Here is a 138578-nt window from a genome sequence, read left to right as displayed (position 1 = left end):
AGTGTGCATTTTTTAAATTCTGCTAGGAGGAATTGTGGTTTAAGTAGGATATAGGTGAATTGATGTTGCTTTTGAAACCTACATCAGGTTATACACGTGTTGTATATAATTCTATAATCTTGCATGATGTTTTACATAATGTAGGCTACTAGTGGATGAATGGATAATATCCAGGGGTTCATCAGCACCTTCAACTTTCTCCCAGTTTTAGTTTATTATTGACCCATTAGAAATTGAAGCACGACAAACCTGTTTTAACAGCAAACGGGAGACAATAAACGTTGTGATGATACTCTATCAGATCAGATCCAACTGATATAAATGCATGTAAGCCAATGAACGGCTTCAACAGTTAGGGCGGAGCTACTGGAACAAGCCAACCCCGAAACATGTACTACAAATACTCACTGCTGAATAGTTGCTTTGTCTGTACCAGCCAGGTTCTGGCAATTTACAGTGATCTCTCTCTATTCCACACAATAATCTTGCCAAGTGTAAATGACCGACCATATTATTTTCCTTAAAATACAGTGTGTCGTGTTGCAACCTGGTCTCAGGGCATTTCGTCAACTGCAACGTTGCATGAACAACATGAGCATGAGTGAGTGAGCAACAATAGTGGACTCGACGTTTCCCCTTCAAAATAAAGGTCTCAATTGAAACTGATGCGAACAGATATAAGCTCTAATATTTGTATGAACTCTACAGTAGTGTTCTATGGGTCTCTCCGAGTAGACTGATACGCCAGTTCAAGGGTGCACAATCCATAGGTTTGGCTGTAGAGTGCAATATAGTATCCCCAATGCAATTATAAGGTCTAATACATCCACAGTTTGTATTTTTGTAAAATTAACTAACACATGTCTTTATATAACATTACAACCTTGTTTGACATGATCTAGTGCAATTGTGGCGTGATTCCACTTTTTTCCTCCGTTTGCATCAGTTTCAACGGGGACTTTTACTTTGAAGGCAATTCCACTACTGTCGCTCACGGTAATGTTGTTCATGACACCCACATGCAACTCGGGCCATTGGCATTGGACTCCTCTCTTTATTTGGAGAACCACAAAGAGTGCAATCACCAGTGTGTCCACAATATTGAAGAGTAGCCTACGCTGCGAAATGGATTTGCATGAAGGAGCCGCACACGGACACGGTGAGGGTGTTTTAGACTTGTCGCGTCTAAATTTGAACACTTTGAGCTTGGTCGAGATCAGCGAGGAGAGAAAGATGGGCACCAAGCAATTGTATCTAAGCTTCAACCGACTGCCCTCGCTTCCCGGATCGGTTTGCATGTTCTCCAACCTCGAATTTCTTGACATTAGCAACAACGGACTATCGGTAATCTGTGAAGGCATTACTTGGTTAACGAAGCTCAGAACACTAATAGCCAAGAACAACCGTCTGGACGAATTCTCGCTTCCCAAGGAGTTCGGGTCTTTGCCGTTGGAGGTGTTGAATCTAAGTGGCAATAGGTTTGAGGAGATGCCAGCGCAGTTCCTAAAGTTGCAGCGGCTACAATCACTTTCCCTGGGGGGAAACAGACTCCAAAGTATTCCTGCAGAAATTGAGAATTTAACCAGGTATGTAGAGTACATAACGATGCCCGCGGCCTCACCAGCTGCTACCACAGTAATTAGCTTGTTGCAGTCACCAGTAATTACATCAAACTTTCATATAATTTGCAACAAACGGCCTGTCACAATGACCAGTTTAGGCGAACTGTAGTCAGTTTCCTGGGCGAACAGCGAGTTCAGCCAATAGCGTTTAACTGTAGCCTGAAATTCTGGGTGTTCCAGCATGTGGGCAGTCCAATTGGAACGTCCCCTCCATCCCATCCCATTGGTTCCTTTATAACCCCCCCCCCCCCCCCCCCTGCATTACATTGGTTCCTGCATGAGCGCCGCATCCCCCCGAACATGACATCTTAATGCCTGTGACACTTTTCAATGTTGGTCAAAGGGAAATCAATATTATGAGGATTTTTTTTATGCCCCCGCCTCATGGAGTCGTTCTTGCTAACTAGCGGGAGCAACACCGGTAGACGGTGTCCCTCACTCCCGCTTGCCGAACACCTGCCTTCACCGTCATTGCGGAAAAACAGTGACGGGTGGGTCGAAGGACGCTGTCTACCGGTCGTCCCCGCCTCCCGCTAGCACAGCAGGCGGGAGGCTGGGACGACACCATGTACTAGCTAACTATCTACAGTAGCTTGTTAGTGACACTGCATGCTAGCTTGCTAGTTAGCTTGCACACTATGTCGCTCCCCTGTACCGGAGAAAACCGTGCCCGACAGGCAGGGGCTAGGGACACTCCCCAGCTAGCAATGAGGAATCGGCCCGGAAGTGGCCCTTTTCCGGGGGTCCGGAACTGATTGAATCGGTCCGGAATCAAAATGAATGATTGCCCAGAATCGGCGCAAGTACATCAGGCCCCAAACATATGGTGCTCTATCTTAATATCATGACAGTAAAATAAGCAAGGAGAGAGACCAGATGCTTTTCAACTTTCTTTGGAGAAACTGTACCCATTACATTAGGAAAACTGTTGTAATGAACACTTATGAGAATGGCGGACTGAATTATCTGGACTTTACTACTTTAAATAATACTTTTAAGATCAATTGGATAAAACAATTCCTAAGAAGACCCACTTCTATCTGGAATTGTATTCCTCATGTCTTCTCTACTTTTGGTGGCCTTAACTCCATGTTGTTTTGCAATTATAATATTGACAAAGTTCCAGTGACACTTTCTGCTTTTCATCGGCAGGTTTTCTTGTCACGGTCCTTAATTTATAAACACAATTTTTCTCCACACAGATATTATATATGGAATAATCGGGATATATTGTATAAAAATACCTCTTTTGTTTTTAGAATATTGGTTCCGAAATAATATACTATTGGTGAGCCAACTGGTAAATGCAGAGGGTCTTTTACTCAGTTATAAACAATTCTTATCACTTTACAAGGTCCCTGTAACACCTAAAGATTTTGCAATTGTTTTAGATGCCATTCCCTCAGGTGTTGCTATGTTATTCAGGAACGTGTCAAGACCTGACCCTCAGAGCCTACCTTCTATTGACCCTGTTGACTCATCAATAGGAAAGATTTGTTTCTCTTTTGGTCCATTCAACAACAGAGCGATACAATCCTTGTTTCAGCAGGATGTCATGCCTTATTGGAATGGATTTATTGATAATATCTGTTGGAAAAAAGTTTGGATGTTGCCACACACATACCTACTTGTTAACAAAATTAAGGAAGTTTCCTTTAAAATTATTCATAAATATTATCCTGCCAACCACTATATGAAGAAGTTTAAGGTAAACATCAACTCAAATTGCTCCTTTTGTAATGACCACCCAGAAACAGTGTTGCATCTTTTTTGGCATTGTATGCATGTAAGAAAACTGGAAAGACATCAGTAGGTTTATAATTGAACACATTTATTTAGATTTTACACTATTGTGGAGAGATGTACTGTTTGGATTCTTTACATACAATGGAAATAAGCTGAAACATTTTTATGTCATTAATTTCATTATTCTTTTGGTCAAATTTCATATACACAAATGTAAATTTGCAAACAGAAACCACATTTTCGTACCCTACAAAAATAAATTGAACTGTATTTTAAGACGGTTAAATGCTCTACTAACAAAAAAGCTGTTAGAATTGTAAATATATGCATGTCCCTTAAGGTCCTTGTGTAATTGTAATGTGATATTGTACCCCCTAGCTCGATTGTCCATTGTTTGTAATCTATGTATGCTTGTGTTCCCTCATGTGCTTTATGTATTGATTTGTTGTTAATAAAAAATTATATATATAAAATAATAAAACATCAGGCCGCTTCCGTCTACCGGAATTCAGCCTACTTTGCCGGCATCTTACCAGAATCGGCCCCAGAAGTGGCCCGATGCAAATCAAAATAAATGTATACAAAATTACCCAATTTAGTCATTTTAAATATTACTATTATACATTGTATACATACAAATTATACTCATCCGACACAAAATGTTTTTGACCGTGTCAGCGTGCATGCCCCTCGCTACAACTAGATGGGACAAGGACATCCTGGCACGGGTCTTGAATCAGCTTCTGTAGCACTGCAGTTTGCACTGCAATGCAGTGTCTTAGACCGCTGTGCCACTTGGGAGGCTCCATCCATAATGCTTTTAAATCGTATCAAAATACTACACAGGGCTCTTTAAAGAATTTCAAACAATGAGAAAATATGTACAAATAAATAATTAAATGTTAATTCCATAAAGCAGCCAGTGTAATCTTCTGCCAGAGAGTAGCCCCAATCGGCCCGAGCCCCAAGTAATACATTTGGGCCAGATAACTCGAGCTCCCCGCATCCTAGCCATAAGTAATACTGCTAAAGGCGGCCCAGACTCAGGCCACATGACGTTGGCCGAGTCTGGCTTTCAGTCGAGTGTCCCGACTCTCAGCCGGAATCAGCCCAGATCCACTGTGCTAGCTGGGTCTACCGGTCACCCCCTCCTCCCGCTAGAACAGCAGGCGGGATGCTGGGGAAACACCATGTGTTGGCTAGCTTGCGAGTTAGGATGCTAGCTAGCAAACATTTCTTCACCCGTCTCCAACCTGCTGTGTACCGGACTAGCTGGCTAAGCTAGCACACTGTGTCCTTAGCTCCCGCCTGCTGAACACCTGCTCTCGCCATTGTTAACAGAACTGCAGGAAAACAGTGCCTGACAGGCAGGGAAGAAGGATACTGTCTACCAGTGTGAGACTAGCTAGCTACCATTGTCACACCTACCCCTTCTTCTGTGGGTTTTATCGGTGGCTGGCATCCAACGTTATTGTGCATTAATGCCTTCTATTGTACTGGAGTACACCTACTGTACTGGAATCCCGCCTGTCCTAGCTTAAATTGACCAATAGAAGCATAAAGAGATGCAGGAATGTCCCGACTTGCAGGCCGCAATTGCACCCTTCTCAGTTCAGCGGGTACAGGATAGTTCAACTGCCAATGCTGTTGGGGGTTAGGCTTGTACAGGCTGAACTGATGCCCTTACATCAGTGACTTGTCAGAGGCAGAGATGAGGGAGGGAGCAAGCTATACAACTACAACCACTGTGATTATTATTATTATTTGACCCTGTTGGTCGTCTATGAATGTTTGTACATCTTGGCCATGTTCTGTTTTAATCTACAGCCGGCACAGCCTGAAGAGGACCAGCCACCGCTCAGAGCCTGGTTCCTCTCTAGGTTTCTTCCTAGGTTCCTGCCTTTCTAGGGAGTTTTTCCTAGCCACCGCGTGCTTCTACTTCTGCATTGCTTGCTGTTTGGGGTTTTAGGCTGGGTTTCTGTATAGCACTTTGTGACATCGGCTGATTGTAAAATGGGCTTTATAAATACATTTGATTGATACTATGCTGTCTTGTAGCCCACTACCATGGTAGCTTGCCTTTACAAACATAATGCACTTATTTGATTGCCAGGACAATGGTTAAATGGATTTCAACAGATCCTCACTCCCTGAGCCTAAACTAAAGTGGACTTTATATCGAAACCTAACCTGTATGTTTTTCAGGAAATTTACAGTGCCTTGCGAAAGTATTCGGCCCCCTTGAACTTTGCGACCTTTTGCCACATTTCAGGCTTCAAACATAAAGATATAAAACTGTATTTTTTGTGAAGAATCAACAACAAGTGGGACACAATCATGAAGTGGAACGACATTTATTGGATATTTCAAACTTTTTTAACAAATCAAAAACTGAAAAATTGGGCGTGCAAAATTATTCAGCCCCCTTAAGTTAATACTTTGTAGTGCCACCTTTTGCTGCGATTACAGCTGTAAGTCGCTTGGGGTATGTCTCTATCAGTTTTGCACATCGAGAGACTGACATTTTTTCCCATTCCTCCTTGCAAAACAGCTCGAGCTCAGTGAGGTTGGATGGAGAGCATTTGTGAACAGCAGTTTTCAGTTCTTTCCACAGATTCTCGATTGGATTCAGGTCTGGACTTTGACTTGGCCATTCTAACACCTGGATATGTTTATTTTTGAACCATTCCATTGTAGATTTTGCTTTATGTTTTGGATCATTGTCTTGTTGGAAGACAAATCTCTGTCCCAATCTCAGGTCTTTTGCAGACTCCATCAGGTTTTCTTCCAGAATGGTCCTGTATTTGGCTCCATCCATCTTCCCATCAATTTTAACCATCTTCCCTGTCCTTGCTGAAGAAAATCAGGCCCAAACCATGATGCTGCCACCACCATGTTTGACAGTGGGGATGGTGTGTTCAGGGTGATGAGCTGTGTTGCTTTTACGCCAAACATAACGTTTTGCATTGTTGCCAAAAAGTTCAATTTTGGTTACATCTGACCAGAGCACCTTTTTCCACATGTTTGGTGTGTCTCCCAGGTGGCTTGTGGCAAACTTTAAACGACACTTTTTATGGATATCTTTAAGAAATGGCTTCCTTCTTGCCACTCTTCCATAAAGGCCAGATTTGTGCAATATACGACTGATTGTTGTCCTATGGACAGAGTCTCCCACCTCAGCTGTAGATCTCTGCAGTTCATCCAGAGTGATCATGGGCCTCTTGGCTGCATCTCTGATCAGTCTTCTCCTTGTATGAGCTGAAAGTTTAGAGGGACGGCCAGGTCTTGGTAGATTTGCAGTGGTCTGATGCACAGTGCTCCTTGGGATGTTTAAAGCTTGGGAAATCTTTTTGTATCCAAATCCGGCTTTAAACTTCTTCCCAACAGTATCTCGGACCTGCCTGGTGTGTTCCTTGTTCTTCATGATGCTCTCTGCGCTTTTAACGGACCTCTGAGACTATCACAGTGCAGGTGCATTTATACGGAGACTTGATTACACACAGGTGGATTGTATTTATCATCATTAGTCATTTAGGTCAACATTGGATCATTCAGAGATCCTCACTGAACTTCTGGAGAGAGATTTCTGCACTGAAAGTAAAGGGGCTGAATAATTTTGCACGCCCAATTTTTCCGTTTTTGATTTGTTAAAAAAGTTTGAAATATCCAATAAATGTCGTTCCACTTCATGATTGTGTCCCACTTGTTGTTGATTCTTCACAAAAAAATACAGTTTTATATCTTTGTTTGAAGCCTGAAATGTGGCAAAAGGTCGCAAATTTCAAGGGGGCCGAAATACTTTCGCAAGGCACTGTATACCATCACAACATCCAGCTAATCAGGCCTTTAGCAACTCTGACTGGTGTGTGAGATATCCAAGAATCTTATATGTTCTTGGGCAGGGGCATGACAGACTGCCATTGCCACACTCACAAAGTTATTCAGAGCAGGAAATGTGTGGTTCATATGGTGGGGTACACACTGCGCAGTATACATGTAAACAACCTTTGGGATGACTAACTACTATTCATAAATGACACACACAAACACTCACTTGCACATGGTCAAGACACACACGTACGCATACACACTTGTACATAGTCATCACACACACACGAGCACGTAGAGAAATTCAAGCCTCGTGGTCAATATGTGAAGGATGCCAAGTTTGTATAAAGTGCAGGGGCAGTGTGTTCCAATGGTACTAAAAAACAAGGTCATCTGGAATATTTGTTTACTACTCTCCTTATATCATGTTTACACTGTGTCAGTGGTAGGTTAATATCAGCGAGAACAGTTTAGAATCCTCCTCAGGGGAGGTTCCACAGTGAATTTCAAAAATAGTGAAACAAAGTTATTCTTTTTAGATAAAACTGTACTAAATATATTCCTCCTTTGGGTACATTGACTTCAAGACAATCTAGGAGGCTCATAGTTCTCACCCCCTTGAATAGACTTACACAGTAATTATGACTATAGGTTGACCGATTAATTGGAATGGCCAATTTAAAGTTTTCATAACAATCGGAAATCGCTATTTTTGGGCACCGATTTTATAAAAATTTAAAAAAAAATACCCTTTATTTAATCTTTATTTAACTTCTTGGCAAGTCCGTTAAGAACACATTCTTATTTTCAATGACGGCCTAGAAACGGTGGGTTAACTGCCTCGTTCAGGGGCAGAACGACAGATTTTCACCTTGTCAGCTCGGGGGATCCAATCTTGCAACCTTACAGTTAACTAGTCCAACGCAATAACGACCTGCCTCTCTCTCATTGCACTCCACAAGGAGACTGCCTGTTACGCAAATGCAGTAAGCCAAGGTAAGTTGCTAGCTAGCATTAAACTTATCTTATAAAAAACAATCAATAATAATCACTAGTTAACTACACATGGTTGATAATATCTAGTAATATCTAGCGTGTCCTGCGTTGCATATAATCTGACTAAGCATACAAGTATCTAAGTATCTGACTGAGCGGTGGTAGGCAGAAGCAGGCGCGTAAACATTAATTCAAACAGCACTCTTGCGTTTTGCCAGCAGCTCTTCGTTGTGCGTCAAGCATTGCGCTGTTTATGACTTCAAGCCTATCAACTCCCGAGATGAGGCTGGTGTAACCGAAGTGAAATGGCTGGCTAGTTAGCGCACGCTACTCGCTCTGAGCGTTGGGGTGGTTGTTTCCCTTGCTCTGCATGGGTAACGCTGCTTCGATGTGGTGGCTGTTGTGTTGCTGGTTCGAGCTCAGGGAGGAGCGAGGAGGGGGACGGAAGCTATACTGTTACACTGGCAATACTAAAGTGACTATAAAAACATCCAATAGTCAACGGTTAATTAAATACAATTGGTATAGAGGGAAATAGTCCTATAATTTTTATAACGACAACCTAAAACGTCTTACCTGGGAATATTGAAAACTCATGTTAAAAGGAACCACCAGCTTTCATATGTTCTCATGTTCTGAGCAAGGAACTGAAACGTTAGCTTTCTTACATGGCACATATTTTACATGGAACATATTGCACTTTTACTTTCTTCTCCAACACTTTGTTTTTGCATTATTTAAACCAAATTGAACATGTTTCATTATTTACTTGAGGCTAAATTTATTTTATTGATGGATTGTATTAAGTTAAAATAAGTGTTCATTCAGTATTGTTGTAATTGTCATTATTTACAAATACATTAAAAAAAAACACACACAAAAACGGCCGATTAATCGGCATCTGCTTTTTTGGTCCTCCAATAATCGGTATCGGTATCAGCGTTGAAAAATCATAATCGGTCGACCTCTAATTATGACAACTTCCGGAGGACGTCCACCAACCTATCAGAGTTCTTTCAGCATGAACTGACATGTTGTCCACTCAATCCAAGGATCAGATAATGAATCTAGTACTGAAAGCATAAGCTACAGCTAGCTGGCAATGCATTGCATAACATGTGGTGAGTAGTTGACTCAAAGGGAGAGAAAGACAGTAGTTTAACAAATAAATGTTTTTTGGGGGGGAGAGGGGGGATTTTTACTTACACTTAGCTAGTTTAGCCTACTCAAACAACCGGCTCAAACAGAAAAAAATGCCATTTTGGCTAGCTGGCTATGGCTATCCAACACTGGAACTCTTCCAAGTCAAGGTAAGAATTTGGTTTTATTGACACAATAGTTCTAATAGCTATATTGACTATGGGGTGACAACGATGTAGGCTATGTGTAGCGGTTAGTGTTCATGAAATGAAGGTTTGCCTGGTCACAGACCACTGATGTGTTGTACACCGAAGTCCACTAGAGAAGGGAAAAGGTGTGAGACTGAGAGCGTGTAGATTCAGTTGAAGTCGTACGCTTACATACACCTTAGCCAAATACATTTAAACGCAGTTTTTCACAATTCCTGATATTTAATCATAGTAAAAAATCCCTGTCTTAGGTCAGTTTAGGACCACCACTTTATTTTAGGAATGTGAAATGTCAGAATAATAGTAGAGAGAATAATTTATTTAAGCTTTTATTTCTTTCATCACATTCCCAGTGGGTCAGAAGTTTACATACACTCAATTAGTATTTGGTAGCATTGCCTTTAAATTGTTTAACTTGGGTCAAAAGTTGGGTGAATTTTGGCCCATTCCTCCTGACAGAGGTGGTGTGCTTTTTCAGTTCTGTCCAAAAGAAATCTATAGGATTGAGGTCAGGGCTTTGTGATGGCCACTCCAATACCTTGACCTTGCTGTCCTTAAGCCATTTTGACTCACCACTTTGGAAGTATGCTTGGGGTCATTGTCCATTTGGAAGACCCATTTGTGATCAAGCTTTAACTTACTGATGTCTTGATGTTGCTTCAATATATCCACATAATTTTCCAACCTCATGATGCCATCTGTTTTGTGAAGTGCACCAGTCCCTCCTGCAGCAAAGCACCCCCACAACACGATGCTGCCACCCCCTTTCTTCACGGTTGGGATAGTGTTCTTTGGCTTGCAAGCCTCCCCCTTTTTTTTCTCCAAACATAACAATGGTCACTGGCCAAACCGTTCTATTTTTGTTTCATCAGACCAGAGGATATTTCTCCAAAAAGGGCGATCTTTGTCCCCATGTGCAGTTGCAAACCGTAGTCTGGCTTTTTTATGGAGGTTTTGGAGCAGTGGCTTCTTCCTTGCTGAGTGGCCTTTCAGGTTATGTCAATATAGGACTCGTTTTACTGTGGATATAGATACTTTTGTACCCGTTTCCTCCAGCATCTTCACAAGGTCCTTTGCTGTTCTGGGATTGATTTGCACTTTTCGCATCAAAGTACGTTCATCTCTAGGAGACAGAATGCCTCCTTCCTGAGTGGTATGACGGCTGCGTGGTCCCGTGGTGTTTACTTGCGTACTATTGTTTGTACAGATGAACGTTGTACCTTCAGGCATCTGGAAATTGCTCCCAAGGATTAACCAGACTTGTGGAGGTCTACAATTTATTTTCTGGGGTCTTGGCTAATTTCTTTTGATTTTCCCATGATGTCAAGCAAAGAGGCACTGAGTTTGAAAGTAGGCCTTGAAATACATCCACAGGTACACCTCCAATTGACTCAAATTATGTCAATTGGCCTATCAGAAGCTTCTAAAGCCATTACATAATTTTATGGAATTTTCCAAGCTGTTTAAAGGCACAGTCAAATTAGAGTATGTAAACTTCTGACCCACTGGAATTGTGATACTGTAAAATACTGTAAACAAACAATTGTTGGAAAAATTACTTGTCATGCACAAAGTAGATGTCCTAACCCACTTGCCAAAATATAGTTTGTTAACAAGAAATTTGTGGAGTGGTTGAAAAACGAGTTTTAATGACTCCAACCTAAGTGTATGTAAACTTCCAACTTCAACTGTATTTGCAAGAAGGAATTAATGTGATCATGCTGTTTTTATGTGGCTGCTATGAAAGCAAACTGTGTTTGCGTGCGGTCAGGGGTGTATTCATTCCTCTGTGTTCAAAAACGTTCCTTAAACGGAAACAAATGGGACGAAACGGGGATTAACATACCTGAATTGGTATGTAGAAACTCTTAATTTGCAACTGCACTAATGATTAAACCCTAGAGGCAGGCTCCCGAAGGGCGCAGTGGTCTAAGGCACTGGTCTCAGTGCTATAGGCATCACTACCATCACTGGTTCAAATCCAGGCTTTATCACAACAGGCCGTGATTGGGAGTCCCATTGGGCTGCGCACATTTGGCCCAGCATTGGCCGGTGTAGGCTGTCATTTTTAAATAAGAATTTGTTCAACTGACTTGCCTAGTTAAATAAGGGTGATATTTTTTTTATTTTTTTGGGGTCAGCTAGATGCAGGGAAGTGTGTGCAAGGCAGTATTGAATGTATCAGTGTCTGTCACCTTGATTACAAAAAAATTGCTTATAAACTTTCATTCATAGGCTAAATTGTAGCAACCTCATGATGGGTACAGGGAAAATTTGAGTTGTGTCGTAACCTAAACTATTCAATGTTACATTGAGCTGGGTGAAATGGAATATGAATGACAGTCAGCCAACATGCTGTAATAGAAATACCTTAATGTCATGCTCCATCATCTTAAACAGCACCGACCGCCACTGATCTGACTATATAGTTACTATCATAAAAGAGAGAACTCATAAAGTCACAGAGATCAGTGAGTGCAACCGAGATGTGGGTCATGTCATGCGGTTAAACAGTAGCCCATTTATATACCAAAGATAAGTGTGTAAATACTTTTGACTTCATCTGGAACAGACCCACATTGGCTTTAATAGTTGTTGTTCCACCCATTCTGTGCCATTTGAGGTGAGTAACTTGACGGGGGGGACGTTTGATTTCACCTAATTTTAAGTAACCGGGTTGATGATTTAATCTTCAATCAGCTATAAAACCCCGTGTGACAGGGAAGCTTGTTGTGTGCAACAGCAGGGGACATTTTTAATGCAAGCTTCATTTAGAATTATTATTATTTTTTAGTAATTGTTAACATTTCTATGGGTAACAGGGTTGATGTTATGCTCGTTTTCCACCACAAAACAGCAAAGAAAAGTAGAACCAGCTCACCTGCTTTTGACAATTAATGTTAGGAATGCCTTCAATGTTTCTTTAAAAAATGTTTTTTAAATCATAGTTGAACCATATTAAAGTGAGATTTTTTTGTTTTTCTCACATTAAATAAATGTTCTTCAGAAATTACTTTTGGAAAATTCCATGTTAAGTTACACCGACTCAGGTTTTTCACTTTAAAATATATTTCAAACAAAAACCAACAATTACAAAGGTGAACAGACCATATAACTATGTACAATGACTACTTTTAACAATTTCCACAAACATTTTATAGAAAAGCATGGTAACAGAATTATGGTTTGTTTGTTCTGACATTCTGTTACCAAAATTTGCATCTGCACTGTCTTCAACAAAATGACTAGGGATGATTATTATTATAACTAGGGATCCTCTAGGTTTTTGCCTGTGTTTAGCTCCCATTCTATTTCTTTAAAAAAAATCGTAAACTCCCCAGTCCTTAACTATTACAAGCATACCCATAACATGATGCCCCTATTCTTGAAAATATGGAGAGTGGTACTCAGTAATGTTTGGGACAAATCCAATGCAACACAACACTTTGTATTCAGGACAAAAAGGTAATTGCTTTGCTACATTCTTTGCAGTATTACTTTAGTGCCCTGTTGCAAACATGATGCATGATTTGGAATATTTGTATTCTGTACGGGCTTCTTTTTCCTCTGTCAATTAGGTTAGTATTGTGGAGTAACTACAATGTTGTTAAAAACCTCTTAAGGATCGGACCGTTTTTTCTAAAATGAAAAGTAAATCTAACTGCCTGTAGCTCAGGACTTGAAGCAAGGATATGTATATTCTTGATACCATTTGAAAGGAAACACTTTGAAGTGTGTTTAAATGTGAAATGAATGTATGTGTATATATCTATAGTTTAAAAAAAATATGTATCTCTATAAGGAAGCACGATATCGGAATCGGCTGACATTAGCTGAAACTCCCAACATCGGTATCGGCCCGATGTTTGTCTAGTTTAACGCCGATGTGAAAAAGCTGACATGTCAAAGCTGACATGGATTCCTATATGACACTAAACATGCAACATGGCATTCCTATATGACACTAAACATGCAACATGGCATTCCTATATGACACTAAACATGCAACATGGCATTCCTATATGACACTAAACATGCAACATGGCATTCCTATATGACACTAAACATGCAACATGGCATTCCTATATGACACTAAACATGCAACATGGCATTCCTATATGACACTAAACATGCAACATGGCATTCCTATATGACACTAAACATGCAACATGGCATTCCTATATGACACTAAACATGCAACATGGCATTCCTATATGACACTAAACATGCAACATGGCATTCCTATATGACACTAAACATGCAACATGGCATTCCTATATGACACTAAACATGCAACATGGCATTCCTATATGACACTAAACATGCAACATGGCATTCCTATATGACACTAAACATGCAACATGGCATTCCTATATGACACTAAACATGCAACATGGCATTCCTATATGACACTAAACATGCAACATGGCATTCCTATATGACACTAAACATGCAACATGGCATTCCTATATGACACTAAACATGCCACATGGCATTCCTATATGACACTAAACATGCCACATGGCATTCCTATATGACACTAAACATGCAACATGGCATTCCTATATGACACTAAACATGCAACATGGCATTCCTATATGACACTAAACATGCAACATGGCATTCCTAACCCACAATGTTTTTTGATTTTATTTGTATATTTGACCTTTTATTTAACCAGGCAAGTCAGTTAAGAACAAATTCTTATTTTCAATGACTGCCTCGGAACAGTGATTTATCTGCCTTTTTCAGGGGCAGTACAACACATTTTTACCTCGTCAGCTTGGGGATTCGATCTTGCAACCTTTCGGTTACTAGTCCAACACTAACCACTTGGCTACCTACAGTCTGCTATGTAGATCAAGCAGTCATATGAAAGAGTAAGAACATTTCAGCGAGACAACTCGAAGGTGAAATCCATTAACGCCAAGATAATGGAAATCATTGCCTTTGACCATTTAACCGTTCTCTGTCGTGGGTGATGTTGGCTTTCGCAACTGGTCGAGCTCTACTATGAGCATACTATGGAACGCCGTTTGAGTCTTTGCGTGTCATAAAAGATGCATATCAAATAACACTATTTGACCGTCAAAGTACACAGTTCTATTATAGAATGTTGTGTGTTCTGAATTTGCACGTGCAAGCCAAGCGCCACCACTACTATCAGTAGCACTGTCAAAGCTATAACAAAAAGTCAGCAAACACCAGCCACTAACGATGTGTTTACAATATCGCGTTGGTAATTGGTAACAAAGTACCTCTTTGAAGGTTACAATTGGTGGAATCATGCCATATTTAGACTAGATAATGTTAAATGAGTGGAATGTGAAGCAATGAAGTTGGCTATCAGTCTAATCGGTGACACCTACAGAACACAACTGAAGAGTTTACACAAATATTAGCGTTGTAGCTCTTATCGCGGACTGTGACTGTGATATCACCTCCCCAGTCAGCCTATTGTGTTTATTGACATTCATATTGCACTGTACAGCTTTACCTAAAGGATTGGGGATCAATGAAATAGGGTAATAGTCTACTCAATACCCAATATTTTTTTTTCCTAATGTTCTCCTCAGTTATCAGACTCCAAAACATTCACACAGTATTGTTTTTCCTCGGGAATAGTGTTCAATACATATAGGCTGACGATAAATGTGTCTCAATTCAGTTGTTTCAGAGTCTCACAATAAGAGCTACGATGCTAATGTTCTCTGAGTGTCACTGAGTAGACTGATACCCCATGTCATTGAGCCACAATGCGTAAGTAAAGCTGTACAGTAAAATAATTATGCCCCCAATGCAATTCTAAGGTATAATACATCCAGTGTGATTTCAACATATTTTTTGTCAAATTAACAAATTGTCTTTATATAACATTCCAACCTCGTTTAGCAGGATCTATTCAATTATGGCATAATTATATTATTTGTATTCATTTGCATCACTGTCAACGACATCATTTTATTTTGAAGGCTAACTGCAAAGTCCACTAACAGAAATTGAATAATGTGTCCCTGAACAAAGGGGAGGTCAAAATCTAAAATAACTGGTGTGGCCACCAGCTGCATTAAGTACTGCAGTGCATCTCCTCCTCATGGACTGCATCAGATTTTCCAGTTCTTGCTCTGAGCTGTTTAAAAAAATTCATTGTAACCTTTATTTAACGAGGCAAGTCAGTTAAGAAAAAATTCTTAATTTCAATGATGGCCTAGGAACAGTGGGTTAACTGCCTTGTTCAGGGGCAGAACAACATGTAACCTGTTACCCCACTTTTCCACCAAGGCACCTGCAAGTTCCCGGACATTCCTGGGGGGAAGAGCCCTAGCCCTCGCCCTCCGATCCAAAATGTCCCAGACATGCTTAATGGGATTGAGATCCGGGCTCTTCGCTGGCCATGGCAGAACACTGACATTCCTGTCTTGCAGGAAATCGCGCACAGAATGAGCAGTATTGTCATGCTGGAGGGTCATGTCAGGATGAGCCTGCAGGAAGGGTACCACATAAGGGAGGAGGATGTCTTCCCTCTATGCACAGTGTTGAGATTGCCTGCAATGACAACAAGCTCAGTCCGAAGATTGTGACACACCTCCCCAGAACATGACGGACCCTCCACCTCCAAATTGATCCCGCTCCAGAGTACAGGCCTCGGTGTAACGCTCATTCCTTCGATGATAAACGCGAATCCGACCATCACCCCTGGTGAGACAAAACCACGACTCGTCAGTGAAGAGCACTTTTTGCAAGTCCTGTCTGGTCCAGCGACGGTGGGTTTGTGCCCATAGGCGACGTTGTTGCCGGTGATGTCTGGTGAGGACCTGCCTTACAACAGGCCTACAAGCCCTCTCTCAGCCTATTGCGGACAGTTTGAGCACTGATGGAGGGATTGTGCATTCCTGGTATGACTCGGGCAGTTGTTGTTGCCATCTTGTACCTGTCCCGCAGGTGTGATGTTTGGATGTACCGATCCTGTACAGGTGTTACACGTGGTCTGCCACTGCGAGGATGATCAGCTGTCCGTCCTGTCTCCCTGTAGCGCTGTCTTAGGCGTCTCACAGTACGGACATTGTAATTTATTGGCCACATCTGCAGTCCTCAAGGCACGTTTACGTAGGGACCCTGGGCATATTTTTGTTGTGTGTTTTTCAGAGTCAGTAGAAAGGCCTCTTTCGTGTCCTAAATTTTCATAACTGTGACCTTAGTTGTCTACCGTCTGTAATCTGTTAGTGTCTTAAGGACTCTTCCACAGGTGCATGTTCATTCATTGTTTATGGTTCATTGAACCATAAAGCATGGGAAACAGTGTTTAAACCCTTTACAATGAAGATCTGTGAAGTTATTTGGATTTTTACGAATTATTTTTGAAAGACAGGGTCTTGAAAAAGGGACTAGCTAGCTAACGACCGCTACTGAGACAGATTATTGTTTTGCTATGTTTTTGGGGAAGAACATTTGTTTGCATCCATGAGCTAGTTAGCTTTTTTTATGTCCAGAACTCTTGGTGCATGAGACAACTTTGCCGGCATGAATCGTTGTGCATATGAAATTCGAGTGATAGTGTAATAACTATGTAAAAAATAAATAATGAGGGAGTTAAATTATGTGACGTGCAGTCATATTCAGGTCCTGATTGGTCAACAAGCCTATTTGACACCTCAAATAGTGTTATTTGACTTATCTTTGTTGACACGCAGAGACCTAAACGGCGTTCCATAGAAATCCTGGTTGAGAATGAAACGACTGAACAACTTAACAGCAAATAAGTGAAATAAATAGGTGTGTGTGTTTATTTAACTAGGCAATTCAGTTAAGAACAAATTCTAATTTAAAATGGCGGGCCAAACCCGGACGACGCTGTGCCAATTGTGCACCGCCCTATGGGACTCCCAATCACGGCCGGATGTGATACAGCCTGGATTCAAACCAGAAACTGTAGTGATGCCTCTTGCACTGAGATGTAGTGCCTTAGACCGCTCTGTGTGTGTGTGTGTGTGTGTGTGTGTGTTAACTATTTAACTGTACTAGAATGCTTAAGAACGCAAAAATGTTCAATATCGGTATCGGGTTATTTGGCAAGGAAAATATTGAATATCGGTATCGGCCAAAAAATGGCATATCGGTGGATCGTGTCGGTGGATGTGTTTATACATTTTTTTGTTCCATCATCTTTGAAATGCAAGTGAAAGACCGTAAAATAATTTTGCAGTTTAGGTGCAATTTATATTTTGGCCACTAGATGATCCAGTGAAGCATTGCAGTACTGGACAATATTTTGTATCAAATCTGCCCAAATTGATACATTTTCAAGTACATAACTATAGAGAACATACATTTTGTATTACCATATACTTCTTGTAAGTTTACACACTCCCAGGAATGTAATGCATGATGGATCATTAGCTTATACACTAACTTTCACACATCTACATGGCCGGGCGAGGTGGGTGTGGAGCCAGAGATCGCAGGGGTTGTAGAACCCAGTTCCCACATTTTGAATATAAACGTTTATTTTATCAAACACAACTATGCTACATTTTATCTCTGGGACCCTCAGGATGACAAATCAGAGCAAGTTTACTGAATGTAAGTGCATTATTTACTTTCAGAGGTGAATGTATCAAACCAGTTGCTGTGATTTTAAATGTTTTTGTTGTGTATTCTCCTCAAACAATAGCATGTTATTTTTTTCATTGTAATAGCTACTGTAAATTAGACAGTTAACAATGAGCTAGCTAGTTTATATGGGATTAGCACAATAGTGCAGTTAGATTAACAATAATTTAACATGTCTGCCCATATAAGACATGTTTATGTCCTGGAAAGTTTGCTGTTACTTACGTCATGCTAATCACATTAGCACAAGTTAGCTCAACCGTCCCAATAACGCAAAGCCAGAGTAAAATTCAAAGATAGGGTTACAGTGAGTGACTGACAGTAACCCTGTCTTGTAAACATACTAACCAACACAAACTACATGTAAAGAGAGCCTCTCACCGACAACTTCAGAGCAGCTGAACATATACACTGTCTCAGATCTACAGTCATGAATGATGGAGGTTGTATGGGACTAGGCCTCTGTGTGTGTTAGTGGTGTAACTGTAGAGTGAGTTGTTGAGATGGCCCTGAATGGCTTCTTTAGAGCCTCGGGGACAGAGGGGCTGGCTCAGGGCTCAGGCCCCAAGGACACATAATGGCCTCTCCCAGTCTCTGCTGTGTCATCAGTTCCACAGGCAGACCAGACCATGGGGCAGATGGGCTGACTGCTCACTTTTAGTGTCAGGCCATTACATCTCCCTTTCACTCCCTGTCTCTCTGTCCCTGCTGCTCACTCTGTTCTTCTCTCTATTTCCCCAGTGTTCCTCTGTCTTTTCACTTTTTCATCTGTTCAGAGGGATTGGGATAAAGCAGAATGCTTGTGTATGTGTACATTTCCATTGGCGATTTGTGGGCATTGGACAATAGAAATCTTTTTCTCTTTGCCTCAGTCATCGGTTTTGTAAACTAAACAAAAATATAAACCCAACATGTAAAGTGTTGGTCCAATGTTTCATGATCTGAAATGAAAGATCACGAGTAACCACGCCAGCCGAGGACCTCCACATCCGGCTTCTTCACCTGCGAGATCGTCCGAGACCAGCCACCCGGACAGCTGATGAAACTGGGTTTGCACAACCAAAGAATTTCTGCACAAACTGTCATTTCCGAGAAGCTCATCTGCATGCTCTTCGTCCTCGCCAGGATCTTGACCAAACTGCAGTTTGGCGTCGTAACCAACTTCAGTGGGAAAATGCTCACCTTCGATGGCCACTAGCACGCTGGAGAAGTGTGCTCTTCACAGATGAATCCCGGTTTTCACTGTCCCGGGTAGATGGCAAACGGGTGCCGTGTGGGCGAGCAGTTTGCCGACGTCAATGTTTTGTACAGAGTGCCCCATGGTGGGGTTATGGTATGGGCAGGCATAAGCTACAGACAATGAACACAATTGAATTTTATCGATGGCAATTTGAATGCACAGAGATACCATGACGATCGTGAGGCCCATTTTCATACCATTCATCTGCCGCCATCACCTCATGCTTCAGCATGATAATGCACGGCCCGGTGTTGCAAGGATCTGTACATGAAAAATTCCCAGTTCTCCCATGGCTTCCATGCTCTGGATCGACGTGTACAACAGTGAGTTCCAGTTCCTGTCAATATATATATCAACTTTGCACAGCCATTGAAGAGGAGTGGGACAACATTCCACGGGCCACAATCAACAGCCTGGTCAAGGACATGTGTCGTGCTTCATGTGGAAAATGGTGGTCACACCAGATACTGACTGGTTTTCTGATCCACGCCCCAACAGTGTATATGACTACCCCACATTGTCTGCTGCTTAGAACTGTGTATTTAGCCTACACTGCATTTGATTTCTCCAAACCTAAACTCCAGTCTTCACTAGATCTAAACTTCTGTCTGAATAAAAAGAATTGGGACTCTCTAGCAATGCCTCTACCTCTGCTGTCCCTTGAACAAAGTCAGAGTAAACAAGCACGCACGCACACACACACACACACGCGCGCACGCACGCACGCGCATGCAGGCAGGTAGGCTAAAAAGCTATCGAAATTCCAGCACCTCTTTGTGCATAGTGTCTCTCCTCTTTGAAACAGTTTGTTTAGCATTTCCACTGCTCCAGCCCATTCCTCATAGTCACATCTACACACACCTGTTATACTCCTTTTTACTATGGACCCGGCTGCTCAATCTTTGATGCCTTGCGCTCACTCTGGTAATGCATTGCTCTCACATACATTATCAATATCAACATGTGGGAACCCCATTGTGGTACTGATGTGTCGACATGGAACTGTCAAGTATATAGTATGGTGTTTTTAAAGTCCTAAACCCCTTCAGGCATGCTTTACTTGTTACCGTAATGTTAATTACCACTCGATATGATGCTAAACATATTAAACCTCTCTCTGTCAGTCTGGAGATGCTGTATTTGGGTGGTAACCTGATCACCTCTATTCCTCCTGAGCTGGCCAACCTGCCCTACCTCAGCTATCTGGTCCTGTGTGACAACCGCATACAAGGTGTACCCCCGCAGCTCACCAGGTAACCACAACACAATAATAACACAGCCTCAACCCCATCCAGAGCATACTGCCACAGCTCACGAGGTATTCACAACACAATAATAACACAGCCTCAACCCCATCTAGAGCATACTGCCACAGCTCACCAGGTAAGCACCTACACACCCATAATATAACCACATGAAACTGCAAGTAAACATTTCATTAGGCAATGTATACCTTGCATATCCCTTACATACTACTACAACTCAATAATAATAATACTGCTAAGACGGTCATAACCCACCAGTACCACAGCTCAACTGGTTACTACAATACATCCATAGTGGACTACTACAACTTAACCATAACCTAACCACGGTCTAGATTTCTCTTCATAATACTCAAAACGATAACCATGACCGTGTCAATCTCTCTCTCCCCCCTCAGGCTCCACTCCCTGCGCTCCCTGAGTCTCCATAACAACCTGCTGACTTACCTGCCCCGGGAGATCCTCAGCCTGGTGCGCCTGCAGGAGCTCAGTCTCCGTGGCAACCCCCTAGTGGTGCGCTTTGTCAAGGAGATGACCTACGACCCCCCATCACTGCTGGAGCTGGCGGGTCGTACCATCAAGAGCCGGAACGTTCCATACTCGTCCTGCGACATGCCCTCTCACCTGTTGCACTACCTAGACCTGGCCAGCAAGTGTCCCAATCCTAAGTGTGCCGGTATGTCTACTACACATTCATTTCTCATTGGACTGTGTGTCTGTATTTCTGTCCCTGTCTTTTTTTGCTTGTCTGTATACAGTTGATTATGTATATGTGTCAATTTATTTAAGTGTGCTTATTCTGTCTGTTTCTCCGCTCTCTCACCAGGCGTGTACTTTGACTCGTGCGTGCGTCACATCAAGTTTGTGGACTTCTGTGGGAAGTACCGGCTGCCCCTCATGCACTACCTGTGCTCCCCAGAGTGCACTTCACCCTGCAGCTCCAACCCCCAGAGCGACGCCGAGTCAGAGGATGAGATCAGCGTGCCCGCCTACCGCCTGCAGAGGGTGCTGCTGGGATAGCAGGAAGTGGAAGGGCCTCCAGTCCTAACCATATCAATAGCCTCAGAACCCGTCTTTCTCTCTGTGACTGGACGGTACTGTAGGGATGAAATCTGACCCCTCTCGTCTCGTGTGTGTTTGATGCAAGACGCTAGATGCACAAAGACATACCCTCACACACAAACACACTCACATGTGAGAGATATCCGGTTGTCAATGTGGACCTAAACCAGGACAAATGTCTTTAGGTGGGTATGTCCCCTGGAACCCATTGACTCAGTCACTTTAGCCATCTAAAAGTGGGGGACAAATTATGGGAGGGATCTTACCTCTATTTCGCAGTAACACTACAGATCACTGATGCCTTCAGACTTTGAGCAGTGCCTTTAACAGATGAATCATTTCACTCCATTCCTGATGGTTTCATGGGTAAACATAGGAGGGCAGTAGAAACCATAACTTTGCCAACTCGCTATGTGAGCTATTGAAAGGTTTTTAATGATTTTAGAACACTATCACACCATTCCTTAGAGTCAGGTTATGAACAATTCAAGATTTCTAATTGCCTGAAAACAGGAAGTGTGTGCCCCGGTTCTTTTTTGTTCCAGCTTTGTTTTTCTCTCACACACAGGAAGTCGATCTAGGCCAGGCAGAGTGTGAATGGACTCCTGAAAGGAGAAAATCAAACGTATCTGACAAGATGCAATGAATGTTTGTATTTCCAGCTCTTGGTTTTCTCTAAATTTGACAGATATAGATATATGTATTAACACTTTGTATGTGGGAACATTTAGACAACTTCTCCAGAAGGTACATGTTTAAGGTTACCGGAAGAATAATACAGTAGCTGGCCTTTCAATAATGCTGGTCTATTGTTACAGTATCATGTAGAAGTGCTTTTGAATGTATGTGTATATGCCTTATTGAAGAGAGAAGGAATTCTAGAAAGAAAACAAAGTGAGAAAAGAACAAAACATTTTTCTTGTACCCTGAAATATGTAACGATTCACTTTTTTTTTTAAATTTTCTATTTATGATCCATTAAAACTTTACTTGACACCTAGTGTCATAACATGTTATGAAACATTCATAACAGCTGACATAACCTGTCGTAACACTGTCATGACACATATTTAGACCTCTTGTGACATATTGTGTTATTTTATTGCTGGTTATGACCCCTACATAAAACCTACCACAAAAGGCAAAACATCCATTACACCATAACCTACATCAACTGTATTTTTGTTTATATAACATTTTCTGAAATGTACCCTATTAAATTACCATTGTAATTGTGCACACATTGATGTCAGACATACAGCTACCACAATGTTCTGTTGCTGATGACTGGGATCAGATTTCAGGAGCAGGGCTGATGACTAACATAGGCCTATCATGTACATGCCCTTATCTGGCATATATGATACTGATGGTCATAATGCTTCTTGACAGTGTCGAAGTGTATTTTCTTAGTCCAAGTAAAGTGACACAGGATGGTCATAGTGCTTCTTGACAGTCATAAAGTGTATTTTCTACATGTTTTTTTATGATAGGGGGGAAACATGAATCTTTTAGAATCAATTTCAACAAAGAATTTAGTTTCTTAACTTTCCAACGAAATCAAACTTGGCAGGAAAAATAAACATTTGAATAAATTAGGGTTTTGAGCTTATGTAGGTGTCATAACCAGCCATAAAATAACGCAATATATGTCACAATAGATGTAAATATATGGGTCATGACAGTGTTATGTCAGCTATTATTACATAGTCATGACGTTAGGCGTCGTAGTGTTACCCATGATCTTAACCACAATGTTGTGAAATTGAAGCAATTGTTCAATTTGTGTAACGTACTGCTTTTATACAAATCCAACGTTCTACTGTCAATGACACTCAATGGTTCACACACTAATACAGTGCTTTCATTGAATATGACTTACTGAATATAATATAGTACTCATACAGGTCGACGATCTGTACTAAAGTATGTGCACTTTTCCCCTATAATATAGACTGTACATAGTATATAATAACATCCCTAATAAAGTTTAATTTGAGTGTCTAAAAAATGTGTGTGGGGATATCTGTGAAACTCGTTTTCTACGATCGTGCAACATTAGCTGACTGCACTACCATTTCCTATCTGTCTAGTTAGCTCTGAGTTCATAGTCCACATCTCATATCTGCTGAAGCTATGATGACATCTTAGCTTTTGTCATCATTGTTTGCTATGTAGACTGTTCTATGAGGAAGAATCAGTGGGCCTGTCACCAAACACTGTCCGTTTGTTTATTTGCCTGCCTGTTGTGAAAATGACTACAATGCATTTCCACTGTATCTTTCTCCAGGACTTAACTGCCAAACAGTTGACAGTTGGAACTATGCTAGATTGCTAGGCTGTGAGTGTGCTTGTGCATGAGCATGACTGACTGTTTTGTTTTGAGTCATTGGTAGCTTGAATGAGTTGCGTTCAGGACCGGTCTGTTTCATTTGCATATGAACGTGATTGCATTACTGAGGCAAAAGCAGAGGGACCTCTTCTTTAACCCAGCACTAAGAGATGCCAGGGGAATGCCATTCTGCCTCCTCTCAATCAACAGATCCCTTTATTTACCCTGCCAAGACCTAGTGATGTAAACATCTCCTACTCTCTCAGCCTCTCCTCTTTCATTCTCTTTCTCTCCTCTGAGCAGGCTGACTGGTTCTTTGATGGCTTTGAGGGACAGATGTTTTGTGTCATCTGTTTGCCCACATTTTAAACAGTCTCTTAAGAGAGCTCAAAGTTCTGTCTCTGTCTGTCTGGCTCACTAACAGACAGGCTCTGTCCAGCCCTCCTCATTCAGGCCTGGGGTGGCTTACATCAGACACCTCACTGGCCTTTTTTCCCCCCTCTTCCATCTTTCTCTTTGACACACACATACAAACTCATCACTGTGAGAAGCTGATATGCTTACAGGGTTGTGCTCTCACTATCTTCTGTATAGTAGCATGATATCTATTTGAGTTGAATGTTTATTGATATTTTCCACTGCCATGATGATTCCTTCTCCCAACAGCAGGTGTCTTGAGCCCCCTACTCTGTTACATAAGCCAGGTGTGTGTGTGTGTGTGTGTGTGTGCGTGCTGCAACCCGAGACCGAGACGCACACTGAAGCGGCCATGATGAAACTGAGCCAGAGTGAATTAAACAGACAGTTGAGGAGAGGAGCCCTCTGTCACCAGTCAACACAGCTCAGGAGTTCACACTCACAGATCACAACTCAGACATTTGGAATATAGAACAGGAAGTCAAAATCTTGTACTCAAGAATTCGGAACATAACTAAGAACTAACTTCTTGACTGTCAGCAGTGAATGGAAGATAAAGACCCAAGGATACTGACCCAAGGCCAACAGAACTGCCTGCTATTGGTAAAGACTAGTGTGTGTGTGGTGTATGTATGCAGGCTAATTCCATCTGATTCATGTCTGGCATTAGGTTTTTGCGCTGCCCTATAGATCATAGTATAGAGTACAATAGAGTACACAGTATAGGGGATCAGTTGCTAAAAGAACAGAGTTGTTTGAAATGGGGGATTTTGATACTATAAGCCTCTTATCACCTTCACTGGACCATTAATTCAAATCAGCTCCCCTCAACACTTCTACTTGGCTGCGTGTGCCTCCACTGATGTACATTCCAGACCTCACACATGATGAACTCCGCACATACTCACACACACGCATCGTTCAACACACGAGAGTCACACACTCCGGACCCTGACAATCGGACCTTGTCCTGGGATTAGGGGAGGGGGGACTGCTAATCGGCCTCCTTACTGCCGCTTATATGGTTTCTCTGGGGGAAGAGGGGTGGTGATGGAGGCACGGAGGGAACAAGAGGGGAGGGGCATGATTGTCCACTGTTATGTAACCATGTTAGATCACCATGGTGAAGAACAAATCATAGAACAAAAACTCTGATCACACCCCTCTCTCTCCTCAACCCCTTTCATCTTACTTCTCTCTGCTACATTATCCTCAGCTCTTTCTCTCGTGTTGTTTCTGCCTGCAAACTTCTTGTTCTACTCCTCTCACCCATCTTTTATTTCTTCTAACATCTATTCCATTACCTCTCAAACTTGCTGTCCTCATTTCTCATAACTTTTCTGCCATCACCTGTGATTACTAGATCTCTCTCAGAATCTGTTTGACTGTTAAACCCCTTTCCTCATGTGGCCAGCAGCACACGGCGAGGGAGACCTCAATTTCCCCTTTAGTAGAGACAATTCGGTTGCAGCATCAAATAAAAATATAGTACCGGTAATCCAGGACCCTGGGAAATCATGGAAAGGTTTCAGTGTTCCAGAGCTGGATTTGCAGCACAGGAAATGGTTTCTGCTATGGCAGGAAATGGGCCTCAGGCATTCAAATCACAAAAACAAAAGATTTAGCCAAGAGGCTATTTATTTGTAACTTTTTTGGTCTTTGTTCCACTCATATACAGAACTTCACTGCTGGTTTACATTCACTGTAAGAAGTTATTGTGCCTTTGTTAGTTACAGAGACAGCCCAAGCACAGGGTGAACAAAGTGTCTTGAACAATGATGGTGCCCGTTAGACATAACAGTTAGCTGTTTTTTTTCATGATGTATTTCGTAAAATTTCATATCTCCAACCTTATCCTGAGGAATATGCGTCCCTCTCATCCTCCCCCTCCCCCTACCCACTCCCATCTCCCCTCTCCTCCCCTCCCTCCTACCCACTCCCATCCACCCTCTCCTCCTTAACTCAAGCTGTTCCAAATGCTCCGCTGTTATTTCTCGATAAAATATTTAAGCTCCTGGTAACCCAAGTTTGCGCCATCCACCTGTTTTTATGGCCAACCCACTTTGAACATGATCTTGGGGGAATCTGTAAGTGATCTCCACACAGTGACTGAAACCGAGACTACAATTCCATGGCTTTAGAGCTTCAGTAGGGACTAACGTTGTGACAGTTGATCTGAGCGTTGAGGTCAAGACGTTCTGTTTGTGCTAGGATTCGTCTACCGCATGTCCACATTTCATCATTTTGTGTCCAAATTAGGAATTGTCCACCCTTAGAAATATGTTGGATAACTTGGCAATGCATTACAGTAATGCAGTGAGTTGTTGAGATCATGTTGCAGATTGTGTGTTAAGTGCATCATAACCTGCAACCATATGACCGTTGATCATTAGCGGTGTTACTCTGAGACAGTACTGGTCCACTGGCATTAAAGGGGTCTAAACTGTCTATGGAAACGGAGCCGATGGAGGAACATCGCTCTCTCTACTTAGTTATACGTACTTTTGTGCGGCTGAAATTTTGAAACGCGACGCATAGGGACCTTAGTCAGCTCCGTTTGTGTAGACTGTGTAGACCCCTTAAGAGTGCCATGTCATATGATCGATGGCTAGGTCAGCATGTACAGTATAAAGACATTTCCCTGAAAACTGAGGTGGCAGTAAGTAGTCATTGATGTCAGGGAACAGCGCCACCTGCTGTCCCTTCAGTGGAGAGACACAGGATGATAGGAACACAGGATGTTCTGACCAGATGTCACCGGTAAAAACCATTTAATTTGGCCTTACTTCTATTACCCCATAAAAACTGATTGAATAACAGATTCATACATGGAAAAACTCAAATGTAATCAAATGGAAGTATGTTTTGAAGTGTCTGTCCTATATCTGAGAGATATAAGAAAGCTCAGGAAAAAAGTATCATGTTTTTTTTCAGTGGAATTAATTACCTGTATACCTTTTTTCGGACTGGTACCTTCAGACGAGTCCCGTGACACTCGTAGAGCAATTTCCTCTTCTGCCTAATGGTAAGTCCACCAGTGAGAGCCGGGTTCACACACACACGCACACACATACTATCAGTTTGAATAGGCCCGATGCTCCCTCTGATAGCTGGGATCAGACCTAGGCTAGCAATAGTTTCCAGACCTCCTGATAACAACCACAACAGCCACTGGGAAAACAATCTATGCAATGACTCAATGTGGAAAATGGATTGGATTTACAAAAACTCCTCAATTTAAGGGCATTTAGTATTTTTTTCACCCAACTTTTGAGAGAGAGAGAGAGAGAGAGTTCCTCTGTCCAGTGTCTGTGTTATTTTGCCCAGCTTAATCTTTTCTTTTTATTGGCCAATCTGAGATATGTTTTTTCTTTACAACTGCCTAGAAGGCCAGCATTCCAGTCGCCTCTTCACTGTTGACGTTGAGACTGGTGTTTTGCGCGTACTATTTAATGAAGCTGCCAGTTGAGGACTTGTGAGGTGTCTGTTTCTCAAACTAGACACTGACCTCTTGCTCAGTTGTGCAGCAGGGCCTCCCACTCTTCTTTCTACTCTGGTTAAAGCCAGTTTGTGCTGTTCTGTGAAGGGAGTAGTACACAGCGTTGTATGAGATCTTCAGTTTCTTGGCAATTTCTTGCATAGAATAGCCTTCATTTCTCAGAACAAGAAGAGACTGACGAGTTTCAGAAGAAAGTTCTTTGTTTCTGGGCATTTTGAGCCTGTAATCCAACCCACAAACATTAACAATGTCTACACTGTATTCCTAATCAATTTGATGTTATTTTAATGGACAAAAAAAAAAATCTAAGTGACCCCAAACTTTGGAACGGTAGTGTAAATGTCAACCCTGTGACACACATCTTTTCACATTGCACCCAATGCATTTGTGACGCTCATCTTTTCCCATTGAATGCAATGTATTGACATAACCATCAACCTTGTGACACTCATCTTTCCCATTGTCTGCAATGTATTGAAAAAAATGTAAACCGTGTGACACTCATTTTTTCCCAATTGACTGCAATGTACTGAGAAACAACTTCAACTCTGAAAATCTCATATTTTCCCATTGATTGCAATGTATTGAGAAAAACGTAAACTCTGTGACACTCATCTTTCCCATTGACTGCAATATACTGAAGAAAAGGTCATTATTCTGACACTCATTTTTTCACATTGACTGCAATGTGTTGAGAAAAACATCAAGCCTGTGACACTCATCTTTTCCCATTGACTGCAATGTATCGGCTACTGTGACATTTTACCTTTTTTTGTAAAAATGTGCCTGAATGATGTTTTCGGGCTGATAATGTGTGTTGAATTGGGTGGAGATCTGGTGACTGAGAGGCCATGGCGTATGGTTTACAGTGTTTTCATGCTCATCAAACCATTCAGTGACCACTTGTGCCCTGTGGATGGGGGCATTGTCATTTTATGGGGGCATAGCCATGGTAGCCAAAATAGTGCTAATAGGGTTATGTGCTAAATTAACTCAGGAACCAAACCTGTGTGGAAGTACCTGCTTTCAATATACTTTGTATCCCTCATTTACTCAAGTTTTTCCATTATTTAGGCAGTTACATGTACTTGTACACCTTATATGAATATACCCTCTCTCAACTCTGACTCTCCCCCTAAACATAGCTGTCACTAACTTACCTGTGACACTCCCTTGTCAGGAATGAACTCGCGTGCAGGCTCACACCGTAAATCCCCGTGACGTTATAATAACACCTTTACGCCTCGCGAGGCTGATGGAACAAGCGCTGAAATATTTACATGGGGTCCGGCTGCAGAGCGAGCTGGAGAGGAGAGAAACGTTTTACAGGAGCTTTGTTCTCTATTTTTTAAATATTTTACAGTCATTTGCAAATGTGTCATCCCTTTACAGTAGGTCTAGGCCTACAAGCAAAATCGCCATCCCCCTCTTCATATATTTCAAGCTCCCACGTAATGGAGTGATAATGTTGAAAACACTTCTGTTTCTTTCCACTGTACTATGGGGTATACCAATATTATTTATTTTCACAGTAAGAGGACGCGCCCGAGCCTCTCTCCTGTGCAACCCTGTCCCACGCGCCACCCAGTCCCCTGTGACTGTTCAATGTCACCTGCAGCCCAAAGCGCAACAATGGTGAGCTCATATGTTTAGGACAAATAGCGTGAGGCGCAGTGGTTATACCATGGAACTCCCAATCAGATGGCAGAGAAAATCATGTATTGTCATTTGACACATGAAAGCAAACTGTAAAGGCAACACAGCAATAATCATACATTTTCTTAAATAACCATTCATAACCACCCACTTTGATAATGTCAATAGGAGACTTTGGCAATTTCTATATCCGTTAATTGGTGTATTGACTGGGAATTTGTCTTCAAATGTTGATGTTTGGTTGTGTTGACAACCAAACACAATTCAATATCACTAAATATCATTACTTTTGAAATCAACCAGAGCTTGAAAACCTAGGCCTATTTTATGATTTATTTTTTGTTTAATTTTGTGTTGAATGATGACTTTGCAAATGCTATATTTACATTTAAGTCATTTAGCAGACACTCTTATCCAGAACAACTAGGGTTAAGAGCCTTACTGAAGGGCACATTGTACATATTCAACATATGTTATACAAGGTTTGTCTATTTAGACATTTGGTTACCATGATGACATAATCCTGTGGTTGAAATTTCAAATCAAAATACCTTGACAAATTACGCTAAAACAACATTAATTCAACCAGTTGTGCCCATTGGGATGTTCTCTCTCTGCAAAACAATATGCGCCCGGAAGCACAGGAAGGCCAGGAAATTATTAGACTCCAGCCACCCAAGCCATAGACTGTTTTCTCTGCTTCCGCAAGGCAAGCGGTACTGGAGCAAGTCTGACATCAACAGGCTCCTGAACAGCTTCTATCCCCAATCCTGAACAGCTTCTATCCCCTAGCCATAAGATTGCTAAATAGCTAATAAAATGGCTACACGGACTACCTGCATTGACCCTTCTATTTGAATTTTTGCACTGTCTCTATGCACACTTACACACTCACTCTATTCACACTCCCCTTACTGAAAAAACACAGAATTTCACATGTGTAGTTTCATGTGAAATTATCACATGTTGCTTTACATGTTGTCACATGTTATCACATTAACTCCTAATAAGATCACATGACAACATGTGTTTTTGGAACACTACATGTGATCACGTTAAATTCATGTGGTTTTTTCATAAGGGTCTATACACTCACTCAAACTTACACACACACACACACACACACACACTCACTCACTCACTCACTCACTCACTCACTCACTCACTCACTCACTCACTCACTCACTCACTCACTCACTCACTCACTCACTCACTCACTCACTCACTCAAACTTACACACTCACTCAAACTTACACACACACACACACACACACACACACACACACACACACACACACACACACACACTCACTCACTCACTCACTCACTCACTCAAACTTACACTCACTCACTCAAACTTACACACACACACACACACACACACACACACACACACACACACACACACACACACACACACAAACACACACAATCATTGTATAAGCTGCTGCTGCTCCTTTTAATTTATCCTGATGCCAAGTCACTTTAGCCCTATACATATTTAATCCTATCATTCCAGTATCCCAGCATATTGTAAATATGGTATTGGCACTGACCCTGTATATACTGTACTTTACTTACTGTCCTTTTTCTTGTTCTTATTTCTATTTCTCGTGTATTTTTGTTCTTCTTTACTTTTTAAAATTTTTTTTATAGTAGTACTGATATTGATTACTGCATTGTTAGGAAAGAGCAAGCAAGAAAGGCATTTCACTGTATTTGTGCACGTGAAAACAAAAGCCTGAAACTTCCGCAGCTCGCTACCCGCTAATTAATTACAGCGAAACACACACACACACACACACACACACATTTTCCTCAATCTCCCACTCCATCTACCCTGCTCATGAAAACTTGTTGCAGACTATACTTTTTCTCCCTGACACCAGGCAACATTTTGGGATAGGCATACTTTGGAGAGTTCTCAATTGTCATAAAAAGGATTATTTTTCTTCTGGTTGGATTTTTGGAATGGTTTTACTATAGGTCCCAGTCGTGGAGTTAACTTTCCGGGACAGTTTGTTTCACTTCGTGAGACTCCAGCGATGGTGCGAGGACAGCGGCTAGGCGGAGGGACTCTCCACGCACCCCTCTGACATCCCTCACCGGTTATTTAGGGACTCCGTCAGGTTGGTCTGCTGCTGTGTTTCGTCGCTTCTCAGATACCTATGTTCATATGATTGATGCGGTATTATCGTGAGGAGGAAGCATAGCCCTTTAACGCTTTAGCTGCTATTCTAAGCATGCTATTTATGAGGATCGTGCTATTGCTATTTCAAAATACCGACACAGATGTGTTAATACAATAACGATTGATTAAGATGTGCGTTAAAATGACATATTTTGAAAATTAAAAGTGATTTTAAATGTTTTTCATGATAACCTATGATAAACCAGTGCATGTGAAATAAAGTAGACACGGCCATTAATTGAGTTAGCAGGCCTTTGAGAGTGAAAGTTAGGACTTGAACCCTGTAGGTTATAGTCAAGTTCAATTTGATCTTTTGATTCATTGTTTTTAGTTGAGCTTTAAATATGTTTTGGCAAGAAAGACAAAGCAGTCCGTTTGAAAACATGCGTATGTTCAAGCAGTTTAAACTACAACACATTTAGGCTTTTATTTAAAGTTTAATAGGGGAGACAAGGGATGAATGTAACACAAGACAGCTGTAACACTTTCAATATCTCCAAGCAGAAACAAGCTAGAGTGAGGTAACTCACTCTGCACATGCATGTCAAGAAGGGAAGTTATAAACCAATGACGGGCAAAAATCTCATAGAAGAGAAAGTTATAGGGATAGTTCTTAAGAGCCTCATATGGAGTGTGAACCATGTGGCTAGTATACTATGTCTAGCCACTGGCTTGAGGCAAGGGCAAGCTATGCCAATAACTGCATTCTTACACTTGATTTGAGCATCTTAGAATAAATTGCTAAACGGATTACAGTGTGAGGTGGAATGTTTCAATATTGCTCCTGCAGAACACTGGTCGTGCTTTGTCCAGCCTTGCTGACCGCTTGCAGTTCACCCGCTGCTCCCCACGCCACCCCTCTAATCTTAAAAGGGAAAGAGGGGATTGGGCCAGGCAAACTGACAGGGACAATGAATGGATTAAAAACAATTTAATGTGGTACTGGGTGGACAACAGGAGGGTCAAAGCCACAGGGTTACACCTATCCATGGCAATCCTACTGGTAATTGGTCCCTGACTGATCTTGATACCACATAATCTCTCAGGTGAACGAACGGAGTAGATAGTGAGGCCTAGTGAGGCCACAAGTGAAAGTTGTCAGAAAATAGGCTAACTATAAGCTTTTACAGTAAAGTTGTCTTCTCCGCCTAAGGGCACAGGTAGCTCAGGAATTACTTGTGGTTAAGGCCACATGAGTTTAGAGGACACATGTAGAGACAAACACACATTATAACCATCATGCACTGTCAAAATATGTCCGTCAACCTGCTGCCGGGAACACGCCTCATGCTCGGTGCTCACGCTGACCCCTGTGGCTAAGTGTTGACTGACCTTTGTTGGCACCCATTTCAATGTGGTTGAATCCGGTGGAGAGGATTTTGAAAAAACTGTGTAAAAGCCTTTCTAGTCCGGTTGTGCCTGCAGGAATCCATAAAGCTGTGATCTAAACAGGGACAATTACGAAAGGATACGAGGAAGGAAACTACAGACATTTCCCAGACCCCCAGAAAAGAAACGGAAGAAGTCATTGTTCATTTTGACAAGACAATTACAACTTGTGTCATCCTAACAGGCCCACGTACGACTTAATTAAATAGCTATTACTGAAGATTTTCTCCAGAAAATATACATATGCTCTTTGATATAAGGTATGGGTGTTTGTAGGCCTGCAGGCTTCAGTAGCATTATAGTAACTTGTGTCTTAAACTGGTAGCTTCTCAGAGTTGTTGACTAGCGAGGAAGCATCTAAATGCTGATCATCCTTGTTCTACTCAATAACGTATTTAACCACTGAGATTGAAAAACAAAGACCTAGGATTAAGACCAATCAAAGGCACACCGTAGTGAAAGTGCTCTGTCATCAGCCTGCGACTACTGATACTGTGAGATGGTTACAGCCCTGGGCATATCTTAGTCAACCCACAGACAGTGACATGGTGTGACACACACACACACACACACACACACACACACACACACACACACACACACACACACACACACACACACACACACACACACACACACACACACACACACACACACACACACACACACACACGTAAGCCCTCTATACACAAAATATGACAGACAGATGGACGTACATATACATGTAGCTCATGAGTCAGTGTGGTTGTTAAAATGGTAGCGTAGAAGACAGATCGAAACATTGTATGATGTCATGGTCGATTGTACATAATTATATCAGCGACATGTCTGCAACTCATTGACTAACGACTCAAACAGAACTCAAACAGAACGACTCGTTCGCTACATACTTCAGTCTGAGACTGCCATCATTGAAGTCATTTGTGGTGATGTCAAAATGAGGGGTGTTGTACAAAACAAAGTCATCAGCGATTGTATCATCTCTAACCAATCAGAGTATCAAAGCCAATGACACATTTTCAAAAAACACCGCTTTACCCACATGTGTTCTGGCTCGGCCCAACCCACAGGTTTATGGGACCAATCAGACAGTCTAAAATGGATTTTCATTCTAGTAATCGTCAGGGAGGTACTCAGATCCAGACTCATTGTGGAGAAGAAACTAACGGACGTGTGTCTGTTGCGTAGCGTTTGGCCGGAGCTAGGAGTTTGGGTAGCCAGGCAATGCAACCCAGATGCAACCTCTTAAAAATGCACAATATAAACCTATAGTGCTTCTAGGTGCTGTACATTGTGATTTATGAATGTATTTGTTGTTTATTTGTCAGGGACTAGACAGCTCACTTATATGCAGAACCACTGACTTACCCTGTAATTACCTGTCAAGGTCATTAACATTTGTGGTTTCCAGGCAGGTCACAAAATCTCTGATCAACTCAACATTCCATGCAATACCTATAATCTCACTCAGATTGTCAACAGTGTAACTATGTTGAATATAAAATATCCTCTGAAATCCTCTTTGATTGATTTGATCTTAACCAATACTCCTCATCATTTTAATGCTTCTGGTATTTTTGCAAATGACATAAGTGATCACTGTGCTATTGCCTGTGTGAGAGATGGTAAAATTCCTAAGAAATCTCACTGTGTCATTACGAAAAGAAAGTGGAAGCGGTTTGATATTCAAGGTTTTTTACATGATGTATCTAGCATTGAATGGAATAGAATGGAATTAATCCCTGATGTTGAACTAGCCTTTTCTTTCTTCCACAACGCATTCCAGGATGTATGCAATAGGCATGCCCCTTTAAAAAGAAATCAGGATTACGGGCAGAGAGAACCCTTGGTTTACTAAGGAACTTACAAAAATCATAAGGGAACAAAATGCTATGTGGGCTAAAGCAAGCTGGACTGGTTTGGCAGATGATTGGATGGCTGTTAAAACATCTTCGAAATATGGGTGTGGCTATGATCCACTGCTTGAAATCTACTTCACCTAATTTAAATAATCCACCCAAAATCTGGCAAGTAGTGAAAGGTTTGGAGTGCAAAAAAGATACACAGCTTCCCAAACAATTGTTGGTAGACACACAGATTGTAACTGAGACAACCTTCATTCTGAAAGACTTGAATCAGCATTTTTTTTTAGATGCAGGCAGTTTATTTGAAAAGGTCAAAGGTATAATTGAGCCCCCTATGAATTTACCTGACACCCCTGTGCACTCCTTCACCAGGTTCTCCTTTTCATCCTTCTCTGTTTCAGAAGTGTGTAAAGCCCTGAAAGAAATTGATGGGAAAAAATCCTCTGGCCCTGATGAACTAGACCTCGCTTCCTACACCTAGCTGCAGACATTATTGCTCCCCCTTAATAACATGTATTTTTAACCTCACGCTTGATGTTAAGGAAAGTTATGGAAATCTGCTTTTGTACTGCCTCTCCTGAAAGGTGGAGATCCTTCGCTACTTGACAACTATCGGCCCATATCAAAATTATCTGTACTGTCTAAGGTACTGCAGTCCTTTAGTTAGTAGGCAGCTAAAGGCCTACTTCCAAAAAACAACATCTTAAATGGAATGCAGTCAGGTTTTAGGTCTGGTCACAGTACTGTTTCAGCAACATTGAAGGTTTTAAATGACATCCACTGTGCTCTTGATAAGAAGTTACATTGTGTGTCTGTCTTTATTGATTTGTCGAAGGCTTTTGGTACTGTGGACCATGCTGTGTTAGTGCAAAGGTTAAAATGTTGTGGAATTACTGGTCATGCTCTAGATTGGTTTATAAATGACCTATCAAATCGTTCACAATGTGTAATGGTGGATGGTTGTAAATCTATCTATAGAGGTCTATAGAGGTGTGCTCAGGTGTTCCGCAAGGTTCTATTTTGGGCCCACTGTTGTTCATTTTGTATATCAACAACATTGGGGATCTTATTGAAACAGTAGATGTTCATTTTTATGCAGACGATACTGTTCTTTATTCAAGTGGTAGTAGTTTATTTTTATCTTTTTCAAATGCCAGGCATGTTACTAATCATGTCATTGCTACATTGGCTGGACATACTATAGAGCAAGTTAAAGTGTACAAATATTTGGGTGTGTGTGTTGATGGTAAGCTGAGCATCACTGTGCATGTAGAGAACTTGACAAGGAAGCTTAAGCTGAGAATAGGTTTTAATTACCGGCGTAAGGCTTGTTTTTCTTTGGAGGTCGGGAAGGAGCTAGTACGATGTACATTACTGGCGCTTTTAGATTGTAGTGATGTTATATATATGCAGGCCTCAACCACTACCCTGAGAGCACTTGATTCAGTGTATCATGCAGCCCTCGGGTTCATTACAAATCAAAATCATCTAACACATCATTGTGATCTCTACAGCGCTGTTGGCTAGTCGTCATTGACCTTGCGTAGGCTTAAACACTGGTATACACTGATTTATAAGGCCATATTGGGGAAAATGTTATCTCTGTTCTTTTTTAGTCAGGTCGGTAAATGAATATCAGTTACGGTCCCATTCTCATTTGCTTCTAACAGTACCAAAAATTAGAACAGGTCATGGTAGAAGCTAGAAGTTACTTAGCTACTTGGTCCTGGAATTCTCTCCTGAACATTTAAAAATTTGATGATCTAGTTTCGTTGGTGGAGTTTAAACACTTGATCGATGTATATATCATAGAAGATTGTAATTGTCTTTAGGGCAGTTGTTTTTTTTTCAAGACTTTAGTGTTTTTTACGTAAAATGTTTTTGTTGTACTGTATGTGTGTTTATAGTTGTGTTTAATGTTGTGTTAGTGTATGTAAGTTGTTTTGTTTAATGTTGTGTTAGTGTATGGAAGTTGTTTTGTTTAATGTTGTGTTAGTGTATGTAAGTTGTTTTGTTTAATGTTGTGTTAGTGTATGTAAGTTGTTTTGTCTGAAACGTTGATTCAGTGTATCATGCAGCCCTCAGGTTCATTACAAATCAAAATAATCTAACACATCATTGTGATCTCTACAGCGCTGTTGCTATTGGACCAGGTCTCTCTTGGAAAAGAGATGTTATCTCAATGAGAAAAACTGTATGAAAAAAACAAAAAAAAAACAAAGAACATTATGATATTACCGTGAAACTAGTACACAATAAATACACTCAATATACTCCCTAACTTTAATAATAACCCTAACTGTAAACCTAACCCTAATTATAACCCTAAACGTAAAATATTCTTTGTCCTCATGGAGATGCCGGAAATGTCCCCATGAGGGAGACTTTTTCTTGTTTTACTACCTTTGTGGACACACACACACACACACACACACACACACACACACACACACACACACACACACACTAAATCTAGATGATTTGGTCTGAAGTGTGGTCATGTATTGTGTTGTTCAGCTCTGTGCTGTCTTGTGGAGACTGAGGACAAGCAGAAGCTTGCAAGCTTCCTCTCAAATTGCCCAGATCCTGCACTCTTTTGGGTTTGGTCAGACCTCGCTGTAGCCTTCTAAGCATTGTCTTTCCCTGTAGCTTTCTTGCAGTTTCTGTGGGAATTGTTTGTCCAGTCTGCCCTTATTAACCTTAGTCACGAGACTGGAATAGTTGTGTCATTTTTCTGTCACACTGATATATGAATCTTACTCCAAGTTCACTCCAAGTTCACTATCTGTTTTTCATGAGCAGTGTCACAGGCCCCTGCTAAAACCACTTCTGTTCACTGGGAATATTCATAATGGCGCCACCCTGTGGTGAGTGCTGAGCAGTGATCCTGTGCTCTGTGGAGTGAATAGGAGAGACTTGGGTATAGTTGTTCTATCTAGACTTCTGCGTTCCTGTATATTGAAACAATGTGGTGTTGGTGGGAGAATGGGAATGGAGAAAGAGAGTTTGTGTGTAATAATACACATGTAAGCGTGGTATTAAATATATGTCTGTATAAAGATATTTCTCCCCTCAGTGTATGTGTAAGTATCTGTAGGTAGTATTGTAGTGTGCTGAGAGTTCATGACAACTGTATCTTATTCTTCAGGATGTGTGTGTGAGGGCTGACAGTGTGGGTCCAGCCATGGAGCCAGAGTTGAACTGCAGCTCTCACTGTGACTACGGACTCTGCCTCATCCACCCTGGAGTCAATACACAGGAGGACCTGGAGATACTGCAGAGACTATGTACCCTCAGCACGGTAAAGTAAACATGCACACATGCACACACATGCACGCAGGTTCAGGGTCAGGTTTTGCATCGTCCCGCAACGAGCCATTGTTTACAGACAGATGGCTCGTTGCAGAAGCTTCCGTAGCCTGGCGTCCTTTATCAACTTGGGGGGACCGAGTGGCACAACGGTCTAAAGCCGTGACCGGGAGTCCCATAGGGCGGTGCACAATTGGCCCAGTGTCGTCCCGGTTACGAGAGGGTTTGGCCGGGGAAGGCCGTCATTGTAAATAACAATTTCTTCTTAACTGACTTGCCTAGTTAAAAAAATATATAAAAAATAAACCTAAACTATTTGGTTTCAACAAAATAACATTTCCTGCCACCAGAGGCATATCCATTACCTCTAGGAACAATACTTACTATTCATCGGGTTGAACGTGTCCTTAAAACACGTTCTTATCCCGGGCCTGCTATTTTCTACCTGCGGGCTGCAATTGTAGTCCATTCTAGACCACGCAGTTACGCTAGAGTAAGCTACCACGTAATCTCTCGTATCAATCAGTAACTTTCCACACACCTAGTTCCTCTTCACCCTTCCTTGACCCCGAACATACATATTCCTTGTACATGTAAAGTAATCAATATCAGTCCCTCCTTTTTGAATAGTAGCTCCATACGGTTCAAAATGATATAAACTTTGAAATTACTTATAAATGAACAGAAGAGAAAACATGATTAATATTCTCAATGGATTTGTATGTTTATACCTCCAAGACTTATGGCCTCTGACTATGTAATCTTCTTCCATGGCTTAAGGCCCTGGTCTCAAACTTATAATCACACTATACACACTCTTACCCCCCACCCCCCTATCTGCCATTACCCTTCCTGTTGTACAACTGATAATGAATTTCAGCTGGAGCTTGTGACTTTCTCTTCCTCCTTCGGGAGGAGGAAATATGACAAGTATTAGTAATGCGTTAAGATATGCATAATAATTTATGGCAATAACCAAAGTTTGATAACATGACGATTTCCACTCTCCCTTCGCCTGACTCTAGACCTTTGGGATACTATTCTGCTGGGGTCCACAAAAATGAAGGCTCTATACACCTCCTCATGCTTATAGGCAGACTTCCACCGTCAGGCTGCAGGTTTACAGGAGGTGTTCCCACGCGATGTCATCCTCACTTCGCCCTCTATTTGCGTGCTATGTGCAGTCGACTAATATAATACTAATACAAACTCTTCCCCCTCCTGAGTCTAGTATGTACAATGAATCCCTGTGGCTAGGCAGGTGGTGTATCGTCCCATCCCGAGTCCTGAACTCCTCACACATCTCCCGGTCTTCTTATCAGTAGGGAGTATACATTCTTGCACCTAGCCTTAGTCCACTGTAAATTTTCCGGACTCATACACAAAGAGTTATTTGAGAATAAGCAACCCATTCATACTCAAGTGAATATCATGATGCAAAACATAGAGAGAATACAATCATTTAAAACAGGGAAGCTATAAGACCTGTTAAAAGGCAATAGTTCACAATCTATAGTATTAGCTCTATCATATGACTCCTATCTCACCCGTATGGAAACATTCTGTCTCAGAGACAGGCCCTCTTTGTACTTTGCCTCCGGCCACAAATACATTTGCACATAGATCAATCCATCTAACCCATAACACGTTGATCACTACTGCTAGGCCACTTATATAGTTATAAACATACTAAAACGTGCTCAAGTCAATTAGTCAGTTTCCAACAGTCCCTCATCTGGAACAGTGATCACTCCCCTCCACCCCGGCTCTCATTCGTCTGGCGTCTCTTCATTTTCTTTGGATAGCTTTACAGTTCATCCTCCCAATGGCACACATGTAACTCATGCCTGTCAAAGTGGATGGCCCTGATTTCAATATCTGGGGAATAATCTGATTTTCCCAAGCAGACAAAGCACACAAATGTCTCACCACCAACCTTTACGGTCCATTCGGTATTGTCCATTTCTGTCTTGCCCATTTTCCAACCAGTACACCAGCAACACGAGATAAGTTTGGACACGATCTCTCTCCATGTTCACTCCACGTGGACGGTCTCAGGACTCATGCTGCGATCCAAGGAGAAAAGGCATTGATAGCTTCGACTGGATGCTGTACACCGTTTGCTGGCTCGGACTCATGTCTCAGGTAGAAGTGGTGGAGGACAGGGTCATAGTGAACACCATTGTCGCAATTTCTTCTGCCGGTTAGAGGGGGTAAGGCTCACACTGTTCTCGGTCGAATAATCCCTTCTATGCATCTAGATACAGTCTGGGGTTGCTATTGCCATAACCTTGAGAGAGGACAGACCAAAGCAACAGTTTAGGGCATTTCTCATTCAGGAAATCCAGACAAACTATTCACTGCATGACTAATTATTACATTCCAAATATCCTTAATACAAATGTCTAAGACAAATGTTAATGAGAATAACAACACACTGTTGTTAACAACACACTGGCTTATACTCGTCTATCATCTTGGTGATCTCACCGCAGAGTTACAGGGTCAGGGAGTTAGATGGGTAACCTTTAGAGAGAATTCCTGACCATACAGCAGACTCAATCTGGTGAGATTTGTGTTGAAGCAAAAACAAAAACAAAACAAACAAAACAACAGCAATACACTTCTTCATATTTACCAGCATTTACATATTATACTGTACTTAAATCTCAGGGTGATCACGCCTCACCAGAAAGTCAGAACAGAGGTCATTAAGTGAGTCTGTTCTTTCCCTGTATTTCAGACTAATTATATAATATATATCAAGTTCAAACATTCTGTGTACCAGGTTTGCATTGGGTTTTTCAGTACGTTTCTAATGTACTCGCCACCGAGTCTAACAATTTACTTCAGTACATGACTGGTCTCTCTTTTACCCCATGATTTTGCATAACCATCTCACTGCAATGCCCTTCTTGCTCATGAACTAACATTTAAAAGGTCATTTAGATTTGGTAAGCCCAATGCTGGCGCTTGACACAATTGTTTTTTTTTAACTCTACAATTACAATTGTTTCCAATATTAACTACACTCTAATTTCTTGTGAGGACCCCTCCTCCCTTTTGTCAATTCTGTAAAGCTATTTCAGAATATGATGGAATGAAGTGTCTCACGAAATTAAAACCCCAATGTTTTTCTGAGCTTGCGAGGACTGTTTGGTCGTGCCAATTGTAATTTGTTATCTTTTATAGTCCATTGCCCTTGCATTTTTCAAAGATTATCCAAACCCAAAATCGGTTCTACCCCAGCTACCATAAAGACTGAGCCCGGTATTGTTACTGGACCCATTGTACACAACATGGGTAGTAATAGCATAGTTTTAGATTTTGTCCCTGTTAATCCACTGAACATAATGGTTTTCCGCCATACATTTAGCCAATTTGACGACCTCACAGAGGCCAAATAAACCTATGCATTACTCCCAACTCCGTCCGCTTTCAGGAGTGCTTGCTGTTGCTCACTAGTCAGTGAATAAAATGTCTGCGCAGTCGCACTTATCCTGCAATAGCCGTTTTGATGGTGGGTTTCAACCCTGCCAGCAAAGCAGAGGTACATATTCCCGCATCTTGATTCAAATGATCTGCTAGTGCCAGATTACTGCCCAATACATCTTCCATCCTATCAATGTACTCATGTACCCAGTCCTTTTGATGCTGAGTACATCTGCTAGTTTTGGTTCTATCGGTTTTGCTTTTCTGTTTTTTATTTATTTTATTTATTTATTTCACCTTTATTTAACCAGGTAGGCTAGTTGAGAACACCTTTATTTAACCAGGTAGGCTAGTTGAGAACACCTTTATTTAACCAGGTAGGCTAGTTGAGAACACCTTTATTTAACCAGGTAGGCTAGTTGAGAACACCTTTATTTAACCAGGTAGGCTAGTTGAGAACACCTTTATTTAACCAGGTAGGCTAGTTGAGAACAAGTTCTCATTTGCAACTGCGACCTGGCCAAGATAAAGCATAGCAGTGTGAGCAGACAACAAAGAGTTACACATGGAGTAAACAATTAACAAGTCAATAACACAGTAGAAAACAAAGGGGGAGTCTATATACAATGTGTGCAAAAGGCATGAGGAGGTAGGCAAATAATTACAATTTTGCAGATTAACACTGGAGTGATGAATGGTCAGATGGTCATGTACAGGTAGAGATATTGGTGTGCAAAAGAGCAGAAAAGTAAATAAATAAAAACAGTATGGGGATGAGGTAGGTGAAGAAGGGTGGGCTATTTACCAATAGACTATGTACAGCTGCAGCGATCGGTTAGCTGCTCAGATAGCTGATGTTTGAAGTTGGTGAGGGAGATAAAAGTCTCCAACTTCAGCGATTTTTGCAATTCGTTCCAGTCACAGGCAGCAGAGTACTGGAACGAAAGGCGGCCGAATGAGGTGTTGGCTTTAGGGATGATCAGTGAGATACACCTGCTGGAGCGCGTGCTACGGATGGGTGTTGCCATCGTGACCAGTGAGCTGAGATAAGGCGGAGCTTTACCTAGCATGGACTTGTAGATGACCTGGAGCCAGTGGGTCTGGCGACGAATATGTAGCGAGGGCCAGCCGACTAGAGCATACAAGTCGCAGTGGTGGGTGGTATAAGGTGCTTTAGTGACAAAACGGATGGCACTGTGATAAACTGCATCCAGTTTGCTGAGTAGAGTGTTGGAAGCCATTTTGTAGATGACATCGCCGAAGTCGAGGATCGGTAGGATAGTCAGTTTTACTAGGGTAAGCTTGGCGGCGTGAGTGAAGGAGGCTTTGTTGCGGAATAGAAAGCCGACTCTTGATTTGATTTTCGATTGGAGATGTTTGATATGAGTCTGGAAGGAGAGTTTGCAGTCTAGCCAGACACCTAGGTACTTATAGACGTCCACATATTCTAGGTCGGAACCATCCAGGGTGGTGATGCTAGTCGGGCATGCGGGTGCAGGCAGCGACCGGTTGAAAAGAACGCTAACATCAAAACGCCAGTTTATTGAGATTTTTATTTTGTATTTTATGTCATTGTGCCAACTCACAATAGCATCTCAGAATTCTTTATTAGATTTAAATTTTCCATCAATGGGGAAGCTGACCAATTTGATCAATTTAGCAAAAAATGACCCATATTCAAGCCGAATTGGTAGATTGCTCATGCGTCTCTTTCAGCTCCTCTATGGCTTTGTTAAACTTTTTTTCCTCTAGCCCCCCCTTTAAAGGGAGGATCGGGGCTGTCGGTCGCCATTTCAATAGTTATTATTCTGACGCTGTTATGCGGAGTGGTACAGGGAAACCCAAGAGCAGACTCAGATGAGGAGACTAGGATCACGTAACCAAGATATTTATTGAAACACAGGGGGAAGATGGAGTGCAGGCCAGGGGAAGCTCGGGCGCGTTGCAGGAAACCAGGTGCGGAGGCTGAGGCTGGAGCGAGAGGTGTTGGGACAGGGTAAGCAGGTCCTGAGGGGAATCCAAGGGAGCAGTAGAGTGGGTAATCCAGGGCAGAGTAGCAGGATGAGGAGACTGGAGAGAGGAACCTGAGTCAGAGCGGGCAGAACTGTAGCAGAGCGGAAAACCGTGTCAAGGAAAACAGGCACAACAGGATAACAGGATCTAAATAGTGACAAATGGCTACAAACGTAGACTGACTGAGCAGAGATTACGATCTGGCAGTGGAAGTGGCAGGTTTGAGTATTTGTAGAGGTCTTGATTATAGAACAGGTTGCAGCTGGTGGGGATCTGCTCTGACTCCAGCACACCTGTCTCTGCCCACACAATCACACACACAGAGGGAGAGGGAGAGAGAGAGAGCACTGGGGGAGTGGCGGCAGGTCAAGGAGACACAGGATGATCAGTAGAGGGAGTGGCAGGAGCAGATGTAACAGATGCTTCTCCCGACGGTGTCTAGGGTGTTAAGATTTCCTCACCCACGGCTCTAACACACAACAATTTAAACTATTTTTCCAGGTAGTGATACCCACTTCCCGGAGAATACTTACAGTATAGGTGCTTAATAATTTAGACACCGAACCTGATACCTTGTTTTAAAAACGATACTGAAGCATCTGACAATTTACTACTGGAGAATACAGGAGACCTAATGCCTTATACCAGTGTCACGCCTCAAATATTACTGTTGTTGACAACACACGTTACCAAATTTACTCAGTTGTCCTCCTATTTCAACATAATCTGTCACGGTTCCCCACCCCAGTAAGACATTAAACCAACACCTCTCCTTATTGTTACTGCTAATACACACAAATCACTTCAAAACACCGTTCTAATATCCTTTTGCTTTTCCAACCATGGATGAGGATAGGAACTTTGCCTACCTTGTTTTTATGTGCTGGCTCCTGTTCTACTGATTTGAACTCTCCAGTTCAACTATAAATATTGGTTAATCCTGTCAACATTGGCAACAAAACAAAACAAATCCTATCAACATTGGCAACAAAACTCACGGGCGACTAGAAAAAGCTCAAACCAAGTTTATTCAACCACTGAGTCATAAAGCTGCAAAGGCAACATACAAGTCCCACAAGCACATCTTCATTCCTTCCAAATAGGCGGAGTCATCCCCTATCATCTCCTATCTAAGATAGACACTCCTTCTCTGTATTTAGGCAGAAACAGAGGAGCTTCCTCTTACTGGTATTGTCATGGCCATGCCTAAGACTAGGGCCCCCGTGGGCGTGAAAATGTGCATGTGTGTGAGATAGGACTATAATCAGATAGTCTTTGGGGTGGACACCTGTGGCCCCCCTCCCAGCAGTGTCTTCTCTCTTCATCTGTTGACCTTAACTTGAGTTGAGTTCCATATCCTTCATGGTCCTGTTTCCTCAGAAACTAGTCTGCCTGATCAATAACTGAAAGTAGACTGTTGCCCTTTGCCTCCCTCCTTAGGAACATTCATATTCAACAGTAACATATACGAACAGAATATGAACTTTATGCACTTCCCCTTTTCTCACTCAGTTACTTTCCACGTCACTCAGTTACTTTCCACGTCACTCAGTTACTTTCCACGTCACTCAGTTACTTTCCACATCACTCAGTTACTTTCCACGTCACTCAGTTACTTTCCACATACCTAGTTCCTGTTTACCCTTCCTTGACCCCTAACATACACATTCCTTACACGTGTAAAGTAATCAATAAGTTCTAGTATGGTAACATGAATAAGTATATTTCAAGCTAGAATCCAAACAGAATGTTCTTCATGTCTTGTACACTCAGTGTAGGAAGATCTGCTCCTTTAAGAGATGGAGAAGAAAGCTCAAAGTCTTTCAATATAGTGTTGGGAGGAGCCTGTTGATGAAATGAAACTAAACAGCAGAGCTGAATGTTGAGGACCTGAAGACACTTTCACTTATACATTTTTCTGAACACTTGCCAGTCCCCTGAACTCAGTCTTACTTTGGGATTCAAGAGGGAAAAAAAGATAAGTCAACAACACACATCATCTCAGGTAAGAAGAGATAGAGAAAATCTTTGAATTTTTGTATTTTATTTTAGCTTCTCTTCTATGTAGTGTGTTTGACGTTTATTTTTGTTGAAGAGTATGTTTAGAAACGATAGCATTCAAGAATTGAAAAGAATTGAAAATACATAAGCATACATAAGCATAATAAATACATAAGCATAATTCTGGTGTGAATGCCAAGATAACACAGATTGTTGATTCATTCAGGAAGGTTGATTTCACTTTCTGTTTGTTCCCAGGCACGGCATCAGCTAACAATCCACAGTCTGAAATGCAGTTAATATGCAGTATCTGTGAGGAGGTGCTCAAGAAACCAGTCACAACCCCATGTGGGCACAACTTCTGCATGGATTGTATCAGAGTATACTGGAAAAACAATGTCCTGTGCCAGTGTCCACAGTGCAAGGAGAAATTCCCTAACATATCTGAGCTACAAGTCAATACTCAATTATCTAAAATGGTTGATGAGTTCTGGAATCCATTTGTGGTAAATAACACAAGCCCCCAGGACCAATGCCTGGACCATCCTAGAGAGGTGTCCCGTGATATCTGTGTTGGGAGGGAGGTCAAGGCTGTGAATTCTTCTTTTGAGGCCTCTTACTGTGAGACTCCCCTGGAGCCCAATCAGAGAGTCACAACCTTGAGGAGACAACAGCATGTAGAGAATCCTGAAGAACATATGTGTGAGAGGCATGGGAGATGTCTGGAGTTCAAGACCGACTACAATACCCACAACACTCTCCCTCTTGAAGTGGAAACCAGAAAGAATAATGTACAGTTAGGAAAGGCTGAAGTGCAGCAGATGATTCAGGGCAGACAGCAGAAGGTTATTGAGATCAGAAATAGTCTACAATCTAGCGGAATAAATGCAGAGCAAGAGGTAGAGAATAGTTGTCAGATCTTTAGAGCTTTAATGCGCTCCATTGAAAGAAGCCAGGCTGAACTCATTGAGGTGATTTCGGAAAAGCAAAAGGAAACTAAAAGGCTGGCTGAAGGGCTCATTAAAGAGCTGGAGCAGGAAATCACTGACCTAAAACTCCTCCAGAGCTCACCATCCCTGTGCACCTCTCCACCCACCAAGGACTGGTCTGAGATCAGGGTTCAGACTTTTGAGAATGTCGGCATGGTGAGGAAAGCTGTGAAGAGAGCTGGCTCTCAGTTTGAAGACGCACTGAAGAGTGAATTGAAGAGGTTGTGTGAGGCTGAGCTCAAGGTTATTCAGCAGTGGTCAGTGGATGTAACTCTGGACCCTGATACAGCTCATCCCAATCTCACTCTCTCTGAAGATGTGAAACAACTTAGACATCCCGGTAGACGACAAAACTACCCTAGCAATCCAGAGAGGTTCTTCTATATTGCCAGCATCCTGGGAAAGGAAGGCTACTCCTCAGGAAGATTCTACTACGGGGTGCAGGTGAAGGGAAATACTCTCTGGAGTTTAGGAGTGGCCAGAGAGTCCATTAAAAGAACAATTTATGCAGCAACGCCTGAGAATGGACTCTGGACTATCCAGCAGGGGAAAGGGAACATCTACAGGGCCTGCACCACTGACCCTACCCCCCTTTCCCTGAGTGAGAAGCCCCAGACGGTGGGCGTCTATGTGGACTATGAAGATGGTGAGGTCTCCTTTTACAATGCCCAGGCCAAGTCTCATATCTACTCATTTACCGATTGTTCCTTCACTGAGAAACTTTACCCGTACTTCAACCTTGGGGTTTGTGGCATTGACAAAATGTCAGCACCGTTGATCATCTCTCATGTGAGCCAATCAGATTGAGATTTAACTCGTATCGATTAAATTCTAAAGTAAACTGAACATTCCATGCATTGATTTATATTGAATATTTAGAGAGATATATATTGTATCTTACCAGGAAATCTAGAATCACGTTTGCTGGACTGTATTGTGATGTCCTTTACGATTGTATGATGACATACTGAAAATGCAGCTCATTACAAATCCTGCCCCAATATGTCTCTGTATCTAATTTATGTGGATACTTGTGGATACTTTATTTTTATTTTTATGTGGATACTCTGAAATGTGCATACTTTTTTCAATGGCTTTTGTTATTTGGGCAGTTCCTCAAATAATCTTCTGGTCTACAGCACAATAAAAGCTTTGTGCACTCCTACATAATATGAACAGGAAGTGTGAATGTATTAGATACATGGCAACCATAATACATGGTTCAGCTGAGAGAGTCCTGTCATGTGAAGGGTTAATTCAGCCATGTACTGTACCTTTAAGAGCAGCTGCATTTCAGCTTAGCAGTAAGGGACCGGGACAAGCCATGGTAATGTCACCTTCTAAAATGAGACCCGACTAGAGAACTTTGTGCTTTAGCATGACAAAATCCCCTCACAAATCTTTCTACACAGCCTAATAGAGTACAAAATAAATCGTCTTTGACTTGCTGTTCTTCTGAAGACAGAGGTGAGTGGAGGTTCTTTCATTTGTGCTGTGTTGTCTGTTGTGTTTAGGTTGTTTACTCAAGTTTCAACACGGGTCCCTCCCAGCCCAGTTATAAATATAATCAAGGGGAAGAATACAGTTATATATATATCTTATTTTATTTGATTGTATTGTATTTACTGTGTTATACAGTAGGCTTGATTTAGAGACATATTGAATTTGACAGGTGAGGATGTCATCACTGTCCCTTTTCATTTCTTTATCTGTTGGGCTGTATTAGACTTCTCATCATATGTTTATAAATGCATATTTCTGAATGAAATATAAAATCATGTGATTGGTACCATTGGCTACATGTATTGAGAAAGCTATTTGGGTGTGCTGTAACTGCATAGAGCTCGGTGGTCTACTGTAAGCTAGAAAAAAACATTCCAGTAAAGAAATTCCAAGGTCGAGAGCCAACTGATTCCATGAAGTCCCATGTGGTTTATTTTTGGATCTCTTCCCAGACCCAGACATGGCTTCCGCCAGCAGCCTGCTGTCCGAGGATCAGTTCCTGTGCCCCATCTGTCTAGACGTGTTCACCAGCCCAATCACCACCCCGTGTGGACACAACTTCTGCAAGGACTGCATACATGGCTACTGGCATATCACCAGCCCGTGCCAGTGTCCCATGTGTAAGCAGAAATTCAGCAGAAGACCTGAGCTCAAAGTCAATACTTTCATAGCTGAGATGGCCGATCAGTTCAGAAGGTCAGTTGAAATTAGGGCTACTGCTACTAGTACACAGTACCAACCCCAAGCAGCCCAACCTGGAGAAGTGCCCTGTGACGTCTGCACTGGGAGGAAAATCAAGGCCTTGAAGTCCTGCCTGGAGTGTCTGGCCTCTTACTGTGAGACTCACCTAGATCCTCACCATATACTGGCCACCTTCAAGAAACACAATCTGATTGAGCCTGTGATTAACATAGAGCACAGAGTGTGTAAGCGGCACCAGAAAATTCTGGAGCTGTTCTGTAGAAGTGACCAGACGTACATGTGTCAGGTTTGCACTGAGAAAAGACATAAGAAACACAATGTTGTCTCTTTGGAGGAAGAAAGCAGAGAGAGGAGGGCTCAGCTGGGGAATATGGAAGATGTAATGCAGCAGATGATTCAGGGTCGACTGCAGAAAGTGAAGGAGATCAAACACACAGTACAATCAGGCAAAATAAATGCAGAGAGAGAGATTAGGGAGAGCTTGCAGGTCTTCACTGCTCTGGTGCGCTCCATTCAGAGAAGCCAGGCTGAGCTCATTGAGGTGATTGAAGAGAAGCAGAAGGCAGCAGAGAATCGGGCTGAAGGGCTCATTAAAGAGCTGGAGCAGGAAATCACAGAGCTAAAGAGGAGAAGCACTGGGGTGAAGCAGCTCTCACTCACTGAGGACCACCTCCACCTCATCCATAGCTTCCCATTCCTGTGCACCCCTCCACCTGCCAAGGACTGGTCCGACATCAGAGTTCAAAGTGTTGTGTACGTAGGAACAGTGAGGAGAGCTGTGAGGAGAGCTGGATCCCAGTTTGAGGAGACACTGAAGAATGAAGTGAAAAGATTATGTGAAACAGAACTTACAAGAACTCAGCAGTGTGCCGTGGATGTGACCCTAGACCCTGATACAGCTCACCCTAAACTTATCCTCTCTGACAACGGTAAACAAGTGGCCCATGGCAATACAGCGCTGAACCTCCCTGACAACCCCGAGAGGTTTTACCCTGGTATCAGTGTCCTGGGGAGGGAGGGCTTCTCCTCAGGGAGGTTCTACTACGAGGTGCAGGTGAAGGGGAAGACAGAGTGGGACATAGGAGTGGGAAGAGAATCTGTCAACAAGAAAGGAGGGAATACCCTAAACCCTGAACATGGCTACTGGACAGTAGGCCTGAGGAACAGGACTGAATACTGGGCTCTGACGACCCCTCCTGTTCCCCTGCCACTGGTCGATAAGCCTCAGAGGGTGGGGGTGTACGTGGACTGGGAAGGGGGGCAGGTGTCCTTTTACGATGTTGATTCCAGATCTCATATCTACTCATTCACCGGTTACATCTTCGCAGAGAGACTCTATGCATACTTCAACCCCCGAAAGAATAACGGTGGGGTCAACTCAGCGCCATTGGTGATCTCTCCTGTCAGTGACGTTACCTCCTCACCTTAACCGTTCACCTATCACCTCTTCTTAGAATAGGACACTGAGTGTTGTGTCAGTTTTATTTCTTAAAGAAGCTTGTGCCACAATATATTTTCTCTATCTCTTGTATTGTGTGGTTGATTTAATAAAGATATCATTCATATTAATAAACGTTCATAAAAGTAGTCTGTTTCTGTGCCTTGGGCTTGCAAATTAGTATGCAATATATTTATGAGGCGATACAAAAAAAAAGGTTTTGGGCATACTCCAATCATTCCAAAATGCAAATGATAGCAACTAAACCACATACAATACTCTTAACATACACACAAACACAAAGTTACTGTATTTACTCAAGTGTTTCCCATTAGTGTAGATATTCTAATTGAAATGTGATTGACATCTACTGTAGATGGGAGTGGAGCTGCAGAGGCAGTCTCTCTCCCCGGTGCTCTGTGCAGTGGTCTGGACTATTCTCTCCTGTGGCATCCTGCTGGCATTCTGCTTCCTGCTCTTTACCCTGCGCTTCAAGAACAACAGGTATACACATAAACACACTAAAGTGCCTTCAGAAAGTATTCAACTCCCTTGACTTTTTCCACATTTTGTTGCGTTACAAAGTGTGATTATAATGGATTTACTAAACTAAAACTATATAAAAAAAGATATATACACACACATATATATATATATATATATATATATATATATATATATATATATATATATAAATGAAATAAGTTTTTGCTCAAAACTTTGGGGGCAAATTAAATCACCTGAGGGCCGAATTTGGCTTTGGGCCGGCTATTGGGAACCCTGCTGTACAGGCTTCCTTCTTTTCACTCTGTCATTCAGCTTCATGTTTAGTTAATTATAAAAATTTAAAAATTTAAAATCCACTTTGACATTATGGGATATTGTGAGTAGATTAGTGACCAAAAAGATCAGAATTTAATCCATTTTAAATTCAGGCTGTAACACAACAAAATGTGGAGAAAGTCAATACTTTCTGAAAGCACTATTAAAGCATATGTACATGCTCAAATCGATACACAGACGTGAATATTCTAACTTTTGTGTATGTTCCTCTCTCTGTCTCAGGATAGTGAAGATGTCTAGTCCTAACCTCAATGTGCTGACTCTGTGTGGGAGTGTCCTCACCTACAGCAGTGGATTCCTATTCGCTTTTGAGGAACGCACCCACCTACAAGGGGGAGGAGTGAGAGCTATACTACAGGTAAGAACCCACACACATTGGTCTAATGGTGCCGTGCCGTGTGATATTATGGGATGTCCTGATGTTATTGTGGTGTATCCTAGGCCAGGATCTGGATGTTTTGTATCGGCAGCACTCTGGTATTTGGGCCCATCCTGGGGAAAACATGGCGGCTGTACAGAGTATTCACCCAACGCGTGCCTGACAAGAGAGTGGTAAGCAGGCTGCTGCTCTCACTGTCTCTCTGGTTGAAGTGAGTAGTAGAGTGGGTGTGTTGCACGGTGTATTACTGAACTCTGTGTGCATGTTTCAGATCATCAGAGACATCCAGTTGATGGGCTTGGTAGCTCTATTGATTCTGCTGGACCTGCTGGTTCTGACCGCCTGGAGTCTAACCGACCCGGTCAAATGTGCTCGGTCCATTGGGGCTATGGTCAAGGTGGTGGAGAGAGAATTGTCCTACTCTCTGTCTCAGCTGGACTCCTGTTCCTCTCTCTATTCAGACCTGTGGGTTATCCTCCTCGCTATGATGAAGGTAGAGCATACAACTGGGAGAAAGGCTCAGATAAACATGAGAGCACATTATAGCTGTTTCCTCTGAGTTTGTGTTGGTTTGTCATGGTAAACATGTCATGAACGTTATGTGGTTGTGTTGCGCTCTCTCCAGGGTGGCCTGCTCCTATATGGGACCTACCTGGCCGGTCTGACCAGCAACGTCAGCCTCCCTCCGGTCAACCAGTCCCCCACCATCATGACCGCGGTCAGCCTGGTCACCCTTTCCACAGTGGTTGCAGTCCCAGTGTCGCAGTTCCTGCAGGCCTGGCCTAACGTGGTTTATAGCGTGGTAGCTGGAGCCATCTTCATCTGTACCCTCGCCACCAACTGTATGCTGTTTGTACCTCAGGTGAGAGAGACAGTTGGCACACATCACAAAAAGACAGACAGAGCAGAAACCCCTGTCATTTATGACAGGCCCAATTCGAGTGGCTACATGAGTGTTTCCCATACCTCACCGTAGTGTGTGCGTGTTAACAAGGCTGTGTGACTCATACAAACACACACATTGATCCATGAGTCAACACGCTACAGCCTCCGCCAACAAGTTAATGACTCCCCGTAAGTAACTGGTGGTGAGCTGATGCTATGATACAGGAATGCATCCTGGACGGAAAGAAAGGAAGTACTTGAACAATGAGCAACACACGCACCTGGAGATTCAAGGGTATGCTCAAAGACTGGCACATTTGTCTGACAGTTATCTGACTATCCATCACAATCCCCTTCTTCCTCTCCCCTCTCCCCTCTTTCCCCTTTCCACCCCTCTTGGTCCCCTCTTCCCAGTTAACCCAGTGGCGTCGGTTTGAGGAGGAGCAAAACAGCCTCAGCCAGATGGCGAAGTACTTCAGCAGCCCCAGTAAGAGTGTCCACTCTGTCTACAGCCAGGATGAAGTCTACTATCTCCTGGGAGAGAACAACTCTATGAAGAGGCTCCTCAATGAGGTAGTCAGTGTGTAGTCTATGTATTACTTTAACCCTCACTCGCCCCCTAACGGGTATAAAAGGTAGTGAAATACTCTCCTTACTGACTAAAATGGTCCCTACATGGTCCTGTACTCAGAATAATCTCTGTGACCCCTCAACACTATAGTATATACCTAAACGTGTTTACTTTGTATTCTGAATACCCTTCTACTCATCACCAACTTCACCTATTACCTTTAACCCGACACCAATCTTTAGGTTAGTCTTTAACCTGACTCTTGTTGTTGATGTTTTTTGTTTTGAAGGGGATTTAAAAGTTTGTTGTTGTCATTTGGCAGAAGAATGCTGTAATTGACAGTCTGCAGGAGCAGGTGAACAACGCCAAAGACAAGCTATTGCGCCTCATGTCCAATACCCACTCTCACGAGGATCAGGAAATGGACTCTTCCACCACCAACCTCCACTCCTCCTCCACCCAGACCACAGTGGTGCCGTCCGACTGCTTTCCAACTCCCCTGCCACAGAGAGACGTAGCAGAAACTACCCTCTCTTCTCCTCCTTTCTCTCTACCTCCTCTCTCTTCTCCTCCCCCTCCTGCCCTCTCTTTTCCCCCAGGGGATTGTGTGAGTGTTAAACCGTGCAGTGTAGAGTTTGGCCCATACATCCAGGGTTCAGAGATGGAGACAGAGGCAGGGGGTTGTAAGGTTGAGGGGACTGTGTCCCAGCAGCAGTGTGGAGCAGAAAGGTCTCACCTCCCAGTCTCCCCTCAGCCCTCTGTTTCTTCCAAGACAGGAGTTAGAACACCAGGGGAGATGGGAGGGACACAAACCACACCCTCCTGTCAGTCAAACTATGTCACTTCCTCATCCACTCTCCCCCTGGTGGGTTTGGCCCCTGCTCAGTCGGAACCGTCAGGTTGCCATGGCGATACCACATCTCCGTGGATGGCAGGTGTCAGGCAGGCAGGGTTTGTGAGCAGTGTGCAGCTGCAGGAGATACTCCAGGAACTGAGTGTGGACACTGTTATGGAAACGGCCCTCCGCTCACCAAATCACAGCAGGGGGTTCAGGAGACCCTCTCAGCCCTCCTCGACCAATCCCTCTGTCCTCTCTCCTCTCTCCTTTTGCACTCCTCATTCCCCCAATCACCCTCTCCTTTTCCACTACCCCAGTATCTCCCCCTACGTAATGAGGAAACGCAGACCTCCGTTCCATTCCCCCAGAGGGGGGCCTCCGCCCTGTTACTACCCAGGCTCCAAGCCTCCTGGTTGGGGAAGGAGGAGGGACACGGGGCTCTCACAACCAGACAAGCACCCCTCAAAAACACAACCTCTGCTCAATCCTGTCGCCACAGAGACTAATCTTCTCCGCCCCGACGACAGTGATGGAGAAGAAGGCGTAGAGGCGTGGCATAGGATAAGAAACAGCTGCGGGAGGCGCGGCTCAAGGTGGGAGCACCGGCCACCACCCCTTCGAAAATGCCCTCCAGATGTTGATGGGGGAGGTGAGGGAGGGCCAGACAGAGACCATGGCAGGGACTCGTATGGTTACTGGGACTCAGACTCCAGCAGCTTGGCTGACTACTCCTACTACCATCGTCCCTACTGCGACGCCTGCCTGCAACACGGCTCATACCCCTCCAGCGACAGCTCCTCCTCAGACTCCTCAGACAGTGAGTATGGCGGCTTCACCAGCCTCTGCCGCTCCACACATCCGGTGGTCAACTTCAAGGAGGACCTCAAACCGACCTTCGTATGAGCCTGCCTGGAGCCTAGACTGAACCGGTGCTGCGGAAGAATCATTCAAGTCAAACTGTGTTGTAATTTACTTTCAATGGCCAGTTCACGGCAGAACAATTGAGTTTACACACTGTTGTAACACTATTTAGAAGTGGTAAATTGAGCAGGAACTAATGCTAGAAAAGCTTGGCTGATTTTGAATTCAACAATTTATCTTCCTTATGTATGTGTGGAGTACGAGTACCCTAGCAACACATTACCTCACAGCAATCACATTAAAGGCTTTTTAATTGGTTGCAAGTGCTTTAGAAATGGGACCAAGATGGAGAAAGTCAATCAATGGGTTGAGTTTGCTGTATGATGATTGGGATCTGATTTTAATTTATTGACTTTGTCTTTAACTTATTGCACTGACTGCCATTGTCTCTAGGTCATGTTAAAGAAAATGTATATTTGTAGCTAAACAAGATACAATATTTAGATCATATAGATTGTTGCATGTTACAAAAATAACACTGGATTTTATTGATCTGTTACCACCTCTTTTAATCCCCCCTACCTTGAATAGAGCCCACCAGGGATGTATGCAGTCACCATTGTAAAGAATACTATTATAACCATTTTGTCTGAGTTTTTATGATCTTTATGCTTTGGTTTACCTTTTTATACATCAAAACCCCTCAATGCACTACGTTGGTAATGTTATTGATTTGAGTGTTATGTGTGTGTGAGTGCGTGCTTGCATACGTGTGTGTGTGTGGCGTGCATGTGTGTGTGCACAATGTACTGTATTCATTGCATTTTATTTGGAGGCTCTGCCTCCAATTCTATCAATTGTAATTCTCTGTGAGCTGATTGATTATTAAATTACCTATTGACCTTTGCCTTCCGGTCTCCTCTGGTCCCAATTCACCCAGTCTGCCTGTAGATGACTTCTGTCTCCCTCTTCTGGCTCTCAATGCTTCTCATAAGAGGATGCAGAATTTTCAGAATGAATGAGTTTACATAATTAGATTTTTTTCTCTGGTGTTAATGATACAGTATGTCCCGAAGACGCCGGGAGTCAGGAAGCAGGTGCAGTCGGTGAGTTTAATAGGAACGAACATAGAGTAAATACAAAAACAAGAGTAGCGTCTAAACATGAAAACAAACAATACTGCCTGATGGGTGATACAACGGGGGAGCGGAAGTAGACGTGACACAGTAACTGCATAGTATAAAAGCTGATTTGCTACTGTGTGCTGTACCTTATAGAGTTTTCTAAGCGCTCTAAACTCATAAATCCAATGCGAAACAGTGAAAATTCCACCATAAGACTGTTCCCTGTTGGATTATTTGGCACTGAACTAGCTCATTAGACCATTAAGAATTAATAAATAACATTCTTTATGTTGCATAATTCCCTTATAACACCAACCTGAGATAGACAAAAGAGCAAAACATTTTGAGAAGTAGTGCTTATTCTCTCCCATTCAATCATCTCTCTCTGTTCTTTCCTTAAGGCTCTTTCATCCCAGTTTGTCTTTAATACACTGATTTGTGTGTGTGTGTGTGTGTGTGTGCTCCCGCGCCCCGAGAAGTGTTTGCTTAAAGAGAAAGCAGCATCTCCCATTATTTCTGCACCACTGCCTCTGTTTCTGATGCTGGTCTTCTTTATCCTGCGTCATCACTGCTGAAAGACCACCCCGGGAAAAAATCTCCCTTTGATACAGCATCCTCAGACATAAAATACATAAAAGAGTACAAATAAACAGCACATAAGCCCCTTTAACTTCTTAGACAGTAGATGACTTGGGTAGGGTTCTCCTGTGGAGCAACCATCAAGGATGACTCATTTCTATCCTTCAAGACGGTTTTATGTTCAAGATCACATACTGTGTATAACAGTGTACCAATCACGGTGACCTGGGCTCTACAGCCTTAATGAGGATAAGCATAATGTGTGTGTGTGGCTTCACATACTGTAGGCCTACTAATGTAATGACATTGTAATGACATAATAATAGCCAATGATCCCTTACCCTCCGACTACACACACACACAAACAATGACAAACATTATGTGTGGAAATCAGAGAGGGAGGGAGATACAGTGTGTGTGTGTGTGTGTGTGTGTGTGTGTGTGTGTGTGTGTGTGTGTGTGTGTGTGTGTGTGTGTGTGTGTGTGTGTGTGTGTGTGTGTGTGTGTGTGTGCGTGTGTGTGCGTGTGTGTGTGTGTGCGTGTGTGTGTGTGTGTGTTTCTGCAGGTGGCCCAGTCAGACACAGAGCAGGTCTAATTGCTGTGTGTGAGTGTTGTCTTTAATTGGCATAATTACTGCTGTTTAATCTTTACTCTGGCTGGCATGCACACGCACACACACACACACACACATATTAGATTGCAATTTTCGCCTACCTCATGCTATTGGGTAGATTACAAGAGTTGACATAGCAACAGTGAGGGAGATATTTTACGTTGGCTCAACCCGGCACGTCATCGTGCAAAAACGGGGAGGAAGGAGCGCCCTTCTCAAATCCAACAATATTCTGCACCTGCTCCGTCATTTTGTCAACAATGCAGCATGGTGCATCCTCCAGAAACATAAAACATGTGTTTTCCATCAAATAATGTTAGCATTTTCTATCTAGTTTTCATTGGGAAGGAAGATAAAGCGCTTTTATCAAAAGCATGGGAAAAGCATGGGAAAACACAAAATCCTACTCATTACTTTTCTTGTGCTTCAGCACTTTTGTTTTGACCCGAATTCGCTGTTCGCTCACGCCCGGGAGGCGGCCCGGTTACAAATAAAATGCAATCAACTTTTAACGGTGCACATCATCTCGGGCGTCTGGGTGAGATTAATCGAATCCCCGCATTGCAATTTTGCTACCGGTGCACTGTCGGTAGCAGCTGTTCAGCCATTGGTGTTAGTAGTGTGTCCCTGATTTGGATTGGCTAAGACTGCTATCAATCCCTCTTGATTACCCTGCCCATTTCCCCAGTGCCCATAACGCACGGACACGAGCCTCTGAACACCAGGGGCGGTGTCAGGGACATTATGCCATGTGTTTTACAAGAACAGCGTCCTTATTGGTCTACAGTACGGGCTATCTGCCCATCGCCAAGGGATACGCTTCGGATTGGCTGAATCGGCTACCCCAGATTCACCCTTGCGCGTGCACAATTCTCAGATTCTCTACAGTGGTTTATTTGCGTAACCCTGTCGCCACGCGCATCTACACATAAAACCAAGGCTCACAATTTACGCAAATAGCGTTACAAAGGTCCGTAGTGACAAAGACAGCGAGCTGAGGAGGAAGGAATAAAGAAGAATTTCAGGCTTGGACTGCCACTTCCCGAAGAACGAAACGCACAGAGTTTCCTCAAGACCCGATACTAGAAGACCCGTATTTGAACGTCGCGGTGTATGGAGTTGGGACAAATTTGAAAGGCCGTAGAAATCGTTCACGTATTGATTGGGCAACTGGCAGATTTTTCCGTTTGAATCGTCCGTAGGGTAGGAGAGCGAGCAGCCATGGCGGTCGGGTCATTGAGTCTTCACATCGGAATATAAAGAGGAACTGCATGGCCCTGCATCTATAGGAATATACAGCAACCATTCCCCATGTCTGACCGTCTCACTTTTGTCATTTTGTGTTCAACTGTGACCACGTTAGAGAAATCAAACCAGCAGTGCAGTGGGTTTATTCGGAGGCCAGCTTCATGATTATTTTATTTGGAAGACGTGTCTGAAAGGCCTAGCAACTGAAGGAAAACGAGGGCTCAAAGGGAAATAGGATGCTTTGAATTACTGTTAGTGGACGAAAAAGGGTGATTGATAGACAAAATAACGGCTGTCAAGGCTCGTGGACAGAGGAGTTGATTTTAAAAAATCATATTGTGAATAATCAAACATTCATATTAAGGAACTGTTATTTTTTTGGATGCAAAGGTTTAGAAAGATAAACCTACCAAGACATCTACACTCACGTAGTCTACAGTATTTGATTCGGGGATTGGATCATGTCTGGTCGGCCCAGAACCACCTCCTTCGCAGAGAGCTGCAAACCAGTGCCGCAGCCCTCGGCTTTTGGCTCTATGAAAGTCAGCAGTAAGTCTACCATTTTTAATCATCCAACTAACTTCCCAGCCTTTTGAATAAGACCAATTTAAACTAACCTAGCAGTCTCATTGTTAAGCACATTGACTCGATGCTAGGTCTGAAAGGACAGGCAGGCTTTTCCTTCTGTGTGTCCTTGCTGAGATTCTCAGGCATAGAGTGACACCCTGGTTTCTGTGGGGAGGGATCACTGTGATGTAGGGGAGAGGGGCAGGGCTGGCAGTCACCCAAACCAGCATTGTGGCAAGTGGGTTAATCTGATTTGCCTCATCATTTGCAGATTTTTCAAAGTGTCTAGTCCATCAGATCACCAGATTTATGCTAACCGATTACTGATCTCTCCAGATCGACCCAGCGCCAGGATAAAGTGACTGAGGGGGCAGTTGAAATTGCAAGGGCGTTTCTAGGATTTGAACATATTTGGGGCTTAGCCCAAAGCCAGTAGGGGGGTCCGGGGGCAATCTCCCCCGTCAAAAAATAAAAGGGAATTTCATCAGTAAAATGCATGAATGTGGTGCATTTTGAGATTAACATTGGGAAGAGAAATTACAACAATGAGAGAAGATATTTTTCAGGTAACTTGCACCTTCCCACCTGCCACAGCAGACACTGCCAGTACTCATTTATAATAGCTACTGTGGATCTCTCTTCTCTGGAACACATACATATACAGTGTATTGCCAAAAACCACTCAACAACTTCAAACAGACTCTGACCTGTCCCTCTGAGCCAAACTGATTAAATAATCCCACCATACCCAAACACCCTCTCTCACACACACTGTGCAGTAATTAGAATCCATAGAGCAGATTTAAGTAATGGTCTACTGTGTGCTCACCCCTCCTCTGTCTCTCATCACTTTCTCTGTGTTGTCTGTTGCTGTCTCTTGTCTACCCTCCTCTCTCGTCTTGACCTTGTAAAAGTAAATAATTGTTTTAATAGTAATTTCACAGGCCTTTTCTCCTCAAATTCTTTGTAATCCATGTTTTATATTTTCACAGTCTGTATTTCACCTGTTATAAATTGTACAAATAAATACAACTAATTTAGAATATATAGAGCAGCTTGAAGTGATAGTCTGTGTCCCGTTCACTCTTCATCTGACCCCCCACTTTTTCTGTGTCTTGTCTGTTGTTGTTTCAGGTTCTTGTTTGCTACTGTCTCCTTTGTCTATCCTCTTGTTTGTTATGGCCTGTTCTGTTCTTCTGGAGTTCCTCCATCATCCTATTCATCTGTTGCGGTCTCTGTCTTGTCTGGTGTCTCTCCATCTACTCTTCTGTTGCTGTGTCTGTGTCTTGTATCTCTTTAGTTTTGCAATCCTAAATGTTCAAGGGGATACTGGGGTAGCTTAACTTGTTTTGGGCCTGTGTCTGGGTCACCTAAATCATCCTCTTCCCTACCAGTTGCCCCTGGCTGATTTTTATTTATTTATTTCACCTTTCTTTAACTTCTTATGGCTGCCATCCCGTTAATGGGATAATTGTCATCAACAACCGCTGAATTGCATAGCGCCACATTCAAATAATATTATGAAAAATATTTATATTCATGAAATCACAAGTGCAATATAGCAAAACACAGCTTAGCCTTTTGTTAATCCACCTGTCGTGTCAAATTTTGAAAATATGCTTTGCAGCGAAAGCAATCCAAGCGTTTGTAAGTTTATCGATCGCTCGACAAAACATTATGTACACCTAGCATCAAGTAGCTTGGTCACGAAATCAGAAAAGCAATCAAATTAATCGTTTACCTTTGATCTTCAGATGTTTTCACTCACGAGACTCCCAGTTACACAATAAATGTTCCTTTTGTTCCATAAAGATTATTTTTATATCCAAAATACCTCCATTTGTTTGGCGTGTTATGTTCAGAAATCCACAGGAAAGAGCGGTCACGAAAACGCAGACAAATTCCAAATAGTATCCGTAATGTCCACAGAAACATGTCAAAGTTTTTTTATAATCAATCCTCAGGTTGTTTTTAAAATATATAATCGATAATATATCAACCGCAACTGTCTTTTTCAGTAGGAGAGGGAAAGGCACTGGCTGCCCAAACTCTGTTACGCATACAAAACGCTGCTGGCACCCGCCCATACAATGACGCGATGTTATCTTTCTCGCTCATTTTTCAAAATAAAAGCCTGAAACTATGTCTAAAGACTGACACCTTGAGGAAGCAATAGGAAAAGGAATCTGGTTGATATCCCTTTAAATGGAGTAAAGGCAGGCTATGGAACATGGAGTTTTCAAAATAGAAGCCACTTCTAGGTTTGATTTTCCTCTGGGTTTTGCCTGCAATATCAGTTCTGTTATACTCACAGACAATATTTTGACAGTTTTGGAAACTTTATATATTTATATATATATTTTTTCCTTTATTTAATCTTTATTTAACTTGGCAAGTCAGTTAAGAACACATTCTTATTTTCAATGACGGCCAGGTGGGTTAACTGCCTCGTCCATGGGCAGAACGACAGATTTTCACCTTGTCAGCTTACAGTTAACTAGTCCAACGCAATAACGACCTGCCTCTCTCTCGTTGCACTCCACAAGGAGACTGCCTGTTACGCAAATGCAGTAAACCAAGGTAAGTTGCTAGCTAGCATTTAAACTTCTCTTATAAAAAACAATCAATCATAATCACTAGTTAACTACACATGGTTGATGATATTACTAGATATTATCTAGCGTGTCCTGCGTTGCATATAATCTGACTGAGCATACAAGCATACAAGTATCTAAGTATCTCTATCTCTGCTCCTTGCTCTGCATGGGTAACGCTGCTTCGATGTGGTGGCTGTTGTCGTTGTTGCTGGTTCGAGCCCAGGGAGGAGCGAGGAGAGGGACGGAAGCTATACTGTTACACTGGCAATACTAAAGTGACCATAAGAATATCCAATAGTCAACGGTTAATTAAATACAAATGGTATAGAGGGAAATAGTCCTATAATTCTTATAATAACTACAACCTAAAACTTCTTACCTGGGAATATTGAAAACTCATGTTAAAAGGAACCACCAGCTTTCTTATATTCTTATGTTCTGAGCAAGGAACTGAAACGTTAGCTTTCTTACATAGCACATATTGCACTTTTACTTTTTTCTCCAACACTTTGTTTTTGCATTATTTAAACCAAATTGAACATATTTCATTATTTACTTGAGGCTAAATAGATTTTTTAAAATGTATTATATTAAGTTAAAATAAGTGTTCATTCAGTATTGTTGTAATTGTCATTATTACAAATACATACACATTTAAAAAAAAAAAATCGGCCAATTAATCGTTATTGGCTTTTATTGGTCCTCCAGTAATCGGTATCGGCGTTGAAAAATCATAATCGGTCGACCTCTAATCCAGACACCTAGGTATTTGTAGTTGTCCACATATTCTATGTCAGAACCGTCCAGAGTTGTGATGCTAGTCGGGCGGGCGGGTGCGGGCAGCGATCGGTTGAAAAGCATGCATTTAGTTTTTACTAGCCTTCAAGAACAGTTGTAGACCACGTAAGGAGTGTTGTATGGCATTGAAGCTCATTTGGAGGTTTAACACAGTGTCCAAAGAAGGGCCAGATGTATACAGAATGGTGTCGTCTACATAGAGGAGGCTCAGGGAATCACCCGCAGCAAGAGCGACATTGTTGATATTGATATTTAACCCTGTGGCACCCCCATAGAGACTGCCAGAGGTCGGGACAACAGGCCCTCCGATTTGACACACTGAACTCTATCCGAGAAGTAGTTGGTGAACCAGGTGAGGCAGTCATTTGAGAAACCAAGGCAGTTGAGACTGCCAATAAGAATATGGTGATTGATAGAGTCGAAGTCCTTGGCCAGGTCGATGAAGACGGCTGCACAGTACTGTCTTTTATCGATGGCGGTTATATCGTTTAGTACCTTGAGTGTGGCTGAGGTGCACCCGTGACCAGCTCGGAAACCAGATTGCACAGCAGAGAAGGTACGGTGGGATTTGAAATGGTCAGTGATCTGTTTGTTAACTTGGCTTTCAAAGACTTTAGAAAGTTAGGGCAGGATGGATATAGGTCTATAACAGTTTGGGTCTAGAGTGTCACCCCCTTTGAAGAGGGGAATGACCGATGCAGCTTTCCAATCTTTAAAGATCTCAGACGATACTAAAGAGAGGTTGTTGCAACCCCTATTACTAGTCTGTTCAATGGCAGCGGATACTTTTAGAAAGAGGGGGTTCAGATTGTCAAGCCCAGCTGATTTGAATGGGCCCAGGTTTTGCAGCTCTTTCAGAACATCTGCTATTTGGGTGAAGGAGAAGCTGGGGAGGCTTGGGCAAGTAGCTGCGGGGGGTAAGGAGCTGTTGGTCGGGGTTGGGGTAGCCAGGAGGAAAGTATGGCCAGCCGTAGAGAAATGCTTCTTGAAATTCTCGATTATCGTGGATTAATTGGTGGTGACAGTGTTTCCTAGCCTCAGTGCAGTGGTCAGCTGGGAGGAGGTGCTCTTATTCTCAATGGACTTTAGTGTCCCAAACCTTTTTGGAGTTAGAGCTACAGGATGCAAATTTCTGTTTGAAAAAGTTAGACTTTGCTTTCCTAACTGACTGCGCGTATTGGTTCCTGACTTCCCTGAAAAGTTTAATATCGCGGGGACTATTCGATGCTAGTGCATTCCGCCACAGGATGTTTTTGTCCTGTTCAAGGGCAGTCAGGTCTGGAGGTGAACCAAGGGCTATATCTGTTCTTCGTGCTACATTTTTTGAAAGAGGCATGCTTATTTAAGATGGTGAGGAAATTACTTTTAAAGAACGACAAGGCATCCTTTACTGATGGGATGAGGTCTATATCCTTCTAGGATACCCGGGCCAGGTCGATTAGAAAGGCCTGCTCGCAGAAATGTTTTAGGGAGCGTTAGACAATGATGAGGAGTGTTTGTTTGACCGCGGACCCATAGCGGATGCAGGCAATGAGGCAGTGATCGCTGAGATCCTGATTGAAAACAGCAGAGGTATATTTGGAGGGCAAGTTGGTTATGATAAAATCTATGAGGGTGCCCATGTTTAAGGATTTAGGGTTGTACCTGGTGGGTTCCTTGATAATTTGTGTGAGATTGAGGGCATCTAGTTTAGATTGTTGGACTGCCGGGGTGTTAACCATACCCCAGTTTAGGTCACCTAACAGAACGAACTCTGAAGATAGATGGGGGGAAATCAATTCACATATGGTGTCCAGGGCACAGCTGGACGGCTAGATAAGACAACGGGTAAGACAACAACAGCTAAGACAACAACAACAGGTAAAATGGTGATGGATGGGCAGAGAAGGTCAGTTAACTACACACAGGGCCTGCGTTCGAGGCTGGGGCCGACAGATAAACAAAATGGAGTACCGTGATTGATGAACAGTCCAGCGAACAGCAAGAGATGAAACAGGGAAGCCGCTAGGTAGTCGTTACTACGCTAGCAAGCGGGAGACACGGCGTTCAGAATTTGCTGTTCTAAGTGCTCTATTGGCCTGCTGTTCACATGTGGCCTCCTCCTGGCTCATTTTAAAGGTAGCACGTTGGAGGTGCAACATGTCATTAGTTTGTCTTTAATGGGCAACTGCACTTCCTGATATGGCCTCGTTTTAGGTTTGGTTCATTACGAAATGCTAGCGGCCATGACTGACGTGATTTGGTTTTGGAGTGTGGTTTGATGTGCGTGTCTCGTGTGTGTTCGCAGGTGGGAAGTGTTAGCCAAATGATTTTGCCAATTTCCTTTAGTCTGTTGGCATGCGACCTAACATTGACTTTGGATAGCCTATCTCTGGGGCTAGTTAGGGACCGTCAATAAATTACACAATGTAAATGAGACAATATTTTCATGTTGCATGCTTTCAATATTTGTATATGAATTTCTACAGTTTATATTTGGTTTGGAGCTATAGTATTTTAACATATTGTCCCATGTACATTGTGTAATTTACAGATGGTCCCTATCCACAGGGATATCCAAAGTCAACACAAATTTACGACACGCATTGCGATCAGGTCGTATGTAGCTGCGCTCCGAATTGATGGTTACTTGTGTTTTGTGGGCAGGATTGAAACAAACCCAGCCTTCATTTACGTTGTGATGCAGTCACCACCACCAGTCTTGGATGAGACTGAAAAATTATTCTATTTACACTTTGTAGACAATTTTGACAGTAGAATAAATGTTTCTGACTCATATCAATGCCATGTAGTCTGTTTTTCTAAAGGAGAAGTAGGTTTTTAGGGGTATTTGATCTCAACCCAACTGTAAAGAAAAATTCAAGGGTCCGTATAACAGCTTAAAACAACTCCAAACATGAGAGATAAGAAGCAACATAACCCCTAGGCTATATGAATATAAAGAGATATGAGGAATAAAATGTACCTGTATAATCGAATAAGTTGTTAAACCTCTTCATTTAATCAGTTCTACCAGCTGTGAGATTTTTGGATTACGAAACATTTGAGGACAAATAATTTCAGGGCCTATGTATTTTCAATGTTAGTTCACATACAATCTAACCACAAAGCTGGCCATATTTTCCCCCCATATTCCTGGCTGCCCTCCCCCTTCCCTTCTAAGTTCAAGTTTGTTTATTTGTCATATACATGTAGTAAACTGTTTTAATGAAACGCATACTTGCAGGTTAAACTCTCGACAATTCAACAACAATAGAAAAAGTAAGTAGCTAAATGAATAAAATGATAAAGTAAGTGTGTGCCAAAGCTGTCATCAAGGCCAAGGGTGGCTACTTGAAAGAATCTCAAATATAAAATATATTTTGATTTGTTTTTGTTGGTTACTACATGTTTCCATATGTGTTATTTCATAGTTTTGATATCTTCTATTATTCTACAATGTAGAAAATAGTAAAAATAAAGAAAAACCCTTTGAGTAGGTGTGTCCAAACTTTTGACTGGTACTATATATATATATACACACACACATACACACAGTTCTGATTTCAAAATGTCAGCATTCAAAAGAAAAAGCCTCTCATCAAGCAAGACCTGTCTCAACCAATAAAGCACAGGTGGGCTCTACCAAATCAAATTCAAATTTATTTATTTTATATAGCCCTTCGTACATCAGCTGATATCTCAAAGTGCTGTACAGAAACCCAGCCTAAAACCCCAAACAGCAAGCAATGCAGGTGTAGAAGCACGGTGGCTAGGAAAAACTCCCTAGAAAGGCCAATACCTAGGAAGAAACCTAGAGAGGAACCAGGCTATGTGGGGTGGCCAGTCCTCTTCTGGCTGTGCCGGGTGGAGATTATAACAGAACATGGCCAAGATGTTCAAATGTTCATAAATGACCAGCATGGTCGAATAATAATAAGGCAGAACAGTTGAAACTAGAGCAGCAGCACAGTCAGGTGGAAGTTGAACCTGGAGCAGCAGCATGGCCAGGTGGACTGGGGACAGCAAGGAGTCATCATGTCAGGTAGTCCTGGGGCATGGTCCTAGGGCTCAGGTCAGTTGAAACTGGAACAGCAGCATGGCCAGGTGGACTGGGGACAGCAAGGAGTCATCATGTCAGGTAGTCCTGGGGCATGGTCCTAGGGCTCAGGTCCTCCGAGAGAGAGAAAGAAAGAGAGAAGGAGAGAATTAGAGAACGCACACTTAGATTCACACAGGACACCGAATAGGACAGGAGAAGTACTCCAGATATAACAAACTGACCCCAGCCCCCCGACACATAAACTACTGCAGCATAAATACTGGAGGCTGAGACAGGAGGGGTCAGGAGACACTGTGGCCCCATCCGAGGACACCCCCGGACAGGGCCAAACAGGAAGGATATAACCCCACCCACTTTGCCAAAGCACAGCCCCCACACCACTAGAGGGATATCATGCTCAGTTTTCTAACCACCCCCCTTACACGCACACACTACCCAAATTAATGGACGTGACAGCAAGGCAGAATGGCACATTCCAGACGAGCACTGGGTCATGATACATACAGTTGAAGTCGGAAGTTTACATACACTTAGGTGGAAGTCATTAAAACAAATTTTTCTACCACTCTACAAATTTCTTGTTAACAAACTATAGTTTTGGCAAGTCGGATAGGACATCTACTTTGTGCATGACACAAGTGCATGACGCATTCTGTCTCCTAGAGATGAATGTACTTTGGTGCGAAAAGTGCAAATCAATCCCAGAACAACAGCAAAGGACTTTGTGAAGATGCTGGAGGAAACAGGTACAAAAGTATCTATATCCACAGTAAAACGAGTCCTATATCGACATAACCTGAAAGGCCGTTCAGCAAGGAAGAAGCCACTGCTCCAAACCCTCCATTAAAAAAATCCAGACTACAGTTTGCAACTGCACATGGGGACAAAGATCGCACTTTTTGGAGAAATGTCCTCTGGTCTGATGAAACAAAAATAGAACTGTTTGGCCATAATAACCATCGTTATGTTTGGAGGAAAAAGAGGGAGGCTTGCAAGCCGCAGAACACCATCCCAACTGTGAAGCACGGGGGGTGGCAGCATCATGTTGTGGGGGTGCTTTGCTGCAGGAGGGACTGGTGCACTTCACAAAATAGATGGCATTATGAGGATGGAAAATTATGTGGATATTTTGAAGCAACATCTCAAGACATCAGTCAGGAAGTTAAAGCTTGGTCGCAAATGGGTCTTCCAAATGGACAGTGACTCCAAGCATACTTCCAAAGTTGTGGCAAAATGTCTTAAGGACACAAAGTCAAGGTATTGGAGGGGCCATCACAAAGCCTTGACGTCAATCCTATAGAAAATTTGTGGGCAGAACTGAAAAAGCGTGTGCGGGCAAGGAGGTCTACAAACCTGACTCTGTTACGCCAGCTCTGTCAGGAGGAATGGGCCAAAATTCACCCAACTTATTGTGGGAAGCTTGTGGAAGGCTACCTGAAACGTTTGACAGAAGTTAAACAATTTAAAGGCAATGCTACCAAATACTAATTGAGTGTATGTAAACTTCTGACCCACTTGGAATGTGATGAAAGAAATAAAAACTGAAATAAATTATTCTCTCTACTATTATTCTGGCATTTCACATTCTTAAAATTAAGTGGTGATCCTAACTGACCTAAGACAGGGAATTTGTACAAGGATTAAATCAGGAGTTGTGAAAAACTGAGTTTAAATGTATTTGGCTAAGGTGTATGTAAACCTCTGACTTCAACTGTATTGACCAACATGGTATGTCCATTTTGGTGAATATATAGATTGGCGGAGAAAATAAAGAAACATCATAGCAGTTGCCCCTAAACACTGTCCACTAACCTTTTGGCGATGCAGAGGCACAAACTTCCCCGCGTGGGCCTTTGTTGAAGCAGGTAAGGGAGCATTCTCTCCCCCGAACAATGCAGTGGACACTGGGGTTGTATCCAGATCCCCAGCAGTGACACAACTTCTGTGCTACATCCAGGAACATTTAGCGGTGCAGTCATTTTCTCTCCAAGTCCGGGAAAGTGTCAGAGCACATCCTCCACAGGCTCCGGAGACAGCTCGGTCATAATCAATTCAGTGTCAGTCAATGTAACTGTAGGAGGTTTGCACAGATGCGTACAGCCTTGAGCCTCCAGCTAACCAGCTACACTTCCACTACATTTCCTCCCCAGTTACACTAACACACAGGTGTTGGAGCATGCTAGATAGAGGCGACCACCTGTGCTAATTAGTTGTCTTCCATCGCAAACGATGTGTGTTACGAGCCTTGGGGCACTAAACAAAACTCCCACGGCCAGACGATACCTTCATGAATAGACACTAAAGGTAGTTTGCCTCTATGAATGGGCTCAGTTGGAGTAGGCCTATGTGTCACAATGTATAAGACTGAAGATGCTGCGATACATAGTTCAACCCCAGCCTTGCTCTACATACAGTACCATTAGGCCTGTCATCTTCTGCACTTCTGTAAGTCTGTGTGTGGGCTACTCAGAGAGAGGTGGGGGGCTCGTTTTGTTGCAGTGGTGACGGATCTCAGATACTGTTTCACGATGCAAGTTTCCCTTTCACTGGATGATTGACCCTATTAGTGTATGGTTGACTGTATGGTTGAGTGTATGGTTGAGAGCGTGTGTGTGCATGCAGATGGGAGTTGGGATTAGAAAGCATTATTTAGCACTTACAGCGTTGCAGAATAATGCCTTTCCCTCCCCTCCCCCCATCTCTCTCCTCATCTCTCCCCCCATCTCTCTCCCCATCTCACGCTCCCTCTTTGTGCACCCACACCTGTGTTATAAATAGTGATGTGTGTTATTGGGGCGAGGCTGCAGGCTGAGACTCCTTTTAAGTCTCATCACAGAAAATCACCCACCAGACCATCAGGATTACACACAGCCAGACACCAGGCCTCTCTCACCCCCCCCCCACCCCCCCACAGGCACGTGTGCCAGTGTGTGTGACTAACTTGGCCGATGTTCTGAAGCAGCTGTAGCCAGAGTGTATGGTCCTTGAGTGAACGTTGCCTCCCCCCCAGCAGCTGGCCAAGAAAAATGAGCAGCTTGTTTAGCATTTCAAAGCTCTTTCTTTTTCTCTTTCTCATTCTCTCTTACTCTATTTCCTTCGGTCTCAATGAAGACCTGAACAAAATGAACAAATTGAACATGATGTTCAATTTAAATTGCCGGTTAACATGCAAAAAAGGACAGAGCGTGTTAAACCAACTGAAGAACAAACAGAAAGAAACCGACAGACTGAGCATCAGAGAGAACTGAGAAGAAAGAGTGAAAGGGAGAGAGGGATGTTAAATATTGGGTCTGAGTTATTACTCTAATGTAATAGTTATTACCTACACACTGACAACCCTTCTCCTCCCATTAAGGCCTGTGGTAGGTGATGACTGATTAACATGGTGATATCTAGGGTTGGGCTGATTAATTAAAATGATTAAATCGAATATTGTGATATTTGACATTGATGAAATTTCGTGACGTTCAATATGATATATTGTGAAGACTATTTTAACTTTTACAAATCAAAACGACTCAGTTTTATCAGTTAGGTTGTATCAATATTTATTTATTTTTTATTTTACCTTTATTTAACTAGGCAAGTCAGTTAAGAACAAATTCTTATTTTCAATGACGGCCTAGGAACAGTGGGTTAATTGCCTGTTCAGGGGCAGAACGACAGATTTGTACCTTGTCAGCTCGGGGATTTGAACTTGCAACCTTCCCGGTTACTAGTCCACTGCTCTAACCACTAGGCTACCCTGCCGCCCCAATATGTCGAACTAAGGCACATTTTGGAATTGATTCACTGTTAAGGGTTGAAAATGAAGTCAAAATGTATTAACTAAACCTTATTTTTATTATTTAATGAGAATGTGACTATAATATCGTAAATAAGCACAAAAGTTGCACAGGCTGGATTTATCTAGTCAATAACAGCACAAAATGATTATTTGGGATATCGCAATATTTGGAGTAGCATATCATAGAAGAGACCCAAGTATTGCCCAACCCTAGTGATACCCAGATGTCTCTGCCTTAGGCCGCACCCGTTAGATAGTACTGTTCCACGGGTCTTCTTTAGGGGAGAGAGAGATTTGGATCTCTGCCTCTAAGTACCAAGTCTTAGTGTGAAAGACCAAAATATCATGATCTGATGATCCCATATATCCAGTGGAAACATCATAAAATAACTAAACATTTTTCCTTTGTGCAAAAACAGCTGTCTGTCCCGAGCTCACTGATGCAGGAAACTCTGAGGGCCCAGAATAGGCTAGATACAATGTTACAAGTACACTAGTGACAGCTTCGGGCCAGATCCACACTGAAAATATATATATTGGATTTAATATTGTGTGTTTTAATTAACTACATTTTAATAATATTTATTTTGGGTAATTCAACACTTTCAGACTTTCTACTACTTTTCTGCAAGTATATTTATATATTAGTATTAAGTAGTTTGTTGTGCTATGAGGTATAATGGATCATAATGAACGGATATCAAAATTGTCGTTCAACGATGAGACCACCCATTCCCACAATCAACAAGGTCACGTGCACAACTGCTCGCAACCCTTAAAGCTAGAGGCACATGCAGCATCATGCAATGCTTGCAGTTCTACCTCTAATGACTGCTAGTGGGAGGAGCACTGTGCTCAGCAATGCCTGCTAAAGTGTGTTAAAATGGCAAAGAATAGAATACATCATTTTTTGTGGGAACATTAAGACACACAAAGTAACTGATCAAGGATATTATAATAACAGTTTTGGAATTGATACAATTCAGTTGGATCTAAGCCGTCTTTTAGATTTTGGACTTAATATGTTAGTGCAGTGCTCCAACTCTGTTCCTGGAGACCTCCCGTCCTGTAGGTTTTGGCTCCAACCCGAATCTAGCTCACCTGATTGAAATAATTAGCTGAATCAGGTTAGTTACAACTGGGGTTGGAGTGAAAACCTTCAGGTGGGTAGTTCTCCAGGATCAGGGGTGGAGAGCCCAGTATTACTGTATGTGAAACACAAGTTAATAACCTCTTAAGGAGCCACCCCTTTTTTAAAATTTTCACCTAAAATGAAATACCCAAATCTAACTGCTTGTAGCTCGACCTGAAGCAAGGATATGCATATTCTTGGTACCATTTGAAAGGAAACAGTTTGAAGTTGGTGGAAATGTGAATGGAATGTAGAATATAACACACCGCCTATGAAGTCTTTATGAAAGAATTGCCTCCACGTTTCTATATTGCCTAGGCTTCTTTGAAGCAAGGTAAGACATGCTTCATAATATGTTTTCAAACAATTAGGAATTTATCTCCCTCACCAACTTCAAACATCAGCTATCTGAGCAGCTAACCGATCGCTGCAGCTGTACATAGTCTATTGGTAAATAGCCCACCCTTTTTCACCTACCTCATCCCCATACTGTTTTTATTTATTTACTTTTCTGCTCTTTTGCACACCAATATCTCTACCTGTACATGACCATCTGATCATTCATCACTCCAGTGTTAATCTGCAAAATTGTAATTATTTGCCTACCTCCTCATGCCTTTTGCACACATTGTATATAGACTCCCCCTTTGGTTTCTACTGTGTTATTGACTTGTTAATTGTTTACTCCATGTGTAACTCTTTGTTGTCTGCTCACACTGCTATGCTTTATCTTGGCCAGGTTGCAGTTGCAAATGAGAACTTGTTCTCAACTAGCCTACCTGGTTAAATAAAGGTAAAATAAAAAATAAAAAAGGCCTAAGTATGTTTTCAAAATGCATAGCTCACATTGTAAAGTGGTGGGTGATGTGCTGATAGACTGCCTATCGTTGCCTTCACTTGAATGGGAGGCGTGCTTCAATTACCAAATAAAAATAGCTATTTTTAATTGTGGCCATCAAAACCGTTTTTCACACTTGATTGCATTTAGAATTGTTGCGCGATGACTGGGCTTATAACAGCACATGTTTTTACCCAGCAGCAACCAGCTGAGGAGCTGCAGCAGAAACCCCCCCTCAAAATAGTCTCTGTAGGCCTATGCTGTGTGCGTGGGATAGTTGTATTGGATAAATGATTCATGACGACTAACAAAAATACACATGCCAATTTAATTCCATAGAATTATGCAAATTACCCAGTAGACCGATAAGCATGATGGTCAAACGTATGTGTGATTTGTCTCGTCTGTGTGAAATCCTTCTCTGTGAAGTCTGTCATTTCCTGCTCTTGAATGTGTGTGTGTGTGTGTGTGTGTGTGTGTGTGTGTGCTGCACTGTGATCATATTCCTACTTGCCACTAACACTATCTGCATTGATGGAGGTAGTGTGCTGAGTCGTACATTGTCCAAGTGAACGTTGGGTCAACATGGCATCCCTCTTTAGTAGAAATAGGAGATGTGGGGAAAAGGGAGGATACCTAGTCAGTTGAACAATTGAATGCATTCAACTCAGATGTGTCTTCCGCATTTAACCCAACCCCTCTGAATCAGATAGGTGCGGGGGCTGCCTTAATCAACATCCATGTCATCGGTTACTGGCCCAACGCTCCTACCTGCCAGGCTACCTACCCGCCCCTAAGGGCTAAGGTCATGTGTTTGTGTGGCTGATGTGTACGTTTCTCACGGTTTCAGGAAGTGAAGAGGCATGAAACGATCCTGCTGGATTGTGTAGACAGTTCTATTCTCTCGCTCTCTGAGGGAGGGGGATACAGCGTGCATTAGTGTGTGTTTCTGCAGGTCTAGTTGCTAAGTGTGTGAGACTGCATCAAGGCTGCTGGAATAATTACTACCTTTTCTCTGACACACAAACAATTGACCAAGTGAGTGTACTCCTTTTTCAGCATAGCATTCATCCACTGTCTCATTTTGACAGGTTCAGAACCAGCAGGCGTTTGGTATCGAGAGTCTGTCTGTTAGTGTTGGCTCAGCAGCATTAACACACCACAGACTCATCCAGCTGATCTTTTCATTGCCCGCCTGCCTTTCAGCACTGCAGCTACACTTACCACAGAAGCAGCTGACAGTAGTCAGCAGTAGAGTGAATTCTGCTGTGATAGTTAGAACCACTCTGTCATGTACTGTCTCCCAAGCAGGTTGGACAATGATCCAGACTAATATGGAAGAGTTATTTTTATTTTTTATTTTATTTAATCTTTATTTAACTAGGCAAGTCCGTTAATAACAAATTCTTATTGACAATGACGTCCTATCCCAGCCAAACCCTAACCCGGACGACGCTGGGCCAATTCTGCACCGCCCTATGGGACTCCCAATCATGGCCATTTGTGATACAGCCTGGAATCAAACCAGTTTACACATTTAGCAAATGTATAACCTAGTTTCCCTGGGTCTTGTGTAAGGGATGGGTCATGTTAATGACATGTGACTGTCTGTGAGGGAACTATAGGCTATAGGAACCAAGGGTTTAGGTGGCTAGGGAGTCAATCGGTTTATGGATGTGAGTGGGATCGAGATTCAGTATCTATGTCATTGTAAGTGTGAGTGAGAGTCAGGAAATATGGACTGATTTAGGATTTTTTACTTAAATGTATTATCTTGGCTTTGACACCCATGGATGATAATAATATGAACAGGTTTCACTCCTAGCTAAATGTGTGCTTGGTAGCAGGGGCTGAGGGTGGTGGTATGGCTACGACACCCACCACGGCATGCGACACCCACCACGGCACGCGACACCCACCACGGCACGCTAGGCAGGTCTGGTTATCCTTTAACAAGGAGTTAACACAGACTTTAACCCTGACACACACACACACACTCCAGCGCACTTCAGTTTAAACCCACTTAAACAGGAGTAGGCCTCCCAATAATCCCAAGGCAATGGGCTGCTGTGCAATTTACTGTAGAGGAAGGAAAGGGAGGAGAGTTATATGTGAATCTGTCTCTATTCCAGTTTATGGATTACTGTACCAATCGTCTTGAATAATCTAATTCATGGAAGTCACTGGCTGAGATTCAAACCCAGTCCCACGGATGTTTAGTCATGTATGACTGTTAAAATGTGTGTATCATATCTTAGTAATATAATCATGTAATAACGTGTGTGTCAGGCTTAGTAAAATGACCCTAACTGTGTGATCATCTGAGTGTGTCGTAGCTAGTCTCACTTACTGATTTCCCCTATGGTCACTGTCATCTTTTTTTTGTACCTTTATTTAACCAGGCAAGTCAGTTAAGAACAAATTCTTATTTTCAATGACGGCCTAGGAACAGTGGATTAACTGCCTGTTCAGGGGCAGAATGACAGATTTGTACCTTGTCAGCTCAGGGATTTGAACTTGCAACTTTTCGGTTACTAGTCCAACGCACTAACCACTAGGCTACCCTGCCGCCCCAATCTCACCCCTTCTCTCCCCTCCTCCTCTCTCTGTCCTCCCTCCAGGGGACAAGGATGGCAGTAAGGTGACGACGGTGGTGGCCACCCCAGGCCAAGGGCCCGACAGGCCCCAAGAGGTCAGCTATACAGACACCAAGGTGATTGGGAATGGCTCCTTCGGAGTGGTCTACCAGGCCAAGCTGTGTGACTCTGGAGAGCTGCTGGCCATCAAGAAGGTTCTGCAGGACAAGCGGTTTAAGGTGAGCGAAACTGCAGTCACAGACACACACAGTTTCTCTGATCTCTCATGAAACTGTAACATTCTCCCTTTTCTTTGTAACGGGTGACTTTCATTCAGAGAGTGTGTGAGTGTGTTCATCTGTGAAGCATGACTCCATCCGTTCACACTACTGTTGTCTTGCCTTTTGTGAATGGATCACAGGCACCACGTTAGTAGAGCAGAGCGAGACAAACACACACACTAAGTGTCAGTCCACCACTCTCACTGACTACTACAGAAACAAACTCCTAAATCCAAAGCTGTTCATATCTGCTCAGTTGTATCAGTGAATGCAACGATGGCTGCTCTGTGTGTGTGTGTGTGTGTGTGTGTGTGTGTGTGTGTGTGTGTGTGTGTGTGTGTGTGTGTGTGTGTGTGTGAATTTCAGGATTGTCGCCATAGTAACCGAATTTCTCCTGGGCCTCAGGATACCATCACCATGTAGGTCTGTGAATAGGATTGACTGATGTGTTGTTGTTGTCCCTTAGAGGAGGGAACATGTCCCAGTTCCTTGTTGTGTTGACAGCCAGGCCTGTTGGTGATGTCACCATTAGAATGGTGGCACTGGCCAGTGTCCTGCTGCTAGCTGAGAGCCTGAGGACAAAGACACAGACAGACAGTCCTAGAGAGAGAGAGAGAGAGAGAGAGAGAGAGAGAGAGAGAGAGAGAGAGAGAGAGAGAGAGAGAGAGAGAGAGAGAGAGAGAGTCTTCTTTTCTCTATTTACATTAGCATTAGTTACTAGCTTGGGATTTTCATTAATGTCACTAGCTTTGGAGTGTCATTTGTCAGGTCATTAACTTTGGCTTTGGAGCAGTAGATGTACTGAACAGTTGGACAGAAGTGATATGTTGGTTTGAGGTATTGTCTTTTTCAGAGTTTAACATAGGCTAAGATTAGCAGCCTAGCTAGCAGTCTCTGCCAGACAGGCTCGTAAGGCAATAGCAGACTTAGCTTCTAACACATTGTTTCTTACTCTTTAGGTGTTGTTTTCCCTTTATAGCAGCCAACCCCCATCTTTTTCTCTCTCTCCCTATGTAGGGGCTGTTAGGAAGAGTGAACTCCATGACTGTTGAGCGCTAAGTCTCCTCACATGACTGCTACACATACACACACAGACCCCTTAATTTTTTCCACATTTTGTTACGTTACAGCCTTAATTCGAAAATGGATTAAGAACATTTTTATTTAATCAATCTACACATAATACCCCATAATGAAAAAGCAAAAATAGTTTTTTTGAAATGTTTGCTAACTTATTAAAAATAAAATAAAATGGAATACCTTAATTACATAAGTATTCAGACCCTTTGCTATGAGACTCGAAATTGAGCCCAGGTGCATCCTGTTTCCATTGATCATCCTTGATGTTTCTACAACTTGATATGAGTCCACCTGTGGTAAATTCAATTGATTGGACATGATTTGGAAAGGCGCACACTTGTCTATACATGTTCCCACAGTTGACAGTGCATGTCAGAGCAAAACCCAAGCCATGAGGTCGAAGGAATTGTCCTTAGAGCTCCGAGACAGGATTGTGTTGAGTCACAGATCTGGGGAAAGATACAAAAAAATGCAGCATTGAAGGTCTCCAATAACACAGTGTCCTCCATCATTCTTAAATGGAAGAAGTTTAAAACCACCAAGACTCTTGCTAGCGCTGGCCGCCCGGCCAAACTGAGCAATCGGCGGAGAAGGGCCTTGGTCAGGGAGGTGACCAAGATCCCACTCTGACAGAGCCCCGGAATTCCTTTGTGGAGATGGGCGAACCTTCCAGAAGAACAACCATCTCTGCAGTGCTACCAATCGGGCTTTTATGGTAGAGTGGCCACTCCTCAATAAAATGCACATGACAGCCCGCTTGAAGTTTGCAAAAAGGCTCCTAAAGGACTATCAGACCATGAGAAACAAGATTCTTTGGTCTGATGAAACCAAGATTGAACTCTTTGGCCTGAATGCCAAGTGTCACGTCTGGAGGAAACCAGACACCGCTCATCACCTGGCCAATACCATCCCTACGGTGAAGCATGGTGATCATCAAAGCATCATGCTTTGGGATGTTTTTCAGCAGCAGGGACTGGGAGACTAGTAAGGATCAAGGGAAAGATAAACGGAGCAAAGTACAAAGGGATCCTTGATGAAAACCTGCTCCAGAGCCCTCAGGACCTCAGACTGGGGTGAAGGTTCACCTTCCAACAGGACAACGACCCAAAGCACACAGCCAAGACAACGTAGGAGTTGCTTTCGGACCATCATTTTCACTTGTCTGACTGCTTGCATGATGACGAGTTTCTCACACGACTGGCCTATCTGGGTGATGTTTTTTCTTACCTGAATGATCTGAATCTAGGATTACAGGGACTCTCCGCAACTATATTCAATGTGCGGGACAAAATTGAGGCTATGATTAAGAAGTTGGAGCTCTTCTCTGTCTGCATTAACAGGGACAACCAACACACAGGTCTTTCCATCATTGTATGATTTTTTTTGTGTGCAAATGAACAAGAATATGGACAATGTCAAATGTGATATAGCGAAGCACCTGAGTGAATTGGGTGTGCAATTACGCAGGTACTTTCCCAAAACGAACGAAACAAACAACTGGATTCGTTATCCCTTTCATGCCCTGTTTCCAGTCCACTTACCAATATCTGAACAAGAGAGCCTCATCGAAATTGCAACCAGCAGTTCTGTGAAAATTGAATTATTATTATTTGTGCCCTGGTCCTATAAGAGTTCTTTGTCATTTCCCACGAGCAGGGTTGTGACAAAAACTTAAGAATGAGTGTATCGAATAGTGTGTGTATGGCAGGCTTACAATGATGGCAAAAAACAACATTTGAGAGTACGCTGATCCTGGTGCTAGAGGGGGTACGCAGCTGGAGGTTGAATGTTTGTGGTGGTGCGGAACTATAAAACGTTTGGGAACCACTGATCTACACTGATTGAAGTGGATTTAACAAGTGACATCAATAAGGGGTCATAGCTTTCAACTGTGTTCACCTGGTCAGTCTGTCATGGAAAGAGCTTAATTTTTTGTTCACTCAGTGTCAATAAAAACACAAGTGCCATTTAAGATACATTTTTTAAAACCGTAATATGAACTGGTTATATTACACCTTGGAATACAATCTTCAAAAAGGCAGTAACCTCAGCAGTGATGCTTGTTTTTCCAGAAGCCTTAGGTGGTGCAATGGCATAGCCTTGTTATGTTAATTTAGCAGACAAGACGCTCTAATTTTCTGAGCCCTTATCACAGTCAAGACACACCTATTTTATATTTTTATATATAAAAAAAACATGACCTATTATAACAGAATAAAATGGAACAAAATATTTTTCAAAATGAAAAAAGTTATCACTGCGAAGTGATGCGCATCTAGCTTCTGGAACAGTTTTTCTCAAAAGTGATCATTTAAAACAGGGCTCTGTTAGGCGAGTTGTAAGACAATTTCTTCAGGGTTACAAACCAAAATTTGTTTTCTTTTTGACATACAGTCGTGCAATTTTGTTTATTCTGCCTGTTCTTTGGAATTTTAAACATAGATTAACATGAAAACTGTATGTTGATGAATTATTGCTCCGACATCTGTCTGGTGAGTAGGCTTAATGATTCTGATGAAAATATGCTCTTTGTCTTTATCAAACTAATGTTGTAGCATTTTTTCAGTGTGGCACCTGTCTACTGTATGTTTAGGGGGGTTATAGCCTAGGCCAGGGGTCACCAAACTTTTCCCAAAGTATGTCTGGGTTTAGATTATATATTGGTTACAATGGTTCATGGAGGTTATTTGGTCTGGGAGAAAACTGTATGTGTAATTCCCCTTTAATTGTGCTACTGGCCCTTTAATTGTGCTACTGGCCCTTTAATTGTGCTACTGGCCCTTTTAATTGCGCTACTGGCCCTTTTAATTGCGCATTTAGCGAGTGAGGAATATGCCATCTAATGTGCTGGTCTAGCAATGGTTCTGTACTGTTGCTGCTCATTTCATGGCAAAGTTAGCAAATCAAATATACAAATATACTTACTCAAGATATACTTCTGCCAGGTAAGCCTACTTTGCAGTTAACATTTGATTGAGAAGGTTTTGGGGAAAGTATTTCTGTCAACCCACAAGACGGTTATCACGTCAACTGGCTACACATGGAGCGATAGAGAAACGTGCGCACCACACAGACAGGGGCAATGTTACTAGAAATTAATTGACAGATATTGTTAGGTTTGGCTTAAGCCAATAGTGGCTAACCAGGGGTGGGATAATGTCAATGTTGCTTACACTAGATCATAGCCGGGAGCTTGCGGTGTCTGATACTGTGAGATGTGTTTATGACAGTTTGCGGTGGAACACGTGAAAAGTTTGGTGAGCCACTCATAGGTGGGCTGCGAGCTACGGGTAGATCACGATCGACCTGTTGGAGACCCCTGGCACTAGCAGTTGGCAAAGTAGCTTAAAGGGATACTTTGAGATTTTGGCAGTGGGGCCCTTTATCTACTTCCCCAGAGTCAGGATAACTCGTGGATACCATTTTTATGTCTGCATCCAGTATGAAGGAAGTTAGAGGTAGTTTCGCGAGCCAATGCTTGCAGATACCCATAGACTTCCAGTCATTGCGCCAGTGCTAGTTAGCAATTGTGTTAGCGCTAGTTAGCAACTTCCTTAAAAATGCACGCAAAGACATAAAAATGTTATCCACGAGTTCATCTGACTCTGGGGAAGTAGATAAAGGGCCTCATTGCCAAAATCTCTAAGTATCCCTTTAAGCAGAAAATAGACAGGATGCAATTATTCCAAAACTGCAGCTCATTGTTGGAACACATTTTTTCCTACTTCAATCAACCAGTCCATTTTGAATGTGTGATAAAACTGTTTTTACTTGTAGCTTGTGTATCACATCAGTTAGATAGGTTTTTTGAATAGGCATTTATTTCTGTAGGCCTATGGGAGCTTGCGTGCACACTCAGCAGCATGTGTGTATAGAGGGAGTGGTCGGAACACAAATAAGTGAGACATGAAAGGGAATTTAGGTCGAAGAACTGTGTGATGCTTGGCTTGGTTTCTTTTTTGTTGTGCCCTGCCAATGTACATGTACAAATGGAACACTCGAGTCAAAACAAATTAATGTTGTCTTCAAGACATTTCAGTTGCCCGTTCGGGCAGGCACAAAGCACATTCCACCAAATAGTTTTACAGTATTTGAAAATGTTTTTATCTCTGGATAAAGATAGAGTTACTTGATTACTCATGCCCATCCCTAGTGCGTGTGTTTGTAGGATGTTCTGATGTGTGTGTACTCTGCTTTACCATCCTGTTAGTGTCACTGTCTTTATGACAACTTCCATGTTGGTTGTGTGTCATGATGTCACTGTGGTTTACCAGTCTCTGTCTCTATCCTCACCATGTCTCTGTCCCAGTGCAGTATATGACAGGTCAGCAGTAATGACTGCAGTGCCATCTTCTGCTCTGCTCTGCTCCATATGGTACTACCGTCCTTTCCTCTCCCTGGCGCTGGGAAAGAGGGCGTTGCCTGTTTGCAATGCATGCTTGTCTGCTGGCCTGTCTCTGTCTGTGAGAAACAGGAAACCACATTGGAGGATGGTGATGATGTCACTGGCTAGTTGAGGGGGTGTCTCAATGGTAGATGAGATTAAAGTAGTAGGCTAACATTGCTCATACGTGTCTATCCATACAGTACTCTATGTACCATATGCACCGTATGTACTATATGCACCCGATGCACCATATGTACCACATGTATCATATATGCACCCCGTGTTCCCTGTGCGCCCTATGCACCCAGTGTACCATATGCACCATATGTACCCTATGCACTCTATGCAGGTAGTTTGTGTTTGTGAGAATATAAGATGGTTTTGTGTCTGTCAGTGTACTGCCCTCTCAGTGGTCCTGTTCTTCCTTAGTTACAGGATTACATCCAAGTCATTTCCAACCTCCACTCCCAGTCACCCTGAAATGTCTGCGTATCCCAGGGACATTTCTGTAGTTCTGTTGAACACTTCTGTCTTTTCCGCTTTCTCCCTCTCTGCATTCCACTGTGGATCAGAGCTGTGGCTACTCATCCTCTGTGGGTGGCTACTCATCCTCTGTGGGTGGCTACTCATCCTCTGTGGGTGGCTACTCATCCTCTGTGGGTGGCTACTCCTTCTTTTGGCCTGTTTGACCTGGAGTTCTCCAGATTGAGGGCCAGTAATTATCGTATATTGATGGGAGTCAAATCTCTGCTGTGTTTCTGTAGTCTAACCTGACTCTCTATCTGCTGTAGACCTCGGTGTTGTACTTCTCATGCTGTATCCTGTTGAAACAGTAAGGTAGTATTGACTGACATCTGTCTGTCTCTCTCCCCGTCAGAACCGCGAGCTGCAGATCATGAGGAAGCTGGACCACTGCAACATCGTTCGCCTGCGCTACTTCTTCTACTCCAGCGGAGACAAGGTCCCTCTGCCTGTCTGTGGCCCTCTGCCTGTCTGTGTCCCTCTGCCTGTCTGTGTCCCTCTGTCTGTCTGTGTCCCTCTGTCTGTCTGTGTCCCTCTGTCTGTCTGTGTCCCTCTGTCTGTCTGTGTCCCTCTGTCTGTTTGTGTCCCTCTGTCTGTCTGTGTCCCTCTGTCTGTCTGCGTCCCCCTCTGTCCGTCTGCGTCCCTCTCTGTCCGTCTGTGTCCCTCTCTGTCCGTCTGTGTCCCTCTGTCTGTGTCCCTCTGTGTCTGTCTGTGTCCCTCTGTGTCTGTCTGTATCACTGTCTGTTTATCCGTATGGCTGAATGTCCTGTTCCTTCTGAGTATTCCTTTTCTGAGTATTCATAACCCATGAATGGTTGAGTTCGTATAAACTGTCATTTGCATGGTGATAGGGAGAGCACTGACAAATATAGACCACACTTGTGTGTCCAATCTGTCAGGGTGCACATATGCAGCACTCACAGAATCAGGTCCATGACAATGGGGTAATGGATCCTCCCACCTAGGAAACCTAGTCTGGACTGGAGTTGGGGTGCCCATGCGTGAGGATTAGGGAGAGATGCTGTGGGAGAGGGGAGAATGCACGGAGCAGGGGGGTTGCCTGACTAAAGGCCACCTGCTAATTTTAGGAAACACCAGCTGCTAGGGGCCCTCTTGTGAGCCTCACTCTTCTCGTCTCTCTTCTCCATCTCCTCTCATTTCCTCCTACCTCCTTATTCCTCTCTGTTCTAATTGTGGATATCTGGCATAGGGTGATTCGGTTGGGGATTACAACTTTCTCTACATTACATTTTATGGATGGGATACAAATCTTACTTACTGTTAGGTTTACAGTTAAAATCCTCCCTCACATTTATGCTTTATAGGAATTTAATCCAGTCCATTCTAAGTCAATTTTTAATAAGTTTAGAATTCAATCCCAAACTAATGAATAAAGATTACTGACCTTATCTTGCAGCTGAGAATTCAATGTAGGTTGGATCTTGTCACCGCCTCTGTCGTGTACCAGTTCGCCACCGGCCTGAAATGGACCCTCAATTTCAGAGGTCAGGTCTTTATCTTACGGATCTCTGATCCGCCCGTGCACTGTTTTCAGCAGTTCCTTGGGATGACAGAGGCAGGTATTGAGATCTGGCTCAAAGGACCAAGTTGTCATGAGAATTGTTATCCCAATGTTCTAACATAACTATTTTATAGCTTTGACCAATTCCCCAGAGGTTGTAAGGCCCTGGTTAATAGAAGAATTTGACAAAGTCTCAGAAATCTGCAAAAGGTTAGTTCTTTATTCAGAGAGTACTCTGAAGTCAAAAATGAAAACAGTAATTTTATAACTCCCACCTACACACACACACAATTTATCACTTTTCGACCAGCCTGGCAGTTTCTAGCCATTCCTCTCCTCCCTAGATTAGAGGGGCCTTGGAAGGGCCCTCTTTCCTGTTGTCACAAGTCGACAGTTCAGGCCTTGGCCTTGAATGTCTCAACTCTACCCAGCTCATATTGCAAAATAGTAACACAATTGTCTAGTCACACACATTATTAAATTATGACTCTAACACATTTCATATAATTATATGATTTCAGGGTGGAATTCTTTAATCATTACTTTAAACATATACATTCCTTTATCAGTTAGCAGTAGCATAGCGCAAGCAGTAGATATAGTGTTAGCAGTAGCAATAGTGTTAGTAACAGCAGTAGCGTTAGCTGTTAGCAGTAGTATTAGTATCAGCAGTAGCGCTAGCTGTAGCAAAAGTATTAGTAGTAGCAGTAACTTTAGCTGTTAGCAGTAGTATTAGTAGCAGCAGTATAGTTTTATTTAACATTTATCTAGGCAAGTCAGTTAAAAACTAATTCTTATTTACAATGACGGCCTACTGGGGAATAGTGGGTTAACTGCCTTGTTCAGGTTGCAAAACGACATATTTTTAGCTCAGGGATTCAATCCAGCAACCTTTCGGTTACTTGCCCAACACTCTAACCACTAGGCTACCTGCCTCCCCAGTACTGCTAGCTGTAGCAATAGTATTAGTAGCAGCGGCAGTTAGTAGAAGCAGTAGTAGGAACAGTAGAGTTAGCTGTTAGCAGTAGTTTTAGTAGTAGCAGTAGCGCTAGCTTTAGCAATAGTAATTAGTAGTAGCAGTAGTGTTAGTAGCAGCAGTAGTATTAATAGCAGCAGTAGTGCTAGCTGTAGCACTAGTATTAGTAGCTGAACTAGTGTTAGGAGCAGTTATATTAATAGCAGCAGTAAAATTAATAGTATTAGTAGTATTAATAGCAGCAGTAGTATTAATAGCAGCAGTCGTATTAGTAGCAGCAGTAGCACTAGATGTAGCAGTAGTGTTAGTAGTAGCAGCAGTAGTGTTAAAGCAGCAGTAGCATTTGCTGTTAGCAGTAGCACTGTTAGCAGTAGTGTTAGGATTATGTGGGGTTATGTAAGGTCTTGTATCTGGACTGATTGAACACTTCTCTGGTTAACTCACGTACACAACACACCTCAAACACAGTTCAAGGGCTCTATTTATGGCTGGCGTTAAGGTGGCGCTAGTGTCAAACGCACGTTAGTTTGCAATTTTGTCATGTAAAAACATTCCAGCCATAACGCCAGGTTCCTCAATTTCACTGTTTAATATCAGCACGCTTGTGCTCAGATGGGAGGGGTGGATATATTTGAAGTGTGTCCTTAAAAACATGAGCCAAAGTGCTAATTTCAGGCAGCGCTGGCAGGGTTATTTAAACCAACCAAAGCAGATTTTAGCAGTAACGCAGTTGGTAAGGGCATGAATTTTGACAGTGGAAATCTGTGACGCACACTGCCCAAATGCACATGGAACAAGATGTGGTTTCGGTGCCTGTATACTTCATGAAACATTTCATGTTTTTTCCCCATTGTGCTTTATTTGATTAAAAACCAAGCATAGCCTTGTCTGCTTGGGGATTTGATCCAGAAACCTTTCGGTTACTGGCCCAACGCTCTAATCACTAGCGTGTTTGGCTTGTGATACCGCTTGGAAATAATTGTTAATCATCAAAGTTGTATTAAAAGATCAAGTTTGAGAGGAGCAAAACAGTGAGCTGACGTTCCCCTTTTTATGTATTGTAGGCAGCCATGCCTTGTACGTACATAACTCCTCCATTATGTAGGTTACATCTCTCCATGAGAACCTTGGTGAAGCTTTTAGAAGTTATTTTCCTGTAATAAATGTTTGTTTTCCATTTCATATTTTTAAAACCCTCCTTGTAGGCTACTCTTACACTAGGCCTACTATAACGAAGGTTGATTCAACAGCAATGCCTCATGTTTTGGTTTTTTTCCCGGTGATTTTATATCATTACATTTTATTATTTATTGTTGTTGGAAATAAAACAGTGCTTGTTTTTCATTTAATTTTAATTAAAGCAAACTTAGTAGAATAATTCACTGGTTTTATGGTGAGAACGGCCGTGGCGCGCATGCAATGCCAGTTTGGATGCGATCTGATGGTTCCAATATGATGGTTCCAATATGCCTATAAAACATTATATTTGGGAGCAGTATAAGGGTGAGTAGACATTCTCCCTTTCTCTTTATATTGGTTCTTTGTCCAGCTACTGTGAAAAGTTTGGATGTGTGTAAAACCCTCCATAGTCTGCATTGTTTTAATATGATGTACCCGCAGGGAGAAATTATGGTGCCTGTAAGTGGATTTACACATATTGCCTGATTAGAATTTCATTAGAGTTATTCACTCTCTTTTTTAGGCCTTATCAATAATGAATTGCATCTTGCTTATTGACAACGTTTGGGATGTCCATGCTCAGCCATTATGCAATTTACAGTAGGCCTAGCCCCTACATCAGTGTTAATGCTATGTATATATTTCCACATTTGAAGCCATGAAATGACTTAGAACAATGTGGACTGCAAACAGGTTCATGTTAACATATTTAGCAAAGATGGGATAGGTCTACATTTAGTTATTTTGTGTCTGTAAGCTGTTTAACAAACTATAATGGACTAACATTAGAGTTGATCCCAAGGCAGTACATAAAACACTGTAAATACACAACTTGAAGCAACCACATATTTAGCCATGGCGCACGTTCTGATTGGCCAGTGAGGGGCCAAGCCTTGACACACCCACAACTTATTTGTTCATCTACACTACCGGTCAAAAGTTTTAGAACACCTACTCATTCAAGGGCTTTTATTTATTTTACTATTTCATTTGTACTATTTTACTTGTAGATAATAGTCAAGACATGAAAACGATGAAATAACACATTGAATCATGTAGTAACCAAAAAAGTGTTAGACACATCAAAATATACTTTATATTTGTCACGTCTGCTCCTCCCCTCCGGCGTACGATTATGCACACCTGGCACTCATCATTACGCGCACCTGTTAGGACTCCATTACCGTAATCATTTCCTCCCCTTTATATGTCACTCTCCCAGGTTCACTCAGCAGTTGGTATTGTTCTTGTGTACCGGGATACTGCCTTATGTTAGTGTTGTGGTCTTGGTTTTGTTGTTTTATTCAAATGTTTCCTCTGCACCTGCTTCCTACTCACTGCCCCATCATTACAATATTTGAGATTCTTCATAGTAGCCACCTTTACCTTAATGACAGCTTTGCACAACCGTGGCATTCTCTCAACCAGGAGTTCCCACATATGCTGAGCACTTGTTGGCTGCTTTTCCCTCGCTCTGCAAACCTGATTCATCCCAAACCATCTCAATTTGGTTGAGATCAGGGGATTGTGGAGGCCAGGTCATCTGATGCAGCACTCCATCACTCTTGGTCAAATAGCCCTTACACAGCCTGGAGGTGTGTTGGTTCATTGTCCTGTTGAAAACAAATTATAGTCCCACTAAGCCCAAACCAGATGGCAATGCTAATATCTTTATATGTCTTTGACAGGATGCCAGGCTCATGTTTTTTAACAGTGCTCTAGTCTTCCTAGTTGAATATGTAGAGACTTGTAGTGTGAATTATTCTGAAATGAGTGCTAGTGCTCCCTCTCTCTCTCAGGGCTCTCTCTGTGCTATGTCTTTCACTCTCTCTCTTTCTCTCTGTAAATCCTTTTCTCTCTGTAAATTATGTTGAGGTGTGAGCACCATCACCTTAACCTGTAAAAAACATTTATTGTCAGACTTGATGCCATGTCTTGGGGAGGTGTGGGTGTGTGTGTGTGCGTGCGTGCGTGCGTGCGTGCGTGCGACTGTATGTGTGTCTACGGTATGTGTGAGAAAGAGAAAAGGGTCAGTCCAGACAGATCCATTCTAGTAGACATAATTGTGTCAGATTGGCAGTCTCTTCAGACTCCATGATAACACTAGCTCACATGAACAGCCAGCTAGCTTCTCACGCTACAATCTGTCTCCTCTGGTTAGTTTGCTGACTGGCTCTGCTAACAGATGGAACAGGGAGAGGAGTCTAGTAGGTGAGAGAGAGAGCGGAAGCGGGAGAAAGTAGTAGAGGAGTGGAAGATGAGTGAAGTGGAAAGTTGAGTTGGGTTACATGGTACTCATAGACCTGCCGCTTCGCTCCGTCCTTCTTTGGACACCTTCAGGGGCAGTATGGGATGAAGTCTGAGCTCAGAGATGAGGAGCGGCTGGCATGTGACCTCACGGCAGACTGTTGACCTCCACCAATCAGATCAGAGGAAGAGGGATTGAGTGGTAGGCTTGCTATAGGGGTGGGGTGCAGCGCCCATCCCCCTGGTGCCCTCGGCAGGAAATGACATCACTGTCTGCAGTAGTGTACGAGAGAGCGAGTCACTGATAGTCAAACAATAGTTACATTGTGCGTGTGTGTTGCCGAAACCCCCTCTCTGTTTCTGTGTTACAGAAGGATGAGGTGTATCTGAACCTGGTACTGGACTATGTTCCTGAGACGGTCTACAGAGTGGCCAGACACTACAGCCGAGCCAAACAGACCCTACCCATGGTCTATGTCAAGGTACTTGTGTGTGTGTGTGTGCGCGAGTGCACACTGTATCCATCAAATGTGTCCTTGTCCTCTGCTCTCCATTTATAATGTGTGCATGTGTGTGTGTGTGTGTTGTAGTTATATATGTACCAGTTGTTCAGGAGTCTGGCCTACATCCACTCGTTTGGGATCTGCCATCGGGACATCAAACCCCAGAACCTGCTGCTGGACCCTGAGACGGCCGTACTCAAACTCTGTGACTTCGGCAGGTCAGTTTAAATTATGGGAAAGAATCTGCAGTTCTCATTAGCTTTGATTGGCTTTGATGATGATGATTATGACAGTGATGGTCATAACATGGTGATGATATTGATGAGTATGATGATGAAGAGTGTGTGACTGACAGTATGTTGTGCTGATGTTGTGTCTCCAGCGCTAAGCAGCTGGTACGCGGAGAGCCCAACGTGTCCTACATCTGCTCTCGTTACTACAGAGCCCCCGAGCTCATCTTTGGTGCCACCGACTACACCTCTAGCATAGGTAGGCTAACTGCTAAACCCCCATTTAAATTAATATAATTACACCTCTAGAGCCTCTAGAGCAAGTATGCAAATCACAACATCTTCCTGTTTATGCTCCGCCCCCTCTACAGATGTGTGGTCAGCTGGTTGTGTGCTAGCAGAGCTGTTGCTAGGGCAACCAATCTTCCCTGGCGACAGTGGAGTGGATCAGCTGGTGGAGATCATCAAGGTACTGAAACCTGCCTGTCAGTTCTGGTGTTTGCCACCAAATTCTCTCTCTTTCATCGAATGAATGTTGTCTCTCTCGCTCTCGCTCTCTCCCTGTTGTTCGCAATTGACCCTCTCTAAACGGCTCACGCTCTCTGTCATCTTCTCTCCCTCCCTTGTCTCTTCCTCCCCCTGTCTCCACCTCACCCTCTTCTCCTCTGCTGTCTCTGTGCTGTAGGTTCTGGGGACCCCTACACGGGAGCAGATCCGAGAGATGAACCCCAACTACACTGAGTTCAAATTCCCCCAGATTAAGGCACACGCATGGACTAAGGTGAGTCAACAGGTACAGGAACTATTTTACTACTCTACAATCCACCCCCTCCCCTAGCATCATTTCTCTGTGCTCGCCTCGTCAGCCTGCCAGGCATTCATCTCTGCCATCCCATTAAATCTGTATCCTCCAATTATGAAAATCAATTCACCTAGGAACTTCATGATGGGCCCCACCTAGATCTGTAAGGATTGGATAGGTGTAAGCAATATGGTAACAACTCCATCTATCCAGTAAGCTAGCTGGGGTTTCTACCTAATTGCTTACAACCATCAGGTTCTTTCTAATCTGCAAGGGCACATGAAGAAATCATCGGGGCCCGGTTTCCCAAAAGCATCTTAAGGCTAAGTTCATCGTTAGAACCTTCGTAGGAGCATCTTTAAATCTCAGAGCTGTTTACCAAAACCACTGTTATTAACATTGCACTTGAAAACGCTCGTAGTCTAACTCCTGCCTCAGACCACTCGTAGAACAGCTAAGTGTGTTGTTAGATGCTTTTTGCCCTCCCGCATCACTTTACACACAGAAGATCTAAGCTAAACATAGAATCACATGGTTTATCGTCTCTCTGTGGCCACCGATAACTGCAGAACAAAGTTGATTACGAATACAAAGTTACCAATGTCTTTGCAATTAATACAAACAAGCAACGTATAAAAAGATGCTTCAAATGAATGACTGCATTCAAATATAAACAGTAGGCTATAGGCCTATTTCAATCATATTGAAATAGTGTACATTTCATGCTCAATTCATTGCTATTTGTAGGTTACTGTCTGTAATTTATCTTAATATATTTCATGATGTGTAGCCTAAGGTGTGCAATGATGTGCCGATTTGGTGCATTTTTATTGGGTAAGCATTAGAATAAGCTGTCTTCGATTTGCAGCCGTAGGTTTTAATATCTCTCTATGAGCTGATTCGTTGTCAGTATTTTGAAATATTTATCATGTTAAAGAATTATTTAAATGTAAAAACTGATCCGAGCGCAGCGCCCCATTTCTTTCGATCCTACAGTATCGACACATGTTCCAACAACGTACTTAGCGATCGTTCTCTATGCGTGGTGTTTTGCGAAACGCATGTTACATCTTCATCTGTTGTAGGAAAGATGCATCGTTAAAACACTTGTGAGCCTAAGTTCCATCACTATTGGGAAAACGGGCCCTGGTCAGGTCAGTGATAAATTCTACAAAGGGAGTTAGGAAAGAGGACATTGTACAGTATTTGAACAGGGCCCAGCCCTGCCCACTGCTCCAGCATTGGATAACCCCTTAGCCAATAAGCAGGCAGTGTTGTAGAGCGGTCCTCATGGTGGCGTTCCAGACTCCACCTTGTGGTTGTTCTGTAGTACTGCAGCCCCCTAGCCAGTCTCAAATCAAATTGTATTAGTCACGTGCCGAATACAACAGGTGTAGACCTTACAGTGAAATGCTTACTTACAAGCCCTTAACCAACAATGCCGTTTTAAGAAAATACCTAAAAAAAAGTCAGAGATAAAAATAACAAATAATTTAAGAGCAGCAGTAAAATAACAATAGCGGGGCTATATACATGGGGTACAGAGTCAATGTGTGGGGGTCACTGATGTCGAGGTAATTGAGGTAATATGTACATGTAGGCAGAGTTATTAAAGTGACTATGCATAGATACTAACAGAGAGTAGAAGAGGGGGGCAACGGAATTAGTCTGGGTAGCCATTTGATTAGACGTTCAGGAGTCTTATGGCTTCGGGGTAGAAGCTGTCTCTGTGCTGATCTAGAGTCTCCTACCCTGCCGCTGTAGGGCTGGGCCCTTTACACTTGAACTGGAAAAATATAAAGGACAATTTATGGACAAACTATTTCAATATAATTTATCCAAGCGCAATAGTTAAGTTTATACTATATTTATGTATACCACCCTCACCTTTGTGATGACCTCAGTCAGTTAAGATAATATCTGTAAGATAGGAAGTAATAATGACATTCTCCATTTCATATCAATAAGCAGAAACGGATAAATTGATAACTGAAATCCATAGTCTTTACACCTCTCTCACATCTGCTATCATGACAACATACATCTTTGTGTGCATGATACTATCTTTCAATTGAGTGGTTAACTGATTCCAGTCTTGTCTTTGTGATTGGCTCCTTGACTCTTGTCCTTGCGTGTGATTGGTTGCTAGGTGTTCCGGCCCCGTACGCCACCGGAGGCCATCGCCCTGTGTTCTCGGCTGCTGGAGTACACGCCCACCTCACGCTTCACCCCCCTGGAGGCGTGTGCACACTCCTTCTTCGACGAGCTGAGGGACCCCAACGTCAAGCTGCCCAACGGGCGAGAAAAACCCTCCCTCTTCAACTTCACCACGCATGGTACTGCACTCTCTGTTTTTTACCTTTCTTTCCTCCCAGTTTCATTGGTACAGAGAGACTTGTTTTAGTGTTTGAGTTGACTGAAAGACAGTTACTTCTCCTTTATGTATAATGATGAGGTCTCTGTACTAATGCTACCTGCTGTCATCTGTGTGTGTGTGTGTGTGTGTGTGTGTGTGTGTGTGTGTGTGTGTGTGTGTGTGTGTGTGTGTGTGTGTGTGTGTGTGTGTGTGTGTGTCACCTGTGCTTGAGGTGTATTTTGATGTATTAACCTGTGGTGGGTGTAATCTGCTGTGATCTGGTGTATCCTGTCTCTCTCACAGAGCTGTCCAGTAATCCCTCGCTGGCCAACATCCTAATCCCCGCCCACGCCCGCACTCAGGCTGCCGCCTCCACCCCATCCAACGCCAACGCCACCACAGGTCAGACCCACACTTCTTCATTCCTCCATCCCATCCAACGCCACCACAGGTCAGACCCACACTTCTTCATTCCTCCATCCCATCCAACGCCACCACAGGTCAGACCCACACTTCTTCATTCCTCCATCCCATCCAACGCCACCACAGGTCAGACCCACACTTCTTCATTCCTCCACCCCATCCAACGCCACCACAGGTCAGACCCACACTTCTTCATTCCTCCATCCCATCCAACGCCACCACAGGTCAGACCCACACTTCTTCATTCCTCCACCCCATCCAACGCCACCACAGGTCAGACCCACACTTCTTCATTCCTCCATCCCATCCAACGCCACCACAGGTCAGACCCACACTTCTTCATTCCTCCACCCCATCCAACGCCACCACAGGTCAGACCCACACTTCTTCATTCCTCCACCCCATCCAACGCCACCACAGGTCAGACCCACACTTCATCATTCCTCCATCCCATCCAACGCCACCACAGGTCAGACCCACACTTCTTCATTCCTCCATCCCATCCAACGCCACCACAGGTCAGACCCACACTTCTTCATTCCTCCATCCCATCCAACGCCACCACAGGTCAGACCCACACTTCTTTATTCCTCCACCCCATCCAACGCCACCACAGGTCAGACCCACACTTCTTCATTCCTCCACCCCATCCAACACCACCACAGGTCAGACCCACACTTCTTCATTCCTCCATCCCATCCAACGCCACCACAGGTCAGACCCACACTTCTTCATTCCTCCATCCCATCCAACGCCACCACAGGTCAGACCCACACTTCTTCATTCCTCCACCCCATCCAACGCCACCACAGGTCAGACCCACACTTCTTCATTCCTCCATCCCTCTCCATCTCCATCTTTCTCTCTCAGGAACATTTCTTATTAAAACACCTGTTTTATCATTGATAAACATATGAATGGATGTGTAAATTAGTGAACAATCTTTGTCTCTCCTGTCCTCATCCCTAGATGGTAACAGCACAGATCGCAGCCCTAACACCATTACTGCCTCGGCCTCCGCCTCCACCTCCTGAACCCCCCGCCCCAGCCAGGGGTGATGCCAGTGGAGTGATGATGACATGGCAGGGTTTAAAGCAGATGACAACTACAACAACAACTCCAAGTCACCCATCTAGGTGTTTGATTTCTGCAACCTACTCCACTGTGGACATCTTTATTGTCTGTTAGAAGGAAGGAGTGGTGGGGGACAGGGGAGGCTGATGAAATATAAGAGTATTCATATATAAACGTACCCTATATACACAATACTAGCCTGCTAATGTTTCCAAGAGGACAATCCTACGTATCAAAGTAGTTAGCTGACCCCACACCCTCTTCCCTGTCCACAATGAAGTCCACCCCACACACACACACGAGGGATCAGTCCCTTCCTCATGCCCTCTCCATAACCCACCCCTTCATGTTCTCATCACTTACCTCTGACCCCCTGCTTGGGATGTCTACCCTGGCTCCTCCTCCTGTAGTGCATGGCCTGAGTAAGGTTCGGAGTGCCTAGAGTGACCTTTCACCTTTTACCGCTGCATTGACCTCCATACTTCTGCTAATTAGGCATAAGACACACACACTTAACATTCTTACAAACACACCCCATGCATGAAGGTCCTGATATATGTGGACACGGATGTCAGAGGTTTGCTCTGGGTTATTTTGAAACGGTTAGCGAACAGTTCTATTCTGTTTTTATTTTTGTTTTATATTCTCTGGGCTCGGGTTGGGTGGGATCATTTAGATTGATATGTGTGACATGTCTGGTTCTGTGTGCTTGTGTTATATATATATATATATATATACATACACACACAGTTTATATATTATGTTGCATTATGTACAAAAATATATATAGATATATGAAACTTCAATAGCTCAGAATCCATAACGGTAAGTTGTTGGCTCACAGAGCAGGGGCAATATTTGCTGCTGCCTATAGACATGAAGAGGCAAGGTGGTGGGATCTCTATTGCTGGAAAAATACTCTTTTTTTCAGCAGTCCCTTTACTATTTCCCTGTGTGTCATCATTGGTATGTTAAGGCTGTAGACCGGACTACGTGTTGTTCTATTCCTTAACTTTCTCTCTCCATTGATCATGTCACTGTGTAGTAGTGCTGTCAGTTTCTAGGGGATGCCTCCCCCACACCTGCTCTGTCTTTACATGAAGACATTTTAAAGTCATGTATACTTTTCCTTCAACTCATGTGCCAAACTCCAAATCAACAGCTAGCGTCTACCCTCTAGGCACTTGATTTGGAATTTCAGACATGGTTTCTGGCTATATTGCGAGAAGTGTTCTTATCTAGGCCTCTGTCACTCCTGGCTCTCTCTTATTGTGACCACTGACTCTGTGTTTGTCTAATATTAATCTGTTGGTCCAACGTTAATTTAACGTTAGTCTAGCGTTCATCTCTTTCTCTGCATCTCTCCACCTGGACCACACAACCACCTCACTGGTACAGGCTCTGAGTCGAGCGTCTTACTTACCCAGACATATTCACACAGGTTCAATATGACAACACAACTACACAATGTGTATATGTACAGTTCATATGCTCCTCACCAAATCCTGACTTATGTATGTTGTATTTTATGTTGTGATCGTGGTATGTGTATATATGCAGACCCATGTACTGTTTATGAGCAAAAACAAAGATATGGGGGAGAAAAGAAATGAAAATAAGAAAAAAATCAGGGCAATATGTTGGAGATTGTAGATGATAATGATGCTATATCTAGCCGTATAGTTCAACCTTTACCTGTACAGTACAGTAGATAACAAGTGTATTATTGTAACAATAACTAGTCATGTATAGTGTATCTATAGTTTGGAGTGCCTTTGCTTTCATACACCTTCTCCTTGCCCCCTCACCTCCTACCCCCTTCCACAACATGACCTTGCATCCCTCTTAGGTGCCGTTTAATGACTTGCTGCCCCCCTCTGAGCTCAGTTTCAGTCTAGCGTTGTACCAATGTTAGATCAACTTTAGCATTTTCTCTTTCTCTGTATGTACACATTCTCCTTGGTGTCAACATGTCTTATTCATCATCTGTTTTCCCTATGTTAAGGTTTTGACAAATCTGTAAAAACATACATATATTGTTTGAGATTATTGACCTGATTTGAAGCAAAGTTTGCTTGAGTTCAATGTTTTTTTATGATTTCACTAGGATGCACAAATATTTTACACACACGCACACTGTATCCAGGGTTTAAGTATGGGTATGAGGATTGCCTTTTTAGGTTAACAGTGTCATATACATTAGAGTACAGTATGTATTCAGTCAAAATGTTGCTTCTGGTATCAAAGCCATTAAGCCAATTGATGATATTGATTTTGTGACAAGCCATTCTCAGAGGAAATGCAGTACATTCTCTTTTCTTTACCTCCTTCCTTCCCTCCCTCCGTCTGGGAGATATTCAGTATCACCCAAGGGGTTTGTCATGCCTCACACCCGTCCCGCTTGCTGTAATATTTGCTTTCATTGACGCGTTACTATCTATCCCATCACCAGGTCTGTGACCACTCCCCCAACCCCAGTTCAACCAGAGTGAACCATGTCAAATCACACCAAAACATTTTCAAACACTTACCAAAAAAAGAACAAGGATAGTGGACTATAAAATATACAGACTATGGCTTCGCACACACTCTCGTGGCAGAAGAATATGCTATCTGGATTTAAAGAAAAAAGAAAAGATAAAAGCCCTGTATAACAATACTACTAGTACTACTTGAATGCCTCTGTTTGTGACTGACATTTTCATTTCATTTTGAAATGTTTGTTTTTATTCTGTGAAGGTATGCTAAATGTTCACCCCTGTAAATACTTTCCCTTGCGTGCCCTGAGGAATAGTTCCCTGGTACTGTCATTTGCATTAAATAAAGAGTAGGATAGCCTGGAAATGAACTATTCTTTGCCTCTGTCCGTTTGTTCTCTCACTGTGTGTGTGTGTGTGTGTGTGTGTGTTTGATCCAGTGGCAATGCCCTGTTGTGATGTCTGGTATAGAAACAAGTATGTTCAGTAGAACAGCAGGCTATAATGACCAACAGCCCAGTACATGACTTCCCATCCACTTGATCCAGCCACACATTCTACACTTCTGAGATAGTCAAACTTGCTCTTTATTTGAGGGTTAGATACAATAGAGCATTTCAGGTTGATATGACAATTTAAATATAAAATTCATGTTTGGTCACATTTGTTTTACATATAACAGCTTTCCAACAAAACAGCGTAAGGCTAAGGCCACACAGACATTCAAACGCAAATGCTTTTTTGTCGGTCAAAAGTTCTACTCGTCTCAACTGTTTTCCAGACATCTTGTGTGTGGTCACAATCAGTACATTTCAGACGAGTAAAATCTGTGTTACTATACCCGAATAGAAGGACAGCCTGAGGAACTGTAGACCAGAGGTTATTGGTAGGCAGTGCTGGTCACAAGGCGGAGGTCCAAGGTGGCGAGTGCTGGCCATGAGTGTGACTGCAGCCCTGTGTCTGCTAGTGTTACACCACACAGGAAGATAAACATTTATGACAGAAAACAACGTTGACCCAACACTCACAAAGCCAAACACATGTCCATGTACTGTTCTTGTCAAGAAAACACAACCCAACCTTCACAGAATACATGTACCTGTACTGTTCTTGTCAAGAAAATACAACCCAACCTTCACAGAATACATGTACCTGTACTGTTCTTGTCAAGAAAACACAACCCAACCTTCACAGAATACATGTACCTGTACTGTTCTTGTCAAGAAAACACAACCCAACCTTCACAGAATACATGTACCTACATTTGTAACATTCTTCATCACATAAGATTTTCTATCACACTTTGATTCTAATTGTTATTTTCACACACACAGTTCTGCAATGAGGGTCAATTGATATGGAATAGATCAGGGGTAGACAACCCTGTTCCTGGGATGCCACAGGTACTGCAGGACTTTGTCTACGTACCACACCAGACCAACTGAGCTCATTGATCAGTTCAATGATTGACTAAATTCAACACACCTGGTCTTCCACGTTGGTTAAATGAAAAACATGAAGTTAATGCAGCACTCCGGGACCAGCGTTCAGCGTTGCCTACCCCTGGACTAGACTGATGATTTTATCTCACATTTAACGCTGGAATCCATAGTGGTGAAACTGCCACGTCCATTTCCCAATATTACAACAACAAATACGTTACTTCAAACAACAATGTTTTTTCCATGTAATATATATTTTTTACTATGATGCTGGATGCTCATTTCTTCAAAACAAAAACACTAGTGCCACTGGGGTGGCCAGTGGCGATGTTTCGCCCTATCGCGGATCAGGAGGCACTTGACCAGATTTAAGGAACGAGATTACAGCAGCCAATTAGTGTTTTTTCACAGTAAACAAAATCACTCCTTAAATTCTGTAGGAACAGGGCACAGATAAATCCCTTTGAATACACATCATGTACTGAACAATGTCCTTTGTGCATTCCTGTATAAGAGGATTTTGGATTAGTGCTTTAAAAACAAGTATGAGTCTTTGACAATTGTTTTGAATTGTCAAAATGCATACCAGTAATTGAATTATGGCTAATATAAAAATTGAAAAAACATACAAGCGTGCACACAATGAATATGAAACGCATAGCTCTTTTTTTCGGGCATTTTCACAAACAGTCATATATTTGAATTAAATAAAAGCTTAATTCTTGCCACATAGGCAGTTTTACAGATCTTTGGATCCTTGGTTAGATGTCTCTGTTGATCCCTGTTACATTTATTTGGGCATCCATCCTATATCAGTCTGAGGATGGAGGATTTAGCTAGATGTCAAAGTGATTTAGGCATCCATGCTGATGCCTGTCTGTGTGCGGCTGACTCAGGGGTCCTTGCTGACCACCTGCAGGATGATTGGGTCAAATGAGTTGTCTGGCTGGATGTCCAGAATCTGCAGGACCTGTTTGGTATACTCCTCATTCACAGTCCTCATATCCGTCAGACACACCTGTCACGAATCTTCCATGAATGTGGAAGAGGTCTATTTATCCTGGGAGACACATGGCCCAGGTGTTTCCCATGAAGCTGACGACCCTCCCAACTCCACCCACCGGCATCCTAATAAGGAAACAAGAACAGACAGAATACGGCAGACAGAGTGGGAGGGTCGTCACATTCCCCCCCATAAAACCGGGGACCAACAAGGACCCCGGAACATCATACCATCTCTTCCATGAATGTGTGGGAGGTCTATTTATCCTGGGAGACACATGGCCCAGGTGTTTCCCATGAAGCTGACGACCCTCCCAACTCCACCCACCGGCATCCTAATAAGGAAACAAGAACAGACAGAATACGGCAGACAGAGTGGGAGGGTCGTCACACACCAGAATGTTAGGGTACAGCAGGCTAGGGGGACAGGAGGTCACTATGAAGACATAGCATCACTACCCACTGGTCACAGACGTCAATTCAATGCCTATACCATGTTTGTTCAAAATCATTTGATTGAAATGAAGTGGAAAAAACGTTGATTCAACCAGTGTGTGCCCAGTGGGTAGGTGCGTTATCCAACGGAATACTTTACGACACATGACTCTGTCTCAAGTCTCAAGGAAATCCAATATTTCAAATAAGACTCACTGTTTCTCAAGCTTGGGCCTCTTAGAGTAGATGTGGACCTTCAGCACGATAGCCAGCTTCTCCTGCAGTCAATCAATCACATTGTGACCGATCACACCCAGACGATCTGCCAATCAGGACACAGCATTTTCAACCACATAAGCATTTAGGGAGCAAACTACTACTGTCTCAGAAAGTCCTTTATAATTTAAACTAATTTCACTGTCTTTCTTCACTAGTTTGGATGTACTTAAATATATTGAAAGCAGGAAGAACGAAGCAAAGTTAGAGCATAGTAATGAGTGTGTGTGTGGCCTAATGTTTCCTGGAGAGGAGGAAGATGAGAACACTCCTGCCGCTGTTGGTTCCTCAGGGTGTAGTGGAACCGCATTAGAAGATCCAGCAGGTGGCGCTGAAACCCAGCTACAACAGAGAAAGGGGGACGAGGGGAGGGAGGAAGAGAGCAAGGGAGGGAGGGAGGGAGAGAAGGGGGGAGGAGAGGAAGAGGGAGATTTGAGAAGGGGTGGGAGTGAGGAGGGTGAGAGAGGGTGGGGGTGGAGAAAAGGGGGGAGAAAGAAAGCGAAAAAGGGTTCAGGGGGAAGCGGTACAGAGAATTGAGAGGATGGGGTGTGTAAGGTGATGGAGAAAATTGAAATAATAGACAACAAAGAGAAAGTGTGGGAATGGGGTAAAAAAAGAGAGACATGCAAGAGACAGGGTATTAATGACCCTCACTATTGGCTAGATTCAATCTGCGCTATAGCGTGATTGACATTTAAAGTCAATGCTTCTACGTTTGCGTAGACTGCAATCACATGAAAGGCTGCATGTTGGTTTAATCTGAAATGACTTTTACATTTCAACCACGTTACAATACAGATCTTCCAGGCTTTGGATTGAACCGAGGAAAAACAAAAAGGAACACATCCATGAAATCCTGAGTCAAGCACTTGGCTACATGGTACACCAGAAACATCCGTGAATAACAGGGACAACACGCTGAAACGACACTTGGCTACATGGTACACCAGAAACATCCGTGAATAACAGGGACAACACGCTGAAACGACACTTGGCTACATGGTACACCAGAAACATCCGTGAATAACAGGGACAACACGCTGAAACGACACTTGGCTACATGGTACACCAGAAACATCCGTGAATAACAGGGACAACACGCTGAAACGACACTTGGCTACATGGTACACCAGAAACATCCGTGAATAACAGGGACAACACGCTGAAATGACACTTGGCTACATGGTACACCAGAAACATCTGTGAACAACAGGGACAACACGCTGAAACGACACTTGGCTACATGGTACACCAGAAACATCCGTGAATAACAGGGACAACACGCTGAAACGACACTTGGCTACATGGTACACCAGAAACATCCGTGAATAACAGGGACAACACGCTGAAACGACACTTGGCTCTACATCTACCTTGATTACATCTACCTTGACTCTACTTGTTTGTTTACCTGAGAAATCATCATCACATTATCCTGATACTCTGACAGTTAAAAGGGGTCAGTGATTGGCCAATTATTTATTTTCAAGTGGAAACCACTTTTTCAGATTGGAAAACATCAGACAGCCTACAGCTGTCTCTTAGCTGACCTCTTAGATCTCTTAGACTCATTTTGCCCCGGGGGCCACATTCAGTCTTCAGCGAGGTCAGGAGGGCTGCACAGATTTTTTAAATATATTTCCTCGCTGTCAAAATGTGCAAAAATGTTTAAATGTCAGTGCTCCCTGACTGTCTAGCTTTCATTTAGGTGATTATTAGCAAGCTGGACACGGTCAAGAAACTGCATGAATGTAGGTCTATTATCATTTCTACACAATTTCGTAACTCATCCATGCCTTCATCTTCTCTCAGATCGACTATGGCAATGCACTGTTTGATGGCCTCCCAGCCACATCACTATATAGGCTCCAACTTATCCAGAACAGTGCTGCCAGGTTCCTGGCCAGGACCAAGAAGTCAGACCACATCACCCCGATCCTGGCCCAACTCCACTGGCTACAAGATCAGCTACAAAATCCTCCTGCTTGTATTTAAAGCCTTGAATGGATTTAGCTCCACCTACATCAGCGACCTCATCTCAATCAGCAAGCAACCTAGCACTCTCTGCTCAAGCCACTCTTTACTGCTTCAAGACCCCAAAATAAGCCTTCTGAATATGGAGGACCGAGCCTTGTGCTCCTTGCCAATCACCTATTGAATGCTCTCCCTGACCATCTGAGAGCTCACTCAGAACTTTTAAAACGGGCCTTAAAACCCACTTCTACAGAATGTATTTTTTTAGTGCTAGTCCCAATATAAAATGTATTTAGCACCTAGCCCAGTACTGCTATTTTATCTGCCTTGATTCTAAATGTGTTTTTTTTTGCCAACGGCAACGGTAACCAGGAGGCTGTTGTCCTTATCAGAGCCATCTATAACCTCATGATGAGCAGCCCAATTCTGATCGTTTGCCACTAATTGGTCTTTTGACCGATCAGATCAAATCTTATGCCAATAATTGGGCAAAATATCAGAATTGGGCTGTCTGTGTAAACGCAGTCATGGAGACGTAAACAAACAGATTGCCTGTTGGAAGGGGAGGGGATCATTAAAGTCACCCTAAGGCTTAGTTAAATGAAAACATATGGCTCTGTGTCATGTCCTTATGATATTCTTATTACTAGCTTCTCCTATTAGTGACGGCAATATATTTGCAAGAGCACTGAGGCTGCTAGTCAGGTGAGTAAAGATCTGTCTCCATGTACCTTCGCCAGTCTTAGACCTCTGACTAGTCTGCATGGAACAATGACTATCTGTGCTGGTTAACTGTGGTGTGGGTTGGCCGGTCAGGCTAATAATGATAAACACATACTGTACAGTGCAGTCGGAAAGTATTCAGAACCCTTGACTTTTTCCACATTTGGTTACGTTACAGCCTTATTTTAAAATGTAGTGAGAGGACAACAAGTTATTTATTCTTCTAGTCAGAACTCTGATTCCACAAAGACATGGGGTTGAGGCCTCTGTCGATGGGCTGAAAACTGACACAAAAGATCAAATACACTACATGACCAATGTATGTGGACACCTGCTCGTCAAACATCTCATTCCAAAATCACGGGCAATAATATGGATTTGGTTCCCCTTTAGCTGCTTTAACAGCCTCCACTCTTCTGGGAAGTCTTTCCACTAGATGTTGGAACATTGCTGCTATAACAGCCTCCACTCTTCTGGGAAGTCATTCCACTAGATGTTGGAACATTGCTGCTATAACAGCCTCCACTCTTCTGGGAAGTCTTTCCACTAGATGTTGGAACATTGCTGCTATAACAGCCTCCACTCTTCTGGGAAGTCATTCCACTAGATGTTGGAACATTGCTGCTTTAACAGCCTCCACTCTTCTGGGAAGTCATTCCACTAGATGTTGGAACATTGCTGCTATAACAGCCGCCACTCTTCTGGGAAGTCTTTCCACTAGATGTTGGAAAATTGCTGCTATAACAGCCTCCACTCTTCTGGGAAGTCTTTCTACTAGATGTTGGAACATTGCTGCTATAACAGCCTCCACTCTTCTGGGAAGTCCTTCTACTAGATGTTGGAACATTGCTGTGTGGACTTGCGGTCACGGATGTTGGGCAATTATGCCTGGCTCACAGTCGGTGTTCCAATTGATCCCAAAGGTGTACGATGGGATTGAGGTCAGGGCTCTGTGCAGGCCAGTCAAGTTCTTCCACACCGATCTTGACAAACCATTTCTGTATGAACAGGGGTATTGTGATGCTGAAACAGGAAAGGGCCTTCCCCGAACTGTTGCCACAAAGTTGGAAGCAGAGAATCGTCTAGAATGTCATTGTATGCTGTAGTGTTAAGATTTCCCTTCACTGTAACTAAGGGGCCTAGCCCGAACCATGAAAAACAGCCCACAACCATTATTCCTCCTCCACCAAACTTTGCAGTTGGCACTATGCATTGGAGCAGGTAGCATTCTCCTGGCATCTGCCAAATCCAGACTGCCAGATGGTGAAAAGTGATACATTACTTCAGAGAACCCGTTTCCACTGCTCCGGAGTCCAATGGTGGCAAGCTTTACACCACTCTAGCCAACTCTTGGCATTACTCATGGTGACCTTAGGCTTGTAGCGTGGCTGCTCGGCTGTGGAAACCCATTTCATGAAGCTCCCGACTAACAGTTCTTGTGCTGACATTTTGTGTGGCCTACCACTTCGTAGTAAATATACTGTTGTGGAAATTCTTACACAGGGACACTCGAAGTCAAACTTAAAATAATAATTGTTTATTGTCAGCGTGCTGGAGAGGTTCCAACCAACTCAATGCACCATAGTACACATGTCAATCAGGAGCTGTGCCTGGGCAGTCCCAGCAGTTGTCATATATATGGCTATACACAGACAAGTTATATCTGCATGATTTAGCATCATTCATTAATCATTATCATTTTGTTTCATTCATGTGACAGACCAATACTGGTTCTTAACATGTGACAGACCAATACCTCACGAGTCTTCTTCTCCCTAAGCTGAGACCTTGAAACTGACATATCTTTTGTTCTCTCTCAAAACAAGTTCTGGGTGTACTGCCAAATTGTAGCTAGTGATAGTGAGGATTTGCACAGTTAGCCACTTGCATGAACACAGAAATTGGTTTATAGAACAGCACATGAATAGAACACAGAAATGAGTTATAAGAAAAGCACAAACATTAAAATTCCATTACAGTACTATATGTGGAAGAGGTGACTTTCACAACCACAGCTTATAAACATGTTTATATTTAGTTATGTTAACCATGCTTTTTCAGAAAATACATGTGTGTGTGTATAACAGAGAAAGATGTGTGTGTGTGCGTGTGTTTTTTAACAAGGTAAATTGACACCAATGGATCCCACTGATGGACATGCTCCTAACCTATTTACTACTAATGAGTACCTGGAGCATAGAGACAATAGAGCTCAGGTAGGCTATAGAGCGCTATTCTCTGTCTTTAACCTGCAACATTGCCCAGCAACATAGCGCGATCAAGTCGAACAGAAAAAAGAGAGATCATATGATTGTCACTAGAATACAGAGTAGTAGTATTTAGTGAAGAAATTCCTCTTTCTTCAACAATCTCTCTTTCTTCCTGACTCCCCCATCTGGCTTATTAGGTAAAGTAACCAATCCAATATTGCCAGTTTGTTGTCATGTTTCTCACCTGTGAGCACCTACTGGCCACAAAGTATTAACTGCTTCATCTGTAAAACACAATCCGTCTCATACACTCAGTTCCTAGATCATGCTAACACTGTACTGAATGCTTCTGTGTGTGGGTTTATCTCACCTGAAGAAGCCCTTGCAGCCTTACCGTCATGGCATGTAGCCTGATCTCCACACCTGATAAACCTTGGGCTCCCCATCATCTTCCTCCTCTTCCTCCTCCTCCTCCCCTGCAGAGGTCTGGGAGGGTGGGCAGTCGCTGAGGTCCTTTTTACTCATTCTGACCTGATGGAGGTGCTATAACGGAGCCTGTAGCACTGTTACTAATGAGAATGGAATAGATTTGATACACTACTGCTAACAAATACTATACAATCTATTCCAAATCAGACCAACAACTAACTGATAAATTTGACATAACATTTTTATTTATTTAGATAAATATTTGTCAAATATTCAATTTAAGATAAACATCACAGTGTGATCAGATCAAAACAGGTCAAAGATTTATATCAGACATGTACAAAAGGAGTCTTTTGTTTTACCTCCCCCACCAGGGATACAGGAATACAGCTAAAAATGAGTTTCCTTCAGGAAATCTGTTCCAAAGTACGTCCATGAATAAAAAAGAGACCCACAGTGCCAACAGAAAGAATGATTTTAATAAAAATGTCAAATGCTGAAATAAAAAATGATATATTATGCAAATTAGTCATACATAATTACAGTAATTTAAGCACAATCATTTAAGGAAAGGGGGTCATATTATTAACAAATCATGCTTTATGCAAAGCAGAGTTTGTAACAGTTCATGAAATTAGAATACAACTTTTGTATACTTTATGCAAATGTATTACTTAATTCACACACAACACAAAGCAACCCCACCAAAACAATCAGACACAGCACCCCCACCAAAACACTCACACACAGCACCCCCACCAACATACACAGCACCCCTACCAACACACACAGCACCCCCACCAACATACACAGCACCCCTACCAACACACACAGCACCCCCACCAACATACACAGCACCCCTACCAACACACACCCTCACACACAGCACCCCCACCAACATACACAGCACCCCCTATCAACACACACCCTCACACACAGCACCCCCACCAACATACATACTCACACAAAGCACCTCCACCAACATACACAGCACCCCCCACCAACACAATCACACACAGCACCCCCACCAAAACACTCACACACAGCACCCCCACCAACATACACAGCACCCCCTACCAACACACACCCTCACACACAGCACCCCCTACCAACACACACCCTCACACACAGCACCCCCACCAACATACATACTCACACAAAGCACCTCCACCAACATACACAGCACCCCCCACCAACACAATCACACACAGCACCCCCCATCAACACAATCACACAGAGCACCCCCACCAACATACACAGCACCCCCCACCAACACAATCACATACAGCACCCCCCACCAACACAATCACACAGAGCACCCCCACCAACATACATAGCACCCCCCACCAACACAATCACACACAGCACCCCCCACCAACACAATCACACAGAGCACCCCCACCAACATACATAGCACCCCCCACCAACACAATCACACAGAGCACCTCCACCAACACACACAGCACCCCCCATAAACACAATCACACACAGCACCTCCCACCAACACAATCACACAGAGCACCCCCACCAACATACACAGCACCCCACACCAACACACACACAGCAGCCTCACCAACACACACAGCCCCACCAACACATACACCACATCACAAATAGCCTAACACAGACACACACAGCCTAACACAAATACACACTTCTCACTAAGTCTGAACTGTAACACAGAAGGCTGCTAGTCTAATAACACAGCTTACTTCTAAGATAGGCCTACACCGGAGTTGGATGACATTGGAATGTTATTTTTGGTGTTGTTAAGTTACTCTGGTGATCGGAGGATAAACTGCAGCAAATAATTAGCCTAGGCACAGAAGAGACAGAGTGAGCTGCCTGCTAGTGTTGTGTAAAATGTTTAATCAAATACTTCTCAGATACCGGAGTTTGTAAATTCAATTAGACTTTTATTACAAAAGTAACAGAAGCCGAGCAGGTCCATGGAAGAACTGCCTCTTCATTCTTAGTGCTTGGCTTTTATACAGTTTTACCCTTACATAACGTCATCACCCCATTTTACGAACCTTGTTTTGTTACATAGTTTCCATTCTCTTATTGGCTCAGATATTGGGGCATAGATTCTATTGGTGGCATGACATGCATACCCCTTAGGTAATGTTCCTGTCCAAAAGTCTTTACATGTTCAGGCTGAGGTTATCTATGTATGACTATGTATTCATGTGTGTGTCCAGTAGCCTTCACCAGATCAGATGTGGCCCAGATCAGTCACATCTTATTAGTTTACCTTGCCTCATCTACACAGATTCTGCTTACATTCTGTTTTTTACATGTCCAATGGTCAATTCGATGTTAATCTAGCTTTGTACAATCACATGGGCTTCAGACTTCATTCTGCTTACACATGTCTAATATTATAAACTTATATTGAATATTCTTTCTACTTCAAAGAGAACAGTATAGTACATGCTACCACACTAGCCAGCTGCACAGAATTCTTTAGGTTTTTACTTGATAGAATAATACCAATCAATCCCAAATTAAATTCGCCACTGGTACAATACAGCCAATGCCGTGCAGAGCTGCCTCTTGCCCGGCTCGTTGCCTCAGTGAACGGAGTCAGGCACCCCGACACAGCTAGCAAGCCAGCACTCATCATGGAAATTAGAATTTGTACCAATCCCTGACAACCCATACATCAAAACGTAGCTATAGAGTACCACAGTATGAATCATAATACCCATAAAACCTAGCAGTCAAAATGGTTCCAATCAATAAAAGTCACCTTGTCCTACACGGTTATCAAAATGTCACACATGTAAGCCTACACGAAACTCTTATTTTAAGAGTTTCTAAAATCCCCTATGGGAAAAATGAATGGTGGAAAAACAATTGGAACCATTTCGTTGCCAGCAGCAACACAAATGAGGAAAAAGTCAGTGGTTGTATTCGGTAAAAGTCTTTATTTCAACACCCTGCGGAAGGACTGCAGTTGTACAGGACAAACATACAGGTAAGCGTTTTCAGAATTTACATTTTTACAAGTAGGCTATGGACTAATTGTGGTGACTCACTAGGCAGCTTTCCTTTTACCTAGGTTTAGTCTGAAAAAAAATGTAGTAAAAAATATCATTGCCATGTGTAATGGAAACGACAGATACAGGAGAAACGTTCTAAAGATCGACAATATTTGTATGTTGTTGACGGGGTGGATTTTTCTTCAGTAAAACATTCTTTATTGCAATGATGGAAAAGGTGTTTTTTTAAATAAATTATGATTGCAGAATCATTTTGAAGGTACTGGAACCACTTGATTTTTGTGTGACGTCATTATGTCCAATGTTTTTATCGACACCAGATAGTTAAATGTGACACGTTTCAGGAAACTAGGCGCATGTCACACGTCACTACTTCACAGGAGAGGCATTTGAGCATAAACATTTATTTTAATTTCATCCAAATGTGTTTTTTGGCATAAAATGCCTTCTGGAACATGTGAACATTCATGTGACTTAATAACAAACTTGTATTCCATACTTAAATACGGATAAAATTGTTAAAATTATGAGTCTAGTTGGTTTAGCCACAGAAAGACTGGAACCTTCACACTAGCCATGATTAGCTGAGATAATGAATGGGCTGGACATGCCAGTAAATGAGTTTGGATTGGTCTCCCATATAGTATGCTTCTGTCTATAACGTGAGCTGTTCAGTATGTGTTGATAGTCCTTTCTACCTAACTTTAGCCATCAAGAACTACAACATTTTTGCTACTTTTCTCAACAACATTGATGCCCTGAATTTAGCAGGTGCTATCGACAGATCAGTTGGAAAAAGTGATGGGCTACTTTCTGCACACGCCATGGTCAGTGAACCAGTGACTTTACACAATGCTGTCCAAACAAGACGTGGCTACAAACAAAACTGAGTTAAATGGTTCCAGTTTTTTGGTCTTGATTTACGGTTAGGCATAAGCTTAAGGGTAAGGTTAAGTTTAGGTTTCACATTTTATGAAGATAAATTGTAGAAATAGGTGGGGTTTATGACTTTGTGGCTGTGGTAACTAGTGATAACCACAGCCTCCCCCACACGATACTCATGGGACGACATGTTTTGTAGACAGTGCCTGTAGTAAGAGCCTTTAGTAACATGACCCATACAATACATATATTTGATCTAGGCAACTTCTGACCCAATGACCCATGAAAAAATATCTTAGACTCAGCTTTTTCAAAATTCTTAGCAACTCACTTTATCAAGCACAGCATGTAAGAACAAGACAAACACAATGATAATTCAATAAAATCTCAGTCTTATTTGAGCAAAAGCATGACACTGAACTCTTTGGAGATGCATTGCTTGAAGAAACACCAAGTGTTTTCTCTACTGTTGAAAAATTAATCTATTCTCAGCTGGTTCTTTTCTGCTCTGCCTCTCCCACCTCCCTGCGCTCCTCCGCTCCCCTGCCTGCTCCCTCCAGCTTCTGCTCGACATGGGTTAGCATCTCCTCCAGGAGCTGGCTGGAGGCCCTGTCTGAGGGCGAGGGGGGGCGCTGGGCCCCAGGGGAGCCAGGAGGAGGGGCCACTGAGCTCTCTTCACCCCCGTGGATGATCTGGTGAGCCGCCTGGAGGTGCCTGCGCTGGCTCTGACGCACTGGAGGAAGGAAGGGGAGGGAGAGAGAGAGAGGGGAGGGAGAGAGAGAGAGAAAGAGAGGGGGAAAAGGAGAGAGAAAGGTGGATGAAGAGACTAAAAGAGACTAAAGACAGAAGAGACTAAAGTATTATTATGTAATTATTATTGTGTTACTACGCTATCATGTATTAACAGCATGTGATGGTACTGGGTGCTTTGGGAATAAACGGCCTACCTCTGTCTCTGACGTTGATCTTCTGTACCTCAGGGATCAGGAAGCTGTACACCAGCTCTGCTACGATCTCCTCTGACTGCAGGCTGCTCCGACTACACACCCACACACACACACACACACACACACACACACACACACACACACACACACACACACACACACACACACACACACACACACACACCTTTTACAATGTACAATACAAAGATACAGAGATACAGTGTACATGGATGCTAGATGGCGTGTGTGTCAGGGTTTCAGATAGGATAATGTGGCTCCGGACAATTGAGAAATCCACCGGACCCATATGCAGTGGATGCATAACCTGATTAGGGTGTCCACCCACAGCGCTCAGAATGACAGAAATCACATTTAGATTATAGTAATTCATATTAACGGAACATGCGAGTCGAGGATGCAACGATATGCAGTCCTTCTTACTGAATTCAGATGTGCACTTTGAAGATGTTAGAATAACTGTCCACATTTACTTTTTCTTAGACAACAAGACCAGTAACCAACAGCAACATCACCAGCCTGTTAATCTACTATCCCCAGAGGAGAAAGGTTTACATATTCTATTGGTCAGCTTGTCGAGAAAGAAATAGCCTATTCAAACAGACTATGGGACAATAAAAAGCAATGAGCCTGTGCAATAGATCAGAATGTTTTGCTTAAAATGTTGAATAATACATTAAGTATTATTTCTTCACATCATAAGCGATGCGCACAAGGCAGTACTCTACGTGCGAATGTTCATTCCATAATGCAATTAGCTGGAAAACACTGTTGTCTAAAGAGCACCGCACATGCGAGTTGTTTCATGTGACAGAGATGAAAATATCCGTTAGAAATGTAGAATGAGAGGAGATCTAACAGGCAACTTTGAAGCAACGTAAGACATGCCTCATACAATGTTCAGGCTTCAATTAAGTACGTTTCCAAAATGCATAGCTGACTGCAAGGTGGTGTGTCACAAACTGATGAAGCTTGCCTTCCGTTGCCATTTGAGATGCTGACACAGCAGCTCTCGCGCTGTCTGACAGATTTTCCGCTCAAAGGCTCTGTATCTGTATGCTGTATTCGTGTGATAAATAAGATACACAACAAATATACTGTAGCCTACACACACCAATTTAATTCCACTAAATTATGCAAATTGACCTATAGACCGATAAGTATGACCAGTCAAATGTATTTACATTGACTGGTATTTCCATCAATGAATAGGCTAAAAAGCATTATATCACAATGGTATTTTTGATTATTCTTCTGGACAACTGGCTAGCGCCAATTTTAGTTATCAGCTTTTCTATGTTTTTATAGGCCAAAAGCCAGCTATTCCTGTCTAACGGAAACCCTGGTGTGTGTGTGTGTGTCGTACGTCTCCTCCATGGCGTAGGCGATGTTGTTGACCTCCTCTGCCACTCTGCGTATCTCCTGTCTGGCCTGTTGGTCTGCTGTCTGGTCCAGAGTCCCAAGGATGATGTCCTCCAGGTACAGATCTACTGTCTCCTGATGAACCCTCATCACCTACAGGACAGTACAGGCATTACACACACGACACACACACAGGCATGCGCATGCAGGCAGACGCACACACACAAACACCTGTTTGAAGATCTCATCCTCCTCTCTACGTCTCCTCTCTTCCATCTGTCTCCGCCCACTCTCCTCGGCCTCTCGGAGGCGCCTGTCTCTCTCGGCCAATAAGGTGAACGCATGGATCCTGCGTTCCTCCTGTAGGCGAATCAGCTCCTTCGATAGGAAGTCCAGCATGTCCACAAGCTCCGCCCCTGCCACAGCTGCCTGGTACCCCTCCACCAAGGATGCCTGGGACAGGACGATGGGAGAGTGAGGGATGGGGGAGGAAAGAGGTGTCTGTACCTGTCTGTGTGTGTGTGTGTTTTCTCTCTCACCTTGTGTGTGTGTTGCTCTCTCTGTCTCTGCAGAGCCAGCGTGAGCTGTGTGTCTGCTCTCTGGAGCTCCTGCTCCTCTCTCTGCAGGGCATGAGTGGTTCTCAGCTCCTGGATCAGCTCTAGACGCTTCTCCTTCCCCTCAAACATCTGACACACACACGTACAGATAGACAGCAGCGCACAGAGATAGCATCCCATAACATCAGACACACACAGAGAAAGGTTGGTTTATCATAGAGCTTATCATTCTCTTCATAAAAACACACCTGGTTCTGAATGCTTCTTCCCCTCAGCAGCTTCTGCAAGTAGATGACAGCCAACTCTCTCTCCTCGTCCCCCTGGAAAAACACCGGAATGACAGGGTGAAGAGAGAATGAAGAGATGTGCTACAGACCACATAGTGAGTGAGGGGGGATAGTGTACATCTCCAGACAGTGTGTTGAGACGGACTGTACTGTACCTCAGGGGGCTCGTCCACCACAGGGGTCTGTGGTCGAGGAACAGATTTCTCTGTCTTAAAGAGGAAGCGCAGGGTCTTCTTCTCCTCCACACGAGTCTTCTCCTCCTTCAGAGCCTGCAGATGGAGGGAGAAAAATAGTGTTATACATCTTTTGAGTGTGTGTGTGTGTGTGTGTGTGTGTGTGTGTGTGTGTGTGTGTGTGTGTGTGTGTGTGTGTGTGTGTGTGTGTGTGTTTGTGACCTGGTGTGTCTTCATGAGCTCCATCTCTCTGCGTGCGGAGCGTTTGACGAAGCCCTTGCTGACTTTGGGTACAGGTGCTTTGATACATGGCTCTGTCACTGAGACCGGAAGTCCCGCCTCCAGCTCCAGCAGACCTGTGATTGACAGATAGGAAGAGAGCTCACTAACCTCTACCTTAGCAATTTTGATGATCTGGCATTATTAAAACACCATCACTTTGAGATTCAGGGCCTGTATTCATTTTTCTCAGAGTAGGAGTGCTGACCTAAGATCAGGTCCCCCATGTCCATGTAATCTTATTCATAATGATCTTGAAATATCAAACTGATCCTAGATCAGCACACTCAAACCTTCATAGATATCAAGGTAGCGGCTCTTGACCATGTTGCGTTGGGAGTGGCGGTCAGGGAACAGGCCGATGCGGGACAGAGGGGCGTACGTCTGAGATGAGTAGTTGGAGTAGTCCTTGATGATGTCACGGCGTTTTAGCTTTCCCTCCACATTTTTTCTTTTCGCTGTCAGCTTCCTCATTGCTGGGAGAGGAGAGAGAGGGAGGGAAAAGAGAGAACGGGGGAAGGAGAGAGGGAGAAAGAGTGGAATAGAAGGAGAACGATAGAGAGACAGTAAATCTTTAAGCCCTACTGTTCTCATGGTATTAAATCAAAGTTAAAGGGAAGGTTAGAGGCTTTGAACACTTATCAACACTTATCACAGTGATTTATGAAATGCAAAATGTAAATACGCAGAATTTCTATGCATCATTGCCTTAGACAAAAGTCAAGACATTGGGTGTTCCTCAAAATGCATTCTACCGTCATCCGGGCACACAAATTGGACCAAGGGAGGGTTGGAGTATGAGTCCAAATCAAAGTATGCTAAACGGAGCAGGGAGGGCACTTGTCGAATGCGTACTCCGTTTGTACATATTTTTAAGCATGCAACGATGCAGGATTCAAAGGAAAGTATACAAAGAAATATGACACAACCACGTAAAAAATTACGCAAAATGTATTGAACTCACTGGTAGTCATTATTTGAGCTGAAGCGAGAGAAAATACACTCCAACTTCAGAATGAAATGTTGCCTATTCACATCTCATATGTTGCCTGACTACAATATTTTATCTTGATATGTTAATAAATACATGCTGTATTCATTTTGGCATATTTACCTGCCTACGTACTGTAGATCGCAAGTAAGTCAATAAGGCTAACTGGCTAGCTACTACTCTTTGAGTATATCTTGTTTTGTCTCCATTGCCATTGTCCTAGCTGGAAGACGGTTAAGTGAATGAGTAAGTCCCAAGTCCATATTAAATCAATAGGGTTAACTGGATAGCTATCTAGCCACAAAGAATTGGTAGCTAACCACATAACATTAGTTTTAGGTTATTTTTGCCTGTTTAACTAGCTGGCTAGCTAGATTATTACGATGTACATATCTAGCTGATAATTATGAAGTAAAACGTTTGCTTTGTGTATATCTTGTTTTGTCTATTGTTGCCATTGTCGTGGCTGGAAGAAGGTTCAGTGAATGGGGAGGTGCAGCGTGAGTTAAAACAGTAGGGGAGTGCGTGTGCTCCTCAAATGTAATATTTTATACATTCTCCACACTCTCACCCTCACAAGAACGTACTCAAAAGAAAGTCGTCGGAGAATGCACTAGGAGCACGAGAGTGTGGAGCACGGTAGAATGCATATTGAGAAACACCCATTGACTTACAGATGATGTAGTCATTGCGTATCTTGCTCAGCTTGCTCTTCTCGTCTCTCTGGTGCTGGGAGTACTTGAGGTCCAGCCTGTCCACCGTGGCCTCTTGCTGAACCTCCTCCCTCTGCCTCAGTATACCCATCAGCAAGGCCAGGCGGGCCTCCTGCAGCCTGGGGTAGAGGGGGGAGAATGACAGTGGGGCAAGGGGAGGGAGAGCAGGGATGGGTGGACAAGGACAGGAGGGAAAGAATTTTAAAAAGATGGTGAAGCTGCTTGTGTGGTGCATTCCTTCCTTTATTCTCTCGTTCCCTCACTTCTGGATCTCGTCCTCCCTGAAGGCCCACTCCTTCCTCTCCATCTCATCCATCATCCTCTTCCTCGTGTCCAGTTGACTCAGGTCGTCCATGGGGGGCAGGGTGGCCTCCCACGCCCGCTTCACCCTGGTTCGCTCAATCATCTCCACCTCCGCCAGACCCGCCGGAAGACCACGACCTGGGGGGGGGGGGGGGGGGGGGGGTAGAGGGAGAGAGATAGGGTCAGAGGAGTCAAGGTGATGAGGCTGGGGTGAAGGGAGTTGTGTAGTGTTGGAACATGTGTGAGGATGGGTCAGAATGGCCTGTCCTGCAGTATAAGTATTGTAGAGGTGCAACAGGAGGTGAAGCGGTAGGGTCTCTGAAGCTCGTATGTACCCCATGTCAGTGTGGCCAGTGTCAACAGCTCTGGGCGGGCCGTCCCGGGCCGTACCACGTATTCGGGGGTGTAGGGGTCCGTCTGGGCCTCACTGTCCCTGTAGTCAGTCTGCACTCCCATGGTGCGCTGGAATGGAGTGGGCAGATGCTCACTATCCCCCTCCACTGTAGAGTATGGGTTAGCTCTGAGTGGAGGGAGGAAGGGAGAGAGAGTGATAGAGAAGAGAGGGGTTCCCAATATGTTTACAGCATTTTTCAGGGGACTTTGGCAGCATGACTTACTTGGGCAATGCAAAGACCACATCGGGGGGAACCTGCTGTGCAAAGGGGATCAGGGGGCTGAGGGAGGGAAAGGAATACAAAAAACATAATCAGAAACAATCAATGTTTTACTTTAATATGGGATAAGGCTTCAACACTACACACTCAAACAGAGTCAAATCCATCTGAACTGATACAAAAATCATAATTCTGGTTTTAATTAGTTATATTTTTTACAGAGAAAGATCTGCTGGTCTGCTGACATTCTATCCAGTGACCATGCCGCTGGTGCTACAGTGAGGATAATGACGGTTGTGTGATTTGACTCTCATGATACAAATGACCTCTGATGCTGTCATGACTTGATGCCTGAGTCTTCCTTCAGGCCCTGGTGTCCTCTCTGACACCATTCATTCTTTAACCCTTGATCCCACAATGTCCTGCTGCCGCATTACGGGTATGTGCTCTCTCTCACCACTTGAAAAACTTCCAACGATCAATGCCTGAAACACTGCTGTCTTTGCACCCTCTGACCTGAAACAGAGCACCAGGAACGACCCTAACAAAGAAAAAAACAACAAGACAAACATGGGCCTTAATAATCAAGTAAATCAAGTATATGAAATACAGTACATTACCAAAAGTATGTGGACATCTGCTCTTAAAAATCTAATTCAAAAATCATGGGCATTAATATGGAGTTGATCTCTTCTTTGCTGCTATAACAGTTGTTGGAACATTGCTGCAGTGACTTGCTTTCATTCAGCCACAAGAGCATTAGTGAGGTTGGGTACTGATGTTGGGCGTTTAGGCCTGGCTCGCAGTCGGCATTCCAATTCATCCCATAGGTGTTCAATGGGGTTGAGGTCAGAGCTCTGTGCAGGCCAGTCAAGTTCTTCCACACCGATCTCGACAAACCTTTTCTGTATGGACCACGCTTTTTGCAAGGGGGCATTGTCATGCTGAAACTGGAAAGGGCCTTCCCCAAACTGTTGCCACAAGGTTGGAAGCACAGAATTGTCTAGAATGTCATTGTATGCTGCAGTGTTAAGGTTTCCCTTCACTGTAACTAAGGGGCCTAGCCCAAACCATAAAAAAACAGCCCACAATCATTATTAGTCATCCACCAAACTTTACAGTTGGCACTATGCATTGGGGCAGGTAGCGTTCTCCTGGCATCCACCAAACCCAGATTCGTCTGTTGGACTGCCAGATGGTGAAGCGTGATTCATCACTCCAGAGAATGAGTTTCTACTGCTCCATAGTCCAATGGCAGCAAGATTTACACCACTCCAGCTGATGCTTGGCATTGAGTATGGTGAGCTGCTCGGCCATGGAAACCTATTTCATGAAGCTCCCGATTAAAAGTTATTGTTCTGACCTTGCTTCCAGAGGCAGTTTGGAACTCGGTAGTGAGTGTTGCAGCCGAGGCGATTTTTACGCGCTACGCGCTTCAGCACTCGGCGGTCCCGTCCTGTGAGTTTGTGTGACCTACCACTTCGCGGCTGAGCTGTTGTTGTTCCTACAAGTTTACAATTCACAATAACAACACTTACAGTTGGCCGGGGCAGCTCTAGCAGGGCAGAAATTCAATTTGTGTATCTGTGTGTGTGTTACCTTGCCAGCTGCTGAACTGCCTCTCTGCGCTGCTCTGTGTACCCTCGCCAGCGGCGGTCAATAAAAGTGGGCACAGGGTCAGTGGTGTCCAGACGCAAGACGTAACGAGGGTGGTGAGGTAGGTGACTGAACATGGACCCATACTCTGGAACCTTCCTCTGAGCAGGGGGACATGGAAAGAGGTCTTTCATAGGGATAGGGCTTTTACGGTGATCGTATTTGGGTTACAGGGTTACTGTCAAATTATTGGGTTAATAATTTTAACATTATTTCACCAAGTGTGAATTAAATTTATTCTCAAAATAAATCCTTGCAGTTATGCATGATATGAAAAACTGTCATGGGTAAGGGAGGTCTGGAAAAGTCCTAGGTATTGCATTAGAGTCATGGACACATGTGACATTACTGACGAATGAAGACAGCGATAAGCATTGATTGTGAATCTGTAATCACATGTAAGGTCATTTGAAAGTAAGTGTTTAGTTCGAGGTTGCTATGCTAGCTAGCTAACGTTGATTAACTTACCACCCGGTCCACGGATGCATGTGCCTTGAAGCTGGCCCTTGCATGGTCCATTTCCCCGGACACAGTATATACGGGGTCTGTAATGCAACATCCACAACAAAAACAGTTCATGTTCGCTTGCAAACTGTCTAGATAATTATTGCAAACAAGCTAACTTACCTAGCTAACGTTAACGTTAGCTAACTCACCATATAGATAGTCGTGTATTCGCTGTTGTGTAAAACCTTTGTTGGTTTCATTTTGCTTATTAAATGTTCGAGTTACTGATATACTCATTTTTGCACCGGTTTAAAACCACTTCATCTAAAAAATAAATAGTAAGAGGATAGATAGAAAGCTATCGTGCAAGGTAGTTAGCTACTGTAGCCAGCTGTCAAACTTCAAGAGCTGGGCCACATCGTAACCATGGAGATTGTAAACTGCCCTTCCTCGAGACGCTAATCATTTTTGCCAGCTTGGGGGCAGTATTACACATAATTGCAGGCTTGTGTTTTAGCCACCATTTCATCACTATTTGTTAATCATCATTAATTTAAAATCAGATGCGGCTGAATTGTATATATTAAAATATATATATATTATTGAATTGGCTTCTCTTCAAACGTTTATTCCTTTACATCTGATGTCAGAAGAAGCCTACATGATAGAAGAAAACCATACTTGAAGACATTTATATCATTACCAAAAGAAACAAATGAAAACAACCTATCTTGATATTTTCCTTTCCATAAAGAAACAGTTCTGGACTGTTGTATTTGGGTCATGGTGCCTTTGTCTTTCCCACAGTTTGGTTAAAGTAATCAGGAAAGAAAAACTGTCAGTGCAAAGAAAAAGGAGGCGGAGTGGCAACCAAATGGAAAACATGACTAATTAGGGTTTATGCATCTCTGCAACACCACATATGGCCTTTGTGGCTCATGTGTTTGAAAAGAACAACACACACAACCACCTGCTCACCCACCCGCATAAAGACACAGACACACCATATGTTCTACAATCCTTCTGGGGACCTAACATTGATTTCTACTTACAACTCTTCCCCTAATTCTAACCCTAGGCCTAAACATAACCCCTGAGCTTAAAACAGTTTGTGGGGGAGTGGGAAATGTCCCCACGATGGAATATGTTTTATGTTTTTACTGTCCTTGTGGGGACTTTTGGGAATTTCTGGTACGAGGATAGTAATACAAGCCGACACACATTTTTCCACTAACACTTTACCAACAAACGCTATGCAATTACTGTAAATAACAACACATAGTGGTGATCGCAATCAGGGACATCAGGGTAGAATTTGCATAGCCTGTCCACAAAGGCGCGGTCAGAAGTCATCGTTTTGACAGTTTGCTGCGTCTTATTTTATTTTTCAGACGTTATAGGTGCTTGTGATAGCTGATTTCAGTCCATCGTATATGTTAGCTCCTTGGGGACTCTCCCCATGTCCATGCAGTTGTATTGTCACTATGGCTTTTGTGATTGTCATGGCAGACTCAACTCAAGGCACTGTGTCAGTTCTGGGAATGGACTGGGACTCTGCCTAACTGACAGGAAACTGCCAAGCTCTATCAGAGAAGAGCAGAGAGCATCCACACACACACACGCATGCACACATGTACCCAAATTAATGCGAGCAGTGGTCATCGTGAATGAGAATGTGTTTACAGCACTGTTAGGTCCAGACTGATCTATAAAGGACCAGTGTCAACACAGACTTGAACCCCTAAAAGAGAACTGAGGGTCAATACATACGAAACATGATGTTTGAAACCTGCTGATTCTAAGACATTGGTTTGAAAAGTGGTCAGCAAGAACAAAAATGAAAGCCAAGTTTACTCTAATGAAATGATTATCTTCATCTGGTTCTGTTGGTCATTGCCTGTATGCATAGAGGATCAAACGATACCAAAAGTACAGCCAAGGAAAGGGCTTAGGAATATATAGTAATGGACTGACGTGTTGGTGGGTATGTGTGCGGTCTACTACAGAAACATTTCTACAGGCCAAATTACATTGATCAGTTCAGCCACAACAACATTAACCCCACAAAATCAAACCACAAGGTCAGGAGAATCATCTCTGTAATCACATGGACACACACCAACCGGACAAACAGTTTATGTGAGTGAATGACGTGTGTGTGTGTTGGTGTGTGTGTGCCATGAGTCAATCAGAGGAAGCTGGGGGAGGAGCTATAGGAGGACGGGCTCATTGTAATGGCTGGAATGGAATCCAACATGTGGTTTCCATATGTTTGATGTGTTTGATACCGTTCCATTAATTTGATTCCAGCCATTACAATGAGCCTGTCCTCCTATAGCTCCTCTCACCAGTCTCCTCTGGAGTCAATATACCATATAACACAATACATTACATGGAATTGAAGTGATATCAGTGTGAGGATAGTGCCTGTATTGTTTTGATTTGATATGCCTATCTAATTTATTTTCAAGCTACTGTACTGCAGATAATAGCCTTTAACATCACTGAGACTATGCAGAGCAAATTCTTGTGTAAAAAAAACAAGTGTGTTAGACAGAGTGTTAAATCAACACTCAAAGTGTTGAGTCTGTGGACTCACACCGGAACAGTGTTAAACTAACACACTGCTTAGTCGCAGAGCTCTCCAACCCTGTTCCTGGAGAGCTAACATCCTGTACATTTTCACTCCAACCCTAATCTAGCACACCTTATAGCCTAACACAAAACATTTTGTGAACCGCTTGTGTCGTGAATTCAGTCTCATTCCATTTTCGACGACACATTTGGGGTAAATACACACACAAAAAGTGACTTTTCCAGTCATGTTTGATTTCATTGCAATCAACTGGTTTGTTTGTTTGTTACACAACCAAACCTGATGGTTCATTTCGCGAGACGTATTGACTGAAAGAAACCGATTTGAAGACAACAAGTAATGACATGATATGATCGCTGTTTCGTTGATTGACTGTATTTTAACCCAATGACCACTGATCGTCTTGAAATCTAGCTGGGTAGATAGCCAATGAGCTGAGGTAAACGGCAATATGTAATGTTTATGTGTTGGAAGACCAACCCATATAGTAAACTCCGGCGTAAAGAGGTTCATTCGCCATTGACGATTCATACCGGAAGGAGCCACGCATGTTGCGCACAGCATTATTTTGGTAAAGTGCATATTCAGCTGTTTATATATCAATCAGTATGGCGACTAAGTCAGGGAAAGCTAAATCTAAGTCTAGATATACAGATGTACACACAATTTTAGAAGAAATTGATCGAGGACAGTTCATTTAGCGATTCCCAAATGGAGGAATATTTTTTGAACGGAGAGGACATCGTTTTGGACTGGTAAGTTCTTCTCATGCTAATGCCGTTGTTTGAAATTAATAATATAAAATATTATTTGTGAAATGAAATAGCCTATTTGAGGCTGTTGAGGGGAGGGCACGCCCACAACAATGGTCAAAGTGAAATGGAGACTGTAGATACAGCTGGTCTGTTGTAATATAATAAAACAGTAGATCCAGCTGGTCTGTCATAATATAATAGAGACAGTAGATCTAGCTGAAATGTCATAATATAAATGAGACAGTAGATCTAGCAGGTCTATAATAATATATTCAACATTTTGTTCCCTGTACTCTATATACAGTGTATCTGTTTATTATACCTTTTGATACAGGGCTCATATGTGAAACTATTCTAACTGAACATTTTCTTTCACAGTGACACTGACTCCGAATGGGAGCCCCCAGTGCCAAGGTGTCCATCCCCCACTGAAGCTGGTTCATCCAGCTCCTGCCACAAGTGGTGTTCATCTGCCCAAATGTATTTCTGCAGGCATGGATGTGCCTCAAGGCCAAAAGGGCCCAGCATGGAGGCATCACTGTGTTCTTTGCAAAATGAAGTCCCCCATAACCTGCACCACATGCTTGGTGACCCTCTGCTTTACAGCAGACAGAGACTGCTTTGGCACCTGGCATCAGCAGAACAATATTGTGTAGAGGACTGAGGGTCTTCCATATATTGAAAGTGTTCTTTTGTAAATGTATATATATATTTTTTCATGTTTTTTCTAAATTTTTGGGGGGGTGTGTTAGAATACCATTTTGGTATTTTGTATATAGTTATTCCATTCAAAATGTATAACTTGACCAATTTGGCCACTTGGGTACATTTGGGCTACTTGTGTGGGACACCTGGGTGACTTCATGATAAATGTCATGTAGCACACTTATTTTTGATGTTATCATTCTGAAAATTTGCACAAGTACTGTTGCCCTCTTATGTTTTTCACTGAAATGATCCCCATCATCCTATCTGAATGTTTGTTTTATCTTGTTAATTTTAAAGATGATGATACAACAATAAAACTAAAAAACGTATGTTTTTTTCATTGTATTATCTAAACCAGATCTATTGTGTTATATTCTCCTACATTCAATTCACATTTACACAAACCTCAGAGTGTTTTCTTTCAAATGGTACCAAGAATATGCATATCCTTGGTTCTGTGCCTGAGCTACAGGCAGTTAGATTTGGGTATGTCTTCAGGTAGCTCTAAGATGTTAAGGGCCTAGTTTTACCCTAATACAGGGTCCTGAAACTGATACACATCACTTTGAACCAAAAATATTCCCATCATTACCATATTTTCCAGCATGCAACCCTTACTGAAATGTTTGTTACAGTTTAAATGACTTAGATAGTCTAAGTCTTCCCACAATGTTCCTAACCCTGTCACGCATTCTGAATGCAGGTTGCAGGTGAACTGTTGGATAGCCTAACTTCGGCTAGATTCTTATAGGAATTTCACATCACCAGAGAGGATCAGGCTAGAGATGCGAAGTTCGGCTCATTTTACTGACTCTGATGTTATCGACTCGTTCAGTCAAAATAATGAATCTTCACTCATTTTGTTAATTTGAGTCAGTAATGCACAAAGCAGGCAGGACCCCCTAACGGTGAAAAAGAAACTCAAAACTCAATATATATATATATACGATTCTACAAGCCTTTCGTTCATGTCCTTCACCATAGGAGGCTTATTGGAGCTGTCATTTGAGATTGAGACTTGTAAATGTGTGCTTTAAACAGCGTAAGCCTATATGTATTGATTGCTATGCATACAAATAAGATTATTTCTTGATACATTTGAAACTAGGCCTAGTTGTGGCCGCAACCTGACTAGATTGTGAACGACTTTTGGTAGAATGCATTGCTTGACTACCGTGAGGGTGATAAACACAATGTCGTTCGTGAACTGCAGCCCCCCCAAACGCTGCGTTTTCGAGTTTGAGTTTGTTGAGCAGAAGCAGTATATGTTTTGGTTGCACCATGCAATCAATTATCAGTTCTAAACATATTTTCTTCTCTATGCTCATGATCTATTTCCCTGCCCGCATATAACCGCATATAACAGATGGTGGTCAGAGGCTGGGCGCATGTCTCTGGAGCCGCTGAGCCAGTAGTGGCATGTATTCTTGGATGCCAAGGGAAGCCAGGCTAACCTAAAAAAATGACCAAGAAAAAAATATACAAAATAATAGTGTTTCTGAATGTAGCTCACCAGAGCAAGCATCCAAGCGAACGAAACAGCGCCCCTCTGTCTCTGTATGTCTATGCAGTCTGGTCTGAAACAGTAAAACATTGTTGCCGCCAAAGTGAACTGAGCTCAGCTGTGAATGGTTCTGGCACACCAAAACAAGGTTAAAGGGAAGCCAGTTTGGATTTGGCTTCACACCAATCCCGTCACATTAGAAACCAAACGTCACTGACAGAAAACATTAATTTTGCGTCTCATTGTGTGTCCTCCGGTGGCTAGCTAGCTATCTAGAAGTGTCCCTTTCCTAAATTAGCCATGGATGGAGATAGGGATTTGGACTTATGGTTTTACTTAAATCTCCATACTGCCAATGATTATAATGGCAATTCTGATCCAGCCATAAATTCATAAATATTTCCCCTGGCCTGAGAGGATGGAAGTTCAACATGTAGCTAGATGTAGTTGGCTGGCTAATGTTAACTAGCTGGCCTGGCACATCGTTGTCCATGAAAGCAAGTTAGGCTAGTGAACTAGCATTTTAGCCATGTAGCCTAGGACAACAAAAATGTCAAGCGTATGACAGAGTCAGTATGACAGAGTCAGTAATTAAGCTAGTAAGTCCTATTGAAATCTTGCCAGTGTGGGGATATCCAACTTTGGAATTTGAATAAACTGCAACCTGTATTCAGAATGACTGCCAGGGTTGGGAAGACTATTACTGCGTTTACACAGGCAGCCCAATTCTGATATCTTTCCCATAATATTTTTTTTGCCTAATCACTTCAGATCTTTTTCAGATGTGATCTGAATTGGGCTGCCTGTGTAAATGCAGCATTAGCTATGTGACTTTAAACAGCGTAAGCCTATATGGCGAAAAGCATCTAAACTGGAAAAAAAAAACATTTCAGTAACCGGTGCAATAAGTCCAAGTAACATATTGGATCAGTTTAGAAAATGTTTGTAATTTATATTTGAGTAGCATAAGATTAATTAATTAATCAATCAATGTACATGCACAAACATACAGTTGAAGTCGTAAGTTTACATAACACCTTTGCCAAATACATTTAAACTACATTTTTCACAATTCCTGACATTTAATCCTAGTTAACATTCCCTGTCTTAGGTCAGTTAGGATCACCACTTTATTTTAAGAATGTGAAATGTCAGAATAATAGTAGAGAGAAAGATTTATTTCAGGTTTTATTTCATTCATCACCTTCCCAGTGGGTCAGAAGTTTACATATACTCAATTAGTATTTGGTAGCATCGCCTTTAAATTGTTTAACTTGGGTCAAGCATTTCGTGTAGCCTTCCACACACTTCCCACAATAAGTCGGGTGAATTTTGCACTTTCCTTCTGACAGAGCTGGTGTAACTCAGTCAGGTTTGTAGGCCTCCTTGCTCACACACGCTTTTTCAGTTCTGCCCACAACCTTTCTATGGGATTGAGGTCAGGGCTTTGTGATGGCCACTCCAATACCTTGACTTTGTTGTCCTTTTAAGCTATTTTGCCACAACTTTGGAAGTATGCATTTGGAAGACACATTTGCGACCAAGCTTTAACTTGTCTTGAGATGTTGCTTCAATATTTCCACATAATTTTCCATCCTCATGATGCCATCTATTTTGGGAATAGGCCCTAAACATATATATTTTGATAACATATTTGTTTAGGATCTCACTTGGTGAAGTCCATAGGACCAACAATTGATAAATGCAACAACCATGTCCCTGTCACTTACAATTACAGTCTTAGGTGGTAACAACAATTTAGTCAAAAGGCATTCTGGGAAATATTTGAGTAAGGCTTTACACTAAGCAGTGTGTTAATGTTCCTTCCAGTGTCTATATGGGTCCATAGACTGAACACTCTCAGTGTTCTGTTTATTTTTAATACTGGAGGATTTGCTGTGCTAGCAAAAAATGACTTCCTCTAGGTTGCCAACTCACCCTCGTCTGATCTACAGCTATGACCAAATCTTGTCATGGCAAGACTCATTTTAATCCACTGAAACAAATCAGGAAGATAAAAACAGACAATAGTTGGATTATTAGTTGCAGTAGCTCTTCACAATGTGGCTGTCATGTAGTAAAAAAGCAGGCAGGTGACATTTTGTGAAGTGCTTAAAACAAAATTCAGGGCTGCCAACTTTTCAAGGAAAGCTTGGAGTGAGATTTGCTATGTGATATTCATTGCTACCTGGCAAAACCCCTAGAGGGGGTTCTGGGGGTCCTCCCCCAGGAAAATGTGACGTTTTTAGAGCTATTTTCCTGCAATTTGACATATTGTGACATGGCTTAGACCTATGACCAAAGTGGAATGTAAATGTAAACCACAGGTCAGGGCCCGGTTTCCCAAAAGCATCTTAATGCTACGTTTATCATTAAAACCATATAATTAAAATCTCAGAGCTGTTCCCAAAACCATCTTTACTATAGTTGCTCTTTAAATGTTTGTTTTTTAACAACTGTCTCAGACCACTCATAGAACAGCTAAGTACGTCATTAGATGCTTTTTTGCCCTTCCTTATCACTTTATACACAGAAGCTCTCCGCTAAAAACGAAATAAAGATGTTTATCTGTCTGTGACTGGTGATAACTTCAGAACAAATGTGACAGTGACTACAAATACAAAGTTTTCCATTTCTTTGCATAACAAGCAAAGGGTATAAAGACTCTTCAAATGGAAACCAAGATTACTGTATTAAAAAATAAATAGTTTAGGCTACATAGACCTATATTTGAATGATATTGAAATATATCTAATGTTAATTCAATTTAGTTTTATTTAGCTATTTGTACGCCACTGTCTGTACATTTTTCTTCTATATATTTCAAGAGGTGTAACGTGCGAAATTATGTGCCAAATCTGGATTTAGTGCATTATTATAATGTTAAGGTAAGATGGAAAGGGATTATGATGATCCGAGAGAATTGTTTCCTTTCTTTCCATCCTATCAGTTTCGACACATGCCTGAATGACGCACTTAACAAATATTTTCTCTGCATGGTGTTTTGGGAAACACATGTTGTATCTTCGGCCGTTGTAAGAAAGATGCATCATTAAAACACTCGAAAGCCCTAAGTTCCATCGCTGTCGGGAAGCTAGGCCCAACTGTATTCAGGATGCTTTGAACATTAAATGAACACTCAAAATTCAATGACTTTGTTACTTTTAGATTTTGGGGGGGATTACATTTGAAGTATGCTAATATTTTGTAGGTGGGAGAAACAGTGGGAAGGTTGGAAGCAGAGATTGATCCCTGTTCTCAGGTGGAAAGTTGTATGTGACACATGTTACCACTACACCAAGGCTCCGCACAGGAAATACTAATATTATTGGTGTATGGCAGTGGGTAGCCAAATCATAGATTGCAGTCCATAGACTGCTTACAAGGTAAGGACACAAACATTTAGTATTTGGTAATTTGGTAAACTATCTCTTTAAAATTTGGCTGAAAGAAAATCCTGTTTCCTCTCCAGGAGTGTTGTGCCCCTGATCTATGTTTCCCAAGTGCTGGGTGTTTGAAAATGTTTTTGTTTCAACAATTAATTTCTCAACCATCAAGAAACATCTAATGAATATCAACATTCAGGTGGTTTATGCCTACAAGTCCTTACCATCAACGTACTCTACATAGACCAAATAGGATGCATTTATGTGAACTTGTATTTGAGGGCCGGAGCATTTCCTATCCAATGCATTACTGTCAATGAATGGCTGCAAAAATACATAACCTCATATAATTCATTTTCAAAGACCCAAGTAGGCATATCAGACTTCAAATATGTGATTACACTGGAAAAATAATAAAGAAGTGGAATACTAAAATAAGTGTGGGGAATAACAGTGGTGTTCTTACTGACAAGCATAGTAATTACCCTGTATTTTAACACTCATTGTTAATCATGAGAATTGTTCCACTGATCAGACTAATTAAAGTAAATAGATAATAAAAATCTCCTGAAGACAAGATTACATAAATCTGCCACTACACACGACGCAAATTAATTTTCGATTTATTGTCCCCCCTCTAGAATCAAGTTTGCACTTTTTGGTTTACAATCTGTTTGGCCAAATTATTTTCATTGTTAAAAATCCGTTTACCCTACCAAACATCCCTGCTTAAACATACAGTATGTCTGCCTTTGAGTTGTCACAGACTAAATGCCAATCACCAAACGAGGAAACTAATGCATTTGTGGATTATCGAACTTTATTCTGTCAAAGGCTGCATTCTGCAATACGGACGTGAATGACAGAAACCTACATTTGTTGACATCCTTGTACATACAGCCCAGCCTCACATTCAATTCGCGCATATATGTACAAAATGTATTTCAGCAGATTTCGTGCGTTTTTGTGCATTTTTGTATAAAACAGCGCTACGGTGCTGCTGTTTTTACGGTTTAATAAACTCAGCAGAGAATGTGCTCTCTCCATTTAGCTCCACTCTTCTCGAGGAGCGTTTATTTAAAACGCGCATTCAATCCACTTGATCTCTTACACAACTAGCCCAATCATATGCTTCAATGTGACGCGATACACAGGGATTTGGCAAGGACATGACAATGACAGAGGTTCCGCTCGTGATGTTAAATTGCAGGCGCAGATGCTCCGATTTCAAAACGATTTGGAGCACAGTTGAAAAGTTAACACATTAACTATACAATGGACTAATTAGTCTAATAAAAACAGTAATTTCCAATGCTTGAGTGATACGCGGTGTGGCGTGTGAGCGTGAGAAGATGGTCAAATGCTTGTCTCACCGCCAAAGCGTGAGAGTTGGTAGCTCTGCTGCTTTGACATCTGTGCCATCTGATCGATATGCACTATATTACTGTAATGTACTCAATCTTAAATCATGTACGTGTATTTATTTATAAAACATTTGTACATTAAGTATCCGTTTTGAACACAGTGCCACAAGGCATATTATTGATATCCAACTTTAATCCTACCTATACCCATCCTTAGTTAGAACACAAGGCGTTGTTGAACATTAGTTCACATACAAATATAGTATTCGAATTGAGTGGCCATAGTATTCAGCTTTTGATCAACTTTAGATTAATTCATTATCATCAGCTCTTTTTTCTGGTCCTTTTTTTGCTAGCTTGCACATAATTAAGTTTCCAAAGAACATACAGATACGAAAACCAATGCCCCCTCCCCCCTACATCCTACTCATCTCTCCCCTATGTGGTTCAGAAAAAAAGTAACTGATGTCAACAGGATTGCAAGGGGTAAAAGGTAATGGGTTGTTGTTCTGCTAGACTACATCACATCTGTTTGGGGGTATTTGTTCGACCACACCCTGAATGTGCTAAATATTTGTTCATGTCAGTTGATCTCCCATTTGAAAAGCTCAATGTGATGAAGGAGTCATTGACATCTCCCCCCCCCCCCCCCCCCCTCTTATGTTGAGTGTGATCGCATCTCTGCAGAGCGAGATCATTACAGTCATATGGAGAGTGTTTGTTCAACACAAACACGTATAGCACATAATACAGACCATCTAAACATCTATTAGCTGGTAATGAGTGCTCACTCTGAGACGATTAGTAATTATAAAGCCGTACCAATAATTATGTTTCAACATGAAACTAGGAACATTTTGACTTAAAGTAATGTAAGGACCTCAAAGACCTGTTGGCTGTTCTGCAACCCGCACAGCACATTATCCAGTGTTAAATCAACACCGAATGGCTAGTCCAGTGTCCATACTGATCCACACTTTTCAATGTTACATTAACACACTGCTTATTTCCCACGGTGCCTTACCTTTTGAGTAAATTGTAGAGTTACCACCCATGACTGTATTTCTTAGTGGCAGAGACATGGTTGTTACATTCACCCATTTTTAGTCCTGTGGCCTTCATCAAGTGAGTTCCTCAGCAAATAGGCTATCATTCAAATTCAATTCTTAAACACAATACAGGTTTTAAAAAGGTATTACTTTGAGGGCCTAGTTTTATCCTAATACAGTAGCATGAAACGGATGGTTTTCAGGCCGGCAAGTCACATTATGATGGCTTGCAAAGTGATGTGTAATTACTATTGGAATCCAACCAGCGTGGGAATGTGCAACATTTGGAATTTTTACTCACCTGCATTCAGAATGACTGCCGGGTTTGGAAGAATAAGAAATGAGACTAAACTGGAACAACCATTTCAGTAATTGGTGCAATAAGTCCAAGTAACAGATTGGATTAGTTTAGAAAAATCTATGTTATTTATATTGGAGTAGCATAGCAAGATGAATTAGTCAATTAATATACTGTACATGCAAAAACATAGATATTGAAACAAACACAAATCAACCTGTAATAGAGCGTACTGGGAAAATGATGATGGTCATGGTTTTGGTTTAACACTGGTTTTTAATGCAAGCACTGGGGTTCTTTTAAATCAATGAGTGTTAATTTAACACTTACGGAGTTCATTTAACACATGAATGTTACACTAAAAAATCAACAATAGGTAACCCTAGACAATTTGCTGTATGTGGTTTTTGAGTTTACAATCTTGTATGTGGTTTTTGAGTTTACAATCTGATATTTTCTATTACATAATATTAATATTTAATTACGAATATAATTATTGTGGGGGTGATAGCACTTTAAAAAAATAACTTAAAAGAAAGAAGAGCTACCTGTTAGGGTCCATTGGACAAATTAAAATCAGTGACTTGGAACAGAATGGCAGTAAGAAGTATCATAACCAGTGTTTTTTAGAGTTTTGGCAGGGCACCTGCAGTTATTGCTGTTTCAGAGACTTTAAAGACTGTGTGGAACTCTGTGGTCATGTGACAGGCGGGAGAGGAAACAGGCATCTGAGTCAACAACCGTCACCGTGTGTGGGAGAATGAGAGCGAGAGATGTACAGAGGAAGTAGGGGAAGAGAGAGGGAGGGATTATTTAGTTTATTTAGGGGCTTGTTACAGTAACATCAGGAGTCAAATGTGTAGATCAGGACGGAGACAGAGAGCAGATATCAACTCAGATTTAGAGTTTGTAGGAAAGAGAAGAGAGCATTGAGACAGTTTAAACAGTACAGTTATAACACATTGAGACAAGAGGAGACAGAATGGAACAATAATACAGCCAGTTATAGGGTTCAGGGATAAAGGTATAGTGTCCAAGGGGGAGTTTAGGATTTTGTTTTTGGGGGGGGACAGGTGGAACGAGCAGCAGTGTCTTGAGGAGTACAGGAGTATTGTCAGGAGCCATATAGAACAACCAGAGAGATGGGGAAGACATGGATTATAGGAGTCATCTCTCTCCTGGCTGTTTCTGCAACCTGGAGCTTAGAAACAGGTTTGAGAATCTCATCACTTCATTTTGTTTATCCGGCTGATTTTGGTTCATTTTGAGTACCGTGTAAAGCAGTGGTCACCAACCTTTTCTGAGTCAAGATCACTTTCTGAATCAAAATGCAAACCGCTCTGTTTAAAAAAAAATCATGACTTAATAAACGTAAGCCTATTCAACATTAACCAAATAAATACAGTTCTGTAGCAACAAGGTTTGTGCAGTAGGCTGTAGGCCCAATATATTACCACTGCATATTAGCTATGCTTGAATTGCCCTGCCAATGTTATTCTTCTCAGACCGTTTTGAAATTATATAAAAAAATGTAAGGCATATGATCACTCTGGTAATATATAATTTGTTGTATTATTATAATTATATGTATATATATATTTTTTTACTGAACTAATGGCCTTGCTCTAATGGTCAGTCTGAGGGGAGGGAGCAGCAGTGAGGCTGCCTGTCACCTGACCCACCGTCCCTCTGCTCTCCCTCCGCTGAGAAAAAGGGACACAGTCTTCAAACTGATGGCAAAACTGAAGTCACACTGCATTATGTCTGCGTCACGCACCAATTCATGTTGTTACTCCTATGACCAGAGAAAGTGAAATATTCCTCGATATTAAACAGACACAAGCTGCTAATAATAACAATGCAAGCTTATTAGATTTTTTTTTTATACATTGTAGCTGCAGTGCTGGTTGTAGCGTGAGTGGAAATAGGGAGAACATGCATGTTATGGCTTAAATTGTTGACAATGCTGAATAACAACTTAAACATGAACTTACTCATAAAAACAGCAGTCTCTCTCTAGTCATGGTTTTAGTATTTTTTTTAAAAATCTCACAGTATCAACTTTGCTGTGCATACAATGCTTCTTTTTACAGTCTATGGCTCAAGGAAACTGTGCAGACACAGTGATCTGAGCTATTTAATTGTCCAGTGGTAGGCCTGTAGGTGCACTTAATATACTCTCCACCTACCGCCAACAGTGCAATTTTTTATTCATTTTTTAAATCGGAAGTCAATTATTTGCTCTGGGTTTTTTACAAAAATGTTTGGTGATCGACTAGGAATGCTTTGGAGATCAGTTAGTGACCACTGGTGTAAAGGGTTAAATTATTCATAAAACAATCAAAGCATTTATCTATAGATACTCTAAATAGATATGTTTATATCATACAGTCAAAATGTTTATTTTATGACCAAAAAATATGGATAAAAAATAGATGTTTTATATTTTCCTACTGCTCTGACTAAGGAGTCCCCCGTTCTAAATTGTATACTCCGTTGGCTGCTGGTAGAATCCCCAAGGGCTCTAGATTTCTATGACATGTGTATCGAGAGTTCTGTTCTGACTACTCTGTTGTGGTCAAACTGAAAGTCAGTGGAACAGATTTGGGTGATTATATAAAGATGTTTTAAACAAAAGGTTCCATTGTTTTCTACCACGGGAAGGAACATGCAGCGTATCACACGCTAGAGACTAGTGTGTGTTGGTGTGGCATGGTTTACTGATTAACTAACATATTTTCCCCTGTATTTGAGAGGAAATTGATTTGAGGCACATTAGGGGGTAAGTGACATTACTAATCAGGCAGTGTATGGGGGGTCCTGTGGGCTTCTGGAACCACCAGAAAATATCCCACTTCAGAAACTTCAGTAACCTAGCAGTCATCCTCCCATGATATCACATCTTATGTATAACACTGGGAGCTGTTTTAAGAGCGGAGCGCTTTATGTGCTGCAATTGTTTTTAAAGTAAAAGACTTAACTAACAAACTGAACTTTATAATAACGACTATACACCTCCAATTTTTCAACTATCACTCGTTTGTAAGACAGACAAATTTGATAAGACATCGGCTTTCATATTACTGACAACCCACTTTTCTTCCTCAAGACTGTTTTGCTGATCAACTAAGACATGCTTTTCTATTGATTGAACTTACACTTGATGAAATTCTGTTTAACTGATGATGTTTGAATGCTTAACATTTTGCTAACATGATCTGCCACTAACATGCACTTTGATCATTCTCTCAGGATATAACCACAACATTTCTGTGATCTCTAACACTTCCCCTTTCCTCACCTCCACTGTGCCTCTAGGCCTACAACACGGAGTCATTGGTAAAACATACTTTTTTTAAAAAACCAAACCTGTTTAATCGCCACTATGAGCCTGCATTAGCATGTTGCCACATTGTTGGTCAGAGAGAGAGATAGGGCTTTATGTTTTAGGAGAGGAGAAAGAGGAAACGAGTCATAATAGTTTCCTGTTCCTTGGAATGAGGCCTGATAGTCTGCATGACTCTGAGAGATACGTCTGAATATCCGACATAGCCACATCAAGCTCTTCTATATAATGTATGTGTTGTAAAAAGATAATGATACATATAAGTAGGCCTATAATAATACTCATACAACTGTATCACACATGCATTTGATATGAAACCATTTATTCATTTACCGTCCATTTATCCAAAAGTCATTTTTTTAAAAATAAGTACAATTCTTTGAAGTAGTTATTTGAATACTATTTCTTTAGCTGCCAGGAGTGAACATTTCCACCTGGGGAATAATGCCATCTTAAAGTGCAGCAATAAGACTTGGAGTGAGATGATCTACACCATCTGGAAAATACAACTGGGTGGAATAAAGTGTCAAATATCATCTAGTAATGATAACCAAAATCTGAACACATGCAATGATGGAAAAGCAATGCTCAACACATCCAGGGGTGAATCCTACCTGCAGATTCCAGGGTTCTCAAAGAGAGATGAAGGAATCTACCACTGTGAGTCGGTGTACAAAGCAGGAAGCTACGCCTCAAACATTGATGTATCACTAATAGGTAAGAAACCTTCATAGATCTGTAAAGTTTAGCATGACTTCTGTGTGCTTTCATTTCTCTATATTGCCAAATACAAAATACATGTGTTGTTCTCAATATGCCTATTTCCCCCCTCTTCCCCCTGTGTGCAGCCCCTCCCAATGTGTTTGCCTGGCTAGAGTGGGAGGGCAATAGGCAGGTGGCTGTGTGTTTGGCTGAAGGGGGGAAACCAGCTGCCTCCATCTCCTGGAGTGAAAACTGGAACTCTACTTCAACCACCACATTGAACCTAGATGGCTTCAACAAAGTAGAGTCTCGATTGGTCCTGCCTGAGGGGATTGCTACGGGCAACCTGACTTGTACTGTCATACATCCCTCCTGGGAAGAGGTGCATATGGTGACACCAGGTACAGAATGACTATTTAGAATTTAGAAGGACACTGTATTTAGAAGGACACTATGACTAATATCTCACTCTTTTAGAATAGGAGTGAACAACTTAGCTTTTTTAGTGAATAAAATCCTTCAGGGTCTATTGACAAAGTTTACTAGATTGAATGTAAATTAAATGGGATGGGATGATGGTAACCCACTGGGCACAAGCTGGTTGAATCAACGTTGTTTCAGAGTAATTTGTCAACGTATTGTGACGTGGAATCTACATGGAAAATACATTGGATTTGAAAAAAGTAATCAACTTGTTTTGAGGGTGAAATTTCAACCAAAGAATCCCCAAGGGCTCTTGTCATCATTGTAACCAATTTTCAACATAAACAAACATTGTATAAAATATGTTGAATATGTACCTTTGAAACAATGGGCAGCACCTGCTGCAGAGTTGATCTATCTAACATCTATTCATTTTGTCTCCCATCCAGGGTTTTAACCAAACCCAGGCCTGCTTAAGCTATGATATTTGCCATTGACTACTACCAATGTCCTTCTGTGAGAATGAATATAAGGAGATCTCTAAATAACTAAATATTTTCATTGTTGATATCAAAGTCATTCCAAAGGATAGGTGTGACAAAGCAAATGAAATGTAACCATACTTCATAAGTCATACACTGTATCATAAAAAATTAGATTTAGGCCTTATATATATTGTATAGCATTTGCAAAGTCATCAACAGCTATTGTTTCAATGCAACCCAGCGTTCAACGAAAAAGAGACAATACATATAGGACTAGGGTTTCAATCTTGGTTTGACTTCAAGTTGAATCATTAATGTGTTGGATTCACATCTCCATCTCAACCAAAAATCAAAGTTAAAGAATATGACTATATCAAATTAAACTTTAAGTGCACTTTCAATAAAGTTTGATTAGATTTAGTCCTATTCTTTAACTTCGATTCCTGTTTGAGTTGAGATGGAGACATGCACCCAACATATCAATTATACATTTGTCGACCTACAAAAAATAAAAAATAAAAAGTTACAAATAATTAAAGAGCAGTAAAATAACAATAGCGAGGCTATATACTGTATAGGGGGTACCGGTACAGAGTCGGGGGGGCACCGGTAAGTCGAGGTAATTCGAGGTAATTGAGGTAGTATGTACATGTAGGTAGAGTTATTAAAATGACTATGCATAGATAATACCAGAGAGTTGCATTGTAAAAGAGGGGGGGCAATGCAAATAGCAGAGAGAACAGTCTATGACTAGGGTGGCTGGAGTCTTTGACAATTTTTAGGGCCTTCCTCTGACACCGCCTGGTATAGAGGTCTTGGATGGCAGGAAGCTTGGTCCCAAATCAAATCAAATCAAATCAAATATTATTTGTCACATACACATGGTTAGCAGACTAGCAACTACCTTATACACACAAGTGTAAAGGACTGAATAAGAATATGTACATTAAAATATATGAATGAGCAATGGCTGAACGGCATAGGCAAGATGCAGTAGATGGTATAGAGTACATTATATACATATGAGATGAGTAATGTAGGGGGTATGGAAACATGATATAAAGTGTCATTGTTTAAAGTGGCTAGTGATACATTTATTACATACATTTTTTCATTATTAAAGTGGCTAGAGATGAGTCAGTATGTTGGCAGCAGCCACTCAATGTTAGTGATGGGTGTTTAACAGTCTGATGGCCTTGAGATAGAAGCTGTTTTTCAGTCTCTCGGTCCCCGCTTTGATGCACCTGTACTGAACTCGCCTTCTGGATGATAGCGGGGTGAACAGGCAGTGGCTCGGGGGGTTGTTGTCCTTGATAATCTTTTTGGCCTTCCTGTGACATCGGGTGGTGTAGATGTCCTGAAGGGCTGGTAGTTTGTCCCCGGTGCGTTGTGCAGACCTCACTACCCTCTGGAGAGCCTTACGGTTGTGGGCGGTGCAGTTACCGTACCAGGCGATGATACAGCTGAGAGGATGCTCTCAATTGTGCATCTGTAAAAGTTTGTGAGTGTTTTTGGTGACAAGCCTAATTTCTTCAGCCTCCTGAGGTTGAAGAGGCGCTGCTATACCTTCTTCACCACGCTGTCTGTGTGGGTGGACCATTTCAGTTTGTCCAGGAATTAAAACTCTCCACCCTCTCCACTACTGTCCTGTCAATGAATATAGGTGGCTGCTCCCTCTGCTGTTTCCTGAAGTCCACAACCATCTCCTTTGTTTTGTTGACATTGAGTGTGAGTTTATTTTCCTGACACCAGACTCCGAGGGCCCTCACCTCCTCCCTGTAGGCCGTCTCATCGTTGTTGGTAATCAAGAGGGCCACCATTGTTCCTGTTCCCAAGAGAGCGAAGGTAACTGAGCGAAATGACTATGTACTGGGCCATACTCACTACCCTCTGTAGTGCTTTGCGTTCAGAGGATGAGCAGGTGCCATGCCAGGCAGTGATGAAACCATGCTCTTGATGGTGCAGTTGTAGAACATTTTAAGGATCTGAGGACCCATACCAAAACTAGTCAGTCTCCTGAGGGGAAATTTGTTTTTGTCATGCCCTCTTCACAACTGTCTTGGTGTGCTTGGACCATGTTAGTTTGTTGGTGATTTGGACGCCAAGGAACTTGAAGCTTTCAACCTGCTCCACTACAGCCCCGTCGATGAGAATTGGGGCGTGCTCGGTCCTCCTTTTCCTGTAGTCCACAATCATCTCGCTTGTCTTGATCACGTTGATGGAGAGGTTGTTGTCCTTGCACCACATGGTCAGGTCTCTGACCTCCTCCCTATATGCTGTTTCGTCGTTGCCGGTGATCATGCCTACCACTGTTGTGTCATCGGCAAACTGAATGATGGTGTTGGAGGCGTGCCTGGCCGTACCGTCATGAGTGAACAGGGAATACAGGAGGGGACTGAGCATACACCCCTGAGGGGCCCCCGTGTTGAGGATCAGCCTGGCACGGATTTGTTGTTACCTACCCTTACCACCTGCCCCATCAGGAAGTCCAGGATCCAGTTGCAGAGGGAGGTGTTTAGTCCCAGGGTCCTTAGCTTAGTGATGAGCTTTGAGTGCACTATGGTGTTGAACGCTGAGCTGTAGTCCGTGAATAGCATTCTCACATAGGTGTTCCTTTTGTCCAGGTGGCAACGGGCAGTGCAGAGTGCAATAGCGATTGCATCATCTGTGGATCTGATGGGGTGGTATGCAAATTGGAGTGAGTCTAGGGTTTCTGGGATAATGATGTTGATGTGAGCCATGACCAGCCTTTCAAAGCAATTCAAGGGCTACAGACGTGAGTGCTACAGGTCGGTAGTCATTTAGGCAGGTTACTTTCGTGTTATTGGGCACAGGTACTATGGTGGTCTGCTTGAAACATGTTGGTATTACAGACTCAGACAGGGAGAGGTTGAAAATGTCAGTGAAGACACTTGCCAGTTGGTCAGCGCATACTTGGAGTATACGTCCTGGTAATCCATCAGGCCCTGCGGCCTTGTGAATGTTGTCCTGTTCAAAGGTCTTACTCACATCAGCTTCAGACAACGTGATCACATAGTCGTCCGGAACAGCTGATGCTCTCATGCATGCTTTAGTGTTACTTGCCTAGAAGCGAGCAAAGACGTAATTTTGTTTGTCTGGTAGGCTTGTGGCACTGGGCAGCTCTTGGCTGTGCTTCCCTTTGTAGTCTCTAATAGTTTTCAAGCCCTGCCAGGTGTAGTATGACTCGATCTTAGTCCTGTATTGTGGCTTTGCCTTTTTGATGGTTCGTTGGAGGGCATAGGAGGATTTCTTATAAGCTTCCGGGTTAGAGTCCCGCTCCTTGAAGCGGCAGCTCTACCCTTTAGCTCAGTGCAGATGTTGCCTGTAGTCCATGGCTTCTGGTTGGGGTATGTACATACAGTCACTGTAGGGATGACGTCATCGATGCACTTATTGACAAAGCCAGTGACTGATGTGATGTATTCCTCAATGCCATCTGCAGAGTCCTGGAACATATTCCAGTCTGTGCTTGCAAAACAGTCCTGTAGCTTAGCATCTGCTTCATCTAATCACTTTTTATTTACCAAGTCAATGATGCTTCCTGCTTTAATTTTTTCTTGTTAGCAGGAATCAGGAGGATAGTATTATGGTCAGATTTGCCAAATGGAGGTTGAGGGAGAGCTTTGTAAGTGTCTCTGTGTGTGGAGTAAAAGTGGTCTAGAGTTGTTTTCCCTCTGGTTGCACATTTAACATGCTGATTTATGTTTAAAGTCCCCTGCCACTAGGAGCGCCGCCTCTGGATGAGTGATTTCCTGTTTGCTTATGGCCGTACACAGCTCCACGAGTGCGGTCTTAGTGCCAGCATCGGTTTTTGGTGGTAAATAGACAGCTATGAAAAATATAGATGAAAACTCTTCAGGTAGATATTGTTGTCTACAGCTTATCATGGGATACTCTACCTCAGGCGAGCAAAACCTCTACTTCCTTAGATATCGTGCACCAGCTGTTGTTTACAAATATACATAGACCGCCACCCCTTGTCTTACCAGAGGCTGCTGTTCTATCCTGCCGATACAGTGTATAACCCACCAGCTGTATTTTATTTATGTTGTCATTCAGACACGACTCGGTGAAACATAAGATATTACGGTTTTTAATGTCCCGTTGGTAGGATATACATGCTTGTAGTTCCTCCACTTTATTATCGAGCGATTGTACATTGGCTAATAGTACCGATGGCAAAGGCAGATTAGCAACTTGTCGCCAGATCCTCACAAGGCACCCCGATCTCTTTCCGCGAAACCTCCGTCTCTTTCTCCTGAGAATGACGGGGATGAGGGCCTGTTCGGGTGTCTGGAGTAAATCACTCCCGTCCGCCTCATTAACCTTTCTAGGTTAGGGGGCAGTATTTTGACGTCCGGAAGAAAAGCGTGCCCAAAGTAAACTGCCAGTTACTCAGGCCCAGAAGCTAGGATATGCATATGCAAGGTAGTATTGGATAGAAAATGCTCTAATGTTTCCAAAACTTTAAAAATAATGTCTGTGAGTATAACAGAACTGATATGGCAGGCGAAAACCTGAGGAAAATCCATCCAGGAAGTGGCATTCTTTTGAATTGAGTGTTTTTCCATTGAAAGCCTATCCACCATATAAATGGATGGGACCTAGATTGCAGTTCCTATCGCTTCCACTAGATGTCAACAGTCTTTAGACATTGTTTCAGGATTTTTTTCTGAAAAATTAGTAAGAATGAGACCATTTTCTGAGTGGTCGCTCGAATGAACAAGAGCTTTTTGCACGTGCAACCGGGAGTGCGCCCCCCGTTCTTTTTCCTTTGTATTGAATACACTATTGTCTGGTTTAAATATTATTGATTATGAAGACAATAGATACCCTGAGGATTAATAAAAAACATAGTTTGACATGTTTCGACAAACTTTACCGGTAGTATTTGGATCTATTCGTCTGCCTTTTCTGACCGCCATTGAGCCAGTGGATTACTGAACAAAACCAACAAAACTGAGTTTTTTGTATATAAAGAGGGACTTTACCGAACAAAACAAACATTTATTGTGTAACATGGAGTCTTGTGAGTGCAACGATAAGAAGATCATCAAAGGTAAGTGATTCATTTGATTGATATTTCAAACTTTTGTGACTAATCTACTTGGCTGGAAAATGTTTGTATGCTTTTGTAAGCAGGGCGCTGTCCTCAGATAATTGCATGGTATGCTTTCGCCGTAAAGCCTTTTTGAAATCTGACACAGAGGCTGAATTAACAAGAAGTTAATCTTTAAGCCGATGTATAACACTTGTATATTTTATGAATGTTTATTATGATTATTTGTGTACTTTGAATTTGGCACTCTTCAATTTCACCGGATGTTGGCCAGGTGGGACGCTAGCGTGGTTGCGTTGTCAATCAAACACTATTCAATATATCTATACAGTAAATACATAGCATACAGTTAAGGCTGTCTTACAAACTAATGTAGTTCTAACAGTATTTATTCAACCTTAAAATGAGTAGCACATCCATTGCCTACTGTAGCCTAACTATAAATATATTAGAACTCGTGCATGATCAAGATAGCATGCAAACATCACAGGTCTGTGGCGATCTTCCCAATTGCTATAATAATCTGGGCAGAATCTCTAACAGCAATAATCACTTGCACTGTGTACTTTTGTATAAATACAAAATATCTGACATTGTATTCCCATTTAAATGGTTGAAAGCGCAGTGATAACACATTTAGATAACAACTAAACCAAAAATTAGACATTGTTTTTCCATTGGAATTTAGTTGTGCTTTTAGATGGTTAAAAGCATAGTGATAACACATTGGGTATTCATCAAACTTATGGCTGTCTGTTTGAGTAGGTGAATAATCGTTGAAATCTCATTGATCAATGTCTCAACCAAATATTACCCAAATGTCCATGTTGAAATTACGTGGTGTGCCCAGTGGGAAATTTATTCTGATTCTGATTATTTATAATTTTCCCTCCCTGTCAGGAATCGTCATACCCTGGAGATTAGTCATAATCTCCGTGGGAACTATAAGCTTCATCGTGGCTATTCTGGGGTGTTTATACTTCACACGAAAACACCCCTGCAGAATTAGGTATGAATATTCATTATTCTAATGATTTTGATCTTTTATGATAAAAATGATTTGGTTCAATGTTATTGCTTGTATAATAAAGAGCTTTATCTGTGTATTCACAGCCCCAAGGCTCCTCAGGTATGTATGAGCTATATCCTACGTTGTGTTACGTTACATTACCTTAATACCTGTATGCTTTGCGTAGATAGCAGTTTACTGTAAATAGTGATGAGTCTCTGTTTCTCTCCCAGTCACAGGACTATGTGGAGGAAGTAGAACCCTACGCCAGCTATATACAAAGTGCCAATTTAATCTACAACTCCTCTGCAGAACTGTTCACATAACACACACACCTCTGCACGCCACGCTGCAAAC

At 42.5% G+C, this 138578-nt stretch overlaps 7 protein-coding genes and 2 long non-coding RNA genes across 16 annotated transcripts in view; 6 read left to right on the top strand and 3 right to left on the bottom strand.

Moving 5' to 3' along the window:
* The first annotated feature begins 976 nt into the window (after nucleotides 1-976).
* Nucleotides 977-23084, top strand: LOC109871136 (leucine-rich repeat-containing protein 58). The gene is made up of 4 exons (XM_020461976.2): nucleotides 977-1586; nucleotides 20516-20644; nucleotides 21055-21332; nucleotides 21483-23084. The coding sequence occupies exons 1-4, from the start codon at nucleotides 1000-1002 to the stop codon at nucleotides 21674-21676; spliced, it is 1188 nt and encodes a 395-aa protein (XP_020317565.2). The 5' UTR covers nucleotides 977-999; the 3' UTR covers nucleotides 21677-23084.
* Nucleotides 23085-31445: 8361 nt separating this feature from the next.
* Nucleotides 31446-55738, top strand: LOC109871126 (probable G-protein coupled receptor 156). Its single transcript, XM_020461964.2, has 9 exons — nucleotides 31446-31751; nucleotides 38216-38368; nucleotides 50831-50958; nucleotides 51520-51655; nucleotides 51739-51849; nucleotides 51948-52169; nucleotides 52302-52538; nucleotides 52976-53134; nucleotides 53455-55738. Exons 2-9 carry the CDS (start codon nucleotides 38252-38254, stop codon nucleotides 54871-54873), a joined length of 2529 nt encoding a protein of 842 aa, XP_020317553.1. The 5' UTR covers nucleotides 31446-31751; nucleotides 38216-38251; the 3' UTR covers nucleotides 54874-55738.
* On the bottom strand, nucleotides 43348-44923 carry LOC116357702 (uncharacterized). The gene is made up of 2 exons (XR_004205621.1): nucleotides 44005-44923; nucleotides 43348-43912 (listed from the first exon to the last, which is right to left on the bottom strand). It is a non-coding gene; the product is annotated as an uncharacterized LOC116357702 (long non-coding RNA).
* On the top strand, nucleotides 45676-47814 carry LOC109871128 (E3 ubiquitin-protein ligase TRIM39). The gene is made up of 2 exons (XM_020461969.2): nucleotides 45676-45826; nucleotides 46081-47814. The coding sequence occupies exon 2, from the start codon at nucleotides 46113-46115 to the stop codon at nucleotides 47616-47618; it is 1506 nt and encodes a 501-aa protein (XP_020317558.1). The 5' UTR covers nucleotides 45676-45826; nucleotides 46081-46112; the 3' UTR covers nucleotides 47619-47814.
* LOC109871127 (zinc-binding protein A33) lies at nucleotides 47929-50588 on the top strand. The gene is made up of 2 exons (XM_020461968.2): nucleotides 47929-48278; nucleotides 48767-50588. The coding sequence occupies exon 2, from the start codon at nucleotides 48775-48777 to the stop codon at nucleotides 50443-50445; it is 1671 nt and encodes a 556-aa protein (XP_020317557.1). The 5' UTR covers nucleotides 47929-48278; nucleotides 48767-48774; the 3' UTR covers nucleotides 50446-50588.
* Nucleotides 55739-58073: 2335 nt separating the features above from the next.
* LOC109870679 (glycogen synthase kinase-3 beta-like) lies at nucleotides 58074-95166 on the top strand. Of its 6 annotated transcripts, XM_031805669.1 has the most exons (12): nucleotides 58075-58944; nucleotides 74778-74971; nucleotides 81358-81441; nucleotides 87298-87408; nucleotides 87517-87647; nucleotides 87812-87918; nucleotides 88031-88128; nucleotides 88345-88452; nucleotides 90611-90797; nucleotides 91121-91219; nucleotides 91269-91856; nucleotides 92210-95166. In XM_031805669.1, exons 1-12 carry the CDS (start codon nucleotides 58857-58859, stop codon nucleotides 92272-92274), a joined length of 1860 nt encoding a protein of 619 aa, XP_031661529.1. In that variant the 5' UTR covers nucleotides 58075-58856; the 3' UTR covers nucleotides 92275-95166. The 6 variants fall into 6 exon arrangements, with proteins under 6 accessions (XP_031661528.1, XP_031661526.1, XP_031661529.1 ...); XM_031805668.1 differs by lacking the exon at nucleotides 92210-95166 and having other exon boundaries at nucleotides 58074-58944; nucleotides 91269-92203; XM_031805670.1 differs by lacking the exon at nucleotides 91269-91856 and having other exon boundaries at nucleotides 58082-58944.
* Nucleotides 95167-95394: 228 nt separating this feature from the next.
* LOC109870787 (uncharacterized) lies at nucleotides 95395-98150 on the bottom strand. The gene is made up of 3 exons (XR_002252213.2): nucleotides 97887-98150; nucleotides 97631-97652; nucleotides 95395-97251 (listed from the first exon to the last, which is right to left on the bottom strand). It is a non-coding gene; the product is annotated as an uncharacterized LOC109870787 (long non-coding RNA).
* An 8042-nt stretch (nucleotides 98151-106192) lies between these two features.
* Nucleotides 106193-115975, bottom strand: cfap91 (cilia and flagella associated protein 91). Its single transcript, XM_031806222.1, has 17 exons — nucleotides 115726-115975; nucleotides 115538-115614; nucleotides 115013-115170; nucleotides 113871-113954; nucleotides 113417-113473; nucleotides 113135-113319; nucleotides 112760-112937; nucleotides 112458-112615; nucleotides 111086-111268; nucleotides 110736-110869; nucleotides 110496-110609; nucleotides 110302-110373; nucleotides 110036-110182; nucleotides 109728-109949; nucleotides 109501-109649; nucleotides 108117-108208; nucleotides 106193-107902 (listed from the first exon to the last, which is right to left on the bottom strand). The coding sequence occupies exons 1-17, from the start codon at nucleotides 115811-115813 to the stop codon at nucleotides 107658-107660; spliced, it is 2343 nt and encodes a 780-aa protein (XP_031662082.1). The 5' UTR covers nucleotides 115814-115975; the 3' UTR covers nucleotides 106193-107657.
* A 12018-nt stretch (nucleotides 115976-127993) lies between these two features.
* Nucleotides 127994-138578, top strand: part of LOC109871268 (cell surface glycoprotein CD200 receptor 1-A-like) — an 11041-nt gene continuing 456 nt past the window's right edge. The window contains exons 1-7 of one of the 3 annotated variants that reach the window (XM_020462081.2): nucleotides 127994-128388; nucleotides 130429-130515; nucleotides 130934-131239; nucleotides 131371-131625; nucleotides 138113-138221; nucleotides 138326-138341; nucleotides 138461-138578. The exon at nucleotides 138461-138578 is cut by the window's right edge and continues 456 nt beyond it. In XM_020462081.2, the coding sequence (XP_020317670.1) occupies nucleotides 128319-128388; nucleotides 130429-130515; nucleotides 130934-131239; nucleotides 131371-131625; nucleotides 138113-138221; nucleotides 138326-138341; nucleotides 138461-138547 (930 nt within the window). In that variant the 5' untranslated portion in view covers nucleotides 127994-128318 and the 3' untranslated portion in view covers nucleotides 138548-138578. Of the gene's footprint in view, nucleotides 128389-130428; nucleotides 130516-130933; nucleotides 131240-131370; nucleotides 131626-138112; nucleotides 138222-138325; nucleotides 138342-138454 lie in introns of all 3 variants that reach the window. The other 2 variants (XM_020462079.2, XM_020462082.2) reach the window with 2 other exon arrangements.

Source organism: Oncorhynchus kisutch, linkage group LG26 (genome assembly GCF_002021735.2).
Source record: "Oncorhynchus kisutch isolate 150728-3 linkage group LG26, Okis_V2, whole genome shotgun sequence".
Classification (NCBI taxonomy): Eukaryota; Metazoa; Chordata; class Actinopteri; order Salmoniformes; family Salmonidae; genus Oncorhynchus; species Oncorhynchus kisutch.
Note: the sequence above shows the minus strand (reverse complement) of the source record. Positions and strands in the feature narration are given on the sequence as shown.

Excerpts from the sequence above, each read along its gene's own strand:
- LOC109871128 (XM_020461969.2), top strand. The coding sequence starts at position 46,113 with ATGCAGTTAATATGCAGTATCTGTGAGGAGGTGCTCAAGAAACCAGTC.
- LOC109871136 (XM_020461976.2), top strand. The coding sequence starts at position 1,000 with ATGTTGTTCATGACACCCACATGCAACTCGGGCCATTGGCATTGGACT. Across the intron at positions 1,587-20,515 it reads GAAATTGAGAATTTAACCAG|TCTGGAGATGCTGTATTTGG; the intron begins GTATGTAGAGTA and ends TCTCTCTGTCAG. Across the intron at positions 21,333-21,482 it reads TCCCAATCCTAAGTGTGCCG|GCGTGTACTTTGACTCGTGC; the intron begins GTATGTCTACTA and ends CTCTCTCACCAG.
- cfap91 (XM_031806222.1), bottom strand. The coding sequence starts at position 115,813 with ATGAGTATATCAGTAACTCGAACATTTAATAAGCAAAATGAAACCAAC. Across the intron at positions 115,615-115,725 it reads AATACACGACTATCTATATG|ACCCCGTATATACTGTGTCC; the intron begins GTGAGTTAGCTA and ends GTTGCATTACAG. Across the intron at positions 113,955-115,012 it reads GCAGTTCAGCAGCTGGCAAG|GGTCGTTCCTGGTGCTCTGT; the intron begins GTAACACACACA and ends TTTCTTTGTTAG.
- LOC109870679 (XM_031805666.1), top strand. The coding sequence starts at position 58,857 with ATGTCTGGTCGGCCCAGAACCACCTCCTTCGCAGAGAGCTGCAAACCA. Across the intron at positions 58,945-74,777 it reads TGGCTCTATGAAAGTCAGCA|GGGACAAGGATGGCAGTAAG; the intron begins GTAAGTCTACCA and ends TCCTCCCTCCAG. Across the intron at positions 88,129-88,344 it reads AGCTGGTGGAGATCATCAAG|GTTCTGGGGACCCCTACACG; the intron begins GTACTGAAACCT and ends TCTGTGCTGTAG.
- LOC109871127 (XM_020461968.2), top strand. The coding sequence starts at position 48,775 with ATGGCTTCCGCCAGCAGCCTGCTGTCCGAGGATCAGTTCCTGTGCCCC.
- LOC109871126 (XM_020461964.2), top strand. The coding sequence starts at position 38,252 with ATGGAGCCAGAGTTGAACTGCAGCTCTCACTGTGACTACGGACTCTGC. Across the intron at positions 38,369-50,830 it reads GACTATGTACCCTCAGCACG|ATGGGAGTGGAGCTGCAGAG; the intron begins GTAAAGTAAACA and ends CATCTACTGTAG. Across the intron at positions 51,850-51,947 it reads GCGTGCCTGACAAGAGAGTG|ATCATCAGAGACATCCAGTT; the intron begins GTAAGCAGGCTG and ends TGCATGTTTCAG.